Below are 144,179 nucleotides of genomic sequence, written 5' to 3'. Positions count from 1 at the left end.
GGAGGAGTTCATACAGGAATGCCAGGAGGCATTCTTAGAATTATGCCTGTATGAAATGCGGGAGGAGGATTACTAGGAGAAATTGCCGTAGTAATTTTTGAAGGAATTTTTGTGGGAGTCCCTGGGGTAATTCCTGGTGGAATTCTTTAAGTTATTCCTGAAGGAGTCCCTGAATGAAATTCTGGAGAAATACCTGGATGAATCCCTGCAGGAATCCCTAAATCCCTGGAGGGATGCCAGGAGGTATTCCGAAAAAAAAATCCTGGATGAATTCCCAGAGCAATGCCTTGAGGATTCCTTAAAGGAACTCCTGAAGGAATGCCTAGAGATATGCCTGTAAGAATTCGTAGAGGAATACTTGGAGGAACCTCTGGAGGAATTTTGGAGAATTTTCTTGGAGAAACTGGAGAAACTTGCAGAACTGCCAGGAAGAATCCCTGGAAGAATTCTTGAATGCTTGAATTCCTGCACAAATCCCTGTAAAAAAATATTAGACGAATTCCTGAACGAATTCATAGAGGAATCCTGGAACAATTTCTGAAGGAATTTCTGGTGGAATTTCTAGAGGAATTCCAGGAGGAATCCTAGGAAGAAATCAAAGGATCAATTTCTGAGGGAATTCCAGAAAGAGTTTCTGAACAAATTCCAGGTGGAATTATTTAAAACAGCGCTGGGATTCTTGAGGAAATCCTGAAGGTATCCTAAAAAGAGTACCTAGAGCAAAGTTAGAAGAACTCTCGGAGAAATCCCTGTAGCAGTTTATGAAGGCATCCCTGGAGGAGTTTCTGAAGAAACCCATTAGGAATCTCAGAAGCTATGCCAATAAAAATTTCATAGCGAATTTCTGCAGGAATCCCTGGATAAAAAAAAATCTGTAGAAATCCATGTCTACAGTAATTTCTAGACGGTTTTTTAAAGAAACAATTAGATGAAAAAATACCTTGAAGGACCTCTGGTAAAAAAAACTGCACTGGAACCTCTAAAGATATCCCTCACTCAGCCAAATAACCTTAAGATTTCCATAAGGCCCAACTTATGAAACGGCCTTTAAATAATTCATAATGATTCGGATGAATTTCATAAGGTCACTCTATGACGTAAAATCGTCTCACAGCTTGGCTTTTATTCATGTTTAGCAACATGGTATTCTCAAGCGTCGGTAGCCGTGTGGATAAAACACGGGCTCGGTGATCCCGACGTTCATGGATCGAATCCAGTCTGCATCATTTTAAGATTTTTTTGTTCTTTTCATAAGTCTATTTTATGAAATTTGTCATAGCAAGCATGATCAATTTTCATAAGGTATTCTTATGGCATCCATAAGAATTAGTTATAGCAAATTTTCATAAGGTATTTCGATGAATTTCGCTAGTTTTTTTCGCTGAGTGCTGGACAAATTCTCAAAGAAATGCATTTTTGAAGGAATCTCTGTAGGAATCCATGATGCAGTCACAGCAGAGAGCTTTGGAAAAATTCAACATAAATTACCTATCAGGCGACCCTGTCACTTAAAAGTCATCTCAAGTCAGGCCCCCCCTGGGCCCCCTCCAGGGAAAAATGCTAGCTACGCCAATGCCCATTGGATCTTATTCGTATTCTTGTCTTGTTTCCTTTTCGCTCCTTGTTAGTTTCACGACTGGTTTACAGGGTCTGACACCGAAGGGTCATAGTGCACGATTGAGCTACGAGCTATATAAGCCTTTATTGGTACTCGGGCGTTAATCAGCCGCCTCGAACATGGACCAAACGCTCAGGCTTGTAGGACCCTACTCACAGTTGATATCTCTGCAAGTGTTTATAAAAAAAACTAAGATCTGATGCAAGCCATGTCCCAGTGGGACGTTACACCAAGATAAATAGAAGATGATGAAACGCTTTTCAATATAACAGCCTTAACTTATTCATAAATATGAAAATTTTCACCAGTTGTATACACTGTTGGTTGACTAGCACATAAAATTTTATAATACATAGGTATTAGGGTGGTTCAAGGTTACATGGAAAAAACCACTTGGCAAAAATTGTGATGGGCCCCCTTCTCATTTCATTCTATATGATGCAACGAAGCTCTGGTCCAATTTTCAGCCAAATCCGTCCACATTTGGGCGGTGCTATTCTTCTTTGAAGTTTGTATGGGAGAATTGACCGAAATACATGGGAAAACTGCAGGTTATTTTCCAGGCGGTTTTAAAATATGTTCCCCATTTCCGAAGGTTTTCTAATTTAACTCATTTATAGAAAAATATGTCCTGATGAACCTGTCGAAAACCAAAAATCAATCAACAACGGTCCGGTGGAGTTATTACGGTTTTAATCTGCATATGTCTGATCTTGTTTCCTACGGGGCCTAACATGCTTACATTTTTTAAACTTGACCAAAGCCATATCCATGACGAGTAGGCGGCATATATTTTGTTTATAATTTGTTCTTTGACAAGGATGGCAGCTGTCTTCTTCTGTGCTTTATTGCTGTTTAGTAATGAGGGTCAAATTAAAGCTTCTGTTTTAACCTGGAAATATGATTTGATAGGCATCGAGACCACCTGGGAATAATCCAATCGAATCGTGTACTATCTGACAGAACACTGTGTGCTCCTTATCTTTTAAGAAAAGTTGCAGCTTTTCTAATTTTGGCCATCCCGATACTGTAGTCTATCCCCTGTACATTCTTCATTCACAATTCAAGATGATGATGATTGTGCATTTCACCGTATACTTAACAGTAGTATCTAACTCAAGCTGTTTGAATTCCACAGTTTATCTTAAGGAGTTTCTTATCAGATAGGCGTCGAGATATTTTTTTCTTCAGTGAAAACACACGTTTGTTGTAAGAAATGACCTAACTCAAAATAGTCGCCAGTATAGATGAAGATAACGCTTTAGAGCGGCGAGTAATAAAGTCAGAAGACGTAAGATGAGTGCACATTCGATAAGTCCAACTTCTGTCAAAATTGTGTGAATTGACAACGACAAGTATACCCTTGTTGCCCGTAAAAGTGATCAGTTTTGAACATTCGTGAATTTACGACACAAATTCATTGAAGGCTATTTTGAACACATTGGGTACATTGACCACATTCCGGGGTCTTCCGGCCATTTGCTTCTCCCAGGGACATGCCTTGCAACATATGACAAACTTCTACAAGAATCTACAAGTCAAGCTCATTAAAGGATATTTCAAGCATTTTGTCACATTGATCACATTTCTGGATCATCGCCATCTCATGAGGTTACGGAACAAAGATATTGAATGATATTTCGACCATTTATATTTATTACATTCTTCTGTGATTCCTGTAGAAGATTCTTCTGGGAGTCCTCCAGAAGTTCTTTCAGATATTTATCCTAGATTTTGAGATTGGGATTAGTGGGTTCAGAATAGCTTCAAGATAGACGATTCAGGGCGTTTTCGAAAGGTTTTAAAGGGACCATAGGCTTAGAAGAACTTCAGAACAGGTTCAAAGGGGGCTTAGATCGGTTTTAAGTCATACCATGGCTCTTAGGAGGGTTTCACGGGGGTACTCTTGGATTTGAGGGGCTTTCAATGCAAAGATCACTGATTACGTTCATAAATCTGATAGACTACTTCTTCTTCATTATGTCTCTACATCCTCACTGGGACTTGGCCTGCCTCGTTTCAACTTAGTGTTAGCACTTCCACAGTTATTAATTGAAGGACTTCCTTTGCCTGTCATTGCATGAATTTATATATTGCGAGGCAAGGACAATGATACACTCTGCCCAGAGTGTCGAGATTTTTTCCCAACCGGAGTGGTTCGGAATGAATGCCCTCTCTTGCCCTTTCTCTATGTAAACGCCAAACGACAAGACAAGTGGCGCTCTCTAAGCGCTTCAAGGTGGAAGCTCTATGTAACAGTGTTCGTGATTTGTCATAATAGAAGGTGATGTGCGTATGTTTTGGTATCCGCAGTAACACACACTACCGCATGAAAGCTGAACTTTCATCCGTAGATAGCGCTGCGGTAGTGTCCCCCGAGCATTAATGGAGTGGGCAATCATGACATTCTTATTCTATGCCACTAGGCTAACTGGATACCCAGTTATACAGTGGTAGACATTCGTTTAGCCGAGACATGTTTTTTCTATTATTTTTTTTCGCAACTGCAATAATTTTATGTTCTTTTTTTAATTTTTGGATGATCTTCTAGGTAATTTGCATTACTCAATGGGATGAAACAATATATTATTTATGTTTTGGACGAAAAGTACAAGAAAAAATGAAAATTGGCCTAGACATTCGTTTAGCCGAATTGTACAATTTTTTGAATTTCATTATAAAAAACTACCAAATTTCGAAAAATATCCCACAACATCATTTCGAATGGTGACCTGCATTATAGATCGACTTGTAAATCAGGAATTTGATCGTTTTCGGAAGTGTTGCCATATTAATTTTACATGCATCTCATATAAATATGTCATAACATTGTGAATGTTTCCAAATTGAGATTTGATGTAGATATTTTTATCGGAAATGTTTCTAAATTATCTAATGAAAGTTTCATGACGAGTGCAGGTTGAAAAATTACGAAAAACAATGTTTTAACGCAGAGGTTCCCAAACTTTTTGCTATCGCGGCGCCCTTTGACATTTCCAAAAATGTCGCGGCGCACCAAAGTTTTTAACAAAGTTTTTTTTTATTTTTGGGCAACTTTCACTTTACAGTATGCAAGACAAAATCGTGAAACACTTCTCTAATATCATGTTTTCAGAACTCAATATTTGGAAAACAAACTATTTTTTTAAATAAATTAATTTCTTAAAGATAGTTTAAATGTGTGTAAGATTTCAAAAATCATGTTGATTTCATCATAGGAGTTTTAAAAATAAGAAGAAACTCAGATGTAAAGGTAAAAAAGTTGCTGAATTAAAAAAAAAATCAGCCAAAAATTTTAAAGCGTTTGCAATAGTTATAGAATTCTTATTGAATAAAAATGACTACACAGAACTTGACCAAAGCTTCAACTTTTTGCAGAAATTGGAAAGCAACTCTTTTATTTATTTTGGAAAATTTCGGCAAACTGGGGCACATGAAGAGATTGTAAAGACCTGCCAGGTGGGTTTTGATTGAACTTATTTTCATAAATTTCAACTTAACCCTTTGGGCCTGGATTGGTCATATATAACCCCATTGATAAAATCGAGCATAACAAACTTATTCGAGTTCAGCGAGGTTGCGGCAGTACTGATGAAGCAATCCGGTTCAAAAAGGTCGAAGCTACCTCTTCACACTACCAGATCGGCAAACCTACATGCCACTAAGCTGTTCCGAAGCCCTTGTAATTATTCTGAAAAGAATGTAAACAATGTTCTTGAAATTAAAAACTTTGGACAAGTTATAGTAAAATCAAAAGCTAAGCTGAAGCTTAAGAATTCCAAAAACAATTTCAAAAACTTGAAATTTTAAAACGTGGTTTCAATTGATATGTTTAAAAAGGATACCAGAAATCCTATGGAACAATCGAAGAGTCAGAAAAGATTAAAAAAAATGTGAGCGTCACTAGTTTTACCAATAAAAAAATAAAGGTGTTCCGCAATACAGATAAAGAGTTTGTTTTTTTTTTCGTCACAAAAGCCAAAATCCTGCGGCGCACCTGGGAAAGATTCGCGGCGCACCAGGGCGCCGCGGCGCACAGTTTGGGAAGCACTGTTTTAACGGAAAAAAAATAACTCAGATCACGTATTTGAGTATTGTTTTGATGAAATGTATTGGATTCACTTGCAAAAATCACAGCATTTACTACTTTTACGCCTTCTAATAGCTCCCAATATCTTCTAGTCTAGACTGTATTCTGGCTGAAAAAAAACATACATTGGACGCCTCACATTTCGAGAAATGACACCGAAAGTATTCAAATGTCTAGCATGAACTACCTGTTTCATAATTGAGATGTTCTTTTCAAATAAATCATGTTAAAAATGAATGTGATTCAAAACTAAAACTTATTTATCATATATTTCTTCAGATTGAATGAAATAAGCCAATTGTTTGACCATATCTTGCATTTTTGTATGAACATCTGCTTTTAAATATACAGGGTACAAAAATTCCGACATTTCTTGCAGTTCTTTCACTTTAGACTTCTAACTCATTTAGTAATTATAGTATCAAACAGGTATTCTTCAAAGGCATAATAGTACGTCTTTATTTCAACACAGAACTATTTATTTTAGCTTTTATCAATCCCATTTTAAGGTTTAACCAACCAAAAACCAATATACTTAATTTTTTCATGACATTTTATGCAATTATTTAACATTTCTAACAATAATTCTGTCCCATATTTTCAAAACAGCTAATCTAGCTTACGTGTGAGTGTTTACAGAAATCATTTTTCTTAAATAAATTTGTTTATCAACACTTCTCGTTATCTGGACATATTTTTTATAACAGTTCTCTGAATTTCACAAATAAATAAACTTTAAAGGTCCGTTATCTTGCTAACACGTCATAAACTAAATGCCTTGGGGAATATTCTCGAAATATACTCACGAAATTGCAAAAAAAAGAAAACAGATTTTTCATTTACCTCGGCTAAACGAATGTCTAGGCAAAAAATGACATTTGAAGGGTTTTTACTCACGTTTTTGTTTCAGTATATGTAAGTGTGATGTATCTCATTTTTATAAAACAGTACTAGATATACTACCATGGTATAGTACGTAGTGCACTACGATAAAAAAGTTTTATCATAAAATCTTTTGTATGAGTATGCTGACACTTTTTTTTTTATTTTTGGGCCTCGGCTAAGCAAATGTCTATCACCGTAGCCTATACTCCTGGGAGTTCTCGGATACTCTGGAACAGTCATTAAACTTATAGCTAGATAAAACAGATGTATAATCCTTTGTGAGAATAAACCTTACTCATATTAGAGCGAGAGGTTAAAAGCTATGCCTGTAGATGCGATGACTTATATTCAACAAAGATTTTGGAGGCTTTTACATAACTTAGTATCTCCCATTCATCCTTTACCCTGGGACACGCCCTAAATTAATTCCTTGTGTTACTTCAATGGAGGTACCTAAATAGTTTTTTCTTAAACAGTATGTAAGTGTTGGTAAACTTCAATTTTGGGCGAAAATGACGGCTGGAACGTCAGTTTTCTGATCAAAGTGGGTAAAGGGAGAGAAGTGATGATGCGATCGTTTGCCCACGGCAGACCATATATACCACTCTGTACTTGCAAGTTCATGCGTATGTCAGATTGCTTGGAAGAAGTTTGCTTTGGCAGAGGTGGAACATGCATAACAGGAAAGGAGAGGCATGGCATTTCTGGAAAACGATAGACATAATCTTTGAATATTCCTTGGGATGAGTGAGAACATGCAGAGAAGAGGAAGATAGTAGATACGAAGATACAATGTAGGATAAGGACTGTATCGGAAAATAACTATAAACGTTCACAATTGCCTGAAAAATAATCTGTTCGAAATAAACAAAACTTTATTTTTGGAGATACTATATAAATCTCTTAAATAAAGAATGGCAGTTCTGATTTTCAAAAAATAATCATTTAACTTGGACTTTTATCTCAAAGATTGCACATATGTTTTAAAATTTTGGACACCTCTTAAAAATTTAAAATTGCGAATACTGTGTGAAAATATTCAATTTTTTCTCTTATTTTTGCGCAAATATATTCTCTTCCAGAATGCTCATGATATAGGAAAATTATTTTTATCAAGAAAAATTTCCTCCGGAGTTTAGGGCAATTCTTAAAAATGAAAAAAGGCCATTTTTCGAGGAACTCTTTTTTTATGCGTCTTCAAAGAACGATTACGCAAATAAAAAATACATAAAATTGAAAATTTGCATTTTTTTCGATTGGTTATATATATAAATCTATTGAAGAGGTAGTTTTTTCCAGAGAACGGAATTTTATAACCTCTAAAGATATTTAAAGGGCTGCAAAACGGTGAGTCGATAAGAAGAGCGTCCAATATAGCTCTGGTCCTCACAAGTTCCTACCTCATGCTTCCACGGGTCAAGCGATGACAAAGACCGCCAGCTAAGAGTTGTGTGCTTAGCTGGTAGTGCAGCCTGGGCACTGTTGTCCTTCTGACTTCAGCTAGATTGAGGAGGTACGATCCGAGTGTCTGTTCACCAAGGAGGTGCGGCTCAAACAGCGTCTGTTCTGGCATCCAGCGGCTGAGTAAGAAACGCTGCACCACGCCCAGCTAGATCCAAGGTGGTAGCCCCATCAGCGTGGTCGTCCCAGTGTTGGTTGGGACGTTAAACAGAACTGGCACGATGGCCCTCCGGCGAGACAGGAGTGTTGGCGTAGGCCCAATAAGCCACCCGTAAAAAATCCCATTGCGAATAACATAGGAGAAAATACGACTCGATACAATCGGCAAAGACCCACGCGACGAAATAAGGACTACGATTGGAAACTTGGAACATGGAATTGCAAGTCACTAGGTTTCGCAGGATGTGACAGGATAATCTACGACGAACTACATCCCCGCAACTTCGACATCGTGGCGTTGCAGGAACTTTGTTGGACTGGACAGAAAGTGTGGAAAAGCGGGCATCGCGCGGTCATCGTATAAGATGTTGCATAAGATGACAAAGTGGAGGCCTTATGCGTACATGCCTCCATTTAGGCGCATGTAAAATGTACGCATATCGCCTCCACTTTAACATCTTATGCAACATCTTATACGATGACTGGTTGTCTGGGTACCTTCTACCAAAGCTGTGGCACCACCAATGAACTGGGAACAGGATTTATAGTGTTGGGCAAGATGCGACAACGTGTGATCGGGTGGCAGCCGATCAACGCAAGGATGTGCATGTTGAGAGTTAAGGGCCGTTTCTTCAACTACAGCATCATCAACGTCCACTGCCCACACGAAGGGAGACCCGATGACGAGAAAGAAGCGTTCTACGCGCAGTTAGAGCAAACATACGATGGTTGCTCGCCGCGTGACGTGAAAATCGTTGTCGGCGACATGAACGCGCAGGTAGTAAGGGAGGAAATGTACAGACCGGTAATCGGGCGGAACAGCCTGCACGCCGTATCGAATGATAACGGCCAGCGATGCGTAAACTTTGCAGCCTCCCGTGGTATGGTAGTCCGAAGCACCTTCTTCCCCCGCAAAGATATCCACAAAGCCACCTGGAGATCACCCGACCATCAAACAGAAAACCAAATCGACCACGTTCTAATCGACGGTAAATTCTTCTCGGATATAACCAACGTCCGCACATACCGCAGTGCGAATATAGATTCGGATCACTACTTAGTCGCTGTATGCATGCGCTCAAAACTTTCGACAGTTATCACCACGCGTCGAAGTCGAACGCCGCGGCTCAACATCGAGCAACTTCGTAACGTAGAAGTGGCTCAAGACTACGCGCAGCAGTTAGCGGTGGCCCTACCAACGGAAGAGCAGCTTGGCGCAGCTACACTTGAAGATGGCTGGAGGGACATCCGATCCGCCATAGGCAGTACCTCGGCTACAGCACTAGGCTTCGCGTCTCCGAATCACAGAAACGACTGGTACGACGGCGAATGTGAACAGTTGAAAAACGAGAAGAATGCAGCATGGGCGAGAATGCTGCAACACCGTACGAGAGCGAATGAGGCAAGTTACAAACAGGCGCGGAACAGGCAGAACTCAGTCTTCCGGATGAAGAAGCGCCAGCAGGAAGAACGAGATCGCGAAGCGATGGAAGGGCTGTACCGCGCTAAGGAAACACGAAAGTTCTACGAGAAGCTGAACCGCTCGCGCAGAGGCTTTGTGCCACAAGCCGACATGTGCCGAGATAATCACGGGAATATTCTCACGAGCGAGCGTGAGGTGGTCGAGAGGTGGCGGCAGCATTACGATGAGCACCTCAATGGCGACGTTGCAAGTACCGAAGGTGGCGTGGTAACAGATCTAGGAGTACGTGCACAGGACGAAAGACTTCCGGCCCCTGACCTTCAAGAGATTGAGGCGGAGGTTGGCCGGTTGAAAAACAACAAAGCCGCTGGAGCAGATCAACTACCAAGCGAGCTTCTAAAATACGGTGGAGAAGCACTGGTGAGAGCACTACACTGGGTCATTACCAAGATTTGGGAAGAGGAAGTATTACCGGAGGAATGGATGGAAGGTATCGTGTGTCCCATCTACAAAAAGGGCGACAAGTTGGATTGCGGGAACTACCGCGCGATCACACTACTGAGCGCTGCCTACAAAATACTCTCTCAAATTTTATGCCGCCGTCTATCACCGATTGCAAGAGAGTTCGTGGGGCAATATCAGGCTGGATTTATGGGTGAACGCGCTACAACGGACCAGATGTTCGCCATCCGCCAGGTATTGCAGAAATGCCGCGAATACAACGTGCCCACACATCACTTGTTCATCGATTTCAAATCGGCGTATGATACAATCGATCGAGAACAGCTATGGCAGATTATGCACGAATACGGATTCCCGGATAAACTGATACGGTTGATCAAGGCGACGATGGATCGAGTGATGTGCGTAGTTCGAGTATCAGGGACACTCTCGAGTCCCTTCGAATCTCGCAGAGGGTTACGGCAAGGTGATGGACTTTCGTGCTTGCTGTTCAACATTGCTTTGGAGGGTGTAATACGAAGAGCGGGGATAAACACGAGTGGGACGATTTTCACGAAGTCCGTTCAGCTGCTTGGTTTCGCCGATGATATTGATATTATTGCTCGTAAATTTGAGACGATGGCGGAAACGTACATCCGACTAAAGAGTGAAGCCAGGCGAATCGGATTAGTCATTAATGTGTCGAAGACAAAGTACATGATGGCAAAGGGCTCCAGGGAGGAATCATCGCGCCCGCCACCCCGAATTCATATCGACGGTGATGAAATCGAGGCGGTTGAAGAATTCGTGTACTTGGGCTCACTGGTGACCGACGACAACGACACCAGCAGAGAAATTCAGAGGCGCATTGTGGCAGGAAATCGTGCCTACTTTGGACTCCGCAGAACTCTACGTTCGAATAAAGTTCGCCGTAACACAAAGTTAACTATCTACAAAACGTTGATTAGACCGGTCGTCCTCTATGGGCACGAAACATGGACCCTACGTGCAGAGGACCAACGCGCCCTTGGAGTTTTCGAACGGAAGGTGTTGCGTACCATCTACGGCGGAGTGCGGATGGAAGACGAGACTTGGAGAAGGCGAATGAACCACGAGCTGCATCAGCTGCTGGGAGAACCAACCATCGTCCATACCGCGAAAATCGGGAGGCTACGGTGGGCGGGTCACGTCATCAGGATGTCGGATAGCAACCCGACTAAAATGGTTCTCGAGAGTCATCCGACCGGTACAAGAAGACGTGGAGCGCAGCGAGCTAGGTGGGTCGACCAAGTGGAGGACGATCTGCGGACCCTACGCAGAGTGCGGAACTGGAGACAAACATCCATGGACCGAGTGGAATGGAGGCGGCTACTATGTACAGCAGAGGCCACCCCGGCCTTAGCCTAAAGTGACCAGACGTCCCGGATTGTGCGGGACAGTCCCGGATTCAAGCAGCCTGTCCCGCATTTACAAGCGTCCCGGAAACGTCCCGGATTTAAACAATTAGGCAATTCATTTTTAAAATAAACTTCTATCTTTCAGCTGATTGAAAAAAGAAGTTGATTTATAGAATTCTGCTTAAGATAATATACAATTATGCTTTTTTGATTTTCCATGTAAAAAATCATTCCCATTGCAATTTGTTTAATATATTTTATAAAGTTTTCGTCATTTCAAAGTCCTTCCTGCCTGATCATAAGCATTGTTATGGGAATTTTGAAAAATCTGAAGCTTATGATATTTTTGGGATTTTTTTTAAATTGGTGCAATGTTGTTGGGATCCCGCGTAATGTTGCAACATTTACTCCTGAGAAGACATCAAAAGGCTGTGCAAAAGGTGTACTGGAATTATTGGAAATACACAACTGCTACTGCTACTGCTACTGCTACTGCTTTTTTTTTTTTACAAATAGTATTTGTAAAAAAATATTTTAAATATTCTGAGTCTCAATAAATATGGAACAGGTACTCCAATTGTTGGTTTTGTACAGTGTCTTTTTTCATTATTTCTTTGTAGCCAGAGGGAGGGAATTTCGGGCTATGTCTCTCTAAGAACCCAAATTTGTGGAACAAATTTTTAGATTAAAACCCTTTTCGACTAAAAAAATTTTCGGCTGCGCCGCTTTCTCGCGATAGCACTGTTGTATATGGCTGCATTCTTCGTTGCTGTTTACGAAATGTAAGTATTAAATTTAAAAAAAATGTTATATTAGACATCGAAAACCAGCCCCAAATTTAGTCCTTACTGGAAAAAACTTACGTAAGTTTTAATGATTAACATGTTGTCCCGCATTTGAGAAAAATATATCTGGTCACTTTACTTAGCCTGACCGGTAAGGTAAGTAAAGATATTTAAAACAGAGCGTCAAAGTTCGACCAAAAAGTAGGTGTTTTTTTTGGGATAGACCATATTCTTAATGTTGGAGGTTTTTCTATCCAAAATAAGAATTTTAAAAGTCTGTTTTAAGTGATATGTATTGTGTACATAACTGCTAGTAATAATCATTATTTTCCAGATTTTTCCCCGTAGAATTTTTTTTCGCAACAAATATTTGAAACGTTAAAAAAATTTAAAAATAATGCAGTTTGTACAGATTGTTATTTTGTGTGGTATACTCATAGAACCATATTTTCAATAACACTAAACATTTTCCAAATTTCTTCAAGCTGTTCTAAACTTAACTATATTGTGAAGATTTCATAGAAGAACCGGAATGAAAAGACCAACCGTGCGTCGAGATAAAGCATTTTGAATGTTTATAGTTAATTTCCGATACAGTCCTTAAGAGGGACGGGCCATGAATTGAACTTTAGATCTTCTGCATACAAAACAGAAGAAATCATTGGATTGTTTTTTATCAACCTAATTCTACCTATAAGTTGCAAAGAATCATTCATGAGAAAGATATTAGAACCTTGAGCATTAACTTTACGCTTTCATGAACTCCTATACACTAATCCAAATGAAATATCGAAATTTATAAGAATCACCTATGAACAGGGAGTAAAGTACATAAGGAAAATTTTCTGATACCTATTAGCAAACCATCCTTCAAACTGGAAAACTTATAAACTTCGATATTTTACTTTGTAGAGTGTTAGTCACATATACCTCTTATGACAGTAGCATCTTTGTACTCCAGCTACCCCGGTTGCGTAGTTTGACTTCAATTCAAATCTTTAACACCTAGAATTTATAGTTGGTTTCTTATTCCGTTTCTGTAAATATATAGTCCTTTTGAGTTCCCCATCATTGTACAAACACCATTCCACATTTCCCTGTTTTACGCACCAATCATCGGAATGAATGATTCTTTCAACCGTATCAAGCCACTATTGAATTCCTGCAGCTTCCACAAATTTCACTAATAACATAACTTTCCAATGCAGATTGTGCGGCACAGCGAAAACGCCAAGGTATAGCGTTTGTTTGTTGATTGGTTGATGTAGCGTCGTACTGTTTTTGAGTATTTTGTGATTGTGACCGTAGTGATCGTCTTGTCTGCGTCTATCGTCGAACTTTCGTCTCTAAAGCCCACGAGAGCAAATAAAACGTCTACGAGTTGTGTTGTGATGTTGAGTCGACTTGTTTCTGTACAGATTTATCATTTCTTCTTCATTCTATATCTGTTGAGCTGATACAAATGTAGTATTAAAACACGTACACGTAAAAGTTGCAAAGAATCATTAATGAGAAAAATATTAGAACCTTGAGTATTAACTTTACGCTTTCATGAACTCCTACACTAATCCAAAAGAAATATCGAAAATCTTCTTGTGAAAATCACATTTGAAAAGATAATTAAATTATAAAGTACATAAGAAACGTTTTCTGATACCAATTAGCAAAACCATTCTTCAAAGGGCAACACATATAAACTTCGATATTTTACTTTGCAGAGTGTTAGTCCCATACCTATTCTTCTTATGATAGTAGCATCTTTGAACTCGAGCTACTCCGGTTGCGTAGTTTGACTTCATTTCAATTCTTACACCTGGAATTTACAATTGATTTCTTGTTTCGTTTTTGTAAATATATCGTGCGCTTCAGTTACCCCTCATTGTAAAAACATCATTTTACATTTCACACCAAACATCTGAATGAATGATTCTTTCAACCGTATCAGGCCACTATTGAACTTATTCAGCTTCCATAACTTTCACTAATAACATAACTTTCCTATGCAGATTGTGCGGCACAACGAAAACGCCAAGGTATAGCGTTTGTTTGTTGATTGGTTGATGTAGCGTCGTACTGTTTTTTTGAGTATTTTGTGATTGTGACCGTAGTGATCGTCTTGTCTGCGTCTATCGTCGAACTTTCGTCTCTAAAGCCCACGAGAGCAAATAAAACGTCTACGAGTTGTGTTGAGATGTTGAGTCGACTTGTTCTGTACAGATTTATCATTTCTTCTTCATTCTATATCTGTTGAACACCAAATTGCTAGAACTAACCTCAAATGGTTCTGTTGGTCAACACTCTACGCACTTGTCACGGTGCACCTCACGTGAACAAGTAGACTACAGTGCCAGTCCACGCTTCATACCCCCTAAAAATCAACATCACGATCTATTCTAACCTTTCAATGATTTCGTAGCTGTCTCGCAACGAGGAAGTCGGTCGCTTCTTCTTAGCGACCGAGGAAATCCCCAAGGACACGATTCTCTTCACCGAAGCACCCATGGTCATCGGCCCCAAGTGGAACCTGGCGGAGTACGAACAGCGCTCGACGACCGTTCCGTGCGTAGGCTGCTTCGCTGATTGTCAGCTGGGATTGTATCGTTGCGAGGCTTGCCAGTGGCCTGCATGCAAGCCGGACTGCCCTGGACTGGAAAACGCGAACTTACACGCGTTGGAATGCGGTATCCTTCGTTTCGGAGCGGGACCCAAACCGAAGCATGACCCGGAAGCGATCTTCGATTACTACCGATACGACGCGCTGTTGGTTCTGAAATGTCTGGCACTGCAAATCCGAAACCGACAGCTGTTCGATCAGATGATGGAGCTCGAAAGTCACTACGAAGCACGGAAGGGTACACCCTTCTACAGGGAAGCTGACGAACGCACCGTACAATACTTGCTGAAGAACTTTCTCAATCCACTGAAGAAGATGGAGGAACAACAGGGTAAAACCGTGCTGCCAGTTAACGATGCCAAGACACTGCACAAGATTAGTGGAATCCTCGAGGTTAACGCCATGGTCATTCCGCTTTCCAATGGGCGGGAAATCTGCGGACTGTACCCTATCGGTTGTATGTTAGAGCACTGCTGTATGCCCAATTGTTTCTACACGTTCAACACCACCAAGGGGATGAAGCTGACCTTCAAAGCCGGAAGGGATATTAAGAAAGGTAATGTACTGGAACTATTTTCAACGAACTAGCCTAGCTAGAAAAGAAGCTCTTTAATAGAGGATAATAGTACCATTTAGGGTCTTCTGTAGCCAGTGGTAGCTTTGCTCTTGAAAACGAAGAAATCAATGTGTTCTTAAGATTATCCAACACTCGAAATTATCATTGAACCCTTATTTCCAGGTGAACACCTCACGACCACGTACACCCACTCTTTATGGGGAACCCAACAGCGTCGCGAACATCTCAAGGCGAACAAGTACTTCTCGTGCACCTGTACCCGTTGCGCTGATGCCACCGAAATGGGAACATACCTCAGCGCCCTCAAATGCATGGGAATCGATGGAAACACTTGCGCTGGTTACCAGCTACCCCTCAACCCCTTGGACGACACAAGCGAATGGAAGTGCAACCAATGCCCAATCCAGGTCGAAGCCGATCAAGTCAATTTCCTGTTATCCAAAATCGGCGAAGAAGTGGACGATGCCATGGACCGTAAGGCATCGGTCAAGCAACTGGAAGACCTCATCTTTAAGCTGTTGACTTTTCTGCACCCGAACCATCACTTCTTGCTGCAGCTGAAGCACTCGCTGATCCAGATGTACGGTCACTTCAAGGGCTACGCCACCAACCAGCTGTCCGATCGCGTCCTAGAGGAGAAGGTCGAAACGTGTCGTCAGATGACCAAGGTCATCGAAACCCTGGATCCGGATTCGTTCCGGTTGAGTTTGTACGCGGCTGTGGTGTACTTCGAACAGCAGTCAGCGCTGGTCGAAATCAACGAGCGTAAGCTACGATCTGGGGTGCCGAAGTTGGACGAAGGGGTTCAGAAGAATTATAACGAAGCGTTGCATTGTTTGATGAAGGGCAAGAAGGTGTTGGTGAACGAGATGGGTACCCAGCAGGGGAAGAAGCTGTCCGAAGAGATTGAGAAGGCGACGGAGAGGGTTGAGGCAATTATCGTGTCTTTGAAATGAGTGTTAACATAGGAAAAAAACTTGTTATCTAAAAATAACTGTTATCTTTGAATGAAGTAGATATTTTTAGTTTTATGTTCGAAAATAAAATTATATGTTTAAACTAATTTAATTTTGTTCTCCCATTATAAATTGGTGTCTATTGGGGATTCGATTCTGAGACACCGCTCGGAAAATCGCTGCAGCTTCCACCGAAAACATGGAGCATACTAGGTATATACTCGTAAGTTTGTGAGGTTCACTGATCCCATTTCCAAAAATGCCTGCTTCCACCGTATGACTCCTTTCAGTTTCGCCTGAGAATTTTATGTCTGCAAAATGATGCTTCTTGCTAATTCGCTTCTTGGTACAGGAAGGGCTTCGCGGATCTATTAAAGGCGCTCAAGGATTTTAAATATTAATTACTAACACTACGGCGGTTCGAATCTACGGTGTATTCTGGTGTTCTGTTGTATTGGACATTGGTACACTGCACGTGCCTTCTTTGACTGTAAACCTGCGAACGCTCGAGGTAGGGCTGCTGTTCCAGCTATGGCTGACCAGACTCGTTATAGTTCAAGATGGCGCGCCATGGCGGTGCAGCTTTCGTTGACCTACGAAGTCTCGAACTTGCAATGGCGCTTGGAGATGGACTGGAATAGTGGTTTGTACAGATGGATCTGGACTACAGGCGCTTCCTTCAAACGTAAACGGCCAACGACGGCAAGGCCGCCCTCTGTGGAATCGAGAATAGAATCTCTCCTTGGTATGTAGGGCTATTGCCCGAGAGCTATGTCCTCCTTAGCGTTTATAGCCCGAAGTCAAAGGAATAGTGGCGTTACTTAATAGTTGGGTTTTAACCCCTCACGGGAACCCAGAACGTGGCGTGCACTGGCGGTCCTTCGACGCACCAATCAGGAGGCTAGTTGTAAAGACGGTTCAAAAAAATTTCCTTAATTCAGGATAACCTTGGCACCTCTTGCTATTGGCCTTATTGCTGGCTTCGTCCACTCTACTATTTAGCTTCGCACGTCTGATCTACATGCTCGCTTGTTTTAAAGTGGACCGACCATCGGAAGACCTTTAACCCTAAAAGGGATGCCTGGGGTCCATTGGACCCCAGGCGCCTTTCAGAGCTCGTCTTTGATGGAACACACTCAGCGAGGTGACGAAACTGAGGCCATGAAGGTATCCCTTTTAGGGTTAAGGACAAGCGTCTTGAAAATCCCGCTTCAACACTGCACCAAAACTTCAGACGCACAAATCTCCAGAAACAAGCTTCATACAACAATGCATTTTATTACATATTCTGTTCTTGCTCCCTTGTAAATAGCTTAAAATAAGAAGCTCAGGTGCGCTGGTAATGTTTACAAAAAGATTTGTGCCTTCGAAATCGTGAGTGGGTGCCAAAGGCCATTGTGGCAGCCATTTTGGGATTCTAACAAGTCTGTCCTTAAGCCCTTCAATCATCCTCTAGTTCTGAGAAGTGTTCATGCTGTGCTGTGACTCTATTCATGCCACGGTTAGCTGTAGATCATGATTGCAGTCCAGTGGTTTTTTAATCACTGAAGTTGAACCTTGTAACCACGGGGTACACATCCTTAAAAAGGTCTACCAGCGAATCTGCAATGATTGCCTGGTCTCTTGTGAGCCTTGGTCAGCATTTTACCCTGTAGGCTTTGGATCTACTCCCTGTTTCAGCTGCGGATTGGCGGTCAATAATACCATTCAGGAAAACGGCAAAGGCTATTTCCTTGGCCTCCCCTATAGGACACTGCAAGAAATTCTCTCCTTCTTTTTCACTCTCACAGAAGTTTTGTAAACAGCAAGGCCAAGAAACGTCAAAATCCCATATAAAATCAAAACAATGCAGTGCCCTATGGATTATTGCACGAATTTATATTGGCCTGCTTACTCTCACACGAAATTTGACGTTTGAGCGGTGTCGGCACCTCTCAAACGTCAAATTTCCTGTGAGAGTCAGCAGGCCAAGATAAATTCGTGCAGTAGACCATATCACATTATCACAAATGTAAGGCTAGTTGTTCAGGATTACGACAGGTTCTAGGTATTGATTTAGAGGCTACCCTATACTGATTATGTCGATAAATTCCCTTGTATTTGATGATAACATTGTAGGGAACTTGAAGGGTGTAGAGAATAGAGTATGGATTACTGCACGATTTTTACTGGCCTGCTAACTCTCACACGAAATTGTCGGCACCGCTCAAACGTCAAATTTTCAGTCAGGTAGTGAGAGTAAGCAGGCCAGCATAAATTCGTGCAATGGACTACCGTCTACCCCCGTTGGTTTGAACGACACCTCATGCAAACCAACGGGATTCATTTTTTAATTTAAACTTCTAGTAACCCTGTGAGCATCAAAAAACACTCTGATGGTAACCCTTTTTGCTGTTTTGTTTTGATTCTGCGTTCCGTTTCCATGAGCATAATGACGTTTGAACAATTTTTAGTTTGAACGATGTGTAAATTAGAGGGGGTCAAATTAAAGTGTTTAGATTATGAGGTCAAACCAACGGGGGTAGACGGTATAGATCCTTATAAAGGAAAAGGAAAAAAGAGAAATCCACGTTTGTTGGCTACTTTCGGAGTGATTTTAACCCTCTAATACCCAATCCCGCCTTTAGACGGGGTATAGTTTGAGCATTTTTGTAATTTTTGTTTCGTGGAAAATCAAACTTTTTATATCTTTGGCTGATATTTAGGGCTGTTCTGTATATCTCAAAATGGTTTTTGGTGTATTTTGAAGCGTATTTACATTTTTTAAAAATCATTGAAAAATTGATATTTTAGTCACCTTTTAGAAGTCATTGTTTATCTATCTATACTGCCCCCACTCGCATAACAGTCCCATTTGAAGTAGGAATTGAGAAAACGGCATTTGAAGTTTGAAAACTTATTTCCATATAAAACTTTGAAAAATCGCCAAAATTTGAAAAATATTTCGATCATCTCGAAACTTTTACAGATTGCTTTGCACATGAATATATAACTGTAAAAAATATTACAATCACTACAAAGTTGTTCAGTTTTGTGTTACGTAACACCAAAATCCATGATGGGACTGTTATGCGGGTACTTTTGATATGGGACGCTCATAACTTGGTATTTTTTTCACACATTGACATAAAAATTCGTAATTTTTATTGTTGTTTTTGGAAGTACATAAAAAATGATGACTATTCTTAACGTTAACTCAAAAGTGATGAAAAGTCAAATGGGACTGTTATGCGAGTGGGGGCAGTATATATATATATATATATATATATATATATATATATATATATATATATATATATATATATATATATATATATATATATATATAAATGCTGTGGCATACGTGGGACCGCGCATAACTTGCGAACGGAAGGTCCGATTTTGGTCGACTTAGTTTTGTTCAGTTAGTTTTTACCCAAGGAAGGTTTGTGAGGCAAAACACATGGAAAAATTGTGAGTTTTTGAAAATCGATCTTCCATATATTTTGTGACCGGGGACTTGGTTTTGGATATAAACTTGAAACGTCAAAAACGTAGTAGGCAAGACAAAGTTCGCCGGGTACAGCTAGTTTTGTATTAAATCGCTACTGTTGCGAATAGTTCCTATACGTTAGGCTCTGTGGAACTGCCAACCCTGAAGCAAGAACGACGTACACCGCAGTAGCTGCCTATTGAATGTAGAGAACGTAGATCAGTGCATTTTAGTTCGCGATAGGTGGAACAACTACGAATTGTGTGCTGTTGTTGGGTGACTTGTCCGGAACTGATACTACAATGTAATATTGTTTTATATATAGATATACAATTGAATTAATTAGTCTAATAAAATTGCAGTTATTGAAGCTGCTGGAAAAATAAGCTGCTCTCAATATGGTATTTAGTTCCGAACGTACCACACGCCCCAACAGCTACAATTGACATATTTTAAATTTTTCCCAAATCATTCTATCCTTGTTTAATAGTTTAAGGGAATCGAATACACTTTAAAATTAGTACACGGAAAATAAATTTTTTTGTGAAAAAAATTAAAATAATAATATTTCAACAATAATCATAAAACCTCAAAATGTTTTTATCTCAAAAAATCCGTTCCCCAAATTGGCTTCCAGGAAAAATATAAAAATTAGAAAAATCAAAAACTGAAATTGACGAAATCGAGAATTAAAAAAAGAATCATCTTCCAAAACATGTTTAAATCAATTTTAGATGGCGAAAAATGATATTTAGATCAAAATCAAAAATTTGGGTATTAGAGGGTTAAATGTTCAGAAGTTGAATCTGTGTGTTTTCAATAATCTTCCTGGTGATTCCGGAAGAAATGGCTGGTCCGTGGGCTGATCACTACAACCATCACTACAGTTGTTTGTAAACTTTCCCCATTCACTTCAATGTACTTCTACGTTCACGTTTCAGGTGCCCTGTTTCCAGCTAGAGGTATCAGAACTGGATAATGCGATGACTTCCACGCAGACGTTAATCCATAGACCAAAAGAACCTTTTGCCGTGCCACGTCGAGATGATATGACTTGTTCTGGGATACTAGTGCATTTTGTAAGTTTTTAAACCGTCTCTTGTCACAACCTGTTTTATTAGCTTTCCGATGGTAACATGCTCTTCTACCGTCCCGAGACGGTCGTTAACGGTTCGAATCGACAGCCATCCTCTTTTCTTCTCCCACTGCATCTGTCACCTCGTCGGTCGTCGTGCTCTATGCGAGTTTGTGAATATGAAATGTACATGTGTTTTTGGACGTGTTTTGGATGGCCATGGACTTTTCTTTCTCACACAGCATTGGAGATGGATAGTACTTACGAGCTTTACATCGGGGTCACACAAAGTCAATATGCTCTGGAATGACTGTACAATGGTAAGAATAACAATAGTTCCTTCTCCTTGTCGTTGAAGTCTTCCTCCTACGAGGGTTTGTCAATGCCCTTGGCCTAGTCGCCTCTTCCATAACTGCTGCCTGCTGTTGTTGTAGTCGATACTCCAGCGAACCGCCAGGTGGTCACAGTGAGTGTCTGCATCGTCTACTCTCAAGTACGAACTACTTGTTAGGCCAGAACTACAAAAAGTAAAAGCATGGCCAATACCTGAGTAATAACAGAATCCTTACTGATTCGTAAAACGGCTTCCCAATTCCACGGCCCAGGCATTGAAGTCACCCATTATTACCATCGGCCTTCGCCCTGTCAGCATGGTCGTTGTACAGTCCAGCACCTGCATGAACTGCTCGATCAACCATCGCGGAGATGCATAGCAGCTACAGAAGATCGGGTTTACCTTGGCGACCACGAATCCCTTGTAAGTAGGTACCTAGTAGACACCAACTCCTGGACGGAGTATTGACCCGTCGTTTACACCGCTTCATTTTCTTCGGAACCCAGTTGCCGTTACCAGCGGGTACTAGGTATAGGTCCGCTATGATGGCGGTATCCGTCCTGACATAGCAGTTGCTGGGCTATCAAAGGCGGATACGAAACGGCCAACCCTTACCAGTTTTCCGGGACGCCTGACTGGAGTCCAAGTTGTTAGCATAACTGCCGCCTAACAGCTCTTCACTTCTTCTGTGATTGTTTGTCATAAGGTCAAATCAAAGGTCTCCGGGTCTAGGTAAACTTCGGCACCTTTAACTTCACGGGTTCTGCCACTGCTTGACCGCCATCGTTGACTTACGGGGTCTCATCGGGGCCTGCTTGAAGTCCATACTAGTGTTAGACCTAGACAACGCAAAGTCAATCAGGCTTATTCTGCGCGGCGTGTGAGGTGAGACGGACGGTTTCGTCTCACGTGACGTGAGACGACTAATGCAATTCAAATGGGATCGAGTCGACTTTTGTCACCTCATTGGACTCGTCTCATCTCATACGCTGCGCAGAATAAGCCTGAATGATGCAGTCAAGCTGCTGCGCAGTCACCTTCATTGCAGAGAACCCATCTGTATTTCTATTGATGGCCCTCATCAACCGCGCTCCGGCCATGATCTCTCATCCCGACAAGTTTGCCGATGTTGAAACGAGATTTTTATCACTTGCATTATGTGCGCTGCTGGCTCCGCCTGTTTCCTATCTCCATAAAGGAGACCTTGCGAAAGTATTAACCAAGGTGTTTCTACTTACCTTGGTGGTAACCTCTCCACAATCGCTATTACCGCTGCTACTAGATTTCTTAGAGATGTCTAGGTGCCATACAGACTCCGCGCAGCTTTTCTCTTCCTCAATCACTCATTCCTCGACACGGGCCGCTTGACACCTTGAACTGAGGTTACCCTGTTTGATGAACTCTTATTTATTTATTAATACACATCTTTGACACGATTGCCACACAGATTGATTAAAAATTCTTAATCCTATTCTTAAAAACTAGTTTACTAACATTAAAATCAAAAACGTCACACAATGGTGATCAGGAATCCACAGCAGCTGGCGATTTCGGACTTGGCGAACAGGTGCGTGAAGTCTCACATGCTCAAGAAGGCTGCTGCAGTCGATATTGCTTTGAATGATGTCAAACACGAGGAGTCTTTGCAGTATAACACGACGACTTGCTAATGGTTGAAGTCTTATCAGGGCACATCGTTGCTTGTATGGAAGCAGTTGGATCGGGTCGTTCCACGGAAGATTCCTAAGTGCATACCGTATAAAACGTTTCTGTACATTCTCAATACTTGACTACAGACAATACAGACTTGAATGCCATACTCAAGTACACTACGCACTAAGGCACAGTACAAAGATTTCAAAGCATGAACATTATCGAAGTTAGCTGTATTGCGGCGTAGGAACCCAAGCATCGCGTAGGCCTTGGCTGTTGTCACCGCGATATGATCCGTGAATCAAAGCATGCTGTCTAGAACCACACCAAGGTCTTTGATCGATGTAACCCGATTTAGTGGCGTATCGACAAGGGCATAGTCAAACATAGTAGAAGACTGGCGGCGAGTGAACGAAATCGTGTTACATTTGGACACATTCATCTTCATTCCATTCAAGTCACACCAACATGACACATATTCGATGTCAGTTTGCAAAGTACAACAATCAACAAATGACTTAATAACGCGAAAAATCTTCAAGTCCTCAGCATAGAGCAGTTTGTTAGAGTTCATTTTAGCGCACAGGTCGTTTATAAATAAAATGAAAATAAGCGGGCCAAGATGACTGCCTTGTGGAACTCCAGAAGGAATGACAAAAACGTTTGACCTTCCATCATTCACTTTGACAAAAGCTTTGCGAGACGAAAGATAGGACTTCAGCCAACGAATTATCCATGACGGCAGTCCAAGGCGGTTCAACTTTTCGATGGCTAAATCATGAGGCACTTTGTCGAATGCTTTGGAGAAATCGACATAAATGACATCGACTTGTTTTCGCTTCTCCAGCTCGTTTATTATAGTGTAAGTAAAGTATACGCCATGAGGTTCGTTGTTGTTTATCGCTTTCTTACAAAACCGTGTTGGTAATAATCGGATATCGTAGACTGCACAGCTGGGTACAGTGCATCGTATAGCATGCTTTCGAAAACTTTTGCAAGACAGTTTAATATCGACATCGGGCGATAATTCTCCACACTGTGCATATATCCAGCTTCATGGATTAGAATAATAGAGGCTAGCTTCCAAGCATCCGGGAATACTCCTTCAGTCAATGAACGATTAAAGATCGTCAGGGTGTCTACTCATAACCAGTGCTGAAAATTTCATTTCGTCATATCTAAATTCAATCACCTACAGCTCATTTTAGAAGCTGAACCTGAGAATATGGTATATGAAAAACTTGTGCGGCTAGACCAGTTCTGCAAGAAAGTCACGGAAAAACCGCTATTTTTTTGAATATTTAAGGTAAATGTCACGGCCTACCTTTGAAAAATGCCAAATGATATTCACCGTGAATATCATTTGCATTTTTCGAAGGTAGTCCGTGACATTTACGTTAAATATTCGAAAAATTTCGTTTTTTCCGTGACTTTCTTGCAGAACTGGGCTAGCCGCACAAGTTTTTCATATATCATATTCTCAGGTTCAGCTTCTAAAATGAGCTGTAGGTGATTGAATTTAGATATGACGAAATGAAATTTTCAGCACTGCTCATAACTCAAAATAAAATTCCCTGAGTTTTCCAGGTTTTTCCAGATAAAATTTTGAAAGTTTATAATAAAAAAAAAATAACACAAATTTTCTAAAAATATCGGATACTTTTTCAAAACCGACGTATCAACATAGGATTTGCGCGTGTTATACATCGTCTTAAAAAAGTATCCGAGAAATTATAAAGGGTGACTTAGTGTATCATCGGCAGGTTTGTTCTCTTCGTCATGAGGGATTTATGCTGGCCAAATTGCCTGAAACTTGATCATATTCAGCTTGGTTAGGAAGGAATTGATGCCAACTCTGAGTTCAGCAGTTTTCAAAAAAAAAACCATGACGAAGAGAACAAAACTGCCGAAAATACCGTGAGGTCGCCATTCACCGCTCATTTTGGGTCAATCATACAAAAATGATCAAATGTTATTAAAGTATCGTAACAAAAGTGAATGTAACATGCTGTCACATCAAAAAACTTTCATTTCACCAAGTTTTTATATGGGTGTACCTGAAATCACGTTCTCAAAAAATATTTCTCACACTGCGCTGCAGGACAACATGGGAACTGTTCAGGGCAAACAGCAGAAGAAATATCCAACAGGTGAAACCCGTTAAAGATTCCATTTTGACAAAAAAGGATGAACTGAACGTCATGAATCATCAATACTTTGGTGAATAGAAGTTATTTTGTTTTTATAAATGAATAGTTTCTGTGATTCCATGAAAAAATAATCCATAGAGCGGTGAATGGATCCATTATGAGCGGTGAATGGATGCATGAGCGGTAATAGGAGCCAAGAGATAACACATTTGAATTTTTATTTTTTCGATTGTAAACATATTTTACAATCGTTTTATATTTTTTTCTATAATAACAACATAATTGTTGAGTTGTTAACGGAAATTAAAGTTCAATATTCGCAAACGTCGATTTTTAATGTCATATACTTTACGAAAATGCCGTTAAATGAGCGGTGAATGGCGACCTCACGGTACGTAAGTTCCCCTACTCTTCAAAAATTCTTTCAAGATTTCTGAGCATAATTCCTGGAATTTCTTCCAAAGTTTCTTCCTGGCTTTCCGCAGGATTCTTTCAGACGAGATATCTGTTTGAGTACGTCCCGATATTTCTTGCAGAGATTTTCCGATATACTTCTAGAGATTCTTGCTGGACTCCTCCCGAAGATCCATTCAAAGTTTCTTCAAGAATGTCATTGGTTGAACCTCGTAGCCATGCGGTTAGAGTCCGGGTGGATGAGAGTTCGATTCCCGCTCTGAGCCATGAATTTTTTCACGAGAATAGATTCTTATCCGTAGCCACTCCGTGTTAAGTTTCGTTCAATCGGTACAGCCAGTGTCCATGTCTTTTTTAGTGGTTTTCCGGAACAGCTATCAATAAACTATTGGATTTTTACAGATAGTTTTCCGATATTCCTCGTGTTTTCCTCGCGGAACTTCGTCCGCAGCAGCTTTCAGGATTTCATGAGGTTTTTGAAATTCCTCCTTGGATGTCCCCATAATATTTCTTTTCGGGATTACTATTACCTAGACATTTTTTCGAGATGTCTAATTTTTTCTCAGGTTTTTCCTGAAGTTCCTGTCGAGATTTTTTCAATAACACTTTGCGGAGTTTCTCGCAAGATTTTATTTGAATTCCCTCGAATATTTCTCCATGAATTTCCAGAAGGTATTTCGCACATTATCTGAGACATTCTGAGGAAACCCCGTAGAAGAATCCCTGCAGTTACTTTGGGAGAAATCCCTAAAGGAGTATCCAGAATCTCGGGACAATTTCTGGTAAAGATTCCGGGAAGAATTTTAGGAATAATGCACAGAATATCTGTAAAAACTCTCAGATGGATCACTGCAAGAAATCCTTTACAACCAGGCTTGACAGAAACTCCCTCGCGAGAAAATGAGGAAGCGATTTTGGCGATTTTCTGAGGAGTGAAACATGAGTGTCCAACACTCATAATTGCTTGTTGTGTTTCTCACGTCCACTCACACTCAAAAAGCTCTCGCGAGTTCCACTCCCATACAAAGAAAGACTCTCGAGGCGAAAATCGCACTCAAAAACCCGAAATAATCATCGGCTCTTTTATTGTTCCCCTCTTCCTCGCTCAGTTTTTATTGCCTCTCTGTTTGGGGTTCGTTCGCTCCCTCGCGACGAGGCAAAAGCAAAACGCCGCTCTAGAGCATGTTGCAAAACTCTTTTGATTTCGAGGAGGATTATCAAGCCTGGGTACAACTACAAGAAACAGCATGGCTCTGAAAGAATGCAAAAGAAGAATTCAATGAGAAATATCCCAGAAGGCACTCTGGAAAAAAATCTTAGGAGAAAATCTAGGGTAAATTAAGTAAAACTCTGCAAGACATCTCATGACCAACATCGGAAGGAATCTTCTGAGAGAAGTTCCAAAAGATACTCCGAGAAAAATCTCAGGTAAAACTTCAAAATGAACCTCGCGAAAACTTTTAACAAATTTCTGTAGGAGACCAGGAAGAACATCTCGAAGAAAGCCCAAAGCAATGGTTTGAACATATCACGGGAAAAAAATGTAAGATAACTCTTGAGGAACTCTTGCAGTAAATTCGTGAAAACTCCTTCAGAAATTATTGGAGGTACTTTAGTAGAAACCCCAGGAATAACTGCAACTCTGAAAGACATTCTGTGAAGATCTTCTGGGGAAGTCCCAAGAGGAACACCGGAAAGAATCGGGTAAAATTTCCGCGAGGAGTTCCGTAAGAAATTCCACGATTTATCCCGACAGATATTCTTATAGAGTATTCGGCATAAATTCTGGTAGAAATCCTACGAAGATTTTTTTGAGAAAAACACTGGAGGAACTCTGGGAAGAAATAGCATCCCCGTGAAAAACTCCAGGAGAAATCGGGAGCGGGACATTTGGCATAAAGTCATTTGGCATAAGGCCGTTTGGCATAAGGTCACTTAGCATAAAGACATTTGGCATAACGGTCATTTGGCATAATGACCATTTGGCATAATCGAAATGCACCCTTCTTTATTATGCCAAGTGTCCATTATGCCAAATGACCGTTATGCCAAATGGCTTTATGCCAAGCGACCTTATGCCAAACGGCCTTATGCCAAATGACTTTATGCCAAATGACACAGACCCAAGGAATACCAAGAAAATTAGCGTTAAAAATGCGGAAGGAATTTTATTAGAAATCCTGAGAGACATTGCAGGAGGTATTTTTAAAGAAATTCTATATGGATTTTAACTACCAGAATTTCTATATGGATTTTTACTACCAGGTTCATACCACCCAATGTGGCAGGCACGAAGACACTCTATGCCCAAGGAAGTCAAGGAAATTTTCTTTACGAAAAGATCCTGGACCGACCGGGAATCGAACCCGTCACCCGTGCGTTTACCGCCTCGGCTATATGGGCCCTATTTTGTTCTATCATACAATCATTAAAACATTGATGCAAATATTAAGAACACCAAGAAATAAAACAATGAGTGAAATCACGAGTCAGCTCATGCATGATTTTTTCGGCGGTGAGTTTGGCGAGTCAAAAATCGCGCGTGAAACAACTCAACCATGAGATTTGAGAATTTGAGTTTTTACCAACACTGCTTACCACCAGAAAATGTCATCCGTAGGTAGTGCTATTCCAAGTCGGCATCTACACAGAATAACAGTGGTTGTTACAAAACATAGAAAAACGAGCGAATAGAAGCGAACGAGAATAGACGAGGAGTGCAGAGCGATTTAGGAGAACGCAACGCATTCGGTTATGCTGCAGCATGGAACCCAGCAGAACGTGAAACTATGCAAACACAGGCTGTTGAAGCAGAAATCTTTCGGAAGAAAAAAACACCGCGTGGAAGACGTCGTGTGCGACAAAATTGAATTGCTCAGTTTTCAAGAAATACCTACGCCAAAGCAGCTAACCGAAATATGCAGGGATAAGGGCAGAAGCCTCTACACGGATTGACGTGATGTGATTGAAAGGTGGAAGCAGCATTCCGACGAGCACCTGAACAACGCAGACTTCTTTTTGTTGCCTATGGCAATCGAGAGCAAAACAGGAGCAGGGATTTTCGGATGAAAAATAGAGATCACTACACAACGTTTTTCTACGCTTTGAGTCCTTTATTCCACACTGTTCAACTAGCGTATCGGGGGCTAAAATGAAATGCAATTTTGAGATAAGTTATGCGTATCTAATATGTCTAACTGATTACTGTGAATGCTATATCGCGGTTGGGCTTATCTACACAATTGAACAACGTACTGCGGTGTGTCAATTGCATATGGCTTTACGCTTTTTTTTAGATGAACTCATCCGGTTCGCGCGGTGCATCCAGATCCCGGTAGTGAATCACTGGACGGTAATCTGGTGCCATTCTGAAAAGTTACAAATGATAATTGGTACGGGCGATTGATGTGAATGAGATATATACCGATAGGATAGATAAAAGGCATTTCGAGGTTGGTTACACATAAAATACAACTTTGTTCTGCAAGCTTTTCTCTAGTAAAACAACCAAACCGCCGTTATGGTTGATAAATTTTGCTTTATTAACGATCCATTTTGCATGAAGTCTCCACTTTAAAACTTGGCTTGTTTGGAAAAATTAACCCATCATTGGATTGAGGTTGTCATTACTATGCGCTCCGTCGTATGGGGGCAAACGGTCCTACTCCTAACTTTCCTACCTACAGGAAAGAATCGCTAAAATTGGGCATGTCCAAATCGCTGTACGCTATAATTGGCCGTCGAATTTCTCCCATTGGTTCTCTGTGAAAAAGGGCAACCGAATCAATATCATCAGCTCCTACCGGGGCACTGGGATGGTTCTCTTCTAAATTCTAACCGACTCTCGACTAACTTGATGGGGGACCATTAGAGAAGTAGTTCCAAGAGAAATAACGACGAGACTAGAGAAAAGCTGTGGAACAACACACTCACAATTGGATCGGATCAACGTCACGTGGTCGGACGATGCTTCATTAGGAAATTAAACACTGCACATTGCGAAGAACAATCCCAAGGCATCATCTTGACAAGCAAGATATTTTCCCCTTTTGGGATTATTTCCTCTCAATGTGCACTAGTGTGGACGGACACCTTGAAACTACTATTCTAACAATCCAAAAGGGGGGCAGGCAGTGTGTAAATGTACCAATTGAAATCGCGACGAACTGCACTTTTCTTTTTCTCGATTTTCCCTCTGAACTTACCTCAAACGATTCTGTATGTTCCGTCGAGCGTCTTGAATTCTGTGGAACAAAATGATTGCCGTTTTAAGATCGGAACATTACGACGAAAGCGTGGAAAGCCACTCAACGAAAGAGAGGGAAATTCAGAATATTTTATTTCACGAAAGTCGGTGCAGTCAACTTCAAAAGAACAAACTAACTAAAAACTACCAAGGAAGGATCGGTACATTTACACACAAACACACATACGTAAGTAAAGAAAGACACTTGATTGGCAACAATCATCTACTAAAAGGAAGACTAACATCGGAACTCACCTTCCGCCACGTCCAAAGCCGGGCCTGCCACGAGCGGCCGGGGCCATCATCGGCTGGGCATACGGTGCATACATCGGAGCGTAAGCATGGGCCATTCCGTACGGTGGGCGATATCTGCAGAAAAACGGTAAAAATAAGTATACATCCATGATCTGTAACACCCAGGATGACCCAATGGTAACTACAACTTACCCAGCGGTTGGCGGCGCCGCATCGGACGGTGCCTTCTTGGTATTACCCGGATGTTCGGGTAACTGCGGCCGCTTGGTGTCCTTCAGATAGTTGTTGAAGTACTCCACCTCTTTCCGAACCTCGTCGACCTTTTCGTTGTGCTTGTTGAAGATGTGCTTACGCACAAAGTCCGGTCCCTTGAACTTCTTGCCGGACAGCGGACAGAGCCACTTGTCCTTGGCCAGTTCCTGCGTGTTGGCTTGAATGAATTTCTCCACCTCGGCTTCGGCGTCCTTGGATCCGAGCTTCTTCATCTCTTCCTCCTCGAGATCGACGGTACGAGCCAGGAACGATCCCATCTTGCCCTCGAAGGTCCTGATGTACTCCTGAACTTCATTGGAAGTGACCTTGTTCTGGGGAGGAGGGCCTCTAGCGTGGATGATGCCGCATCGATTCGGCATTTCGTCCTCATACGGGTACTCGCAGTGATTGTAGAAGTCAATCGAGTGAACAACGCGCAGATACAAGATCAACTTGTCCAGAACTTCTATAAGTTGCGGGTCACGTTCGACCAGTTCACCGTCGTTGGTCTTCTTTGCGGCTTCCGTCGTGAGCCCCAGCAGTTCATCCTCCTCGGCCGAAGCTTCCTCGATCAGATAGTCAGTGATGTTTTGTAGTACAGGATTCTTCGATTGCAATCCAAAAGATTCTCCATTCTTCTCTCCGTTGTCTTCCTGGTCCTTCCACAAACCGACCTTATCGTCCAAATTGTGAGCAATCTTAGCGCACAGCTTGATGTCGCTACGGACAATCGTCTTGTGGCAGGTCAATCCATTCACCGGACGAACCCTTCTGCTTAGATCCTTGTTTACGATTGCTCCCAACTCGCAATCCCTCAGGCGGATGTTGTTCAGATTCCAACAAATCTCCTTGATGTTCACATCGCGCCGGAAGGTGACCCATCCACGGCGGAACCACCTTCTCTCCAGTAAAGGATCCGCAATTGCCACCCGCAGGAAGCCATTGTAACGCTTGCACATGGCTTCAACTTCCGCCTTCGTGATCGAGGGAGCCAGATTGCGCAAGAAGATCGAACTGGTACGATGCAACGCCCGTGGACTGCTTTCAACAGTTGTATCCTTGACCAGATCGATTGTTTCCGTCTTCTCCGAATCGTTCATATCTTCATTGCCGTCTTTGTTTGCTGCTGGCTCTTCACCTTTATCGGTTTCCTTCTCAGCTTCCTCACTTTCTTTGTTGTTCTCGGTAACCTGTTCGTCGGTTTCCATTTTCTCCGCTTCAGCCTCATCCTTCTTGGCGGTTTCCTCTTCATCCCCACTCTTGTGACCGTTATTCTCCACTTCCTCTTGAGGTTCCTTCTCCTCCTCAACCGGCTTGGGACTCTTGGCGACTGCTTCCTCTTCATCCTTCTTTTCCTCCTCATCTTCCTTATCCTCCTTCTCTTTTTCCTTCTCATCCTCCGAATCGCTTGAACTCGAAGACGACGAAGAAGACGAACTGCTTCCCGAGTCCGACCGGCTTCTCTTCCTGCGATCCTTTTTTCTCGTAGGTTCCTCTTCCGGTTCGGGTTCTTTCGCCGCTGGCTCCACGTCCATTTCTTCCCGTTCCGCTACCGCTTCCTTTTCGCCTTCATTCTTCTCCCCTTCGGGTTCTGCCTCACCCGTAGGCTTTTCCTTCTCCTCGTCTTTTTCCTCCTTGGGCTTGTCCAGCTCCTCGACCTTCTCCTCCTTGATGCTGATCTTCTCCTTCTTGATGGTATCCTCCAGCGAGGGTTCCTTCTTCACCTCGACCTTGGGCTTCTCCGGCAAAATTTTCACAATTTCGACCGGTTTTTCGTCCAGTACCTTCAGGTCCTCATCGGTGCCGCCCTCAAGTTTGATCACTACGGTGTCCAACAGGCGAAGCAGAGGGTCCGTGTTGGACGTGTCTACCGAGACCTTGGAAACGTCACCGCTGTCCAGCAGTTCTACGAATACATCGCAGCGACGCTGAAACAAGGAAAGAGACACAAAAAGTGAGATGACGATGAAGATATTTTACTGGGTACATTGTTTGATTTTCAGTTTCGACATAGAATCCAATAATGGTGCTTAAGGGCAACTTTAGGTGTAAGTTTAAAGTATTTTTATCAAGGTCATCTTATAATAACCTCAGCTAGAATCTACTGAGTTTACTTATCGGGGTTCACTGGTAATTTTGTTATAAATTCTACTGTGAGAAAGAGATCTCCTTGGAAGGTTCTTCCATAAGTTTTCCAAATAGAGGTTCTAGGAACACTTTTAGTAGTTCCTTCGAAACTACTTTCTTCAGGTATATCCAGATGTACCTCCTGCAATTCTGAAAATTCTTTCGAAAATCTTTTTATTTTCAAAAGTTTTTTCTTTTGGATTTGATTCCTAGAAGTTTTTTCGGGAATTCTTCTAAAAGTTTCTCAAAAAAATATTCCAAGTATTCGCCCAGGAATTCATTCAGAAATTCTTACGAAATTTTTTTCTGAGTATTCTTCACGGATTTCTTCGAAAATTTCTTCCGCGCGCTCCTCCAATAGATTTTTACAGATATCTCTTCCAGAATTACAGGATCTTTCTAATGTGGATGCGGAAGTTCTCCTAGAAACCCTTCCAGGATATTTCTCCGAGAATTTTCCCAGGAAATCTTGTCGGAGTTCTTTAAGAAATTCTTTAGGAAATTTCTAAAAAAATCTGAAAATACTGAGGAAAAAAAAAATTTTCATAAATTTCTGTGGAAAATATTCCAGGTGTTCTTCCAAAAGTGTTTCTAGAAGTTTCTTCCCAATGATCGCCGGCAATTCATATAGAAATTCCTCCGGAAGATCTTTCAGGACTTCCTCAGGAATTGTTTGAGAAGTTCCCATAGAAAATTTCTCAGGAGTTCACAAAAATTCTACCAGCAATATCACCAGGTATTTATGATGGAGTTTCCGCAAGAATTTCTCGAGTTGTTCTACTGAGATCTTTTAGACATTCGAGTAGGAGTTTCTCCAATGAAATTTCAAGAAGTTCTGTAAGGACTGCTCCAGAAATTCCACCCAACAAACCTTTAGGCATTCCTGCAAGCAATTATCTAAAAATTTCCCAAAGCATTCCTCCGGGATAATCTCACAAGATTTGCTCAAGATTTTATTTTCAGAAAGTCTTCAAATCTACTCGCACTTATACTGAGATTTATCCTTACTCTCCTGTAGGAACCCCACGAGGACGTCCAGCAGGAAATCCTGTAAGAATCCCAGTATAAACTGCTGCAGAAACTTCTGGAATCCAAGGCGGAACTTCTGGAGGGATTCCAGGAGGAACTCCTGGAGAAATCCCAAGAAGAACTCCTGCAGGAATCCTAGGAGAAACTGCTTTGGAAACCCCAGAAGAAAATGTTGGAGGAATCCCAGGAGGAACTCCTGGAGGTATTCCTGGAGGAATCCCAGGAGGAACTCCTGGAGGAATTCCTGGAGGAATCCCAGGAGGAACTCCTGGAGGAATCCCAGGAGGAACTCATGAAGGAATCCCAGGAGCAACTCCTGGATGTACCCAAAGAGGAGCTCCAGAAGGAACTCTTGAATAAAACCCAGGAGGAACTCTTGGAGGAATCCCAGGAGGAACTCCTGGAGGAATTCCTGGAGGAATTCCTGGAGGAATCCCAGGAGGAACTCCTGGAGGAATCCCAGGAGGAACTCCTGGAGGAATCCCAGGAGGAACTCATGAAGGAATCCCAGGAGCAACTCCTGGATGTACCCAAGGAGGAGCTCCAGAAGGAACTCTTGAATAAAACCCAGGAGGAACTCTTGGAGGAATCCCAGGAGGAACTCTTGGAGGAATCCTAGGAGGAACTCCTGGAGGAATCCCAGGAGAATCTCCTGGAAGAATCCCAGGAGGAACTCTTGGAGGAATCCCAGGAGGAACTCATGGAGGAATCTCAGAAGCAACTCATGGAGGAATCCCAAGAGCAACTGCTGGATGAATCCCAGGAGGAACTCCTGGATGAATCCCGGGAGGAACTCCTGGATGAATCCAAAGAGGAACTCCAGAAGGAATTTCAGAAGGAACTGTCGGAGGAATCCCAAGAGGTACTCCTTTAGTAATCCCAAAAAGAACTCTTGGAGGAATCCCAGGAGGAACTTCTGCAGGGATGCCAGGAGGAATCCTAAGAAGAACTCTCGGATGAATCTCAGAAGGAACTCTCGAGAGCACTCCTTTAAGAACCCTGCAGAACTCCTGGAGGATTCCTAGGAAGAACTCCTTTAGGAACCTCAGAAGGAGCTCCTGAAGCAATCCCAGGAGGAACTCTCGGATGAATCTCAGGATTAATTTCCCTTGAAGTTGAAGCACCCCTCTTCTTATTCAAAAATCTGAATAAATTTTGCTTCTAAGTAGCAAAGTGCTAATTGTTTTTGAAAAAAAAAAGAGAAAACTAAAATTTGATGAAAATGTTATAGCAGATAAACTTTTTTGCTCGGGTAACCACGAACACCCCTAGCCCCTGCTTGACAATGACAGCAATCGGATATCCGCTCTCACCACCGTCTACCAGTCTGACGGGTACCTCATTCTTTCACACATTCCCACGAGATCAAGAGTAAAATAAAGTTCTCTGTAATTGAAAGTATAATATTGCATATTTTCTCGTCATCCTGAGCCCCAGTCTACAGCTCAGAAGTGGGATAACGCCGAGAAGCAGCCGGGAAAGTGAAGAATTCTCGGCGAAATAAGGATTTCAATCGTTTTCCGAAAGCGCATTTGTGAACATGCAGAAGCGAGGTGGGCGCCATGTTGAGGGCTTCGCCCGGGACTCAGCCACCATGGAAAGTTCGTCGACGCCATCAGAACAGACCGTCAGGTGTAACATCAGGAAAATGAAGAAGGAGGAAATGGGGCAACAATTATCCAGATCGGACTGCGTCATCACCTCGTTTTCGCGGCAGCCAAAGCAGGAGTTTTCGAATGTGAAATTTGTTGATCTGAAGGCAGAGGATACCGACGGAGATATTAGTGATTCGGACATCAGCGTGACTTCTCATGGAACCGGTTCTGTTTCCACCGGAGACCGTAGCCCGATGTCACGTCACCCGCAGCGAGAAATTATCCTCCACCCAGTAGAGATCGAGCGGTTGATTCCAGAGTACAGCGGCATGGATGGCAGCAGCAGCAGTCGTTGGATCGGGAAAATTGTGAACTATGCGAGGCTATACGGATGGTCGCGACGCTCCTGTCTGCATTATGCTCATTCACGATTGGTTGGTACTGCGCGGAAGTGGTTCGATGCCCAAGATGAAGCCACATTGGACTGGGAAAGTTTCGTGACGTCATTATGCGAAGCTTTTCCGAACCAGTTGAACGAAGCAGATATACATTTCAAGCTGGCCAAACGGATTCGTGCGAAGGACGAAGATGTGATTAGTTTTGTGTATGATCTACAGAAGATTGCGAGAGAAGGCTATCTGTCGGACGTGGCTGTGATTGCGTACGTCATCCGAAACATCAACGACGAACGACTGCAGGAGTACTTGATCACGAAGGACTTGGATCGGATTCCGGATCTCATTTGCTGCGTTCAGCGGTATCTACGACTACGAATGTTAACCGGGACGAAACAATTTCGGGCCGAAGCAAGCCGGCCACAGCCTACACTCAGCGACAAGGAAAAATCATCGACTGGAGATGAAGATCACCAGACGCAAGGAAGGAGATGCTACAATTGCAACCTCAAAGGACATCTGTCAGTAAATTGCCCGCAACCTCAGAGGAAACTACGATGCGACAAGTGTGGCAGATTAGGCCATGTTTCAGCGGATTGTTGGTCAGGAAGATCACCGAGAGCGACGAAAGAGCAAGTGAGGTTCATCCGGGACGATGATCGACATGAAAGCAGCGAAAATCAAGATCTCTTCTACCTGGATGTCAACGAGGAGAGCCGCAGACCTGCGACGGTTATGTTCGATGACCGATGCAACACGATGGATGTACTCGTTGACCTGGGATCCTCGGTAAGTCTGATCAAAGCTTCAATGTTACCGTCTAACTTCAAATATTCTCGCGTCGTTCCGTCGAATAATATAACAGGTATAAACGGTACGCGATTACATGTGCTTGGATCTTTTCGTACCTCGATTATCGTTGGAATGCACGTTTGTCAAGTTAACTTTCTGGTCGTGTCGGACGACACTCTTTCGAAAGAAGTTCATGTCCTCTTGGGTCGTGACTTCACAAATGGCAATCGCATTGCCGGAATAGTTTTCAATAGAGATACTACTGATGCTGCTTATGATTCGCAATTGATGAATAAAGCATTCGGTGATGACCGCCTTTGTATGCAGGTTGACGATATGAAGGATCTGGAACTTGATATCGGTGATACGGAAGAAACCAAAAGTTTCAGCCAAACAATTGAGAACATTTTTAGGGAATGCTATGTTGATCGTCCGAAACCCAAAGAACCTCTTGTAAAGATGGCAGTTGAGATACGATTAAAAGAGAACAAATCATTCACGGTCTCACCAGCGCGGTTAAGTTTTGTTGAAAAGCAAGAGCTGAATAAAATTATCGAAGATATGTTGGAGAAGGGAATAATTAGAAAGAGCCAAGCAAACGATTATTGCCGGGTAGTTCTAGTTCGAAAAAAAGATGGGTCGTTTAGAATGTGCGTGAATTTCAGGCCACTCAATAAACTGGTCGAAAGAGATCATTTTCCAATGCCGATAATTGAAGATTTGGTTGTCAAGCTACGCGATAGACGATATTTTACCAGCCTTGACCTTAAAAACGGGTTTTATCACGTGGATGTTTCAGAGGAATCTAAAAAATACACGTCTTTTGTTGTGGATGGAGGTCAGTATGAGTTTAACAAACTTCCTTTCGGTTATGCAAACTCACCCGCAGCATTTGTACGTTACATCAATAAGGTCTTGGAAGAGCACGTGAAATCGGACAAAGTAATAGTTTTTATTGATGACATACTAATAAGCACGGACACAATCGAAGAACATCTTGAGGTTTTATCATCTGTGTTGCGTACGTTGAGCGATAATCACGTTAAACTTCAACTGCAGAAGTGCTCGTTTTTGAAATCGATTATTGATTATTGTGCGTTGCAAGAAAAAAACAACTATGGCGACTAGTTTCCAAGGCCTGCAATGATGGACAAAATTTAATCGCAGTGCAAATGCCACGTGCAGTCGTAGCAGTCATCATATCACCCGGCCATGTGGCGGCCTTTTTTCTAGAATTATCAAAGAGCGCTATGATGGAAAATTTGAAAACAGGTCTGTTTTCTTAAGCGACTGTCTCGCGCGTATCTCTGATTGCGGGTAAAAGTAGTCGCGAAAGTAGATTTTATTTTGATTCGTATAATATCTCGGATATAATATGTCGTATAATGCTGTCCGGCCCAGCGACCGCCATATCGATGCTATTCAAACTATTCCGGTTCCAGTGAATGTACACTAGTATGGGACAAATATCAAATCCTCGCTCCAGTCGACTTTTTAGATCCCATTTAGGTCCCATATGAACTGTACAAAATTTCAGCGCAATCGGTGAAACTATAATTTAGCGCAAGCGGTTCAAAGTTTTCATAGGATTTACTATGGGAAAAGTTACACTTTCAGATAAAAAATCCCAGAGGTCGTCCCTTGTCTCCTTAATTCAAATCGATCAATGTTTCTTGTAGAAAAATCAATTATGAAACTTTCCTTCGAAGACCGCAAAACAATTGGAAGCTTGTGGAAAAAGTTATTGATTTGTTACCGATTAGTGATCCAATGAACGGCTTTTTGTTTTGTTTTATTAGCAGCACTGTAGCTGCTGCCTTGGTTGCTGCTGTTTCTGGGGGTGGTGATGCCTCCCGCCACCCCATGCAACAACGGCAGCAGCAGTGCTGCTGATAAAACAAAATAAAAAGCCGTTCGTTGGATCACTAATCGGTAATAAATCAATAACTTTTTCCACAAGCATCCAAATGTTTTGCTGTCTTCGAAGGAAAGTTTCATAATTGATTTTTCTACAAGAAACATTGATCGATTTGAATTAAGGAGACAAGGGACGACCTCTGGGAATTTTTATCTGAAAGTGTAACTTTTCCCATAGTAAATCCTATGAAAACTTTGAACCGCTTGCGCTAAATTATAGTTTCACCGATTGCGCTGAAATTTTGTACAGTTCATATGGGACCTAAATGGGATCTAAAAAGTCGACTGGAGCGAGGATTTATTTTTTTCATACAAGCGAGTACCATACTAATGTACACGCGCAACATCGTTTCATTGGGTTAGTAAGCTATTTCCGTAAATTCATTAAACGTTTTAGCAAAATAGCACAGCCGTTATATGAATTGTTAAAACCAGACGTTCCGTTTGTATTCGAAGAAAGACATTTCGTCGCGTTTAACGAATTGAAGATCTGTTTGGTTTCGGGGCCAGTACTTGCCATTTATTCACCGTCACTCGAGACCGAAGTACACACTGATGCTTCTAGTGCAGGTTTTGGAGGAATGCTATTGCAACGACAGACAGATGACAATAAGTTCCACCCTGTCATGTTTTTCAGTCGTAAAACTACTGCTGCTGAGGCAAAGCTCCATAGTTTCGAGCTAGAAACGCTAGCTGTCGTCTATACATTGCAGCGTTTTCGTATGTATTTATTCGGGTTGACTTTCACGGTCGTAACGGACTGCGAGGAACACGGTAGAACTTGTGTGACGTGCGTTACATTCAACCCGAAAGCCAAAAAGTATGACGGCTATTTACAAACAATCGATAAGGGCACTGTTCCATTCGATACTGTGCATATCGACCATTTGGGGCCTTTGGAGATAACGCGAGCCAAGAACGTTTATATTTTTGCGATTGTTGACGGATTCAGTAAATTTATAAAGCTATTTGCGACAAAATCAACAAAAACGTGCGAGGTTCTAAGAGCATTGCGGTTGTATTTTAACTATTACTCGAAACCAAGAAGGATTATATCAGATCGAGGAACATCTTTCACGTCTAAAGATTTTGAAGCGTTTTGTAACATCCACTCCATAGATCACGTGTTGATAGCTACCAACTGTCCAAAAGCTAATGGACAAATAGAACGCTATAATAGAACCCTTGTGCCGCTTTTGGCCAAGTTGGTAGAAATTAGAAAAGCTTGCTGGGATAATGTGTTGTTCGAAGCCGAGTACTTACTGAATAACAGCTATAATCGTTCTATTGATAATCGTCCGGCGGTTCTTCTCTTTGGAGTCAAACAACGATTTAGAAGTGAAACAGATCTTGAACTTTTTATTGAAAACCTCAATAAGACAGTCGATCGCGATCTTGAACAACTCAGAGATGAGGCAGCTAATAAAATCAGGCAACTTCAGGAGTACAATAAGCGCAAGTACGATGAAAAATGTAGAAGAAACACCACCTACAATGAAGGTGATTTAGTAGCAATAAAAACGAACAAAGTTGCAGGCGAAAATAATAAACTCAAAGCAAAGTATAAAGGGCCATACGTAATAAAGAAAGTACTGGACAATAATCGATACGTTGTAACAGATTTAGAGGGCTATCAAGTTTCCGGTACTCGCTTTGAGGGTACGTTCGATCCTTTGAATCTCAGATTGTATAAGAAGGCGGTAGTCAACCGGAAGCCGCAATCGGTTTCATCTTCTCTCTCAACATCTGAATCGGAGTTCTATGGTTTTGATAATGAATCGGATTTCCGTGGTTTCTCGGATGATGACTAACCATGCCATGCTAATGCCATTTACGCGGTATACTTTGATTATTTTCAGGTATTTCTATAGAATCTTCCAACGATAATAGAATTCGCTAAGGATTTACGCACTTTAATTTTTGTTTGGGTTGTATGATTGATGAATGACTGATATACGGTAACATGATTCTTAGATTGGCACTATCGAGGTCGATAGCAGCAGGATGGCCGAGCTTGCAGATAAACTTTTTTGCTCGGGTAACCACGAACACCCCTAGCCCCTGCTTGACAATGTCAGCAATCGGATATCCGCTCTCACCACCGTCTACCAGTCTGACGGGTACCTCATTCTTTCACACATTCCCACGAGATCAAGAGTAAAATAAAGTTCTCTGTAATTGAAAGTATAATATTGCATATTTTCTCGTCATCCTGAGCCCCAGTCTACAATGTAGAATTAACTAAATGGAATTCTTCACATAATTTGAACCAACTATTTCTTAATTGAAAAGTGTTTGTAAAAAAATGCGAATGGGCAAAGAACAATTAAGAAAACTTAGTTCGATTATATCAATACGTTGAAATTCAGATTGATCGAATGAACATATTGTTATACTTAAATAATGACTGCAGAGATGTCCATATCCTCAGTGTGGGAAAGAGAAATAGAAAATACACCACTCACGCTGTGCATCTGAACAGGAGCCCTTCTCTTATATGTGGATCCACCACTGCGATTCGGATGCGCGCAAGCTTGGTGGGTAGAAATAAATCTCTTAGCTCCCTGAGCACTAGGCCACACAACAGTGCGGCGAGAGCGATTTAAAATTCTCTTCGGTGAAAGTGTAAAAAATCACCCGGGCGCGCGCTCCAGTGAGGTTTTTGCGCCAGAGTGCGCGCTGCGGTGAAACACCGGAGAGTTCTCGCCCCGGCGACACCATGGTGATAATTCGGTGACTGCTGGGTGAAAACACGGGAGAGCGCCGGAGAGCGATGCGCGCGAAAGAGTGAGCCACACTCGATCCAAGGCGGACGAGCAAGAGCACGCACTAGCGCTTGGTCTACCTACCACCCAAAACAAGAGAAAGTGGCTTCTTGGTGTGGTGAAAAATGTTCCTATCCCCAGTGTGGTCGATAAACTGACGCCGCAGTGAATCGCTACGGTGAAATGCCATCTCTGAATGACTGCATGTTAAACCTAATAACCTAACTGATCCATCTTGTGCAGTAAGAGAATCATATGTACATCCCGTACTATTTGCTCTTAGCGCTTGAACCTTTTGAGCGGCCAAGCTTATACTTAGTGAAGGCAAACGGTACTGCTTATGTAAAATAACAAGCAGGTTAAATGCCAGATGGGGTCTGCTGTACGACTATGGAGCTGTCCATTTATTACGTAAGAGAATTTCAACGCTTTTTGGACACCTGAACTTGTGAACTATGAATTAATAAGGAATACAGAATTATAATTACTCACCTTCAAGAAACCGAACTGTTCCTCCTTTCGCTTCAACGACTCCTCCGGATGGTACTTCATCTTGAACCTGGGCGAAATAAAAAGTAACAAACACGAAAGAAAAGCAGTATTAGAAAAATGCTAAACTCAACTCTTTTATACGGACTATCCTAAAAAGTAGTTGGATAAACAGTATGCAATACTTCCACAAAGGAGCGTAAAGAGTTTCTTCGAAGTGAAGTGCTCTATTTCCTGAATTATTGGTCTTTTTTTAGATCAGCGGACTGCTGAAAGCTGTTAACAACATAAATATATTTCTTTCAATCCGTTTTTTCGTGTTGTGAACCATTATTAAGAAATGTAAATAGGGTAGGTAATCAAAATTTGAACCAAATTGCGGCTTTCTGAAGCAGTGCAAATTTTAGGTGATTTTTTCTCCCACATGGAAATAATTTACTACAGCAAAATCTTATGTACATGAAAGCCACGGGTATAAGCTTTCTGTTAAATGATAAAAAGTTTGTATTTGCACCGAATTTCATTGAAATATTCGATTTTTCATCAAAAATGATTTTAATCTTAATTTGAACCATCGTAATCATAATTTGAACCAATTTTAATCTTAATTTGAACTACTGGCGGCAGCAGCTCGAGCATCTCCCACAACAGCCAATTTCATGCTGAACAATAGAAAAACACATGGATCTGCTAATTCTCATAACTATTTTTCATTAGGCAGTGGAATTTCAACTAAGAATGTTCTAAACTCTTCAGAAACTTGGAAACTAAATTTGGAATTTTTCATCCCCCAAGAGTAAACAAAACAACCACTAGCGCAGTCTGCAGGCCAACACGGGAAGCTCGCCCCCGCTAACTAGTTCAAATTTAGATTACAAATGGTTCAACTTAAGATAACATGCTCCGAGTAAGAATTACTTAAATTTAATAATTTTATGACAAATAATGCGTAATATTATTCGGTTTGTAGATTCTACGATAAATAAGCTTTCATTTGACGTGTTTACATATTGCGTGTGATACAATGCATGAGCTGTACGAGTGCACCGAAAATGTGCTTTCTCTGGGGGGAAATGGGTGAAATCACAGTGATTTTTCATTTGCCTGTTTTCCATGACAAAACCGCTTTTTTCAATGATTTTAAAGTCTATGTTATCAGGTTATATTACGGAAAGCTGTTTAACATCTTTTTCGGGACAATATTTGCCTAAAAAGTACGTCGTTTGAATGAATTTCGAAATGGTTCAAATTAAGATTACAATTTGACTAGTTCAAAGTTTGATTTCTTACCCTACCTCTCTCTGTTTCGTCTTTTTCATCACTGCGCGCAAAGTTGACGAAGTGTTCGAGAAATCGCGAAAGAAAAAAAAAATCGCTAATGTGCGGAACGTCCGGCATTGCTCGCCGGCCGTTCAATGGCCTATGGTTCCCTAACCGAGACAACGCGCGAAGTACTTTGGTCGAGTTTAAAGGACGCGGCTTGGCAAGGGGGATATCGCTCCTAAACCCGATCTTACAACGTGGCAGAGGCGCCAGATGGACTCGAGAGCTGCTGCGCTCGGCCTAGCGCTGTCAAGGAGAAGAATCGTTATTAAATTTGCTAATCACAAAGAAGGCAGCAGAATCTCGGAAGCGTTCCAGTGGTTTCTGCCAGCTGTGTGGTCATCCGTTGGATCCAAGTCCAAATCGCATTTCCTGAAAGCCTAAGAACTCACTGTCCGCGATTTTGCTGCCGAATCTTACCATTCCTCGTCCTTGTGGGCCACAAAGAACTCGTTCAACTGCTGCCGCTTGAACTCCAGCTTGTAGTCGTTGTACTTCTGGATGGCCTCCGAATCGGAAATGGAATCGTCCTGCGTGGCCAGGAACTGCTTCAGCGTCATCATGCAGGGCTGGGTTTGCATGTCGCCTGCGGACTGTTGCTCCCGAGCATAACCGCCCTGATGCCCATACGGACCGGCCGGATGCATCCCGAAGTGGTCATGGTTATAGCCGCCGTACATACCGTAGGGTTCGTGTCCTTAGGAAGAAAAATAATCTTTAGAACATCTGACAACATAAACTAATACCAATCCCAAACATACCTCCAAATCGAGGACGAGCGTCGTCTCCCCATCCGTCACCGCGCATCCGCTTCATGGGAGGTCCCTCCCGGGTGGGAGAATAGCCACGATCCCGTGGCGGCGGCCGATAGTCCCGGTAATCCTGCCGAGGTCTACCGCTGAAATGTATTGGAACATCCGTTTGAAACTATTTCGCAGGCATAAGCCAACCAACTTACCGTTCCGCCCAGTCGTCCCGACCCCTGGATCGATCCGTCCTGTCGGCACCCCGAGCGTAACTTTCCCCGGCACTGCGCTCACCGCGGAACTTGTCCCGCCGCTTACGGTCGTACTCATCATCGGAATCACCCATTGTTTACTGAAATAAAAAAGAACAGTCCAAATAAGCGCAACCGGATCACAATTTTTGCAACACTCGAAGACGAAGAAGAAACAGATGCAAAGAAAACGACAACCGAATGTGACACCACTTACAGTCAAATCTTTTCACTGGGAATAATCAAGTATTTTCAACTTCTTTCCACAACTAACTATCACCGAACGATCACAAACTATATAAGCTCTGAAATGCACCTAAATTAAGCTGAATTTAGTTTATTAAACTTACCTGAAATTTAATTTTTCTCTACCTCCGAAGACGCGTCTGCAAACTTTCGCTTTTTAAGACCGCACGCACGATGATGGCGCTCGGACGGAAAGGAATTTTTTGACAGCTGACAGTGGGACAAACTGAAAACGAAACAAATTGACATTTCTGGAACACCTTTTCAAAATGGCCCGAGCGAAGCTTCTATCTTTCGCTCGGAAATGCTTCGTATAGGGCATAACAGCATCCCGCCCACGCAAACTAGCACCATTATCTAACAACTCTAGATTGAGTTTAAATAAGGGCGAAAGTAACATGAGAGAGTTCTCTTCATCGACTCTCTCTTCCTCAAATTAAAGTGACAAGATGCAAGAATGGTTGCACTTTTTGGTCATAAATCGCTAGGTTGCAATGCAATCTAGCGTCTAAGTGTAAAAAAGTTCAATTGAATTTGCATCTTGTCACTTTAATTTGCAGAAAAGAGAGTCGATGAAGAGAACTCTCATATGTTACTTTCGCCCTTATTTAAACTCAATCTAGAACTTTATGCAAACTCTGTCTGTTAATGGTGTTTGAATGAATGGGGGCTCAGCAACGCCGTGCGAAGTTTTTGATTACCACTGTGCATATGCCTTTTTTAGATGTTGCTCCAGATTTCGCTTATTCCATTTCTGTTGCCATTGCTTTTGCAGTGGGGCGCTGCTGTCCCGAGCACGATGAAAGTCAATATAAAGTGTATAATAAATAATTATTTTATCAAATCAGGCCAAACATTTCAATAGGTCCTATCTGCATTTGAGAGGCTCTCTTTGTTTACTTTCTCTTTCAATTATTGCAATGTAATGGTACACTTTTCAACTATTTTTGCAGTACAAATCAAAAGACGATTGTTTTGACCATCGTTCAATGCAATGAGACAATCATAATACAAATAAACAGCTGAGATATTAACGGAAGAGAGGGAAACCAAAGAGAGCCTCTCTTCTGCAGATAGGACCTTTAGACATGTTTGGCCTGAAATATACAAAATAAAACATGTTCTTCAAAATTTCCTAGAAAATATTGCTCGATATTCTATCACAAAATTCTGTCAATTTTTTTAATGTTCAATGTTGTAAAATGCTCCACAAAGAAATTTAAAAAAAAAACGGTTTCGGTTATGCGAAACAACATAAGCTCAATCGATAATTGGGTTCTTTAGGGGTATCCGGATTATTTCTTAATCGGATTCTCCGCCCAACAATTAGTCAAAATCCAAAATTTCATAATTTTTGGAGTCCGGGAACTATTTTTAAAATGCATTTAAAGTTTGTAGGGGGAGTTTTTTTGTTCGGGTCGAACTGTTACTTTATCGATTGAACTGTCATTCTATACACAAAAATGAGAACTGTTTTGTTAATTTAACCATCAAAACAAAGTTATCGGAATCCAATAAAATCACGTTATACTCAGAAAAATGAGCTCTTTCGATTAGGCTATACAAAATAGCAATATTTTATTCACTAAAGAATCCAATTGCCAAATTTAAATCTCTTTTGCCCAAGCTTTTGCCACAGCAATCGCCCAAATAGCAGGGATGTCACATATACAGATTTTTCTGTAATCATGCAGATTTTCTCGCAGCTTTTCATACAGAATTCTGTGTAATGTAATAACCGAGAAACGAAGACATTTCTCATGAATAGTGACGACGACCGAGTGTCTTCATAGTCAAAACTAAACTAACTTTATTGCTCCGTTCCGATCTCAATGTTTCTTGAGAATGCAAGGGGTTTGGTAATTTTACCGAGTGGCGTTTGCCACTACAGTTCTTCCCCCTTGAGTCACTACAATCATTACAATTTTATTTATTTCAAATTTGCATTAGGAACTTAAGATACATAATCAAACAAATGTTATTCACATTCTAAAACAAAATTCCGATTTAACATTTTATAATTCTAGGTCTTGCTGTTCGAATACTGAAATATTATCAGTTAGTTTTAATTAATTACCTGGTTTTAATATAATATCTCTAATGACTAACGACCAGTTCACTTCTCCCGAACCTGATATTGTCTCTGGAACAATTTAGTATTTATCGGGTGTTGTAGTCAGAGGAAACTTGCTGCATCTGCAAAGATTACACAATCAACCTTCACTGGGAACGTCTATTAAAGGTGGACCAACGCATTCCAGATCGAAAATAGCCGGATACGTTTCGCAGCTCAAAATATCATCCAACTCTCGATCCAACCGATGAAAACATCTGGTAGTGGTCGTCGTAATAGATGGGACCTTTCGTAGCATGCCGTCGCGTCGTCACCTAAAAACTGTAGGACCCTCAGAGGTTCTTCTGGGGTCACAAACGGATATTCATTAACTGTGAGCTTCTCCAACCCGCTGATCTAAAGCGGGATCGCTTTCAATAACTCCGCAACACCTCAGGACAAGTAATGGAAGTGTAAAATTTTGACGCTGTCTTTCTCTCTGGTCCAAGGGCGCAAAACGTGTCTGCTGTGAATCTTCCTCCAAATGCACTGTAATTGGTAGTAACATCATTTCCAGGTGTGTTTGACTCGTTGATAAAAATGCACTGATGTTTCAACCGCAGATGTATTCCTTCGCAACACAGTCCATGAGTGGCAAGTCATCAGCTGATACTGGTCGATGAAATCCATTCGGGCACCGATGATCAAAAGTAGCGACCGACGACCAAATGCAGCAAGGCTAAATGCTGCCAGCAACGAGGATAATCACTATGCATGGCGCCAAAGTGCATCAGTTATGTAAATCATATATTTACTTTTTGTTTTTTGTTTACGCAAAACGCTTGTCAAAATGCCACAGCCAAACAAATACACACACAGACGCAAATCGAGTAATGTTGTGGATTTTACCGATTTTACCACGTTGGCGGCCACAGTTGATCACAATATGGATTTGTGCCTGGCTTATCACTCCATGCTGCAGATCAAATAGAAATGGTGCCCAGAAAAATTAGGAAACGAATTTTACAAAAAAGACTTACGTTTCCTATTGGAAAAAAAATCGTACTGATACAAAAGGCACACTCATTTCTCATCGAGAAAAAAAAACACAAAATGGTTTGTACCAAAGACGAAATAAAAAGCGATTTTTTCGCCATGTTACCACAAATAGAAAAAAAATTCACTCTACTGTACTAATTTTTTAATGCACAACAGTTTGTACAGAGTCAAAAACATTACAAAAAAAGTAACAGACAAAATCATGCCAAAAACGATTGAACGCCAGCGGTCATGAAAGCTGCAAACATACAAAAAAAAACACCAAATTGCATCGGTGCATCGCCACTTAACACATAATCACACACTAATTCACGCCAAAAGTATAAAATTACATGCGGTCGTGAACCAAAATATAGCGGGAAAAAAGTATTACACCTCAAAACTAATGGTGATAAAACAGAGATTCATGAAAAAGTAGTCACATACAAACTAGCCATGCAAAAAGGATTTTATCCTAGGGCGCATCAAAACATGGAAATCTCTGAATAAAAGATGAATGCTACTCATCATCACCAGGTAACAAAGCTATTGTTTTGGTTATAAAAATGCCACATCATTTATGACAAAAAAAAAACAAAAACACAAAACAAATCATAGCCAAATTCAATATCAATTTTCACATATTTATCGCACTATACAATTATGCACGCAAAACAAAACACTTTTCATACAAATTATATGAAAAATCTTCATCCTCGTACGCCAACTGTAATAACCGAGAAACGAAGACATTTCTCATGAATAGTGACGACGACCGAGTGTCTTCATACACACCAAATTTTTTGAAACGCTTTCAGCACAAAAAAAATCAGCAAAATAAATTGCTGAAGCTCAGCAAAATTTTTGCTGAATTTCAGCATAACATTGCTGATCAACTGTCAAAATTGCTGGATGGTTCAGCAAGTTGAAAAATAATTGCTGATATTCAGTAAATTTGCACTGCTGAATGAAATCAGCACAAAAAAAATCAGCAAAGTTTGCTGAATACCAGTAAACAAAATTTGCAGTGTAGTCAAAACTAAACTAACTTTATTGCTCCGTTCCGATCTCAATGTTTCTTGAGAATGCAAGGGGTTTGGTAATTTTACCGAGTGGCGTTTGCCACTACATGTAAAAATATAACAGAATTTTGGAAATGATACAGATTACACAGATATTTCAGAAACTTACAGATTTTCAGCGAAATATTACAGATTTATTTATTTATTTATCTATACACTACCCGTCATAAGTACGGACTCACAAAAAGTATTGCAACAATATTGCATCACCCTGACTCACCTCGATATCTCCAAAACCTGAGGACTTACAAAGATGCTGTCTTCAGGAAAGTTATTCAGAAGACCAAAAGCAACCACTTTTCTGAAGGCGGCATTTTTGTAGATGTTCTGGTTTTTCTTGTTCTATTACGAAACGTATTGGAAGATTCGCCGAACTCAAAAAGAGACTCCATTGATGAGAATACTCGGATTACCGCTGTCAAGGGTTCATTGTAGCCATACGCCGTGCGATGATAACTTAGCTGCAAGAGGCTGTTATTCCGAAGAGACGAAGGCTTGATTTCCTGGTGATACAGATTAAACGTACAACGGTACGCAGTGTCAAGAAAATTTTAACAAGACTGACTTGAACTGAGAGAATTTTCAGTATGGCACTCATTTCAAGCGCAATTGTACACTGGGAAAAATATCTTCATTCCTTCTATGTGTCCGGGACATGGATTTTTGCAATGGGGGTAAACAAATCCCAAGTAACAGAACTAGCTAAATAACAGTTTCTTAAGCTAAAGTTTGCTTAAGAGTAGTTTGTTCAACTATTGTACAGCAAAAATGTTTGTTGGAATGTTTTTCATTAGTGCGACTCATACTTTTGATGAGGCATCATACAGCAGCGACTCATACAATTTGGAGCACATACTATGCATGCGCTAATTTGTCTGCGTAAGCGGCTATTGGCTGCATATACTTTGGATGTGGTTTGGCACATGGATATTTGTCATTAAGTATGAGATGAGGCAATTTTCCTGAGTGATACAGTGATTCTTGTATCACATGTGTGTCATAAGTATTAGTTATGATCTGTATAGAAACCTAATCTAAATTATAAGTTATTTTTCTCATACTATGACCTCCTAAGTTAGATTAGGGGTTGTGCCAAGGGCTGTGCACAAATTACGTCACGCTTTCAGGGGGAAAGAGGGTTTTGCAGAACGTGACGACCCATTGATCAATCCAAATGCATGTGTGGTAGTGGTTTGTGTTCAAATTCCGCGTGTAAAGAACTTGTGAGAACTTTGTAAACATCTTTTGTTCTCCCGTATATGAATAGGCTTGCATTAGGTTTCGTGAGTGGACCCTAGGGTGGAAGGGGATGAAAATTTATGTATCACCCCTTAGGTAAACTTTCCTTCATGTCTAGTTCAGTTGAAAATGTATTGGTATACCTACTTCCTTAGGTACTTATGTTGGAAGAGAAGTAGCGTAGAAGATTTAGGCCTGCAGATATGAACACTGATGGCAGTTTCGGTAGGTAGAATAAATGTTGGAAGTGGTGTGCTTTGAGAGAAGATTTATTGTATATACCTGAAACGATTGAAGTACATCGACAATGATTTTTCATAAGGGCCTAACTGACTTGATCGATTTCTCTTCGTCGTCTCTCTCTTTCGCTAATAACTTGATCAAAACAAACAAAATCATTATTCTTTTTGTTCCTATAGCAAGATGTAGTCATCTCCTTCGCATTTCAATCAAAACATTTTGGGAAAACTCAATACACATTCTGTAATAATGTCATGAAGATACGTGTCAGTTGAGATCTCGACAACAGTCCTATGATCGCCAAATCCTTCATCTCTCCTGAACCACCAAGAAGGCTTTGCATCAGAGAGGGGCTAGTACACATCTCATCTTTAAGATTAGCTGCATAGCCTGCAGCAACGAACACCGATGGCTCGCTTTGGGGGAATCCATCAAGGCAGCATACTGGCGCTTAGCCAGATTCCCGAGTGATCCTTACCACTCCCTTTGTCCTCGTAAGGCAGGCAGGATCGACCCCTCGCCTGCTTTCTGCAAGTATCAATAACTGATTTCGCATGCACATCTAGCATGGCCGCCATTGCTTCTAGCAGGATCTGATCCCGCTTGTTCGTAAACAGCTTCCTTATACCACGGCCCAGACATTGAAGTCACCCGCTATTACAATCGGCCTTCGCCCTGTTAGCAGGTTCGTCATACAGCCCAGCATCTGTGTGAACTCCTGAAGGCCGGGCATTTTGGACCTCTTTGGGAGGCATTTGTGGAGTGATTGCTCATGGAGGGTAACACCCAGGCCCGGATTAAGGATTGTGGGGCCCGGGGCCCGAGCGGATGCGGAGGCCCCTCGGAGAGATGACCAAACATGTTTTTCGAATAGTACTAGAGTAATATGAAAAATAAAGCTAATGTTAGCAACCAAAAAAGATTTTTGTGGGGGCCCCAAAAATGTGGGGGCCCGGGGTCCGGCCCCCCTGGCCCCCCCCTTAGATCCGGCCCTGCACCGATGATGTAGTCGGAACACTTAGCCGTGTATATGATGCCATAATGACAAGACGATCCCTACCCAGAAATGGACGGAAAACACAGATCTTCGCACATCCTGTCTAAGAGCTAGAAGGAGGAAGAGCTCGCACCGATGAGGGTAGAATGGTGGGCAGTGAGACATACAGGCTAAACTGGCTCCCCAAAGAACAATCACTCATTTAACTAACATTGCAATGACATTTTTATTCCACATTTAATTGAATTACAGATTAACATTATTTCGTCACAGCTTGTAATCAGGCGTAGTTCAAACAAAAGTGGAGAAGTTATTCAGCATTCTTCTCTCCGAGCGCGATACAGGCTCTACAGCCGGAAGAAACCTGTGTTATATCTGCTTTTTATTAAACTTGTATTCAGCTATAATAACCTGCTGAAAATAAAAAAAAAAAACAAATTGACGTGCGAGGTGCAAATTATCGTCCAATCATGTTTTTTTTGCCTCATCTATACACATTTGTAACATACCAGCTCTTCTAAAAATTTTCTCAACTTAGGATTTGAACTCGTGATCTCCCAATCACCCGTCGCATGCCTTGCCGTCTACGCCATCCTGGAACTGAGAAGTCGGTCGCTGAGAGCGAAACATCTTCAGAAAGCCGTGAAAGATTAATATACAGATTTATGGAAGGTTGGAAATATTTACCGAAAAAAGTTGTAAAGATGACTGAAACTTTAAAATTGCTACGAAATAGCAAATGTTTCAAATATTTAGCATTGATGTACAACAAACGTCTATACACATTCAATACTGAAGAACTACTCTCTTATCATCACTTAAATCTGTTGTTCAATTGAAGAGTGATCATCGAACAAACAAATCATAAATCATTTTATATAGCTTACTGTTAAAGTTAAACCATTATTGAACGTACCCACAATATTGTTCGTGCAGTTGAAAATCGGAATTTTTGACACGCGAAAATCGTTTTTTCTCCTAAACCGTGTGTCGGACATACGTCGGGCACAGTGCGCTGGATAGAGGGCCAGGTCCACTGTCCAGCGCACTACGTTCGACGTTAGGTTTCACGTAAGGATTTTGAGAAAATTCGATTGTCGGGTGTGGGGAAACTTCGGGTTTCAACCGCGACGACAATAGCTGAAGTATTAAAACTCAATAGCATTTGTTCGACTTATATAAACCACAATAATCAGCTATTGGAAACTGTGGAACATAAGTTTTTTAACGTGTAGAAAACAGTTCTTCTTCGGCTTATATTAAAACTAGTAAGAACAAAGCGAACAAACAAAAAATGCTGACGTTTGTTAAGCTTGTAATTAAATCGTTGTTCACATAAGTGTCAAATGTTGCATTTTGGCTTATTTACAATGTAAATAACTTCATTTCATTTTATTATTCAGCATTCGATTTTGTTCAGCTGAGAATGTTAAAAACCAGCAATAATTTGACATGCATGCTTATTTATGACTTTCAATTGTTCCTTGGGTCTGTACAAAGAGACTGTGTGGCGCGACACTGTGATGAATGACGTGCTCATCGCAATAGCTGACTGATCGGGACGCTGGAGCTAGATGGCGGAAGGTACTCGGTGTCGGATGAAGCTAGGAGCCAGGAGCTTGGCAGCAAAGATAGCTCGGTAGTTAGAGCAAAGGTGCAAGCAAAGGTGCTAGTCGGAGCTCGGCGGGCTTTGGATCCAGGAGGAGTACGGTGACCAGGTATGCTCGGGACGCGTCGGATCTGAGTGTGTGATGAGGAGGAGTGTTGGATTGTAGGTACATTCTTGGAGGTGCCATCACACAGCTCAGTGAGGAGCTACCCGAATAAAAAATACAGTGGAAAAACCGAACGTTGTATTGTAACAGTACTATTTAAAACCATATTTTTACAATATACACCACTGTAAAAATAAAAATACAAAAACAATAAAATCTAATGTAGAACCCAATACAGTAAATTGTAAATAAGATTTTTACAATATACTATACGGGTGGTTAAGTATCGTAACAATATAAAAAAATATTTTTCTCCATATATATTTTTTTGCAAAACCATACATTATATTGTAAATGAATTGTTATAAACACTGATACGTGGGTTTTAATAAACCGTACATTGTATGGTACACATATGGTTTCAAACAATAAAATGTACCGTAAATATATTGTTTTCAATTGTAGTTTCACTACTGGTTATACATTTAATTAAATGGTTTTGGAATGGTTCTCTTTTGTTATGTTGTATTGGTTTACATTACATAAACCATATAATGTTATATTATCTTGTCATTTTCCTCCTGTTAATGGCATCTTAGGCTTACTAGCATTATGAGAATGCGCTTTGGGAATTCTCCAGAGCGTTTTGGATAACCCTTCATATTGGATCGCCCACGTCTAAGTCTGAGTCGAGGTCTGAGTAGTCTCTGATTGCATTAACAGTTGAAGCTTAGGCTCCCATGCCCCACCAACCAGATAACTGGGTTTCGCAAACTAAGCATTATTTGTGGCAACACTTTGAGCGGCATGATGGAACTATGCCGAGCGCGCTAAGTATTATTAGACCACTAATGTAGTTGCATGAAGTGGGTGACGAGGTACATAAGTATCATTACAGCGTGCTTAACCGTTATTGCAATATTGAGGCTCCAGTTTGACTAAAGTTTGAAATACACGGGGAAATACATAACAACTCATGAGAAAACTGTCAAGTTCGATTCAAGTATAAGTTAGATTAAAAAGCGAACCCACAGACGAACCTATATTAGAACCCAACTAACATTTATTGTGAATGTAAACGTCAACAAAGCGTCCTTAATACGGCTTGATGCTGAGTTACTGTGTTGTACATATGGACGGAAGCTTCTATGCAAGCCCTATACCAATGAATCTGGCGAACTTAATCAGCTTGTACATGCTGTGCGATCAGCTTCTATGCCACCTAGTCATAGCTCTTTTCTCGGCTCCTATGTAACCACTAACTGAATAACATCTTGAGAAGGCGCTTTTTCAGCCTTTTCGCAATTGTTAAATAATAGTTTTACGGCATCCCCAAATTAAACGATTAAATATAATTAGGTTATGGATACCGTGACGCAATACATGTGGAACTGGAATTATCACTTTTAAAACTGAATAATTAAAGTACTTGCCGCTACTTGGAATCGAACTCCCGATCTCCGTATCCACTGGTCCCGATGATGTCCTCGCTGCCACACTGCTATATATAAATAACATAGAAAATAGCCCGTTTTGTTTTACTCCAGACAAGGCTTCATAATTGTGCCACAAGAAACCTTACCCAACTTCATCTTGCTGTAAAAGCTTGTGAAACGTCAAACGCAATAATGTTTACATTAAACAAGCTGTGTGGTTGCGCCAACAGATTCTTCTTCACAGCTTCTAGCTGAAAGAATGTTCTTTAAACGGCTACGAAGCGCTGCTGTTTTGTGTTTTGGCAACATTACAAAACGTACTGTATAAAAGCAGCTGTTGTAGTGGCTGTGACTCTTACTCGATTTGCACATCTTCCGGCAAATCTTCCGGCATTGAATTAAAGTGCTATAAAAGCAACCCAAATAATTTCACAGCCCATACATGGATAGCTGTAAAGAATTTGTGTAGTAGCTATATATCCCGCTTAAAGTTTGTTTTGACAATAATGTTTATATCCGACAAGCCGTGTTGGTAAACCAACAGTTTCTGTATTACAGCTTCTAGCCGTAATGAAATCGCATAACGGCCTTTAAAGCGCTGCTGGTTTGGGGATTTGTCAGTATAACGAATTGTACTGTATAGTAGCAGCTGTTTTGTTAGTGGGGACTCCTATTCGATGTGTTCAAGTTTTACCATCTTCCGGGAAATCTCCCGGGGTCGGAATACGGTGGAGTAAAGGCAGCCCCAGTGACAAGCAATGAATTTCTGAAAACCGAGTTTGGTAGCTGTATGATGCTTGTTTTGCAGTCGTGTATTAGCTTACGATTTATATTTGACTAGCTTTCCTTTTATTCAGCGTTGACTGCTTTTACTCGATGGTTACACAACAGAAAGCAAATGACTGAAGCTTATAGCGCTGAAAATGTTAGTTGGGTTTAGTGAATCATTTCATTACAATATACATTATTGTAGCTGGAACACTGTATGGTGCAGGAATGGTTTTCACCAAACACCCTATGGTTAGTTTTTATCCGGGTAGGTATCAACTGGTAGGTAAATGGAAATAAATTGTAAATAAAATATTCCTAGATTGAATAAAGGAGAGACACTGCGCTGGTAGCGATGTCAGTCAGTGCCTGGGAATGGAAACATAAGCCTCGTTTGTGTTTTTATTTTCAACACGGGCGGTATTCCGACAGTGGCCATCAAGACGGCCATCGAGGCTTGCCCTGACATGATCAGAAAGGAGAGTGACGAATTTCCGGAGATGTGGAAAAGGCAAAGATTTGTTCTGCTGTCCAAACCCGGGCGACTCGTTGGCATACAGACCTAAATATCTGCCTTCTGGACATCGCCGGGAAACTGTTGAAACGGATCATTCTGTCGAGGCTGATGATCTATACCGAAAAACTCGATGAGTCAGGCCTCCGGATAACCAGTTACACGGTGTGTTGCGTAGAACAACTTGGGCCATTCGCTTCAATTTCCATCAGAACAATAAAAATTTAAAGTTTTTTCATGCATAAACTGGTAAAAGCGCATATTGTATTTTTTTTTAATCTGTAATAACGAGATTTTTAGTCCTAGGCTAGTTCATCTCTCATCTCGGGACCCACGTTTTACTTCCCTTCCGAAGGAAGAACCCATGTTCTGTGAGATTGTAGGGAGTGGGATTCGATCCCAGGTCCTCGGCGTGATAGTCAACTGTTCTAACCATCACACCAGATCCACTCCACGATATTGTAAATTATAGCATATCCTTCGAATAGTCACATCCTTTTTGTCTTTAAAGTTAGAACCATTAATTTTTCAGACGTTTCGAAGTAGTATGCGTAGATGACTGTGTGAAAATTTCATTGAAATATGTTGAAAGGTTTTCAAATAATAGAAAAACTATCAAACGCATTCTGAAATACTAAGCTTAGTAGCCAAAGTCCAAAAATATCTATATTTTTTATATAATAAAAAATATAAAAAATGGTGATCGTTATGTATCTTAACCATAAAATTTTGAGAAAATTTCCATACATTTTTTTGCGAAAAACAGTAGAATGTATTGTATTTTTATGAGATATTGTTAGGGCATTTTTCAAAAGAAAACAATATATCCTAATATTTTTTATTGTTCTTAAGAATTAAACACTCTGATGTCTGGTATGTATTGCTTGGCAGCTGTTGATAAGATCTATCATCAATATTTTCAAATAACTGCCAAATATCACAAGTCAGACCTCGGGTCATAAGATCCATACCATAAATCGTACACAATATGTGCATAAGGCCATATGTAAATGCGAGAGAAAAATGTTACCGAGAAATATGAATTCTATGGTTTTCCAAGGCGAAATCTGTTAACATAACAACAAATATTATTGCATGTTTATTTTAACATCGGTTTAATCGAACCCATTAAACTAGTTGTTTTTGTATTGTTATCAATGGTAGTTTACTATTTACTAGATTCCTTTAATTTATTGGAAAACATTAGAAAAATCATTGTTCATCTTTTTCTTGTCGTAACATCCTCACTTGGCTAAAACCTGCTTTTCAGCTAGTTTTCTATAAGTACTTCCTCAGTTATTCATTGAGAGCTTCCTCTGCCAACACGGCTTGACGTCTTTCAGTCGTTGAAGTTTTAGCGAATAACATTCGATAACCGAAACATCTACTGTACTCAAATTTAAAACGAAAACTATAAAAAAATATGTCAAGTGATTTTGTATTTCATTATACAGAGTAGAATAACATGATCCAAGCAACAATAATATTTATTGTTATTTATTTGTTACGAATTGTTTTTAAGTGTCATTGAGAAATAAACTCTTTTTAATAAAAAGTCCATGAGAACTTTGCAGGCACTTTTGTAACTATTTAAAAACAACTTAAATTAATTTTTACTGATAGTAACTTTAAATTATTATAGAACTATTGAAAAACAATCGAATCAATTAGTCACTAATAAAGCTAATGTTCACTTATTGTACGAACTATATGGGCTTGATTTCTATTGTAAAAAGTAACAATATATCTACTATGTGTTTTATTGTGAACAATAAAACCAGTCATATGTTAATAATATTTACCATGTAATGAATGGTAATTTTTTATCCGGGCAGTATCTACGAGCCGCCTTCGAACAAGAAAGAAGTCGTGGGCATGTAAAGGCTCCAAGCAAACTCTACAGGAAGTGCGGAGTGAAAGGCCACATCGCCAGGAAGTACAACTTGGCACCAACATGTCAAGCCGCACAACAGTTGCCGTTGCAGTCAGTCTAGGAGTCAACTACACACAGCGCCCTACTATTGGACCCATACCGCGTCCCTCCCGATAACGGGAACTGGATAGCGGATAAGGTCAAACTAGCGGTGATCTGTACAACCGCTAGTTTTCCCGTTAAGGAAATAATTCCCACGTCGCACCAGGGCTTTGCAATAGCGAAGATCAACGGGGTGTACTACTGTAGTTGTTCTCGTCTACGCTGGATTCGCTATCAAACGCACTAGTGGGATTGAGTCCCGTGGTCATCGGTGGAGACTTCTACGCCTGACGAGTTGATACATTCTTCTTCGCAACATCGTTCTTCTGGCTCTTCTGCACACCGCCGAAGATCAAGTGTGCAGGCGTCGTTCGAAAACTCCGAGTGCTTGCAGGTCATCCTCGAGCATGATGCATGTCTCGTGTCCGTAGAGAACCACCGGTCTAAAACGGGCTCCAAAAGAAACCGCGGCCAAATAAGGTTTACTACCGCACCAAATGTACCATGTTCAACACGTTAATAAGACCGGTGGTGATCCTGTATGGACACGAAACATGGACCATGCTCGAGGATCACATGCAAGCAAAGCTTTCGAGACTTGCACACCAAAAATCGATTGAGGGTTTCAGCAAAATTTTGCTGAATTTTGCCGAGCTGAAGGCTTCAGCAAAAATTTTACTGAAATCCAGCAAAATTTTGCTGATTTGTTCAGCAAACTCTGCTGATCACCAGTAACGTTTTGCTGAAATTCAGCAAACTTTGCTGAAAGTTCAGCAAAAAATTTTGCTGGACCCTTCAGCTCGGCAAAATTCAGCAAAATATTGCTGAAAGCGTTTAGTGTGTGCTAAGGTTGTTCTTTGGCGGTGTACAGTCGAAAGGTGTAGCGGAGAAGGATAAACCACGAGCTCACTACACTCTACGGCGAATCCAGCATTCAGAAGGTGGCCACAGCCAGAAGGATACGCATTGGCGTAGCTAGAGGAGGGACCTGGATGGCCAGGAATCCTTATATCAAATATGGGAGGAATCTTTGGAGACATTTCTGAAGAAATCGTTTGAAGAATCCCTCGAAGAATCCCGGGAGAAATTCTTAGACAAATTTGTGAAGGCATCCTTGGAGGTATTTTTGGACGAATTCCTGAAGGAATTTCAAGAGAAGTTCTTGGAAAAATCTAAAAGAATCTCTGGAGGAAATCCAGGAGGAATTACTGGACTAATTCCTGACGCAATCCATGGAGAAATTCCTAGCGGAATCCTTGGAGGATTTTCTGAAAGTATACCTTTAGGAATTCCTTGAGAAACCGCTAGAAAAATTCTTGGAGAAATCCCTGAATGAATAATTGGAGGATTTCCTGGAAGCATTCCTAGTGAAATTCCTGGATGAATGCCTGTAGTGTTGCCTAGAGGAATTCTGGGAGGAATCTCTGGAGAATTTTGTAAAGAAACCTTTTGAAAAATTCCGGGACGAATCCTTAGAGAAATTTATGCAGAAATTCTTGGAAGAATTCTTGGGAAATTCTTGGAAAAATCCCTGAAGGAATCACTGAAGCAATTTCTATAGGAACCTCGGGAAGTATGCCTGGAGAAACTTCTGGACAAACTATTGGTGGAGTTCCAGGAAGAATCCTCGTAGAAATACTTAGAGGAATTCTGGGGGTACTTCCGAGGAACTATCCCTGGAAGAATTCCTGGAGGAATCTCTGTATGAAATTTTGGAGGAATCTCTATAGAAATTTTGGGAAATGAAATCCCTGGAGAAATTTCTAAAGCAATTCCTAGATAAATTTCTAGAGAAATTCCCAGTTGAATTTCTGGAGTAATTCCAGGAAGAATTCTTGTAGGAATATCTGGATGAATTATCTGGAGGAATCATCCGAAGGTTTCCTGGAGGTATCTCCGGAAGAATCATTAGTGGCTTCCTTAAGGTATTCCTAGTATATTCCTCGACGAATTCTGAAGGAATTACTGGAGAAATCTCTGGAGGAATCCTTGGAGGAATCCCTGGATTCTTTGAATAATGCGTGTATAAACTCCGAGAGGATGATTTCCTGGAGAAAACCATGGATAAATTGCCGTAGTAATTTCTGAAGGAATTCCTAGATTTTTTTCTGCAGGTTTTTTTGCAGGAATTCCTGAGGTGATTTCTGCAGGAGTTCCTAAGGTAATTCCTTGTGGAATTCTTAAAGGTGTTCCTGGAAGAGTCCCACAAATAAATCCTGAAGGAATGACTGGATGAATCTCTGAAGGTATCCCTGTAGAAATCTGTGGAAGAATGCCTGTAGGTATTCCTAAAAGAACTCCTGGAGGAATTCCTAAAGAAACCCCTAGAGGAACTCCTGAAGGAAAGCCTGGAGACATGCCTGTGAGAATTCCTGGAGGAATCTCTAAAGAAATTCGTTGAAAAATTTTCAGTGGAACTCTAAGGAACTTCAGAGGAATCCCTGGAGGAATTCCTCAGAGAATCCTTGGTTTAATTTCCCCCGGTTTTTTTTTTAAAGGAAACTCTAGAGAAACACCTGGAGGAATCACTGAAGGAATTCCTAGAGGAATCCTTGAGAAATCTCTAGAAGAACTCCTGTAGGAGTTTCTGCATTACATAATTTCATAGGGAATTCCCAGAGGAATTTTTAGAGGAATTCCAGGAAAAATTCTTGGGGGAATATCTGGATGAATAATTGAAAGAATCATCAGAGGAATCCCTGGAAGAATCTTCAGAGTAATCCCTGAAGGAATTTCTGGTGTATTCCTGGACCAGTTCCTGAAGGAATTCCTGGAGAAATTACTGGAAGAATCCTTAGAGGAATATCTAAAGGAGAAATTTCTGGAAACCCTGAAAGAATTCCCGAAGGAATCCCTGGAACACTCCTGGAGGAATTACTGAAGAGCTTCTTGAAAGAATTTCAAAAAGGAATCCCTGGAGGATTTCCTGGAGAAATTCATAATGGAATTTCTGAAAGAATTTCTGGATCGCTCCTGGAGAAATTCTTGGGGTAATTCCTGGAGCAGTCCCTAGGGCAATGCCTGGATGAAATCCTGGAGGAATGTATGGATACTTGGAATAATTCCTGGAGGAATTTCTGAAGGAATCCCTGGAGGATTTCCTGGAGGACTCCTGAAGAAATCCTTGAAAGAATTCCAAGAGGAATCGCAACAGGAATTCATGCAGGAATCCCTGAAAGACTTCTTGGAATAATTCCTGTATAAACTCCGGGAGGATGATTTCCAAGAGAAATTCCTGGAAAAATGGCCGTAGTAATTTCTGAAAGAATTCCGGGCTGAATTCCTGGAGGAATTCCTGCAGGAATTTCTGAGATAATTTCTGTACTAATTCCTGGTGGAACTCTTAAAGGTATTCCTGGAGAAATCCTAGAATTAAATTCTGAAGGAATGCCTGGATGAATCCTTGATTGACGAATTTTGCGCCAACTCGACCAACGGTTGGCAGCACCCTCTCAGAATCGAACGAAACTTTGTGGGCATAAACAATAGGTCTTTCTAAGCAACTTTGCATATTTTGTTTTTCGATTTTTTTCAAGAATAACATTTGAAGAGGGCCTAATTTTTTTCCTAGATTTTTTTCAAATCGATGTAACTCAAAAATGACAAGACCTACAAAAAAGTGTTGAATGGCGGACTATCGTGAAATTCTATGAAGTTTTTTAGAAAAATATTCAAAAAATACAAAATTAATTCCTACACTGAAAATAAAGGTTTTGAAAATTTAAATCAATATTAAAAAACCCTATGTTTTTAAATCGATGATTTTTTTTACTGGAGAAAGGTATTTCAATTACCTACATTTTCTCCAAACAATGTTGCTGTGACATATTTAAGGGAAAAAAGTTTATCTAACAAAAACTTTTTTCATGTCTACATTGAGTGAATATTTTTCATCGTGTTTCGTGCCACATGGCCATATATAGGTACAGCAGCCTCTCATCAACCCATGAAACTTTATGGAAGTTCAAAAAAATGTTTAAGAAGCAACTTTGCATAATCTAATATTTATCTAGACTAACATTTGAAAAGGGCGTATTGGAGTGACCCACACTTATATGAAAAACATAAAATTCAAAAAATGCCAAGCCTTACCTACTGCATCAGTTGTTTTGGATTCCCAGAAGCTACGTTCAGCATTTGAGCGAAATCGATTTAGTCTAAGGGGTGATACACAAATTATGTCACGCAAAATTCGACCATCTTCAACCCCCCTCTCCTCTATGTCACGCTTTGTGTATGGGACCTCACGATTGTTTGTATGGGTCGTCACGTTCTGCAAACCCCCCTGTCATTTTTCGAATTTTATGTTTTTCATATAAGTATGGGCCACCCTAATACGCCCTTTTCAAATGATAGTCTAGATAAATGTTAGATTATGCAAAATTGCTTCTTCAAAATTTTTTAAACATCCATAAAGTTTCATTGGTTGATGAGAGGATACTGAACCTATATATGGCCATGTTGGCACGAAACACGATGAAAAATATTCGCTCAATGTGGACATGAAAAAAGTTTTTGTTAGAAAAACTTTTCTCCCTTAAATATGTCACAGCAACATTGTTTGGAGAAAATGTAAATAATTTAAATACCTTTCTCCAGAAAAAAAAATCATCGATTTAAAAACATAGGGTTTTTTGTAATATCGATTTAAATTTTTAAAACCTTAATTTTTCAGTGTAGGAATTAATTTTGTATTTTTTAGATATTTTTCTAAAAAACTTCATGGAATTTAACGATAGTCCGCCATACAACACTTTTTTGTAGGTCTTGTCATTTTTGAGTTACATCGATTTGAAAAAAAATCTATGAAAAAAAATTAGGCCCTCTTCAAATGTTACTCTTGAAAAAATTCGAAAAACAAAATATGCAAAGTTGCTTCGAAAGACCTATTGTTTATGCCCACAAAGTATCGTTCGATTCTGAGAGGGTGCTGCCAGCCCCATAGAAGGGTTGGCGCGAAATTCGTCGATTACATTATGGATGTGTAAATTCCTAATTTTTAAGAGTGGACCCAATTTTTACCAAATATTTTTCACACAGATTACTAAAACAATTGATTGATTGATTTGTCTTTATTAGAGAGACTTTCAGCCCTTGGCTGGTTCGTCTCTATTACTAAAACAATGTAAATTGGGTGTAGTGCATTCACTGAAAGGTATAATTTAACGTTTTTACATGTAGTTTTCATTATAAACTGTAACCAATATACACTAACGATCAAAAGTTTGGGGTCACCCCCTCAAAAACATGTCATTTTTTTAGGCCCATATCTCCGCCAATTTGCGTCCAATTTCAAGACCCTAGGTCTCATTCAAAAGATAATAAGTCAAAGAAACTTTGAACATGATTTAAAAGAAACTTTGTCAAAAAATTTTGTATGTAAACTTAACCCAAAGTTGCCAAATTTTCTAAAAAATGATTAAAAACTTACGGCAGTGTCGCTGGAAATTGGGTCGACCAAATTTTAAGATGAGAGCGGTAATATAACCCATTTTCTATTAGCTTTCAACTGCTCTTTACAGAACTTAGCTAGAAAATGTAGAAAAAAAGTTATTAAGTAAATTAACTCTTCATGTCATCGACCAAAAGTTTGGGGTCACTTTCGTAAAACATGGAAAAGTGATATCTTCGTCATCTGTAGTTCAATTTTAATTCTTTTTGGCTCTTTTCAAAGATAATTAAATAAATTTACGTTTGATGTCTTTAACTTAACGTATTTAACGATTTTTGTATATAAAAATGTTATGTAAAGTTTACACATTTCACCACACCTCAAAAAATGAGGCAACTTTCCGTTAAGTTTTAGTATGTAAACTTTAACAAATATGTGTTTTTTTTATAGAATGAGAAAATCTGCAACAGATACCCAAGAGGTGGTTCCTCGGGTGATGTGGGGATCGACCCACTAAAAACTCATTCTCTCTCTTCCTTCGAGAAACCGTGGAAGTAACGGAGTCCCACTTGTCCGCCCCATACACATCCTTTCAACAATGTTGTCAGGCGTGATATCTCTACCGCATACCTCCTGCATACTCGACCTTTGCTCCACGAAACGTGGACATTCAAAGAGCACATGCTCCGCGGTCTCGTCGCAGTCTGCACACTCCGGACATGCGGGGGAGCCTGCGTGTCCGAATCTGTGCAGATGCCACCTAAAGCACCCATGGCCTGACAGAAATTGAGTCAAGTGAAAATTCACCTCGCCATGGGGCCTGCTCGTCCACTTGGACACGCTCGGTATGAGCCTGTGTGTCCATCTACCCTTGCTGGAGGAATCCCATTCGCTCTGCCACTTCAGCATAGACGAGGTTCTGGCGATACGCCTCGCGCCTCTTATGCCGCGTCGCTCGAAGCATTATTCATCCTCTGCCACCACTAAAGCTATGGACATCATGCCCGCTAGCACACATACCACGTACTTTGAGACCGTGCGGTATGCGCTCACTACCCTAAGGCACATCAGCCTGTGGGTACTCTCAAGTCGCTTCACGTTTCGGTTAACCACTAGCGCCTTCGACCATGCAGCGGCGCCATACCGTAGTATGGAGACCGCTACTGCCGCGAGCAGCTTACGCTTACTCGAGACTATTGCCGAGCTGTTTGACATTATCTTTGACAATGCCATTATCGCCATGCTTGCCCTTTTGCAGGCATATTCTACGTGGCTTCCGAATTTCAGCTTATCGTCGATCATGACCCCCAATTGCTTCAGTGAGCGCTTAGAGTTGATCGTGCATCCACCTGTGGTGACCACTGCCTGCTGTTCAGACTTGCGGTTGTTTACCACCACCACCTCCGTTTTGTGGTGCGCGAGTGCCAAATGTCTCGACCTCATCCAATCCTCCACTATGCCAATTGCGTGAGTTGCTGTCAGTTCCACTTCCTCTATCGACTCTATCGACAAGATGGACCCCTGCGGTACCCCTGCGGTGATTTTGTAGCTCCTCTCGCCTTCCTCGGTGTCATAGATTAGCACTCTATTCTGGAAGTAGCTCTCCAATATCCGGCATAGGCTAACCGGGACTCCTAGGTGGTGTATTGCGCACTCAATGGCGGTCCAGCTGACGCTGTTGAACGCATTCTTAACGTCCAGCGTGACGACCGCGCAATAGCGGATTCCTGTTCGCTTCTTTTGGAGCGCTATCTCGGCCGTTTTGGTTACAGCCCTAATAGCGTCCACCGTCGATCGACCCTTCCGGAAGCCGAACTGGTTATCCGAGAGATCAGAGTCATCGGGTTTCTCGGTATAGACCATCAGCCTCGACAGAATGATCCGTTCCAACAGTTTTCCGGCGGTGTCCAGCAGGCAGATAGGTCTGTATGCCGACGGGTCGCCAGGTGGCTTCCCGGGTTTGGACAGTAGAACCAATCTTTGCCTTTTCCACCTCTCCGGAAATTCGCCTCTGTCTAGGCACATCTGCATATCCATTCTGAACATGTCAGGCTTAGCCTCGATGGTCGTCTTGATGGCTAATGTCGGGATACCGTCCGGACCGGGAGCCTTGTTCAACTTAAGCGACTTTGCTATTGCAATGAGTTCGTCGTTCGTCACCGGGGCTATAGGGAACGGGGGCCCATGGTCTTGTATCGTGGCGCGGGAACAGCGTTTCCACGATCTTCTGCAGCATCTCTGGGGAGCGTTCTGGGGGTGCTGACGCGCCCTTCGTTTTGGCCATGACTACTCTGTAGGCATCACCCCATGGGGTCGTGTTGGCTGCCTGGCAGAGATTTTCGAAGCACGCCCGCTTACGAGTCTTAATCTCTTTATTCAGTGCCAGTTTAGCCGCCCTGTAGGCCTCGCTTTGTTCAATTCTATCCTCATCGGTACGAGCCCTTTGCATCCTCCTTCTAGCTCTTAAACACGATGCGCGGAGTTCTGCGATTTCTGGACACCACCAGTACACCGGTTTGCGTCAATTTCTGGGTAGGGATCGCCTTTGCATAGCGGCGTCACATGCACGGCTTAGGGTTCCGACTAGATCACCGCTGGATAGATCGTCGGTGTTACTCTCCATAAACAATCGCTCCACAAATGCCGGCTTATCGAACCGCGAGGTTAGCCATCCCCGATGACCTTCGGCTGTGGCCGTCTTCCTCCGTGTTCCACTCTGTATCGAATCGCCAGATGGTCACTATGCGTGTATCCATCGTCGACCCTCCAGTTCGAGCTAGGGTTTAGACCCGGGCTCCAGAAGGTCACATCAATGATGGACTCTGCACCATTCCTACTGAAGGTTTTTTTGTCGCCTACGTTCGCGACATCTTTGTTTAGTCTAGCCATAGCTTCGAGTAAGGCCCAACCTCTCGCGTTAGTCAAGCGGCTACCCCACTCAATCGCCCAGGCGTTGAAGTCTCCACCGATGACCACGGGACTCAATCCCACCATTGCACTTGTTAACGATTCCAGCATAGACGAGAACTGGTCTATCGTCCACCTGGGAGGGGCATAACAACTGCAGTAGTATACCCCGTTGATCTTCGCTATTGCGAAGCCCTCGTGCGACGTGGAAACTATTTCCTGGACCGGAAAACGACCGGTTGTACAGATCGCCGCTAGCTTGGCCTTATCCGCTACCCAGTTTCCGTTATCGGGAGGGATGCGGTATGGGTCCGATAGTAGTGCGATATCTGTACTTGACTCCGAAACTGACTGCCATAGCAACTGTTGTGCGGCTTCACAGTGGTTCAGGTTTAGTTGTGTAACCTGCATTATCGTTTGGAACTTCGACCTCCTCGCGTGCCTGAACATTTAGGCCCGCCCGTCGTGTGGCCCTTGTTCGCCGTGCAAATCAGGCATTTTGGTGCAGAGTTGCACTCCCTGGCGATATGGCCTTCTACTCCACACTTGCAGAGCTTACTCCGGTCTGGGCCTTTGCATGCCCAGGACTTATGCCCTTGCTCAAAGCACTTGAAGCACGCCACTGGCGGCGGCTCGTATATGCTGAGCGGGCACACTGACCAAGCTGCCTTGATCTTCCCGACTGAAATCGCCTTATTCGCATCCCCTACGGGGAGTTTGAGCGCGGCAATCTGCGTGCCAGCCGGACCCTTACGCAGGCGGATCGATGCACTTGGTACATCTATCTCACACTGCTGTTTGAGTGCGGCTGCGAGCTCCTCTGCGTCGGTAATCTCGTCTAGGTTTTTACACTGGAGAGTTGCCTCCGCCGTTTAATAGGGTTCTTACCTGCACCTTTTCGCCAAGTACCTCTTGGGCTAGTGCTTTGTAGGAAGTACCTTTATGGGCCTTTTCATTTGACGTCTTAAATCAGCTGATTTCTCGGGCCTTTGACAGTTCTCCTATGAAAATGACAGTTTAGCGTTTGCGCCTTTGTTCAGCAGTTGTAAACAGTGGCATGCGCGGACCTGTCAACTGAAAAGGCCTATTGGCTGCTTCCTTCTTCAGCACTAGCATCATCTCTCCCGTCCTGGTGCGCCGGATGCTTTTTACATCCGCGCCCAATGGTGAGAGACGATCCTTGCCTCGCATGGTCTTCAGCACCTCGGCGTATGTGTCTGCCTCGGTTTTGAAGACCAGCGCGTCACTTCTCGCTCGTTTGCGGGCAAATATGTGTGGTTCAATGTATATGCAGTAAGTGTCATTCATTTTGTTTCAAATTAGCCAAGAAGAATTAAAATTGAATGAAAGATGACAAAGATATCAACAAATCACTTTTCCATGTTTTACGAAAGTGACCCCAAACTTTTGGCCGATACATCATTTTGAGGGGTGACCCCAAACTTTTGGTCGAAGACATGAAGAATTAAGGTGAAACATCAAGAAATCCCATTGCAACTTTGCATACAAACTTTAGAGGCACAAATCTTTGCTCACTTGTAAAAGGAGGCAGCTTTTCCAAATCGAGCACATTTGTTTACGGATTTTTAAGATTTGTGCTCTTGAAAACGTGAGTAGGGGTCCCAGTCGGCCATTGTGGCAGCCATATTGGTATTCTTTGAAGTTTCTCCTTAATTTACTTAATAACTTTTTTTCTACATTTTTTAGCTAAGTTCTGTAAAAAGCAGTTGAAAGCTAATAGAAAATGGGTTATACTACCGCTCTCATCTTAAAATTTTGTCGACCTAATTATATGGGTCTAAAAAAATGACATTTTTTCGAGGGTGTGACCCCAAACTTTTGATCGGGAGTGTATGGTGGATCTTTTTTTGTGCCGGTCACTGTACCTCACTGAACAGGACTAATATAAATAAATTGCTGGAAAGCCTCAATGCCACAAAGCTATGTCATCCTGTTCGAGTTGATTAAGCAAAAGCGTAAATCCACGTTCTCCTGAAGACAACAAGAATGACTAACTTGTTGACCGAGTTTAAATTCCGTAGCAGAAAATCCCACTCAGAAGTCGGAACTGTAGATGGTGACCAAAAACGGATCTGCATAAGGTTGATGACACGCAATTCTTACGTGCAGTTGAATTCTTGCGCTGGGTTGTTTCTTGATAGGGGAACAGAGCCCAAAATGCCAAGATGGGGTAAAATGGCCCAACTCATAAAATCATTCCTGAATGGGACTTGATCATTGATATAGGTGAACGGTGTCAAGATATGTTTGCATTGAACATTCTTCTAGATGCTAGGCCGCCAAACCCACGGAAAATCTTTTGATTTCCCAATGAAAATTGGCAACTTCCGGTTTTCCGTGCTTGCAATTAAGGTTTTCTGGTGATTTTATTACCAGCCAAGTGTTTCCAACGAGATTGAGGCACGCATGGAGTCGCATGGTTGTTGATGTCTACGCTTTCCATGTTAGGGGTCATTCGAATATTACGATCATCGTTTTGCGGGGAGGGGGGTAACACTCCATGTATTGAGTAAACGAAAAAACGTGACAAAAAGGTGAAAGTGAGTCGAAAATGCCAGAAAACTGGAGGACGTAATTTTTGAATGTTTTCATGAAGTGGCATCTTACCCCATGGCAGATGGCCTTTTTGCACCACTTCCGTTTTACGAACCAGTTTTTGAAATCGCTAAAAACCAATGAAAATGCAATAATTTAGTGAATATTTTTGCTGAAGCATCGAGCAAATATTGTCTAGTTGCTGTTACCACTTTGGAAGCCTAACAAATGAGGCTATATATCATTGAAAACGATGAAAGTTTGAAAAATGGCATATTGCCCCACTTTCCCCTATGTGCGTGGGATTGCTGTTTGTAAGTGGGTGAGACATGTGTAAACTGAAACAAATGGGTGATGCTTGTAACTGAATTCCCTTAGTACACCTTCATGATCTGGATGACTTTCAAACCTTCAACCAAAATAGCCATACAAAATGCCTGAAAGACATGTTGGTTAGATGAAGACTAACAAGCATTATGTCGACGAATATACTATGCTATAATTACATTTTGTTAAAAAAAGATCTACTGAATATCAAATCAATAAAACATGTTAATTGTTAGTCCCTTCCCACACACACTCCAAGCAACTCTGACACCACGTCTAACGGTGAGAATTATAACCAAACTCCTCGTTCATCACGGGATGATCGATTATAGTTAATTAAGTCCCCCGATAATACACGTTTAATCAGAAATCTTCGCATCAACTAAAGAGCCGGTTCTTTTCACGGTCCTCCCTCACCACACCGGGGAGAATCAAGAGAGCCGGCTAGTTGCGATGATCATCATCATACCTAGCACAAACTTTTGCAATAAGAGAGCACGTGGCGCGGGGTGAGTCTGAGCTGTTTGCGATCTTGCTGCGCGGAGAGCAAAACACTCAACTACTCGCTTGAGAAGTTCGGCGCGATCTCAGCACTACAGCTTGTAGCAATTTAGCAAAAAACTAAGATCAGCCCGGAGTGTTTATACGTTTTAAAACATGATTTCGACATTGCAACCTGCTCAGTTGATATTTGCACGCCGTCGTCGTCGGAAGCGAACAACGCCAACGGTGGGAAGTCCAGTCGAGTTCGAGTTGAAGTTTGAGAAGAAGATAGTGTTGCTAGAAGTGATCGTCGCAGTGATCGAAAGGGCGATCACGAACACGCTGTATAGGTAGTGAGTGTGGTGATTCTGCTTACTTGGGGGGCTTCGATTAAGATCTAGAATCCATATTAGGCAACGAGTCGTGATCGTGTGTGGAGTGGCGGACGGTTGTTGGCGCAAAGTGGTGTCGTGAAAGTGATTTTTTATCGGTGCAAAAATCTTTGCCCGGGTGTGGATGTTGGCGTCAGAAGGTAGAAGGCAGAGACTCCGAACAACGATGAAGCGGCTTCAACCCGGCTGGATGGAGTTCTTTGTGCTGCTGATGCTGGCGGTGACGATGCCGGCACTAGTTCCTGCTCAACAGTATACCGGCGTTAAATGTAATTAGCTTTTTTTATTCGTTTTGTGATTTGACTTAGTAATTTCGGAGAAACACGCGAAACCGTTCCTGCCGCTCCGGGAATTTCCCAAGAAGGTTTTGCACCAAGGAGGTGTGGGGCTGGGCTCTGTGTGCAATTTCGGATTGTCGTGGGAATTGATCAGTTGTCTGGAACTAATTAGGTTAGTGCGTCGTCTGTTCTTGGTGGACCATTGTTTTCGATTTGAAATTTGGAGCTTTTCGAAGAAGATGTTGGTTAAATTATTCGATTAGATACTTGGAACCAGGAAATTCAGTGGGCCACACTCGTTGGTGAGAAAATCAGCAATTTGAGCTTCGAATTAAAATTGTGCAATCTACTCTCTATTATGTACTTTTGATCATAGCCACTTGTAAGAACTTGAGGTTCTACTGAACGTACATCGCTTTCATTGGGAAAATTGTTATCTACGCAAGTTGGAGAATGTAATATATGTGAGTGACCTTATGGAAACATTTGTAGCTACACAGCAAATTAATTAAATGAAGGTGGGCTGAGTTTGTGATGCTTAACAGGCAAACTTCAACCACAGACAAACAGACGTCTCACTTCTCATCGTTACCATTTTTAACGGTTAGTTCAAATATTTTGTAGTTCGCAAATCGTTCGGTCATGGCGCTCGTATCGCTTTTACTCCTGTTTGACGTTTGCTCATTACCGCCACCTACTGAGTGGTTTGCGCTAACGAGCCTGGATAAAACACTCGAGACACTTTAGTTTGCGCAACTTAGCCTGGTTAGCATTGGGTGATTATGTTTTCGTAACGATGATATTGGCTTGGATTTAATAGGCGATGGATTTAAAATTTGACCTTGATTCACAAGCCATTATGTTTAGCTAGATTCGGTTTCATTGACTTGATTTGGTAATCACAGGGTCATTGATTATTCTATGATTTAATGAGCAGAATAACGTTTCAATCATTCTTAGTTTGTATGATGGGCTGATTTTTCAAATAAAAACGATGAATGGAATAAAAAAGCGTGGAATTATATATGAAAATTTTAGTACAGTAGACGTTCGATAAGTGCAACATGTTTACGTTTCAGTTACCTAATGAAATTCGCTAACTGCAACGACTGACAGCCGTCAAACAGTTGTCAATTGCTGTTGGATGCACCAGAATGCACTCAAAAGCATCGCAATGCAGCTGTAGTGCATCTGAAAAACATCGCAACTCTGTTGACGTTTCGTTTTTGACAGATAGCGGTGCGATAACTGCAAAATTGTTGCACTTAGCGGACTTGCAGTTAAAAGCATTGCAGTTAAACCGTTTGCACCGAGCGAATGTCTACTGTAGAGGGTGACATTTGTGTTTTCGGCATTTTTTTCTTCGTCATGGGTTTCTTTGTCGGCTGAATTGCTTAAAACTTAGCCGAATAATTCAGTTAGGTGAGGTAAAAATTGACTTCGTCATATGTACTAATTCCCGTCATATCAGACGGAAAATAGACAATCATTACTGGTATTCTGACTTATCTAGTTGCCAATGCCTCATTTGATGGAAGCAAAAAGATGTGAACTATTAATAACCAGCCTCTTTAGAATAGGAAATCTAATTACACCAAATTCGACGTTTCACTTTTACTCCACTTACTAGTTGACATTTTTTCTTGTTTTGAACTAACTAGCCGAATTGTTCTTCATCACCGTTCAATTTATACTTCGCTAGATTTAGACTTGTTGGACACCCCACAACAAAAGCTCTGTGGCAATTTAAAGTTGGATTTCACTAGTCAAGAATGCAGCAAATGTTGTTCAATCAATTAAATAAATAACTTTTTTCCCGTCGGTAAAATTTAACATCAAGTTGTCTCAGTCTAGGAAGGATGCAAGCAAATGAGTGCATGGATTTTCTTCATACCAAACATCGTTTTTTCACAACCACAGAGAAAGATTTCTTCATTGCACTGTGATGACATATTATGATCTTGTGGGCAAACATATTAATTGAGTACATAACATGAACATATCAATAATTAATATGAAATGATTAGAATTTCTGAAAATTTGACGGACTTTTCGAAAAAAAAACACTTACGCTCAAATCATAATATTTGACCATCCTATGTACCGTAGTGTCACGTAGAATGTGTGCCGGGAATTGGATTAAGGTTGTGCCCAAAATTAACGTAGACTAGACGGAAACAGAATTGGCTTCTTTAACTGTGTTGAGATAATGCGTTATTCTGAATCTGCATGTTAAAATGAGCCAAAATCCAAATTTTCATGAGTTTTGGAGCCCGGGAACCTATTTAAAAATCAACTTTAAGTTTGTATGGGAGCGAATCACCCCTCGTCGCAGTTTGTATTGGGCGGAGCTGTCAAACAGTTGCCTAGCTGTCAAAAGGTGATTTCAAAAAATCTCTTTGAAATTGATTTTAGGTACCAAAATAAGGTTCTAAAAATCTGAAAAAAAAATCATAGTGGCTCAGAAAAAGGTGTTCTTTCGTATAAAATCAAAAAATCAATACATTTTTCATAATTAAAAAACCCAATTGGCATCTTTAGCGATGTTGAGATAATCCCATATTCTGACTCTCCATGCCAAACTGAGCCGAAATCCAAATTTCCAAAAATTTTGGTGCTCGGGAACCTATTTAAAAAACAGTTTGAAGTTTGTATGGGAGCGATTTGTCGAATCACTCCTCGTCGCATTTTGTACTGGGCAGAGCTGTCAAACAGTTGCCCAGCTGTCAAAAGGTGGTTTTGAAAAATCTCTTTGAAATTCATTTTAGGTACCAAAGTGATGTTTTAAAAATCTGAAAAAAATCATAGCGGCTCAGAAAAAGGTGCTCTTTCGTATAAAATCAAAAAATTGATACATTTTTCTTAATTTAAAAACCCAATTCAAGGGACATTTATTCAATTTCTACAGAAATTTATTCAGAGTTCCTCCAGAACTCCCGTCAGCATATTTTACTATAGATAATTCAAGTATTTCTTTAGTAGTTCCTATAGAGATTCCTCGATAATTTTCTTCTCGAACTGCTCCGGTTATTTCTTCAGAGATTCCTCCTAGATTTTTCTTCATTTTACTTGGATGCTTTCGACTGCTGGAATTTTGTACCGGGAATTTTTTTCGACTTTCATTCTTTGGAGCGGTCGGAACTAGAGCATGTTTTCTATGGCCGACGTTTCGTCTGTTTATTCAATCTTTCTCAAGGGTTCTATAACAGAATTGGACTTAGTTACATTAACTAAGATACAGCCACCTTTGCATATGAAGAAAAATCGGCACCAACATTTCAGAAGGGCGTAACTGCATTTGGAAGTAATACCTTCTTTCAAAGCTGTAGGTCGTACTGCCTCCCTTACACTCAAACCACCGGGGCAGCAGGGACGGATGTCCTGGGGCCTGACGCACCCCCCCGCTTGCGAGTCAGCCGCGTAGTTGCCGGCTAAGAATAGGACTACTAACCCCAATTCAAGGTGTCAGGCGACCCGTGCCGAGGAATGAGTGATCGAGGGGGTGAAAAAGATGCTCGATCTTTAACGGAGCCTGTGGGGTACCTGGGCACCCCCCACAGTATGCTGTCCCTTACCGCGTTAATGCAGAGCTCTGGCGTGGTGGACATTATTTCTCGTGCAACTCGTGGGAACAATGAGCAAGAATCAAAAATCAAATATCTTAGGTGGAAGTAGTGGTGCGATCAACCCCTTCGCAAGAAGTGGGTTGATGAGGTCTCCGACAAGGAGAAGCGAGGAGTCAGGTGCTGGTAGCTTACGTAGCTCAAGCGTGGGAGCTCCTGTCCACTCCACGGCAAGCCAGCCGGTGGAGGTCATGGACGGAGCGTGGCTGCTGAGGGCCATAAGCCAAGAAGTTGGTAAAGGACGGCCCGCATTAGAGGTTGCTGAGCACCAGCTTGGCAAAATCATCGACTTTGCGACAACTAAGTCGAATATAAGCAAGGACCTGAAAACGGCCTTGCTTAGACTTAGAGTGTCTGTCGATGAGGCCAAGCAGGAGCACGCGGTGGCGTTGCTGGCTGCTACAGCTGCGGAACCAGCAAAGGAGAATGTGTCGAAGTTTACACAAACAGAGGCCTTCTCCTTCGCAGGTAGTCCGAGGAGTGTGGAAGCGAATGCTCGTGACAAACGTGACAAGCATTCGCAGAAGCGGGCGAGGCAGCCGTCAGGTGAGGAGCTGTCTGGCGGCGCCCGCAAGGCCAGGCGTATAATAACCCCGAAAGCTGGTGGTAACGCTGGAAAGTCGGACCCCAGCCAGGGTTCCCGGAAAGCTGGGAAGGGTGGGCCTGAAAAGGCTGTCCCGTCCCGGAATGAAGGGAATAAGGGGTTGCGACCAATGGTGGGCCCTCAGCAGCCACAGAGCAGGGCGGTCCAAGGAGAAGACCCTCCTTGGACAAAGGTAGAGCGGAAGAAGAAGAAGAAGGTGATTCCGCAGGTAGAAGCGCAGGTCGCCAAGCCAAGGCGTAGGAAGGCAGGTGCCAGGCGCGAAAAAGGTGACGCTATCGTCATCAAGACCGAACAGTCGAAATACTCGGACGTCTTGAAGGCGATGAGGTGCGACGCCAAGCTCGAGGGTCTTGGAGCCGATGTACGCAGTATCAGACGTACTCGTACGGGCGAAATGATCCTGGAGCTTAAGCGCCAGAAGGATCACAAGGGCGCCGCCTACAAGAGGCTGGCAGAAGAGGTCCTTGGTGATGGAGTGGAGGTGAGGGCTCTTACGCATGAGGCAACTCTGAAGGTCAAAGACCTAGACGAGATCACCGAAGCGGAAGAGCTCGTCACGGCACTGCGGCAACAGTGCGATGTTCAGGTGGCCGCCACAGCCGTCAGGCTGCGGAAGGGGCCAGCAGGGACACAGATAGCTCTGGTTCAGCTACCTGTGGCGGATGTTAAAAAATCCGTTAAAGTAGGGAGTATTAAGGTGGGCTGGTGTGTTTGTCACCTGACATTCCACGAGCCACCTGAGGTTTGCTTCAGGTGTCTGGAACCAGGACACAAGTCGTGGGACTGCAAAGGCCCCGACAGGCGCAAACTGTGTAGGCGATGCGGCGCTGAAGGTCATAAGGCCCAAAGCTGCACGAGTCCGCCCATCTGCATGATCTGTACCGGGAAAACCTCGAAAAACAGACACGCGATGGGTGGTCCAGGGTGCCCGGCCTTTAAGAAAGCCGCAGTGAGCAACAAATCACAGTGCAGGTAACGCAGCTGAACCTGAACCACTGTGATGCGGCTCAGCAACTGCTTTGTCAGGCGGTTTCTGAGTGGGAGACGGATATCGCCATCATTTCGGATCCATACCGAGTACCCGCCGGCAACGGCAACTGGGCCTCGGATGGGACCAGGAAAATGGCGGCGATATGGACGACGGGTAAATACCCCGTGCAGGAGTTGGTGTCTACTACCTATGAGGGCTTCGTGGTCGCCAAAGTAAACGGGGTCTTCTTCTGTAGCTGTTATGCGCCTCCGCGGTGGCCGATCGAGCGGTTCACGCAAATGCTGGACCGCTTAACGACCGTGCTAACAGGGCGAAGGCCGGTGGTAATAGCGGGTGACTTTAATGCCTGGGCTGTGGAATGGGGAAGCCGTTTCACGAACCAGCGGGGTCAGATCCTGCTAGAAACACTGGCCATCTTAGATGTCGACTTGGCTAACGTCGGTACCAAGAGTACCTATAGTCGAAACGGAGCGGAGTCAATTATTGACGTGACCTTTTGTAGTCCTGGCCTAACAAGTAGTTCGAACTGGAGAGTAGATGATGGCTACACTCACAGCGACCACCTGGCGGTTCGCTACAGTATCGACTACAACAACAGCAGACAGCGGATAGAAGAAGAGGCGGCTAGGCCAAGGCCAAGCCCTCGTAGGTGGAAGACATCATACTTCGACGAAGAGGTATTTAGGGAAGCGCTCCGCCGTGAGCGAAACTTACTCGGTTTAGACGGCGACGAGCTGGTAGCGGTGCTCTCACGTGCGTGTGATGCGACCATGCCTAGGAGAGTCCACCCTAGAAATGGGAGGCCACCGGCTTACTGGTGGACCGACGCGATTGCGGACCTGCGCCGCGCCTGCCTACGGGCTAGGCGGCGGATGCAGCGAGCACGATCAGAGGAAGAGCGAAACGAACGGCGGGTGGTGTTCGCCGCTGCAAAAGCCGCGCTCAAGACCGAGATAAGAGCAAGCAAGAAGGCCTGCTTTGAGGGTCTCTGTCAGAGCGCCAATACGACCCCGTGGGGTGATGCCTACAGGATCGTTATGGCCAAGACGAGAGGTGTGATGGCTCCTACAGAGCAATCTCCAGAGATGTTGGAGGGGATCATTGGAGGACTTTTTCCGCGTCATGATCCTAGTCCTTGGCCTCCTTTCGTAGGACAGCCGGGGACTGGGGCTGGCGATGAGGAAAGGGTCACCGATGTGGAACTTGCGGGGATAGCTAAGTCCCTTAGCGTAGGTAAGGCCCCAGGTCCGGACGGAGTTCCGAACCTGGCCTTAAAAGTAGCTATTGCAGAAGCTCCCGAGATGTTCAGGTCTGCTATGCAGAAATGCCTGGACGAGGGAGTTTTCCCAGAAGCTTGGAAGAGGCAGAGCCTGGTACTATTGCCAAAGGCGGGGAAACCACCCGGAGACCCGTCGGCATATAGACCAATATGCTTGATTGACACGGCGGGGAAGGTGCTCGAAAAGATCATCCTCAATAGAATGTTGAAGTTCACTGAGGGCGTAAATGGTCTCTCGAGCAACCAGTATGGCTTCCGGAAGGGGAGGTCCACCGTAGACGCTATCTTGTCGGTTACAAAAACCGCCGAGAAAGCACTCGAGCCTAAGAGGAGGGGAATTCGCTTTTGCGGGGTAGTGACTCTGGATGTAAGGAATGCATTTAATAGCGCCAGTTGGGCTGCTATTGCTGATGCGCTCTTGCGTCTGGGGATACCGGAGTACTTGTACAAGATTCTCGGAAGCTACTTCCAGAACCGCGTACTAGTATACGACACGGAGGTGGGTCGGAAGTGCTTTCACATAACCTCAGGAGTCCCGCAAGGTTCCATCCTGGGTCCGGTGTTATGGAATGTCATGTACGACGAGGTGTTGAGGTTAGAGTACCCAGTGGGAGTGGTGATTGTCGGATTTGCCGACGATATTACGCTCGAAGTCTACGGTGAAACGATCGAGGAGGTGAAGTTGACTACCGACCACTCGATCAAGGTTGTGGAGGCGTGGATGCGGTCCAGAAAACTGGAGCTGGCTCACCACAAGACAGAGGTGACGGTTGTGAACAACATGCAGTCGGCGCAGCAGACGGAGATCAGTGTAGGAGAGTGCACTATCCTGTCGAAGCGCTCTGTCAAGCACTTGGGCGTGATGATCGACGATAAGCTTACCTTCGGTAGCCACGTCGATTATGCCTGTAAAAGAGCCTCCACAGCTATTGCGGCACTGTCCCGGATGATGTCCAATAGCTCAGCGGTGTACGCCAGTAAGCGCAAGCTTCTGGCTAGTGTTGCTACGTCCATACTTAGGTATGGCGGCCCGGCGTGGGGTACCGCGCTAAGTACTGAATGCTACCGACGGAAGCTGGAAAGTACTTACAGGCTTATGTGTCTGAGGGTTGCAAGCGCGTACCGTACCGTGTCACACGACGCTCTCTGTGTCATTACTGGTATGGTGCCCATCAGCATTCTTATCAGTGAGGATATGGAGTGCTTCGAAATGCGCGGCACAAGAGGCATACGCAAGACTGTCAGGATGGCCTCTATGGTCAAATGGCAGCGCGCGTGGGACAGTTCCACCAAAGGAAGGTGGACCCATAGGTTGATACCGAGGGTAGATAGTTGGATTAATAGGCGCCATGGGGCAGTTTCATTCCACCTGACACAGGTCCTTACAGGCCATGGTTGCTTCCGACAGTATCTACACCGTTTCGGGCATGCGGATTCTCCCGAATGCCCAGTGTGCAATGGTTTAGAGGAAACGGCGGAACACGTTTTGTTCGTGTGCCCGCGTTTTCGCACAATGCGTGACCGCATGCTTGCCACATGCGGGGAGGACACAACTCCGGACAACTTGGTCCAGAGAATGTGTAGGGATGAGATTAGCTGGAATGCCGTTTCAACGGCTATCACCCATATCGTCTGGGAGCTACAAAGGAGGTGGCGCGTGGACTCGGAGAATGGCTAGTCCAGATGCAGTACAAGAGGTGGTCCAGGGGTTCGAAGTCGGCTTCGTAGGTCATACCGGTGCCCTGCGGTCGAGATCGACCCTTACAGCGATTAAGTGGCCGCGGAGAGGAAGTCCCGGTAGCGGTGCTGTCGTGGCGTCGGTCTACTGGGTTGGATCTGAGCCCGCGGTTGGAAAGGGGTCCCCGGCAAGGGTCGGGGTAGGTGAGACCCTGCTGTCTGCAACCTACGGATGCAGCTGATAAGGCCTGAAGGGTAGTGATACCCTTGCCTTCAGCAGGTCAGATCGGGTTGCATGTGGGCATCAGTTCTTGATGTCCGCTCAGCAGTAGGGCGCGGGCGGGGTTGACCCTGCCCGCCTTCCGTGGACAAAGGGAGTGGCGAGGACCACTCGGGAAACTGGCTAAGCGCCAGCATGCTATCGTGATGGACTCTCCAGTGCGAGTCATCGATGTTCGTTGCTGCTAGGCTACGGCAGCTAACCTTGAGGGTGCGATATGCACTAGCCCCTCTCTGAAGCAATACCTTCTTGGTGGTTCCGGAGAGACGTAGGGTTTGGCGACCATAGGAATGTGTTTTAGTGGGTCGAGGAGAGAGTAGTCCTGGCTTCTACCGGCATTGTAGAAGACGGCCTCATCCCCACACTACCCTAACCTTCCTGTTAGGGTGTCTGATGAGCAGATTTATCCCCCTATGGTTTAGAAGGAAAAAAAAAAAAAAACACTCAAACCACCGTGGTTGTCGGAAAGAGGAGAGTTTTTCCCATCTGGTACTTGTTGTGAAAAACATGGAAATCATAACACATGATTCACAGCTTTAAAAGAAGGTGATGATTCCAAAGCAGTTACGCCCTTTTGAAATGTATGTGTCGAAATATGGTTACAAACTTCTTCAAACGATTTAGGAAGTACGAATCTCTCACAGGCATCAACAACATTATAAACCAACATCATCAGACAAATCACTATCCCAGATCCCTACGACATTGCCAAACCAATCAACATTCCACAACGGCGACCAGAGACAACACCACCAACAATGATGATGTCGTCATCGTGCACAGGCTCAGTTGTCGATTACCTACAATTTTTAAAGCTGATTATCCAAAGACAACAATAACAACAAGGAACGATACGTTGAACCCACAACAACTTTTTTGAAAAAGAGACTGGGACACCGTAAGAGCGACATAAACACACTAAACGGACTTATGAATGACAACAACGAAAACAACAACGACTAAACTACAACTACAACCAGCTATGAACTTGGCCGCTTAAAGGAGAGAACCGCTCTCCTATTGCATTCGGCCGACAGCAACCATCATGGGCGAAACTATGGATTTGTACCAGAAGGTGCAATACAATCAAATATTCATGAGTTCATCCATTCATCATTAATCGCTCAATATCTCACAGCAATGCATCAAAATTCTAGGGGGTGCCTGGCATCCCCGGCAAACCCGGTAGTTTCGCCTATGGCAACCATCACTTCGGTTTGGATCATACGGAGATACTTGATTCACATCGATGGTTCTCCGTTCTCCCTGGTTTAGAAGTGTGCCATATCATCAACACGGAAAAACAGTAAACAAACGAAGTGACTGTGATAGTTTACTTAAATACAACATGTAGTAATTTTACATACACTTAATACAAATATCAAAACAAATCATACTACTGATAACGACAATGATACCCAATAGACCTTCAACCCACTGGACTTGCATACAACATTGGGCCCACTTCTATAGAATAACTTCACAAAATGACGGTTGAAAGGCACAGAATAGAAACAAGACTGAGTAGTGAACCGTTGCCTAGTTTTTCCGTTTTGTCCAGTAAAATAGTCAGTGGATGTTATATGTTGAATATTGTGAGATGTTTAATGTGTTCGTTTGAAAACTATTTTTAGGAAATGTTCTTCAATGATTCCTCCATCAGAGATCGATTCAGAAAGTTCTTCGGTGGTTCAATAATTCATTCAAGGATTCAGTCAGGAGTTTCTTCAAACATTCCTCTAGAGGTTCTTAGAAAATCTTCTGGCGTTAATTCAAGGATTCCTCTAGACGTTCCTTCAATGATTTCCCTAGGAATTTATTCCTAGTAGACCCCCTGCTTCTAGCATATAAGAACATATATGTTTACAGCGAGTCACAGTGACTAAAAGAATAACAGAATATATTCCTGAAAGTATTGCAGGACGAATTTCTGAAGAAACTCCGTTGCAGGAGCTGCAGGGGGTATTCTTGAAGAAATTCATGGATGGATTTATGAATAAATCTGTGGATGAACTCCTAAAGATTTCTCGGAGATAAGTATGAAAGAACACCTGGATGACTTCTTAGAAAATTTTCTGACTCCTGTATCCCTTTAAAATTATCTTGATGTAGTCCAATACAGATCGCTGGAGGAATTCCTCAAGTAATTCAAAAAATTCTCAGGTAATTCTGGAAAAATTCTTGGATGAAACCCTGGAAAAGATAATGAACGGATTCCTGAAATGTTTAACAGAGCTCCTGAATATTTTTCCTGGAATCCCTGAAGAAATTCCTAGAGTAATACTTGCAAGATATGCCTGGAGTAAATCCTTTCGGGATCCCTGAAGAAATTTCTAAAAATATACCTGGACGAATCCATAGAGCAAGTAGGGGAGAAATCCTTGGAGAAATTTCTGAAGAAATCACTTTAAGAATCCCGGGAGGAATTCTTAGACAAATTTCTGGAGGAATCCTTACAGGATTTTTTGAACGAACTGCTGGAGGAGTTTCTACACAGATAAAAATAATGAGATTTACAGGTCATGTAAACTTCATTTTAGTCATGTACACAGTTAGAAAAAATCACCGACTTCGGTAATGTTTTACCGAAATCTCAACCGTTAAGTTTGTTTTACAGGAAAAAAATCGGTAAAGGTAGTAACTTTTACCGAAGTTCGTTAGAGTTTGACAGATAAACGATAACATTTTACCGAAATTTGTTATTTTTTTACAGAATTTCGTTTAAAATCCATTACCGAATGCTCAGCGGTTGAGATTTCGGTAAAAATTACCGAACGCGATTAGCTGTGTAAACTTAGTGTTATGATGGTTTACATGATATATCATGTAAATTTGTGTTATATGTCATGTAAACACTCAGAGTCATGCTGAATTACATGACATATAATGTAAGTTTACATGATATTTTATGACTTTTACACAGCTAATCGCGTTCGGTAATTTTTACCGAAATCTCAACCGCTGAGCATTCGGTAATGGATTTTAAACGAAATTCTGTAAAAAAATAACAAATTTCGGTAAAATGTTATCGTTTATCTGTCAAACTCTAACGAACTTCGGTAAAAGTTACTACCTTTACCGATTTTTTTCCTGTAAAACAAACTTAACGGTTGAGATTTCGGTAAAACATTACCGAAGTCGGTGATTTTTTCTAACTGTGTACATGATATGTAATGTAAACTTCTGTGATATCCCACGCTCCAATCATGTGCATTATATGTCACAGAATTTTACACTCTTTTTTCGATCTGTGTAGAGGAATTCTCGGAGAAATCCCTGGCGGAAACCGCTGGAGCAATTCTTGGAGAAATCCCTGAAGGAATTTTTGAAGGAATAGTTGGAGGATTTCCTGGATGCTTCCCTGGAGAAATTTCTGGACAAATGCCAGGAGTATTCCCTGGGTAAGTTTCTAGAGAAGTCTTTGGACCAATCCGCGGGGGAATTCGTAAACAAATTCCTGGAGAAATTCTTGCAGGAATACCGTGGAAAACCCTGGAGGAATTCCTAAAGAAATTCCTGGAGGACTTACTGCAAAAAATCCTGGATGAATTCCTGAAGCAAACACTGGTAGAAATGATGAATTCCTAGAGGATTCCCTAGCGGAATTCTGGGAGGAATCCCTGGTGAAATTTCACCCCGCTGATCAATATGACCTCGGTTTACGGTACTTTCGAGGAACTATTCCTGGAAAAAATCCTGGAGCAATCCCTGAATGAAATTCTGGAGGAATTTCTAGAGGAATTCTGGGAGGAATCCCTGGAGAAATTTCAGAAGAAATTTCAAGAGAAACTACTAGAGGAATTCCCAGTGGAATTTCTTTAGGAATTCCAGGACGAATTCTTTAATCTGGATAAATTACTGAAGCATGAATATCGGAGAAATTTCTGGAAGCATCTTTAGAGGAATCCCTGAAGGAATTTCTAGAGAAATTCTTGGTGAAATTTCTGGAGGAATCCGTGAAATAATTCCAGGAGGAATCTCTGGAGGGATCCTTGAACAAATCTCTGGAGGAAAAATTCCTAGAGAAAACCCTTAAAGAATTCCCAGAGGAATTACTGAAGAAATTCTTGAAGGATTTTATGAAGGAATCCCTGGAGGACTTCCAGGAGAAATTCTCGGGGAATTTCCCAGGAGAATTTCTGAAGGACTCCCTAGAGGATTTCCTGAGGGATTCCTGAAAAAAACCTTTGAAAGAATTCCTAGACCAATTTCAGCAGGACTTCATGCAGTAATCCCTGGAGGAGTTCTTGGAAAATTCTGGGGAAATTTCTGAAGGAATTCTTGGAGGAATTTCTGTTGGAATTCCTGGTGGAATTCTTAATGGTATTCTTGGAGGAGTCCTGGAATGAAATACTGGAGGAATGTCTGGATGAATCCCTGGAGGGATTCCTATAGAAATCTCTGGAGGGAGTCCTGGAGGAATGTCTAGAGGTATTCCTGAAAGAATTCCTGGAGGAATTCCTAGAGCAATCCCTAGAGGATTCCCTAAAGGAACTCCTGAAGAAATGCCTGGGGGAACTTCCGGAGAAATACCTGGAGACACTCCTGTAAGAAATCCTGGAGGAATCTCTAGGGAAATTCCATGAGAAATCTCCAGAGAAACTCCTGGAGGAATTTCTGGAGGATTTTCTTGAAGAATCACTGGAGAACTTTCATGTAGAATCCCTGAAGGAATACCTGGAGCAATCTCAAGAGGGTTTTAAACAGATACCTGGACGAATTCACAGAGGAATCCTGGAACAGTTCTTGAAGAAATTCCTAGAGAAATCCCAGGAAGAACACCAAGTATCATGTTTTGAGAGAATTTCAAAAAGAGTTTCTGTATAAATCACAGGAGAAATATTGAAGAAATCGCTGAAATTCGTGAGTAAATCCTGAACGAATCCTAAAAAGAGTACGTAGAGGAACTCGGCTCTATCCCATTTGGCATAATGGCCATTTGGCATAACAAGAACTATGCACATTCTTTCCAAGAAGGCAGTTCTTCGCATTATGCCAAACGGCGTTATGCCAAATGGGGTAGAGCCGAGTAACTCTTGGAAGAATCCCTGTAGCTAGCAGTTCATGAAAGAATCGCAAAAGGAGTTCCTGAAGAAACACCAGGAGGAATCTCGGAAGCAATGCCAAGAGGAATTCCTAATGGAATCTCTGAACAGATTCTGGGGGAGTTTTCCAGGAGGAATTTCTGAAGGAATCCCAAGAAGAGTGCTTTTAGGCATTTTTAAAATAATCCCGGAGGTTGTTCCAGAAAGAATCACGTTTATTCCCGGGTGGATCCTTGGAGGAATTCTTGGAGGAGTTTCTGAAGTAGTTCCATAAGAAATCCCTTAGGGTTCTTTTAGCGAATTCCTAGAAGAATTTCTGTAAGAATTCTCTAGCAAAAATTTTTAAAAGAATTTCTGAAAGACATTCCTGCTCCTGGGCCTTCTCCATAAAAAGACTATCTGCTCATACAATGCTTTTGGTTTTATTAAATGCCTTTTTTTGTTATCAGAAGAAATTTTCAAAAGCTCCACTATTAAAACGCTGTCAGTGTCTTTTCAAGATATATTCAGATCCGTGATTTTTTGTCAAATAATATTGCAGAAGATTAGCGCAGTGGACAGAGAATTTATCAACAGGCTCATCAGCCAGAGTAGACACGCACCGTAATCGAAAGTTGTTCAACAACATCATCATTTTTATTTTCGTGGTGTATAGATTATCCAAAAACGGTATTGCCGTAGGACGCTTCCATCAAGGACGGACAACTCAATCACTATTCTTCTCGGTCAGAACAAGCGCCGATCAACAACCGACTGACTCTCAACAGGAGAATAATGGGGAAGCGTCGCCTAGTCAGCAACTCTTTTACACCTATCTGGGTTTCTCTCCTAGTGCCGATGAAGTCACCCACCTTCGACCGGCGACGCGGTGATGATGATGATGATGTCGTTTGGGTTCGCAGTGCGGATGTTTTGAAACACTAGGACTGAGTTGCAGCGAAACCGTTGCTGCCGATCGAAATGCGATCCATAATGCGTCGTATTGAAATGAATCTCGACGACAAGGTCCTCGGAATTCTTGCGACGGAGGATGAAGTGGATGCCACCTATGCATACCTACCTACTTGGTGGAAGGTTGTTGGCATACATATGAGCGAGATAATAATCGCTTTCGAATCCACGGACGACGACGGAGGGGTTCTCTTCCGCGCTGAAGGATGGCCGGTTCAGCGCGCATCAAGGATGTTCTGTTCTGGGGTGACGATTATAAATCAATTTGTAGTTTACCTACGGCTTGTTTTTTGTTTCCGAAGGCATAATTTTGCCAGCTGGGCAGTGGACGCACTACCGTGTTTGGAGTGAATGAACGGTGACTAAGGGGAATCTGCATTTTTATCATCGTTGATTGGCGTTTCGTTTGTGTCTTGCAACTTTGTGTCGTGAACTCAAACGTTTGGTATTTGATCATGAATCGAATTAGATGTCTAAATCAGAGAAAGGTAGATTTTACATATTTTCAATACTAGATCTATCTATCTCTGAGCAGAAATAAAGAGAGATTTGCGACAATCATAATATTATGAGCATAAGGGTATTCAGCAAGATCGTGCTGAGGATGACGGGGTTGATTCCCGGATGGTCCTTGAGCCTTCCGTAACGCAAATTTTTTTGACTTCCTTGGGCATTGGGTATTTTCGTTCCAGCTACACGATATCTTCTGCAAAATGATCATTGCCAGAGGAAACTCTTAGTTAATAACTGTGGAAGTGCTCATAGAACACTAAGCTGTAGGTTAAGGTGGCCCACACTTATATGAAAAACCAAAATTTCGAAAAATGCCAAGTCTTACCTCCTAAATCAGTTGTTTTAGACTCCCAGAAGCTACGTTCAAAATTTGAGCAAAATCGGTTGAGCCTAAGGGGGTGCTCAAAACGCTTGAAGTAAACGCTTGAGTGCCTAGGGTATAACTTTTTTCACAGCCGTCGGATCACTTCGCGGTCTTCGACAAAGTTCTTTGGCATATAGTCACCTACAATAATACCAAAGGGTTTGATTATTGAACGTTTACAGCGCCACCTGAAAATTCGAAAACTTAAAAATTCTGCATACATTTGGCCAAGTTTTCCCATACAAACTTCGTTTTGAGCACCCCCTTAGGCTCAACCGATTTTGCTCAAATTTTGAACGTAGCTTCTGGGAGTCTAAAACAACTGATTTAGGAGGTATGACTTGGCATTTTTCGAAATTTTGGTTTTTCATATAAGTGTGGGCCACCCTACTGTAGGTAGACTTTGTCCTAGTGATGACATTACGCCAAGATGAAAAAGAAGAATATTATGAACATACGTATAAGCAAAGCACAGATGACCGCATAATTCGTTGCCCCCCTGCCTCAGTTTGGTATTTACTAACCATTCTCAATATGCACAGTTCTAGTACTCCCATATTTCGAAAGTCAATAACAGCCACATGCTTACACAAGGGAAAGAATGTTAGTACGACGTTCGCTGTTATGGAGAACGAACATTTCTGTATTTTGAGCTTGAATTTGATTGACCAGCTCGGAGTTGCTACTCCAGTATCGCCAGATCAGCTACTCTCAGACAAAGATCCAATGAGATATACACAGAGAAAATTATCTCTTCAGGGGCTGAGTTGGTCTTACTCAGAAATCGAAAAATCCTTTGTTTTCTTACTCAGTTTCCGTTAAAAGTGGGACAACCCATTGCCAATGGGTTGTCCCACTTTTAGCCGAAACTGAGTAAGAAAACAAAGGATTTTTCGATTTCTGAGTAAGACCAACTCAATCATTGAGTAGAAAGTTTTCTCGGTGTATCACTGCTTGAGACTAACAGTCAGGGCAGGGCCACAGGCTGCAGTTCAATATGGGGAAGGGGAGGAATTTAATAATGGTCCACTGCACGAATTTATGCTGGCCTGTCGACACCTCTCAAACGTAAAATTTCGTGTGAGAGCAAGCAGACCAGTATACCTAAATTCGTGCAGTGATCCATTGCGATCGCTTACCCACTTCAGGCCGTGGAGTCATCTGTGCCTGTACAAGGATATCCCACTGCTGTTGGGAACTGGTTATTTTTGGCACAGGGTTCATCCATTGATACATGGATGTCAGGTGCAAAATGATAGATTATGTGAATATTATGCGGCACAGTTCGCTTGGTTGCAAAACTTGAAGGTGTTATAATACAGAATTTACTCCGTCCTAGAATTTTGACACTAGGGCAGGGGAATTTACAATCAGAATCATACAATTGGAAACGACTCCGCTTTAGTGTCAATATTCTTGGACCGAGTGAATTCGGATCATCGGTGGATAAGTCCATACACATCGCATGCGGTCGATGATGACGCGATTCGTGCGATAGAAAGAGTAGAATATGATGCAGAATATATTTTTCTGGATATCCTAGGTTATCCAAACTGTTCTTGAGTTTAGATCCTAAAGTCTACGCGTGTAACGGTAACTTTAACAAAGCTAAAATTTGTATTCTATCATGGCCAATAAGTTTTCTGAAAGTTCAAAAGACAGTATCAGAACAGTTGGGATATCCTAGGTCTTCCAAACTGTTCTTGATTTCAGATCCTGAAGTCTACGGGTGTAACGATTACTTCTTCCATTATATGTACAAAGCTACGAGTTGTATTCCATCATGTCCAGTGAGTCTTCTGAATGTTTGAAAGACATTATCAGATCAGTCGAGGTATCCAAGGCCATCCAAACAGTTCTTGAGTTTAAGTCCTAAAGTCTACGCGTGTAACGGTAACTTCTTTCACAATACAAAGCTACGATTTGCAATCTATCATCTGAAAATTTCCTCAGATCATTCGGGATATCATAGGTAAATCTTCTGAATGTTCAATGGACATCATCAGATCGGCTGGAGTGATCCAAACTATTATGATGTTAAAAATCTAGCATCTATTCACAGCAATTGAAGTTTCTGTTTAGGCCATATAGAAATATGTTTTATAATCTATTATACTTACTGGATCTCATAGAATAGAATACTAAGTATGAAAGACTATGATCTAGCTTCGGGATATTCAGAATCGTCTGTCTGTCCTGCAATATGGACAACATGCAGCATGGACTCTACAGCTGTAATAATATCTTTTTTGCTGTATTGAGTTACACAACATTACCGTAAAGATTGTATCTATTTCATTTATTTAGCGTTAATAACACAACTGAATCAACAATTCTTCACCAGAACACTCGATTTGCGATTGCAATCTTTAACCTCGGCTACGAGTCTCATTTGCCTTCAGTTTTGTCCTCGAGATGTGTCGTACCAAAAAGATGTGTTTTTCACCTTAGCTGGAAGTTTTAAGTTGTAGGGAAGTTAAGTAATCCTGAAATATCGCAATGATATTTTGGAATAGCTCTGAGTTTCACAGAAGTTCACGGATCTGGGTGGGTTAGGCTATGTAAGAAAACTTTCTATAGCACACATGTTTCAACGGTACAGAGCAATGCCCACTAGTCTTTGAAGAATATTAGTAAATATGGTTGTATCATTATTTAGTTCAGGATAGTTTTGTTATGAGTGTAGATCTGAAGTTCTGAATTCTAAGATAGTGTGATTGATCTGGAATATTGCTATAATGGCTTTAAATGACATTTCAAGAGCTTCATGGCTCCCAGAAGATTATGCAATGTTGTTATTTATGGTAAAACACATAAATTTATTCTTGTAGACTTGAAGGACTTTTTATTGGACAGTTTGGACGACCCTGATTATCCCAAAGGTTTATAATAACATCAAGTAGATTTCAGATTAGTCTAATTCCCACGATTGAATTTGCAACGTTACTCAGTATAGCAGATATGGCTGCTGTCACGAGTGTAGACCTGAAGTTCTGAACTCCATGGTAGTTTGGCTGACTTGGAATATCCCTCTAGTGTCTATAGATGGCATTGTACAATTCAATAGTTACACGGATGCCGTTTCTATGTTGGGGTCATATATGACACCTCCGGCTCTAAAGGGTTAAGAGAGCTTCAGGGTGTTATTTTAAGGGCGCTTCTAGAGGTTTTAGGGGCATTTGATAGCATTTCAGAAGCGTTTCAGGGGTCTATAGGAGTTTCAGAGGCATTTTAAGTTGATTACGATGATTTCAAGGGCGTTTCAATGGGATAATCGAGGCATTTCAGGTCATGGACGTATCAAGGGGTTTCAAAAGCACCTTTAAATCAAAGGGCATTTCAGGGGCGTTTCAAAAGACTAAAAAAACTAAAAAAAATGTTTCAAAAGATATTGTGATAGGGTCTCCAAACACCCTTCGAAACTTCCTAAAATACATCCAAGATCCCTCTGAAACCCCTCCGAAGCCCCCTAAAACACCTGCGTAACGCCTCTGATTCCCACCGAAAATGCTCTGAAACTTCCTGAAATGCCTCCGGAATCCCCTTAGAACCCGCTAGGACCCTATGTAATGTAATTAATGAGAAGAGGGTGTTATAGGCTAGTTTCGAGGAATTGCAGAGAATACAAAATTAATTTTTGAAAGTTTCAGGGGACTTTTATGGCGTTTCAGAGGATTCAAGGGGGTTTCAAAGGAATCTTTAATAAGGGCAAAGGGTGTTTTATAAGGGCTGCAAGGTAGTTTCGGAAAGCTTTCTTGAAACTCTCATTCAGTCCTCTGGAACCCCTCAAATCTCTTCTGAAGCCAGACATTATGAAACCCTGAAACACAGTTTGTGTGTTTGATATGAATTCTTCATGACTTTGACAATTATGTAGTGGGTTTTCTGTAAAAGTATATTTCGTAACGGAAATATCTTTAAATCAATTTTAAGAATGATGCAGTGTTTGTGTCACTTGCGAGGCAAAATTATGAGACAAATTATTACCTATTGGGAAAACTTAAAACAATTATGCAGGGTTCTTATTTCCGTCTATCTAAAGCACCGAGCAATAATAATTGAATATGTTCTTGCACCTCGCATAATGCCTCATGGTCAATTTGATATCAATACCTAATTTATAGATTAGTTTCCATAACATGTAAAAATAATGTAGTGAAATAACTACAATTTCCTTATAATAATAAGAATGAATAATTATCCCTCGAATTATGTTTCCGTCTAATCCACGTCTATTTCGGACACAACCTGAATTCAATTCCCACTACACATGCTACGTGACACTATGGTGCATATGATTATCAAAAATTCGCAATCCACATCAAATCATGTGTTGAAAGTATTATAGAGCAGAAATTTCTAAATAGAGATGGATGTAGCTTCAGAATACCGACCAAAATATTTCTTTTAACATTTTTCCCAACAGATACGCTATCACTGTGAAATGAAGAAATCTTCCTCTGTGGTTATGAAATACGATGTGCTGTATGCAGAAAATTTACGCACACATTTGTTAACATCCTCCCTGGATGATGACAACTGTAAACAAACATTTTACCAACGGGATAAAGCCAATGATTTGATTAATTAGAAAGCTTTTTCTGCATACTGCAGCAATGAAATCCAACTTTGAGGTACCACAGAGCTTTTGTAGGGTGTGCATGGGTGAAACTAAGGATTTTTGGCAGGGGTGCACTACAAACCAATACTCATTACTTCATCCATTCATCATTTATCGTCCCACACTCAGCGAAATAAATATATAAATAAACTTATGAAACGGCCTTTAAATAATTCATTATGATTAGAATGAATTTCAAAAGGTCGTTTTGACACAAAATCATCTCACAGCTTGGCTTTTATACATATTTAGTAACACGATATCTCCAAGCGTCGATAGCCGTGTGGATGAAATACGAGCTCAGTGATTCCGACGTTCATTGATTGATTCCAGTCTGCATCACTTTGAGATTTTTTAACTCCTTTTATAAGTTAATCTTATGAAACTAGTCATAACAAGCATGATCATTTTTTCAAGGTATTCTTATGACATCCATTCTGTTACATTATGACAAAAATTCTAATTATGGAAATGTATGTTGATGAAATCCATTAGTTTTTTTCGCCGAGTGTATATCTCGCAGCAATGTGATCAAATTCTAGAGGGTGCCCCCCCCCCCCCTAGTTTCGCCCATGGGGAAGTGCATCGAAAATTGGTTCAACCAGTGAATCTGGCGAAGCGAAAATTGAACGGTGATGAAGAACAATTCGGCTAGCTGATGCTTTGGTGTGGTTGCCTTTGTCGTACGTAAAACAGGATAAGAAAATGTCAACTAGTAAGTGGAGTAAAATTGAAACGTGAAATTTTTCGTAATTATTCGATATTCAGTGCTATAGGGGCTGGTTCTTGATAAGGTACACCGGGGCAAGTTGAAACGGGTGGGGCAAGATGAAACACGAAGTTTTGAAATAGATTTCAATACAATTTGAAAATTTATCCTTCGCTAAAAGATTGTTTGGATCAAAAACTATGTGTTCTGGCGATCAAACTATTAATCATCATTAGAAAACATCATGTTAACCCGCTGTTTCAACTTGCCCCGGTGTACCTTAGTCTACATCTTTTTGCTTCCATCTGAGGAGCCATTGGCAAAGGTAAGTTGAACATATGTGTTTATTGGCTATTTTTCGACTGATATGACGGGCTATGACGAAGTAGATATCGTCTCTAATTAAATCTGTGCAAAACTGCGGCACTTATGAACATTTTGCAAGCATATTTATCAATCATTCACAGCAAGCGAGAATAATTAAAAATATATTTTCAAGAAGATGTTCAAAGATTGTTTAATTTTTTGATATTGATTATTGTTTAATAACCATGCTGAGGATGATGGGTTCGATTCCTGGCGTAAAGAAAATTCCCATGACTTTCATTGGACATACATATGTAGAGTATCTTGCCACAAATATAAAAAGAAGAAGAATAATTCAACAATTTGCCAATCGTCTACAAGACAAACAAAACAAAGTTTGACCTGGTTTCGATTTCTTCCAAAAAATATAAACATCAGGATGAGCACGTTCTCAACTCTACAAAGGTAAAAATAAAAACAGCAGTAACAGTGCGTACCAGCTTACTATCTCCCAATTAGTTATTCGTAAATAGGGTAAGGGAGGTATTTTGGACCCCTTTAGGAAGTGGATGAACAATTCAGCGAAAAAAGAAAGTTCCCACTTCAAAATATGGATAATTTCAGTAGGCATTACATAGAGCAACATGTTTTCTGTTGAAAAAGGCCAAACAGAACTCAAAATTGTTGTAATAAATACAAGAAATATCAAAACTCCTGAAGGATCTCGGGCTTCTATTTTGGACCACCTGATTTTATTTTGGACCACCAAGTGCACATATTTTGGCCCACCAAATTAAACTTCATTTGATTGATGAAATGAAAGTCACCTCAGCAAAAATTTAAACATAGTTAAAACTACGTGAAGTTTACATCTTTTCTATTCATTTTTTGAGGCAGGGAACGTTTAAAAATTACGTAACGGTAAAAAAGGTGGAATTTTGTTGCAATTGCCAGTTTTTACGCATTGTAGTATGATGTTTCATAAAAAAAATGTTACGCAAAACGTGTACTTATTAACTATTGCATGACGTCAGTCACCATGCATAAATTACGTAACGCCACATACAAGTGTGAAAGTCTAGTGATTTTGCTAAATATAAAGGCGTTCCATCAAAAATAAAGTAATTTGAATGATACGTAAATTGTCAAACGTACATTAGATAACACATTGTCTCAGTTATCAGCTGATTGCCGAGAAGGACAACTTTTCCAAACTGGATGACTGAACATCGGAAAATTTGTTGAAAAGTTGTTATGACACAAATCAAATCGAAATGTTTAACTTGGCGAAAAGTTGTTAGAACAAATCGAACCCACAACAATCTCATTGTAAAATAAATGTATAACAACCCAGATCACGGGAGGTCCCAACTTATTCTATTTATTTGTTTTTAGAGTACATTACATTGGCATGAATATTTTCTCCCTTTAGAAGAAACTGGAGAGATGGATCTGACAGGTGGTCCAAAATATGTCCACATCTGATTATGTTGAACATATTTTGGCCATACCTCAAACCACCATTTTAGTAAATATTATCGCTTCACCGAGGTTGAGAACAGTTTATTTTGAGTTCTTACAAGGCCCTAACTACATTCTCATGAAATAAATATTTATTTGTAAAATTTAATACCTCTTCGAAGCCGACTACAAATTTGTCACCTTCTTTGTTTTTGGTGCTTTTCCGTGCGTTTCATTGGAAGTGAAAACATTTTCTCTATTTTTTGATACTGAACAGCATATTTAAATGACATTCAAAATAAAGGTCATCACATAGTTGGATACTTTTCGTGTTCCAATAAAAATTTACAAAGATTTAGTAGAGATTATGTGATAAATATCATAAAATTCCCTAGGTGGGCCAAAATACCTGCCCGGTCCAAAATACCTCCACTACCCTAACAGCCGCGCTCTCGTACGGAGAATGTCACGTCCCATTTCCCATCGCCGACCATAACGGTGTGCAGCGCAGTGAACATAAATTGCAATCGCTTCAATCTGAGTGTCCGCTGCTAAGCCACCAACATTGACCTCTGACTTGCAGCGACCAATCAAGGGGGCTTGTTTTTGTTATGATCATGCGTAAAGATCACCAACCCCAAACTGAGCATCATCGCTGGCTGGTGTGCTGCGCATTGACGCCGTCAACAGCTTTGACGAATTGAAGGTCAATTTGGAGAGCTTTTCTGCATAAATTTGCAATCTCCAAGATTGGACATGGACAGTCTACGAGAGATGTTTCCCCCACACATATGGCGACTACAACCCTGGTTGAAGTGGTAAAAGTTAAACGGCTAGAGTTGACATTTTTGCACACATCATACGTTCTTGGGGAAGGCTTTGGCTCACTTGAAAGTAATTAACGATGTCAGCCAACAACGTTCGTTGAGCTGGAGGTAGTAAAGGACACTGTCGTCAAGCTGCGTTCAATTCATGCAAACCGGCAAGGGTGGTACGTACGCCTGATTATGTTGTTTCTCTGTCTGGGGACACCTTTGACCACCCAAATGGTCGTAAGAAACATGCACTACTCGCAGCAAGCAAGCTCAAGCACGATCGATTGCCGTCGATCGCGTTGATCGTATTTGCTGTGCGAAAGAGTGCGAAAGTTGATGATCTTGACCGATACTGACTGCTCCGGTAATCAAAGCGGTAAACAGGTTGCGAGTTGAAAGAACTCCGACCAACTGGGAGGGAGGGATGAAAGTCCGTTTATGCTCTTGAAACATGGGGGCTATTTAAACGAGGGATTAAACGCTTGTCAAGCTATAATTAGATTTGTTTATTTTAAGCGACAACGTGACTTAGAAATCTAGCAACAACTAAACAGCTATAACAACTGACTTATCGATCCGCCCCGTTCCTTAATTGTACTCCTCTGACTCCGGTAGCATTCCATACCGGTAGGGTTCGTTCCCGCTGGCGGCCTGTTCGACGGCATCGACCAGGATGGGCTTTTCGTTCACCACGCAGTTGCCCTTCTTCTTCAGCACTTTGACAATCCGCTTCTGAGGTTTGCAGTGCAGTTCAACTCGTTCCTCCAGGACGTATCCGCAGTGGCACTCTTCTTCGTTGACCGGTTTGACCATCGGCGGCTTCTTGTTCGGTGGGTTGTACTCGTATCCGACGGCGTGCACATATCCGACGATCAGCGCCAAAACGGCGAGGAGCAGTTGGAAATCAACGGAGAACTTCATGTTTCTTTTAACGGTTAATAATTAACTTGTAACTGGTTCAATGGTCCAAAGAGGTGAAAGTTGAATGATGTCTTCGTCCAGTCCGTAATACTCTTTTATACCAATGAAAAGGCTCTAAGCAGTCAAATACTATCAGCGGTCGATGATATTCGGGGCGAGCCATTGATAAACACGTGCCTACAGTAGAATAACCGCACTGTGTGGAGTGCTGACTAGAGCTGCAAACGTGGGTTGATAGCCGGGGAACATTGAAATTTTTTCGGTCGAACATATTGCCTGAACAAAAACCTCATCATTGTTTTGTACGGTTAGTTGTTTGGCGGTTGGCGGTCATTCACACGACTAAGCTGAGATTGCGGCTTTTTTCTACTGACTTGGTTTTTTTTTTTTTTTTCCTAATCTTTATTTTGAAGGCTCATGCGCCCAAGAGCATACGGAGCCGAATCATCATTTTCTTACAAATTTGAAATAAAATCTTTACATACCTAGATTGTTACTAATTTGATCATGTGGACTATTTTTGTCCGAAAAACCTTTTTTCTCTGAATAACTATCAAAACACGATTGAGAGTTATCCACAGATGCCTGACTCGAACACATCTTTTTGCGTTCATTTGCAGCTAGCCTGGCCGATCGCCGTCGCTTGTTGGTGGCTTCGATGCTATCTGTCGATGAGCTATCGGTTGCGTCGCCGTCGTCGTCATCATTGGCGTTATTGTTCTTGCTCGTACTGCTGGATGCTTTCTGTTGTTCGCTTGCCGTAGGTACGATTGTAGAATCGCTTCGATTCTCCTGCGGCGGTGCTATTGGAAGCGGCGGTGCTGAGTTGATTGGAGGGAAGTCATCAGGATTGAACAGTGAATCATTCTCATTGTTCGGAGGAATTGCTTTCGGTGAAGATTGCGAGGTTTGTGGTTGGGTTTGGGTATCCGTTGTTTTGTTGCACTTTTGTCCAGGGTGCGCCAGCAATTGACACCACCTACAAGTCTTCTGCTGTCCTGGGTACGAGATGGTTGTTTGATGTCCCGAGATGGTCACGTAGGATGGAATTGGCTTCTTAAGCTTCATATGTAAAATACGAACTCCGTTATAGACGCCGGGGAAGAAGTTTTTCCAGCGCTCCCTTGTTACGGATTTGACTTCACCGTACTGGTTCAGAAAGTCGATCACGGTGGTGTGTTTCATAGCCGGAGGAAGATCAAGAACGCGGACCGGTATTACTTCGCATTCTACGTAGACAGGGATCTTAAATCCCTTATCTCCGTGGTAGATAATATGCCGGTTGTTGTGCTGCTTCTGATAACGAGTAGCAGTCTCGATATCTTTGATTTCAACTAAAACACAGTCTCGCACATGATGAAGTTGAATACTCTCCACATCTGCCAATTGGAGCTGGATTTCTTTCTCAAGAAATTCTTTCACCTTGACAATATCAGGCCGTACCGGCAGGATACCAAAATCTATTACTAAAGTTTTTTTACGCTCAGGACTCATAGCGAAAAAAAAGCAAAATACTTGGAAAAGAAGTCGATGGTAGAAAACACGTCCGATGCTTGCAAGCGGTGGCTGTCAACTGACTACTGACTTGGTTGAATTGAAGTTGTACTAACTGTGAGTAAAATTAGTCTAAATGATAGTGGTACAATATTTATATTCTTACTAGAAATTATTGTTGTCAGAAGTACATATTTTTTTTAGTTTGACAAACTCTGGAATTATTAACTATGAATCAAATTACTCTATTCCAGTAACGCCAGATCAGCTTCACTTAAACGAGAGAGCAGTTTGGAACTTATAGGCATCTTCAAAGTACGAGTGTTTTGTGATCTTTTCTATGGAGTTCGGTATGTGTTGTCTGTTGTTTAGTGTTAGTAATGTTCACTCTGTGCGGCCTCTGGCGGCACGAAGACGGTGTAATATGATCTCTCTGCAGAGATTCTGCCAGAGATTTCTCTAAGAAGTCCGGGATTTTCTTATTGATTTCTTCATGAATTCCTTCCGGGGTTCTTCTTTATGCACTCAGCGAAGTAAATTACCGAAATTCATCAAAATACCTTATGAAATTTAGCCATAACTGTAAAGTATGGATGCCATAAGAATACCTTATAAAAATTGAACATGCATATTATGGCCTAATTACATAAGATAAACTTATGAAAAGAGCAGAAAAATCGTAAAATGATGCAGACTGGAATCGATCTATGAACGTCGAGATCACCGAGCTCGTGCCCAACCCACACGGCTTTCGACGCTTGAGAATATCGTGTTGCTAAATGTGTATAAAAGCCAAACTGTGAGTCGATTCTGCGTCATAAACCGACCTTATGAAATTCATTCTAGCCGTTATGAATTGTTTAAAGGCCGTTTCATAAATTAGACCTTATGTTATTCTTAGGTTTATTTGTATTATTTTACTTATTCTTGGTTCAAAGCATCTCGAGCTATCAGTGAGCTATCACCACTTCCACAATATTTAACCCATAGCTGCTCCACCAATACTCTATGCCTAATGAAGTTCAGAAAATTTTAATTGCGAAATCAGTATTTACGCGGTATTTTACGCGTTTATCGCTTCGACAATATCTGGCCGTCTCCAAGGATTTATTAAAAGGTACCTCTAGCAGTTCCTCCCTTTTTCCAGGATTCCACCCGGATTCTATCTCGAGACTCACCTGATATTTTCCTCAGGAATTCTTACCGGATTTTTTTCAGGGTTCCTTCCTGATAATTTTTTCAAGAATACATCCTGGGATTTCTACAGCGATGCCTACTTCTTTTTTCAGCATTTTTGCCCAGGAATTTCTCACGGATTCCTTTAGAGATTTATCCCTTCATTTTGGCATTTATCCAAAGGCTTTTTCGGGAACCTTAGTAGATTACTCACGAGATTTCCTCCATAATTCCTTCCAAAATTCCTATAGGGACCAGGAACTCTCCCATGGATTCACTCTGGTATTTCCCCAATGATTCCTTTCAACTTTTCTCTACGGATTCCTCCAAGGGTTCTTCCATTAAAATTGTTTAGGAACTTCTCCAGATATTCCTGCCGGGATTTCTCCCGGGTCTTTATACAAGATTTATTTATTTATACACATATCAATGCAGTTTATGGATCTTTCCCTTTTAAGCGCTACAATTAGCTACGTATAAGAACCAGATCAAACAACAAACTTACATTTCTATATTTCTGACAAAGTAAACACTAATGTTGATTTCCCCTGTTTATTTATTTATTCATGTTGTACCATTTAACGCATTCTTGCTGAAAGCTTCTAAAAGTATTCAAGTTTTTGATTTCGTTTGGTAAAAGATTCCAGTATGTTGTACCTCTTACGAATAGTGTATTTTGCATAGTGTGATGTATTATTTACCTTGAGATTTGTTTCATAGATTCCTTCCGGGAATTCTCTAGGGATTCTTTTCACAATTCTTGCATTGATTCTTCTGTGGATTTTTTTCTTCAGAGTATTTGGAATTCCTGCAGGGATTCCCCCAAAGATCAGGATTTTTTTCTGATTCTTCCAGCGGCTTCTCCAGAATCATGACTCTTTCAATGAATCCTGATTCTTTCAAGCAATCTTTCGGAGATTTCTTCAGAATATTTTCAGTATGGAGGAGACCTGAAACGAGACTCGCGAGGAAGAAAAAAAGTAACGTCATGTGTAGCTCATATGCAGCTGTCACGAAATGCCAGTTGTAGCCCATTAGTTTTGTGACATAAATCGAGGGGATTCCTTTAGTTAGGGATTTCTTTGGAATTATTTTTGGGTTTTCTTTCGGGATTCCTTCTGGCATTTTGTACTAGGTTCCTTCCAGAATTCCTTCGAGAATTCCTACCAGGATTAATTCATTAGGTTCTACCGGGATATTTTCATTGATTCTTCCCGGGTGTTCTTCAGGGATTTCTTCTGAAATTCTTTCAGGTATATTTTCAAGGATCACCTGCGGAATTCCTTTATAAAACCTTTTGGGATCCTATCATTGATTTTTCATTAAACTGATACAAGCAGTATTTTATGAAATTCGAGGATTCAACCTGAAATCTTTCCCAGATGATTTTTCCAGGAATCCTTTTTGGGATTTCTTGCTAAACTTCTGTTGGGGTTCTTTCAGACACTTTTTGAGTTTAATTCAGGAATTACGCTTGTATTCTTTCATGAACTGCTCCCGGAATTCTTTGAGGAATTTCTGACGGGACTCCTTCTAGATTATTTTCAGAGATATATACCGATATTCCTTCTAGGATTTATTCTGACACTTAATACATCCAGATATTTTTCCGGGATTCCTGAGAGGATAGCGCATGAGAATATACAGACAATCTCAGCATGCGCTTACTGAAAGAAAAAAAAAATAAATTGATCAAATAAGAATGAAAATGAAAAAGAAAACTAAGCGAAAATTGAGATAGACTTTTACAAATTTAAAGTTGCTTTGTATCCATACAGATCAGAATGTAACACATTTTTTTCTTGAGGAGAAATGTTTATCAGTTGTGTTTTCAGAAATCGAGTATGTATTTCTAAATTTCGTTTAAACGTGGTTTCTGGAAAATTGATACACATGTTCATTTTTCATCCTTGGTAAAATCAAAATATACCCTTATCTTTCCTCTAAATGTGTATATAGAAATCGAGTTTGAAAATATTGCTATTCAATGAAAATTAAATAAAAATGAGGAAATGCATCCTGTTTCACCCTAAGCAGTCCCTTCGAGAATGGTTTCAGGAGTTTTCGAGAAGATCCTTCAGGAAAAAATCTCTGGGACCATTTGGGCAGACGACATTTTTTTGGCATTTGCTGCTAAAACTCAGTTTTTTGTGCAAGGCTAGATACTGTACGTATCTCGCCGTGTCCCAAAAATCATGCCAATTGGTTAAGGACAAACGTCTTGAAATCCCGGTTCACCAGTGCATCAAAATTTCAGACGCACAAATCTCAAGAAGCAAGCTTCAAACAACAATGCCTTTTATTATTCTGTTCTTGCTCACTTGTAATAAGCTTAAAATAAGAAGCTCAGGTGCGCTGGTTTTGTTTACGAAGAGATTTGTGCCCTCAAAATCGTGAGTAGGTGCCAAAGTCGGCCATTGTGGCGACCATATTGGGATTCTAACAAGTCTGTCCTTAAGAATTGACTGAGTTACAGCAGCAAGTGCCCAAAATAGGTCCTCCTGCCCAAATGGTCCCAGATCCTATATTCAGGGTCGCTTTCGCAACCTTCTTTGGAAATTTCTGTAGAAGCTCCTACGGGAAATTCTTCAGGGCTATTTTTGAGAACTCTTCAAGAGTTCATTTGAAATTTTCCGTAAGTGCAAATTCAAATATCTTGCGTTGTAGTCCACCAATTTTATTTCTAATCATATGCCATAAATAAAAAAACTGAGTGTATGTAATGTAATACAGTTTTTGGCATCAGCTTGACGAAAATACCGTAAACGTGATTTTATAGAACGATCTCTATAGTTTTTTTTTTAATTTCATGAAGAATTATTATAGGAATGAATTAGGGTATTATCGGCAGGTTTGTTCTCTTCGTCATGAGGGATTTTTGTCGGCCAGTTTGCTTGAAATTTGGTCATATATTTCAGCTTGGTTGGGAAGGATTTAAAGCCAGCTCATGACGAAGAGAACGAAACTGTAATATTTAATTTTTGAATAATATATAATTGGCAATATGGGGTCTCCAGTTAGCCTAGTGGTTAAGGCTATGGATCGCCAATCCGGAGACGGCGGGTTCGATTCCCGTTCCGGTCGGGAAAATTTTCTCGACTCCCTAGGCATAGCGTATCATTGTACTTGCCTCACAATATACAAATTCATGCAATGGCAGGCCAAGGAAGCCCTTCAATTAATAACTGTGGAAATGCTCAAAGAACACTAAGAAGAAGAAGAAGAAGAAGAAGATAATTGGCAATATGCGTTAACATTTGAAATATAAGATGTTAGTGAGATACAGAAAATTCATCACTGTGCCTTGAAAGGAACAAAAATTGATGTCAAACCGCCATTGAGGAAATCCGAACTAAATTTCCGTTCTTCTGTGTTTTTTCCTATAGGTTTTCGAACTAAGGACATACTTTTACACTTAAGGACAGACTTGTTAGAATCCCAAAATGGCCGCCACAATGGCCGACTTTGGTACCTACTCACGATTTTGAGCGCACAAATATCTTCGTAAACAAAACCAACGCACCTGAGCTTCTTATTTCAAGCTTATTACAAGTGAGCAAGAACAGAACATCTGTTTTACGTCCTAGAGGTTTCCCGTTATCTGCAAAGTAATAGAACCTGAAAAAGTAAGTTAAGTCGCGGAAGACACCAAATTGTGTGACTTCCATAACAAAGTTAAACTAAACATAGTAAAATCTACATGAAATTAACGTTTTTATTACAATGTTGAATGTTATTTGTGAATTGATCACTTATAACAACTCACACGTATCGATAAAAGTAGCTTGCTTCTGATGATTTTTACTTTACAATTTTTACAAATTTTAGGTGCATTTAAAATGATATTTGGGGCAAAATAGTGAAAGTTACTGTGATTTTCACTAGCATTTTATTTTCAAATAGTTGCAAATTTCGGTAAAATTTGATGCTTGCTTTTAAATTTACCAATCCTTGTACCACTCTATTACATCTGAAAGTCTACCGAAGGTATAGTTTGGTGTTTTTAAGATATTTTGTTTTTATGTATTGATATTTTTGTACCTAAATACTTTTGAAACAGAAGCAATTCTTTATTATGAAGTTGTTCTGCCATTAGATTCTGACGAATTACTTTTAAATTAAGAGTTTATGTTTACTCAACACCCTGATCATTCAGTGCTCATATATTTATTGGTCGATTGAAAGTAATAATTTCCCAAACTTTGCACTTTGAATAAGTCGCTCACACAGGGTCAAAACCATTCAAAAAAATTTCTTCTAATCGACCAATAAATATATGAGCACTGTTGTTTCCATAAGCTGGTGCGCAAGACAATTGAACACAAATTGTCCATTTTAAGTAATCAGGGTGTTGGATAAACATAAATAAAACTCATGATCTAATGGCAGGACCACTCCGGAATAAAGAGTTGCTTCTCACTTAAAATTATTTAGCTATACAACAACGTTTTTTTAAACAACATTTCTCAAAAACACCAAACTGTACCTCCGGCAAACATTTAGATCTAACTGCTAGTAAAAATCATAGTAATTTTTACTATTTTGCACAAAATACCTTTATAAATGCACCGAAAAATTGTTAAATTGGAATCATCAGATGCAGGCTGCTTTGATTGACACGTGTGGGGTGTTATAAGTTATAAGTTTACAAATAACATTCAAAATAGTTGTAGAAACGTTTATTTCATATAGTTTTTAGAATTTTAATACATCTTTGTTATTGAAAGTCACACAATTTGGTGTCTTGCAGAAGACGGGAAACATCTAAGATAGGAAACAAAAAAAAAATTGAACCGAAGAGCTACCTATGTGGTAAAATTACCAAATAACTTTCATCACTAAATAAAAGTACCGTAAAACGGGGTATCATTGATCAGCGGGGTAATATTGATCGGCTTTACCGACCTCATGAAATGTCCAAACAAACATTTTTGAATGAATCAGTTTCTGCTCACGAATGGTATTTCGTACTATTTAGCTATTAAATGAATGGAATTCATGAGAATTGAATTTCATAAACATTGAAATAATTCAATTTTTCCTTAACTGTGTTCCGTAGCGCAATGAAATACATTGTCGAACATGCATGCTTGGTATGAATACTACAATATTAGGTAACCCGAGCAGGAGAAAATAGCTAAAGAATAACTAACTCAGGTGTGGAATACCTACAACCTGAATGAAATATTAAGTAGCCCTGCATAAGAGGTAAAATACCTAAAATAATAACTGGTGTGTATTCTGTGCATAACGCGTGAATAATTACATCAGGTATGGCAATACCTAAATAATAATCGGAGATTTTTCCATACAAATAGCGATTTCTCCATAATTGAATAATGCCTCAAGCAGTTCTTAACACCAAACCAATAACTCGTTGAGGTATTTTAACAATACCTACAAAATACCAAAATAAGTTATTTTCAATACCTGGATAACCGACCAATAGCTTGTCTTGGTGTGATACCTGACTTTGGTATGCTCCAGTTATGTGGCAGTTATTCATTCCTGCTCGGGAAGAAGTCACTGTATAACTTCATTATGATATCCTAGAGTTGGAATCCATAAATGAAACGTGTATACCTACAAGTGCTCTTTTACAATAAAATATACGATTTGTTCAAAGTATGCTATCAATTCCTTAAGCCATTGCCTACCTTTAGGCGTTATTCGTAGTTAAAAGGATTTTAATCCCAAAATAACTCAAAACGTACATAACTTGTAAGAATTTGGAAAACATAATTGAAATCAGAGACTCCAAATTTAGCAAATAAGGGTATTTTCAACACAAACGAATATTGTTCACTGACATGATCAATGTTACTCCAAATCAACAAAATCAAAAATTAGATTAAAAAGCATATTTTAATATGTTTTTATGTTTTACATTACTTTTTCGAGTAGCCTAATACATACTCAGAGGGCCTGTACTTGTTCTAAAATTATAAAACATGTAATGTTTGCTTTAACAAGAGAATTATTCATGAAAAATCGAAAATGTTGATCAATGTTACCCCGGATTACGGTACAGGTTAAACAAATATAAGCCTCCGAAGACACCAACTCAAAAATAATACACTCCCAAAACGCTAGAAGTTTTTTCCTGCTAGATTTCGCTCGTGGCCAGTGTGCATTGGTCCCGAGATAAACTAGCCAGACATTAAAAATCTCGTTGTAAAGACAAAAAAACATGTGTTTAGAACCGCTTATTTTGGCTTTATGGTGGTTCTAAGCCCCCCAAGTAACCTAAAGTTCCGCTTCCGTCGACAAATTGCACTTTCAAGTTCCACGAAGTTTAGATAAAGTTCCGAATGGAACTATCTGGCTGCTTAAGAGGCTAACGATGAGCCGCAAGTTCCGGCAAGCTTATTGTAAGCTTCTTATGCAGCTTGAAAGCTACTTAAAATGCTACTTGGAAGTTTGTTTGAACTTTCAAGTTCATAGAAGTTCAGTTCAGTAGGATTGTGTGTCAAGGAAAAATTATATGTAATTTTTTTCACAAAAAACTACAGTACTCAAAAGACAAATATGAATTTATCTAATCAATGAATATAAGGTTTGAACAATAAAAAAATATGCCGCCCATCGGCATTTTTCAGCATTTTTCTAGGAAATACTTTGAGTATCTTTGTCAAATGCATCATTTTTTTTTTGAAAATGTGATGAAAAAGTAAATGCAGATTTTTTATGAGGAGTTCTTTCAGAAACTTTTTTTGAAGTTCTATTGAGAAATCTTCTAGGAGCTTCATCTGCCTTAGAAGATTTTTTAAGACTTTATCCAAGAGTATATTCGGCAATTGCTCCAACACTGTAAAAAACAATATATACTTTTATGAGTTCTCCAAAAAGTTTTATTGGAATCGCAGATTACTCCAGGTGTATCTTTACGAGTATCTTTAGAAGTTCTTCCGACAATTCCTTCAATTAAATCACTCAAGTTCTTTGGCGATGACCTCACTACCCAAAAAATAGACATGGGAGAAAATAGAGCTCCAAGATTTCAACTTTCGCTAGTTTCGAAAGGGTTGATCCATTCAAACAAAAACATAAATTTGAAATCAATCGTTTAGCAATAAAATATGCTACAGCTCTGTAAGCTGGACCAATATCTAGATCTTTTTTGGATCTTATTTAAAACATGATTGATGACACGCTTTGAAGCCATCCTTTATTCCCAGTGTGGCTGTTGTTGTAACCGCATATGACAATCAGACAAAATTACTTGGCATTTGATATTTATTTCATTCATTTTAGAACAAACTTCAAAATTTTATTCAGACAGTTGAAAGTTATTGTAATATGGTGATTATCTTCTAGGATATCGACCAATAATTTGTCCAGGCCAGAAGTTTGGTTACGATTTATTTTCGAGATTTCCTTTGGTACTTGTTATAAGAATATACAAAGTGTTTATTAATTGATGAATTGAGATAGACCGGTACATTAACCAACTAAGCCACAGGCCACACTCTGCGGAATAGAAAGCCAAACTGACTGCAACAGACCTCTGTTGGCTCTGAAGGCTCCTCAAACAGAAAGTGATGTGAGGATAACTAAACTCATAACTTATCACACATATTAGAAAATCGTGTGTTTTTCATTATCATATTTCAAGTTGGATGATTTCAAATACAATTTCAAGGTCAGCTCATTTTTACAGCTGATTGCACCTTTCACCATGCAGCTAGCTTGCACTTGACAAACTGAACAATTAAAATGCGTGATTTTTCGATAAATCTGCCAGGTCTGAGCTGCAGTGCAGACAAAGAACTTTGTTTTCAAAACGACTGATTCGAAGCAAATCAATGCAATAAAGTTACTCGCATAATAAAACCGAAACAAAGCACCATCCCGCGTGGCAGGATATAATTCACCTTTCCTAGGTGGAGAGGGAAGGTGATGCGGTGATTTGGCAACTAGCTAGGGTAGAAGCTTCAGTTTTGGCCAGCCCGGAGTTTTGGCCATAGTGCGGTATTCAGCCTGTAACGATCTAAATTGGCATACATTTATTTTTTACTAGTAGATTCTAATATAATAATATGATTGCAGCTGTTAAAACCATACATTTTGATTAAAAATTGGAAGAAAAAAATAATTTTCCTTAAAAAATCAGCTCCCATATATCTATTTTGGCCAGGGTGTTTCTAATTTGGCCACTCCCATAAGAAATACACGTGATTGGCCAAAATAGAAACCAAAGCTAAGAATATGGCCAAAACTGCGGCAAGACTTCTATTTTGGCCAGTGCCACTTTTAATACAAAAATCAAGTATTAGCTTGATTTCCGCATTTTTCTAATAGAGTATAGATCGAAACCTTTCATTTAACACATTGGTAGTTTTCATTGGATTATTGGTTATTTTTATAAAAATGATTTCCCTTAGACTGGCCAAAGCCGGTGCCCGCACCCTACCTGTTACCTCCGGCTAAATAAGACGATACGACGTCGATGTCAAAACGTGATTTGGATAGAACCGATCAAGCGTATAGGTACCATCGAATGTGATCAAAACAAACGTTTCAACACGGCGGAACCCAGGAAACTCGTCGTAACTGGCTTGTCAGTCGGTGATGACGCCTCGCATGATTTGGGTGGGATGGGCTCGCAATTAGAGACGTGTTTTGCAAAATGCGGAAGAGGATTGGAACTTGGCCGGGAGTGATGGATGAACCTTTGTTCATATTCGTGAAGATGAATCACTTCGTTACTTGTTATTTTATATTATTCTACAACAATTGGAATTTATTTCGCTAATAAGGCTTAACATATAACTGCGACTGTACAACAGTCTAAACTTAATCTCACTGGCGAGAGCATCCGAATTATTCACCCTTGGTGAATGTGGGATTCTCCAGGCCCCGATCCTCCTTGCGGTCTTCGACAGGAAGCGTTGTGTTTGCGTCATCTTCGTCGTAGCTCTTGATCGGGATGGGTTTGTAGTAGTACGCCAGGACGGCAAATATCGCCATATCGGCAAACATCAGGCATGCGAACAGCACAAACTCCCATTTCTGTGCCTCGAAGATCTTAGCTTCGGCTACGATGACTACGATCAGGTTTCCGACGGCCACCGTCAGCTGCCAGCAGCCTTGGAGGACCGATTTCATACTTTCCGGAGCTTGGGTGAACGAGAATTCCAGCCCGGTGATGGAGTACATGACCTCGCCGAGGGTCATCACCACGTACTGGGGCACCAGCCATAGCATGTTGATCGAGTTCGGTTCCGTCACGACGATCACTTCAGCTTTCTGGAATGAGTGGGGGGGATTAGCGTTTTGTTGAAGAACATGGTTTAGGAGGACTTACGATGTCATTACCGCTTTCTGAGATGATGAAGGCGTATACACCTCCGAGCCTCATGGAATACTCCATCAAAGTCTTGCCGTCTACGCTGATCTCATACCGAGATGGATAGGATTCGACGATGTCATGGAAATAGGTGGTGTTGCTGTGTCGATCGAATACCGGTGATGCGTCCAGGTCTTTGAAAGCAAATGGTCGATCTTGAGCGGTGTTTCCGAGTACTCGGAACATTGGATAGCCCTTGGATGACTTGTCAGTGTTATCTTCGTAACGTAAAAGATTCGGTTGGCCATCGCGGTTGTTGACCAGGTAGGAGATCTGTTTGTATTCTTCCAATTCGAAAGTATCGGTGAAGTCAGCGCAGCCAGGCGTATTCGAGGTGAAGGTGGAAGTAAAGGATTTATTTCCATTGACGGCAATATACTTTTCCTCAAACATCTCCATCGATTTGAGGACAAAGTTCTCGTGGTTCGGGACGTCCGTTCGTAAGTTGTATTCGCAAGCCATTCCGTTGAAGATTCGCAGCTGTGATTCACCTCCTTGTGGCATCACTGCGTAGGTGCCCTCGAGTTGAATTTCCACGATCGTGGAGATCACGAAAGCAACTCCGGCGAAGATACCGCCCAGAGTGAGCTTCTGCAGAGGACGACGGATTCCAATAAGTGACAGCAGAGGATAGAATGCCACTTCGTACAGGGGGATGAAGATCAGAATCAGAAGCGGGTTGATGACCTGCATTTGATCGGGTTTGATGGTCCAGAATCCAAGATCCCCATCCATACGGGTGGCTTGGAAGGTCCAACGGGAACCTTGCTGGTCAAACAGAGCCCAGAAGACCGGCAGAGGGATGTACAGGCGCAGCACGTTCAGGAGAATCCTGGTTTCATCAACCAGCTGTTGACCCCAGCGCTTTTCCGAGTAGTCGAGCCAGTGATCGCGGGGGTTGACGTTCTTCTCCTTGGAGCGGGTGCGGATCGCAGTCTGTTGGTGAATAATCAATTAGTATTGCGTAAGAGGAAAATTCACAATTTGAACATACCCAGATGCATTTGGACACCTTCATGAACATGTTGCCAGCCGGAGCAGTGATCTTGTACAGTGGTTTTCCGAGCAGGAAAATAATGATCGACGTGATCATGAGGATTCCAGGTACTCCAAAAGCGAGCGAGAAACAATCATCGGAATCGAAACACTTGACGTCCTCTCGCAGAATAGGCGTAATCATGGTTGACACGAATGATCCGGAGTTCACGGCAAAGTAGAACATCGAGAAGAATAGAGCCAGGTACTTCGCCTGTTCCGGCATCTTGAACTGCTCTCCTCCGAAGGCTGCCACGCATGGCTTGATACCACCGGAACCGATTGCGATCAGCAGCAATCCAACAACCGTCATTGCCCGAGCATCCAAGTCCAAGGTCGGGATAGCACCAATGGCGATCAACGTGCTACCACACACATAGACGATCGAGAGGTACAAGATCGTCTTGAACTTGCCCAACCAACTGTCCGAAATGATGGCTCCGATGACGCACATGAAGTAAACCAGCGTAGTGAACGAGTGATACAGGACCGTTGCTGTGTCATCGTCATAATCCAGCTTCCGAGTGAGATACAGTACCAGAATTGCTGTGAATTACAGATCTTCATGAACCCCAAATCAACAAACCTTTATTGCATCAATCTACTCACTTCGCATGCCATAGTAGTTGAACCGTTCACAAAACTCATTACTGATGATGAATGGAATCGATCGCGGGTACTTCAGTTTCTGCAAACGCAAAAATATTAACACTCTGAAAACATGCCTTCCCCCACGATCAATCAACGTACCTTGACATCGGCTCCTTCCACGTCCTTGGCTTCACCATTGGTCGGCACGACCTCTGAAACGCGAGATAACAAGAATGCACCGGATTAGTGTTTTGATTCGCCATCGACATCGGACAGAGGTGTTTAGCAAAACAACAACTGATAAAAGCGTGTGAGATATCACCCCATGGTGGTGGTGTCTGAGTGGCCCTATCACCCTATCGACAGGGTTGCATTACTTCTCTCGGCAAACGTTGCATAATTGACCGAAGAGGCAATACTCGTTCCTATCAGCGGCGGCGAACGTCCATCCACCGTAGGCCAAAAGACAGCGGACTTCATACTCGGGGACCCGGCGATGATTGATTGACGGACTGATTAGATGTGAGCGAGCGGAGTCCGGGACGCGCCACAGTACGCATCTAACTACACTGAAGTTTTTTTTTACGACGGTAATGGTCCCGCGTAAAAAAAAACCGCGTAAAAAAAAACCGCGTTATTTCAAGACCCGTCGTAAAAAAAAACCGCGTTATTTCAAGACCCGTCGTAAAAAAAAACCGCGTTATTTCAAAAAACGTCGTAAAAAAAGTCAAGTCACGTTAGATGTGGTGCTGACTATTTTACGCGTGTTTTTGAAAAAACGCGGATTTTTTTTACGACGGTTTTTGAAATAACGCGGTTTTTTTTTACGACGGGTCTTGAAATAACGCGGTTTTTTTTTAGGACGGACCGCGTAAAAAAAACCGCGTAAAAAAAAACCGCGTAAAAAAAAACCGCGTAAAAAAAAACTTCAGTGTAGTTCGCGCCAAAGCACCGTGTTTTTGAACCTCAGCCGTGGAGGAATCATCCATCCATTAGAGTAGATTGCGGTGATCTTGTTTGTCCACACTCGTTTTCTTTGCTGAGTTCTGTTTGGTGATCACCGTCGAGATCGCTCAGGTTGGAGTGATGTATCAATTTGAACAGCATTGTTAGCTGATCGCTACGTATTCAACCTGTTCGTTGGTTGTTGGTGGTCATCATACAGAGCTGACACCAGATCCAGGTGGTCGCAAGTGACTTGATCAGGTGCTCTATAGCCTTAGAGAATCGTTCCTTTAGGTATTTTCTTATCAGCACGGGCAGCACGAACGAAAGGAAATTTACGACTTAATCCGCTATTGGGCAAGCCGATAACGATTTTATTGTTTCGTCTAATCGGTTGAGGGTTGACAATCAACCTGCGATTGGTGATCAGAGGTTGCGTTATCGCGCGCGTTCCAATACTGTTATTGTTTATTAATGCTACGGTCTCCATTATGACGGTATTTCCCGTGCCCCTATCAATGATTGTTTGACATTTTTATAGATAACTTTTTTCCACCCGCTCCAATTTTATTTACAGTTTAACTACAGTGAAAGAAGACTCCTCGTAATACCTCAACAAACCGTATCTTATCTAGTTCAGGGAAGCGTGATTTGACGACGGCACGCACCTCGGCAGCCTCACACTTGCCTCATAAATTGCCACTTGCATAGGCGTTCTTAATTAGCCTTTTCCCAATACTGAAACCGACTTTTAAATTTACAATAGCTCCACAATTGACACTTAACAATGACCGACAATGTGACCGTAATCAATTGTCGACGGTATGACGTCGCCCACACCCACGCTTATCTGCTCAAAGTCATTGAAAATTGAAATGGGATTTCTGCGATAAGTGCGGAATCGTGGGTTCAATAAAACGTTGTTGTCGCGGGGAAACGGGGGTGAAATTGAAAAACGTTGATGTTGATTACAGTACCTCTGTGGTGCAGAACCTCTGTGATTCTGAGAAATGACTGATGAGATGTCATCCTTTGGTGGCTGATGACTTCGCTTGGGTTTTGAGGAGATAATAAATGTACTTTGAAATGCTCGTAATATTAAGGATTTGGAAGAGGGTGAGACATATTTAGAACTTATTATGTATGATTTTTTTTTATTACAAAGTGTTGAATGAAAAGCTATCGTATTTTGTGGGTAACATTGTTTAAATATATCTAATGGTGTCGAGGAAGTCTGTAAGGCGCAGACGAACTAGGTCTATCTGTCCGAAAATAAGCACCAGTAATTATGCACTGCTTAACTTGTATAGGATAACACTGGCAGTAATAGTGCACATTTTGATCCCTCTTTGTCAATACTGATCGCACTAGGTGTAATGCATTGCATATCAGCAATTCCGTTGAAGATTTAATGTACTCTTTGAAGTATATCAGGAGTTCTCTGATGACATTTGTGGAGGCATTCTCGAGGGAATAGCTTTAAAAATTGAATTGGGAGAATTGATTATCTTGAAGATTTTCTGAGGAACTTTAATTAATTAATTAAGTTTAATTAATCTTTTGAAAAATTACTGGAATAATTCTTCGCATCATTCCTGGAGAAGTTCTTGGCTAAATCTTTAGCCTTATTGCTTGAGGAGTCCCTATAAGAAGCATTGGATAATCACTGAAGATTTACTCATGTAGTTTAACCCGAAAGAGTATGTGGAGGAGTTTTCACATAGTTATTTCTAGATTAATCCTTTGAGGACTTCATCAAGGAGATCCTGAAGATAATTATGAAAATTTGATCCGTATAGCCATTTTATTCAAAAATTACTTTGATCATGTTTTGTGATCAACACGTAATCATTCTAATAATCTTTAATCATAATTTTTCTGCCATTACCTTACAATCAGAATCTGCAACTGTTTCTTTGAATGTTGTCCTGTTGAAATAGCATAGCTCAGCTTAATTTAGAGTACCTATAAGAAATTTCCTTGACTTCCTTGGGCATAGAGTATCTTCGTGCCTGCCACACGATATACACATGCAAAATGGTCATTGACAGAGGAAGCTCTCAGTTAAGGACTGTTCAATTTATAAAACGGACAACTTTATAAGGCTATAAAAAGAAGACGCGTAGTTCAAATTTAACCACGCTTACTTCGTTTTTCAGAACATCATCTCTCATTATAGTAATCATTTTTGAATCAAATAAAAATAGTTTTATTTTATAGAAAATCGGCCAGATGTTAAATGAGGTGAATTTTTCGATTGCTGAAAATCGAAAATAAATATAAAATTACTGTTCACATATGGTATATCGTTTTTAATACCAGAAAAGTATATGCCATGCTGCAGCAGCATGAGTAATTAACATTCTGGCAAAATTTAAACTCAATTGGAAAATTAAGTGTTGAGATATTAAAGTCTCAAGTTAGATTCGATTTTTTGAATGAAATTCAATTGTGAAGCAAAAATGTCATGAAAATATTAAATAATAAATTTTTTTATGCATCTAGTCGAAAGTGGGAATAATGTGGTTTAAAATGCAGAAAACTGCTTCTTAATAGCATTGCTGGTTTGGTTACTGTGCGCCAATACATATACAGTAATCAAAACAGTTTCATTCTTTGATGGTTCTTCCAAATAACAATGCTAAATAATGCAAATTTTGCATAACAATGATGTTGGAAATAAAAACTTTGCATCCGATTATTATTAAATAAGGTGTACAATAATATAGGACCAACTTTGTTGGAAATATATAATAACAAGATTCGCTAGAGTCGAAAATCTGCATCAATGGAGCAAAAAGAATGATTTTTTTAATATGACCATCTTTATGGATTAAATTTTTGATGAAAAAATGCAGTTTAAAGTTATTTTTTCTTCTGTATCATTCAAAGAGCAATATTCTACTACTCTGGACAAATTTTTAGCCGAATCCGTGATGTTATTGCAACACAGGACTTGAATGAACATTTTTTAATAATTTCTATGTAAACAAGACAATTCACTATATCAAGCTGGAGCCTGCTTGGTGCATTATTACTGATCAACTATTGAGCTTTACCTTTAGTAGAACAGTGTAAGCTTCCAATTCATTAAAAACTTCATGAAAATTTGCATGTTAAGTATGTGGAAAATTATGTCGAATTTTGAGAAATAGGTTTTTATTGATGTTTTATGAAAACTGCTCCAGTTACGCAATAAAGAACATTTTGCTTAATGTTATATTTTTCCTACATTTGAGAATAGCTATAGAAAGTTACGCAAAAAATTAATAATGATTTTTTTTAAATAAAAAAGATATCGCACAAGCAAGTTGTCCGTTTCATAAATTGAACAGTCCTTAAAAACTGTGGAAGTGCTCATAGAACACTAAGCTGAGAAGCAGGCTTTGTCCCAGTGAGGACGTTACGCCAAGAAGAGGAGGAGGACCTATAAGAAAATAAGCTTATTGTTAGCTAGAAAATATTAGGGAACCCACTATAATACTATTATGCCCAAAGTTTTGGTTTTGAACTAAATATCATTTTTTGAAATTCTTGGTGGCGCTCCTGATTATTTAGAAAGCTAGTGTGTACCGTAATCCGGGTCTTGGGCACAGTGAAGAAAATTGTCAGACAAAAGAGGCACAAAACAAACAACAAAGAAGGCGCAGCGATTACTCTTTATCCCAACTGGTAACAGATAATGACATGATCTCGAAAATTTTTGTTGCAGACAAAATGTAAGCTGAATTTGTTGCGTACTTTTCAACTCGTGATTAATCAATTCTTACCAACCCAAAATCGAAACTTTTTGATGATACATCTTCAGCAGCGTTGCAGTGTTTACCGACTTGAAGTTACCGCTCGAAAATCACTATGCCAGGGTTAAAAATCTCTAAACTCGTGGTGCATGATCTTTATCCTATTCTGTTCAAGTTGGGACAAACCTATGTCACATTGGGTAGAATGTCGCAACAAATTCAGGTTGCGACATTGTCGTTATTGTTGCGCGATGGTTGAATTTTGATTCACTGCTTGGGCACCCACGATGGTGCAGAAGGCCGAATTGAAAGATCTCCATCCTGGGCGATTGCCAGCCATCGCCTTGACCTGTGGCCAGGTCAAATTTCTGTCGACTTGCTTGATTTTGTTTTTGAGGTTGGGCCGCCATGAACCTCTGGGGTCTGCCTCTGCTGCGATCTCCTACTGGATTCCAATCTAACGCTTGCTTGCAGTTTTCGTTTCCGCCCCTGCGTAAAGTGTGGTCGACCCACCTCCACTTTCGCTCTCGAATTTCTGTCGCTATCAGCTTTTGAAGGCATCAACGATGGAGCTCCACGTTGGAGATCCAATTGTGAGGTCACCATGCACGAATTATATACCGCAGGCATCTGCAGCCGTCGAGTGTTCTCCACTGATACACACCAGGTTTCACTGGCGATAGCAGCACAGATTTCACGTTCGAGTTGAAAATTCGGATTTTGGTACGTCGATCTGGTTGTTTTTCCATACATTTCTTAGACTCGCAAAAGCAGCCCTCGCCTTCCTGATCCGTGCAACTTGGTGCCGCCATCGGCCGCCGTTTGGCTATTAAGATATTGGCAGCTTTCAATATTCTCCACTGATTGTCCAGCTACCATAAAGCTGTAAGGGTTGACCGTGTTTACATCCAACGATTTGGTTTTGTTGACGTTGATAGTAAGACATGCCGCTGAGTAACGATTGGCAAGATCATCGAACTGGCTCTGCATATCAGAGCGCCGTTGAGCTAGGAGAGCAACGTCATCAGCCAGTTCGAAGTCGTTTAGGTGCTCCATGGTAATGGGCTGCCACAGCGATCCACGATTTGGGTCACGGTCAATCGCACCTACCAGGATCTCGTCGATTACGATGAGGAACAGTAGCGGTGATATGATACACCCTTGCCTCACCTGCACGAAAATGCCCTGTACTGTGCTTCAATGAGGCCGATGATTTTCTCAGGGAGACCCTTGCGCCCGAGGGCTTCCCACATGTTTTCGTGATTGCAATAATGTTTTTAATCATCTTACATTCCTCAATGAATTTAAAAATAAAGTCTGTTATTTTATTGCAGAATTAAAACTATATATTTAGGGATTGTTGATTTTGTTCACCGAACAAAATCAACAATCCCTAAATATACAACTCAACGGTGACCAAAACCCTTAAGAATTAAGAAGAATTAAAACTATTAAAAAGCAGTATTATTAACGAAGCCACTATTGAAAATTATTTCACTGTTTTCAACATGGCAAGCAGAGTGCAGTGATAAATTGTTATTACAGTGACCGGCACAAAAAAAGATCCACCATATAGTGATTGCTGTTTCCAGTGAAAAATACATGCAAAAATGATAAAATGTATCTTTCAATGAATGCACTTCATTCATTTTACATTGTTTTAGTGATCTGTGTTGATAAATATTTGGTTCTTGAGGAATAAAATGATTTCTGATAAGATTGGGAAAATTGCTTAAAAATTGGGTATGACAGAAAAAAAGATCCACTTAGCAATTAATTCTAAAACTTCACAATTTCGCCAAATTTTCACAATTTTTGCTTCTTGGTTTATGCTGTTGTGATGTTTTGAAAATTTGGCGAAATTTTGAAAAAAGCTAGACTTTACATATACTGGCGTGAGTGAGAAATGGACAAATTGAGGTGAAATTTGCGACTCCTACTAGTAGGAGTCGTGAGTTCGAGTCTCACCGAGAGGACGAGTAACTTTTTCGCAAATTTCACCTCAATTTGTCCATTTCCCACTCACGCCAGTATATGTAAAGTCTAGCTTTTGGAATAAAGTAAAACTTCCATTCGGCTGGTTAAGCCGCAAAAATCGATAATTAAGAAATTTTGAAGTTTCAGAATTAATTGCTAAGTGGATCTTTTTTCTGTCATACCCAATTTTTGAGCAATTTTCCGCATTCATTAAGGCCGCACGGGACGACGTGTAATTTTTCCTATCTTCCCTCTCTTTCTAGCAATTTGCCTCGCGACTTTGAGGAAGCAAATATCATTTTCCACTGCACTGACGAAGCTGAAACTTTAGTCGATTGTGCACCACAAGTGAGCAAATGAACGATCAAATTTCTAGTCAATAATATGAAGTAGAAGTTGAGCTTTGAATCTTACTAACAACAGAGCAATGGCGGACGATTCAACCACCGTCCCGTCCGGCCTTAAAGGATATATTTAATCATTTTTGCATGTATTTTTCACTGGAAACAGCAATCACTATATGGTGGATCTTTTTTGTGCCGGTCACTGTATCATTGCACAATGGTCCACGAAACAGATTTACGAGGAAAGATGCATTCAGCGCCTTCAAATGATCTTTAGGCACATATGGTCTTCAACAAAGTTATTTCTAATTATAAGGCCCTCTTTCCAATATGCATGAAAATTAGGGTGGTCCATATTTTCAAAGAAATTGGAAATCAAACTAATTTATTTGCAAGAGTAACTATATACATTCTTCCGGAAAGTTGTAGATCTATCAATTTGGAGCGAGTTTGCTGAAAACAAGTTTTATGTAACTTTAAAATTGACCGATCTAGAGATATTTTTCTGAATAAGCTTAGGGTGGTTCAAGAAAAACCGGTTTTCAGGCATTAACTTTTCCAGTTTCGATTTTTCATCAAAGCCGCCCAAGAAACACTTGTAGAGCATTTGAAGACGCGTCGTTTCGTGCGCTGAGATGGTCGTCATCTCTTTTGGTTCAATAGTTACAGGTGATTTTCTTAAAAAAAATCATAGTTTTTTCAAAAGGTGATATGACGGGTTGGGGAAAACAACATGCCCGCATTCAAAAGAAGAAATGTTGTTATAAAACTTATCAAAAAATTAGAGGGGTGTTATTTTTGTAACTCAAGCAAAAAATACTTGAAAATGCCTATTTTTTCTAGAAAATCATTTATATCTTTTGAGCGGAATGACGTAGCAACTTTCTCAGCTCACGAAAATGCGCGTTTTTCGAAGCTCTAAAAATGGTTCTTAGACAACTTTGATGAGAAATTTGAAACAAAAAAGATAAAGCGGGCCTTTTATTAGGAACAACTTTGTAGAAGACCATATTTGTCTAAAAACTCATTTGAAAGCGCTAAATGCATCTTTCCCCGTAAATCTGGTTCGTGGACCACTGTGCATTGGTTGAAATTTGAGCGAAAAAACTGCCTTTGAGTTTTTCAATACAGATGATGGTTTGTTTTCTCTTAATGTTTAAGATGTCGCCATTATCATAATCGTTATCATTGAAAATTGGAATGCAATTTTCTCGTTCAAAACTGGAAATTTTACAGTGAAAAAGTATTTTTGCAATTACGTTGCAAAATAGTTCACTTTTTCGATACTAATATAAGTGTGCCGAAAAGTACTACTTTTCGGCACTCTTAACAGTGCTGAAAAGTACCACTTTAACTGTTAACTTTAACCTTTAACTAATTCATAATGATTAGAATGAATTTCATAAGGTAGCTTTATGATGCATATTCGACTCACAGCTTGGTATTTATACACATTTAGCAACACGATATTCTCAAACGTCGATAGCCGCGTAGGTTGGGCACGAGTTCAGTGATCTCGACGTTCATGCATCGATTCCAGTCAGCATAATTTTTCTGCTCTTTTCATAGGATTCTTATTTTTCTTCTTCTTCTTATTTATGGCTCTACGTCCCCACTGGGACTTGGCCTGTCTCGCTTCAACTTAGTATTCTTTGAGCACTGCCACAGTTATTGATTGAAAAGCTTTTTTTGCATGCCATTGCATGAATTTGTATATTGTGAGGCAAGTTCAATGGTACACTATGCCCAGGGAGTCGACAAAATTTGGAACGGGAATCGAACCCGCAGTCTCCGGATAGGCGATCCATAGCCTTAACCACTAGGCTAACTGGAGACCCCCTTTTTCATAAAAGTTGATTTTATGTTATATGGTCATAGCAAGCATTATCAATTTTCACAAGGCATTCATACTTAATAGTTACGGTGAAATTCCAAAAAGTATTTTGATGAATTTCGGTAGTATACTTCGCTGAGTGTATTAATGACGACTTCTTCAACCTGATCATTGAGCAGCCTATCAGCAGCTTATACAGCCCTATTGCTCGCAATTTCGAAGTGAAAAAACTCAGTCCATTAAATTCTAATATTTGTAAAAAATAAAAGTATCATCCTATATGCTAACTCGTAGTTAGTGTGTTTATACTTTTTCAGCTTCTTGCCTGCTTGATTATTCGTTTTTTATCACTTCAAAATCGCGAGAGAAACAATCCTTGAAAAGCTAAAAGTCATTGATTCCTATGACAGTAATGCTAAGGGGTGTTCAAACGCCTAACATGTTTATTTTTTTTTTTAGAAATATCAATCAGGCCTACCTTTATTCTTTTTTTTATATTTTAAAGTTAATTGAAATACACATTTCAAAATAATCGTCAACCATTTAATGGCCGTAACTAATTGCTTTGTGGCTCCTCAAGCGCAAAAGTCAGACTATCCTGCACAGTTTTAATTAAATTACAGAGGTCAAGGAGTGGAGGAAAAGTCTGTTTTGTCAAATAACTAAACGTGATTATTTCGTGTGTTCTTGTGTTTGCGAGGCCCCCGCGGAATCTGTTTCAAGCGTACCGGAGCGGCCACATCAGTTGATTCAGTCAATTCTGTCTGCCCCATTCTCTCGAAATCATGAAGATTGATACGTCGCACGGCATGTTTTACTTGCAAACCAGAAATGTCCCCGATAACACCCTTGTAGAACCTGTGCTAGACGTTCCAGGGTGGCCATATTCGTTGATACAGACTTCAGTCTATCGTTCCTGACTCAGTCATTCGAAATCATGAAGATTGATATGTCGCACGCCATGTTTAGGTTGAAAACCAGAAGTGTCCCCAATGAGGCCCCGCGGAACCTGTCACGGTGATCCGGATGGGTCAACTTATTCAAATCTGATTATTGCAGTTGTGTTTCACTGTTCGCAACAAAAATTTCGCTGAAAATCGATGGTTCGAACACAATAGCACACGAAATAATCACTTTTAGCCATTTTGGCAACCCCCTGACCCCAGCACAATCCGGAATATACCCGGAATGGTTTCGGATATTGCATGGCCACTTGAGTGTACTTAACTAGCACCAATTTATGATCGATTAAGGGTGACTTCAAAAAAAATCGGATGAAAATTGACAAAATGCCAGCATTTTGAAAATGAGTTGTCGGGGGTCGGGTACGTGAAGGTTAACTGAGAGCTTCCTCTGACAATGACCATTTTGCGTGCGTATATCGCGTAACAGGCACGACGATACTCAAGCTTATATTCATTACGAAAAGTTCCTGGATCAATCGAGAATCGAACCCATCATCCTCAGTATGACTTGAGGAATACTCGGTGCTAACTGCTTCGGCTGTCTGGGCCCTGACACAAATATGAATAATTAACCTTCCTAATGCATCACGTTGGAAACAGCTGGCTGACGTAGTGCCCGATTTGGGTAAAAAATGACCTTAATGAACAAGGGGTGTTGAAAAAATCACTATATCTGGCATCTGCTAAACAGTGAAATGTATGTACAATTGAATAACTAGGATCCTAACACGACTAGAAAATTGTAACAACTATAAAACATACTCCTCAAAAACTTTGATATTGATATCACTAGTTTACAGCATTTTTGAACTCGGTAAGCTGATGATCATTTTTGGTGTAGAATCATGCCCTGAGTTCGAAAACGCGAAGGAAAAAAATTACAGTAGAGCGGATTTTTTTTTCGACTTTCCATATAAGGTTGATGATTTGAAATCGATTTTTGTTTTATTTTTAAGCAAAGTCGCTCACTTTACATATTTAATTCTTCGTTATCAATGCTCCGATTGAGCTGAATTTTTTACTGTAACTTGCCTACATATGACATGTAAAATAATCGTTGAGAAAGAATTTTTAAATTGTTTTCTTCTTATTGAAAAAAAAATACATTTCTTCATATATTTTTGAAAATTTTGCTAAAATTTAAGGAGATCGTCCCCAAAACTCGCCAATATCTTGAATTTCAACAATCTGACGCTAAACCTGCATTCAGATGTTCGAATGGTATTATATTCAGCTTTTAATTTATGGATAAAGATTTAAAATTGGTTGAACAAAACGCACGATATTTGAATTTTATTAAATTTCATATTTTAAAAAGTTGTAAAACTCGATATTAAGCTAAAACTCAAAAACTGTTCTACTTAAAAATTTTTGAAGGCCAGTTTCGAAATCAGTGCTAAATTATGCTTCAAAAATTTTGGTCGTTGACAGAAGTTCACGACTTTCATTTTATTTTATAAACTAGTGTACACTGAAACCTCCATTTAAGTCGATGCATGGCTGATCGAAAATAATTTTTACCATGCAGGCAATGACAAAACTATAGACTTTTATATTTTTTAACACTTCGCATAACAAAGGAGATTTGTCAAAAAATATAAAACTGTATGGTTTAGTCATTGCCTGTACGGTAAAAAATATTTTCGATCAGCCATGCATCGACTTAAATGGAGGTTTCAGTGTATCTGATTGTGATATAATCATGTTCAACATCCTTGGTGTTTTCAAAATACCATAACTCAATTATATCACATTATGTTACAAATGTTGCTTAATAACTCATTGTGTTATAATTTAGTCTTAAGTCTTCGACATTTGAAATGTTATGTTACAAAATTGTATTAAAATTTAATAGGAACTAGTAATCCTGAGGCTAAAATTCATATCTCAGTTTGTTATAATTTTGATATGATTATAACAAAACAGGTTATTAGACTAGTGTACTTTTTGTTACACTTTTAGGTACTTTAACATCATCCTGCATCTATAAACTAGACATAATTAGTTATAGAGAAATATTATAACATCATAACACAATATGATATAAACTTGATAAAATTTTCTAGTCGGGAAGTCATTCACCATATTTCTCATGATTCAATTTAATGTAAAAATTGTCACTTTTCGTGTTTCAATTTTTAACGTGTATCGTTTAAAAAAACCTCATACATTGTCACATTTCTGCCCGACCTATTCTTACAATGCCGATTCACAGACTTCTTTGCATACATTCTCACGCTTATGCATACCAAAGAACTTAGTGCTCCCAATTATTCTGCAACAACGACACACGTCACCCACTCTCAACTAAGGTAGTTCTCAGCCGTCTACCTGCCGGCTAGACCATCGACGTCAACCCCGCGACACTTACTCTCGCTTTCGACGACATATTTACGCTGCAATACCGCTATAATAACAGTTATATCCACTAGGTACTAATTCACACGATCGCACTTTGTTGGCCAACACCAGTTTCTTAGTTATGCCACAACTGCCTCCGCCTACTAACCTCCATGTTTCGAATCTTCCGTCATGGTTGTAACTGGTGTGTAATGTAATATTCAGCAATAGAATCAGCTCCAATCACCAATCACCATAATTTGGGGGCTTCAAACTTCTGGGGAACACAGTCAGGATCCACTGTTTTCTTGTCGACCGATCTACACTTGTTCCAGACACGAAATTATGTTTGAACAGTTTCTTTTAAGAGGGGACCGGTTCCGCTCGCGAGAATCGCTACCGGAGGACTGAAACCAATGAAGCGATATTACCTGGTTAAAATAATTACTCATTCTCCAGAGTGCGACAATACCTAATACACTTCAGTCAGTAGTGGGACTCGGCGAGGGCGGGCTGGTAGAGCAATTCATCATATGATAAGCTCACTTTATGAACCGGTGAGCCTGCGAGTAAGTCTGGAGCAAGATAAGAGCGCTTTTGGATGTAACGTTACGGTTTGGGGAAAATGGGAAAAGGTGTGCAGATTGTCGGAAATCAAAGAACAAATTTGGATGAAGTTGAAATAATGATGGAAACGAAAAATAAACCAAGAAATGAGAAACAGCAGAAAAAAATCAAGAAAACATTTATTTTATTTAATCGAAGAGAAGGAAAAAAATGATAAGATGATGAAAGTAATGAAACGGTCGACGAAGAGATAAACAATTTTCAAATTGAAATACTAAAAATTCCTTGACGAATAAAGTTTGTACATATTATAAGAAAAGACAAGTCCACCTTTAAGTACATGGCCCTCATCATAGTTCTTGAGAGTTCGTGCTCGATTGATAACAACTTGTCGACGGGTGTCGAACATCGATATTGCCTCCGGTTCGATATAGTGAACGATTTCGATCGCATAGCTTTACCATGGGAACTATTGAGGGTAAACACCACCAAGTGCTACGGATAATCCACACCTGGTGGGACTAAAAGGGATTTGGCTTTCGTGAAGGAGAATACTTTCACTCAAAGTGATTCCCACTATTTGAACAATTACGAGTCATCGAAGCAAAATACGACTTTGGTTTATCGCTTCTCATTCAAGTGCATAGCTTTTATCATCCCAAAACCTATGAATAATGCAAATGACCGACCCCCAAATGATAATGCCTCAAAACCAATCGATCAGTCTTCACATCGTCGTAGGATTTTCTGTACAATTGGTCACATCTACCGCATTAACCAAAGAAGGAAACCACCCTCAATATGGTTCCGTCCGAGTCTCATAAAAATTGACTCAACAACGCCGCCTCCGGCTTGGGGCCATTGGTCGAAGTTTTCCGTCGTCGTTCGCTACCGCTTTTTTTTTTGATACGGAATCTTCTTCCTCCCAGCAGCACAGTGTGTCAGTCACAAATCCGCACAATCGATCGCCCATCGGAATGTCACACTTTATCACTTAATAGGCTATTATTCGTTATCGGCGGCGCGTACATCACCCTTTATCAACGGTCGGCCGGCCGGCGATGATGGTGGTGGGCTGGAAAAGAGAGTTGGTCATGTGCCCGAGATTGGACCGCCGCAAGTTTCTGCGTTCCGCGTTGGAAACAATAGGAGGTAAAGTCTGATCAAAGTTTGGTAGTGAGACAAGTCGGGATTGAGATAATGACAATGGAAAGTATTGGTCACGATGATATACTTTATGATGCTATAAAGTTGATCTATTTTTGATTACCTATTTTGCCGAGAAGTTTTCAAAACTGAAAAACCAGTTTTGTACCGGAATACGGGAGATTGTATGAACATTTTCATCTAACTCGTTTTTCTGATCATCCTGATCCATTAACGTACACGAAAACCTCTTGTTATGCAGGAGAAGGTCACACAAATATCTAAAAACGGAGAGACAAATGGGAGAATCAAGAGGTCTTAACAGTCAAGCTATAGAGGGTCTCAGTTAGGACTTTCAATGCATTCCGACAGGATTTTAGCGGATTTCAGAAGGTTTCAAAGTTTCTGAGGTTTCATGAGACTTACGGTAGCGCTCCAAATGATTTTATATGCGTTCCAGAGGGCTTAAATGGGGTTTCAGGAGGCTACAGGAATTTCAGAAGTTTTCGAGGAGTTTCAGAGGGTTTCAAGGACGTTTAAGCAGGTCTCATGGGGTTTCACGGGTTTCCCGGTGCGTTTAAGGACGATTTAGAGACGTTTCAGGAGCCTTTAGCAGTTTTATTTATGTATTACGAGAGTCAGGGAGTTTCAGGAGGTTTCAAAGGGGCTGCAGGGGGTATCGGGAGCAATGAAAGGGATTTAATGACGTTTTTGGAGGTTTCAGTGGAATGTCACGAGGTTTCAGGGAGCGTTAGGCGATTTCAGAGGCTTTGGGGACATTTCAGGGTATCTCAATGAGTTTCGAGGAAGTTTCAGATAGATGTCAGGAGCATATTTGCGCGTTTTTAGAGGACTTCATGGAATTTCAGGCTATTTTAATAGGTTTCTGGGTATCTTACGGGATTAAGAGAGTTTCATATGCATTTCAAATGCAGCCTTTGAGCTATCTGAATCCAATGTTGCTATTTTTCATCGTTTAACGGCTCATCAATCACATTTTGCGATGAAAAGGACGACTTAACTGCAAGACGACTGTATAAAGGCGACAACCCGACACGGCCCCACTGATCGGTGCTGAACCAAATCGTGTGCTATTCGTATCGGGCTATTGAATCGATGCTGCAGTGGAAAGAGGTAGTTCACTGCACTCGATGTTGATAAAGAATCAAGGCTACTCGTCCCTGTATTCAGAAAATAACAAGCATACCTGAATCTGAAACACCATTCTTAAATGTCCCTTAATCTTCTTGAAATTCCCCCGTAATGGCGTTACACCACCTAAAACAAATTTGAACCCACTCTTAAACATACTTGAAAGCTCCTGAAATACCTTAGAAACATCCTGAAACACTTTGAAATGGTTTAATACTTATACTCCAGAATGTCTTTGGAACACACCAAAAAATCTCTGAAACCACCTAAAGATTTCTTAAATCTTTCACCTTAAAACGCCCCTAAGAGTCCCGGAAACCGCCTTGGCTCCATCTCAAACTGCCAGAAAGTTTACCTGTTCTTGCACGCTGCATTGAAATAAACAAAAATGAAGAATTGCTCCAGCATTCCTGAAAAAATCATGAAGGAACTCTTCCTGAGCAATTCCGGATGGAACTCCCACCGGAATTCCTCGAGAAAGCCTCTGAGAAAGTCACGGACGAATACCTAGAAAGTCTAGGAGAAGCTGATGAAAGAACTACTAGATTCCCTAAAAGAACTGATGGTGGAGGGTGTAGAATTCAGGTTTTCCCACAGAATATTCGGATTACTATAATTAAGGTTTGAACTAGTTGATAGCTGAAGCGAAACTGAACGCTCTTTCCAATCTATATTCCAACGAAACCTTTTACAATAGATAGCGTTATGTGATTGTCTCTTTCTATTCAGATCTGTCAGTTGACAGGACATATCAGTTCTTCCCCTTCTGAAGAAGTATATAATAATAAAAATAAAAATCTATTTATAATTACAAAACTTTACATGCAATTCAATTTGCTAATACTTAGCCTATTATTAAAAATTCAATTTAAAATTCAACAATTTTTTTAGAACAAGCCTTACGTGAATTCATCATTTATAAATAAAATCCGCGTCGACCTTAGCCGTACGCTTCCTTTTAGATCGCCTTAACATCGGCGTCGAGTCCAACGATTCTTCGGGACGTCTTCGCTTTCTTCCGTCCTTGGTTGACCTCTGAACCGAATCTAGGCACTCTTCGGTCTCGATGTCGTTGCCACTACTTTGCAGCTCTTCGTCTGGCCTCTGCGCGAACATCGTTAGATTCGGCTTTGCCGAATTCTCGCTAGTAGCTACCCTCAGCTGATTTCGGTGAGCCATTAGGCGTACGCTTCCAGTTTGTACCTGAAATGTATTTTTCGAAAATTGTTTTAGAAATATTGATTTGGTCCACCGAGCATGGTGATGAGGATTGTTATTTTGGTACCAAACCACATCACCAGGCATCAGATTGTCAATACAGTCATGCACTCGTTTGTTAGCACTTCTGGTGTCATTTGACATACTTTTATCTTCAACAGCCTGTGGTTTTAGGTGGTTCTTGTATTGCTTCTTAGGGTTAAGCAAGTCCATAATAGTTTTGGGGTTATACGAGAATATCTTTTCCGATGGGAATTGACCATCGTTCGTCAAACAGCTATTTCTATAATTTATTAAAAACAAATTAACTTGATCCTCCAAATCCAACTCTAACATCGCAGGTTCCAATAAGAATTTCTTTAAAACTTCTTTTACCGTCCTAACTAGTCTTTCTGCTTGCCCGTTGCTTGAGGGATTGTATGGTGGACTCTTTAGCACATTTATGCCCTGCTTCTTCAAAAAATCTACAAATGTATACGAGTTGAAAGGAGGACCCCCATCAGACACTAATACATCAGGTAAGCCGAAGCGTGCAAAAAATGCTACTAACTTTTTTAAAACTTTACCGCAATCAGTACCTCTCTTCATCCAATCTATTTCCACCCACTTTGAGAAACTGTCCACAATCAGCAGGAATGTATGATGGTTAAAATGAAAGAAATCGATATGTACCCTACTAAATGGCTTATTAGTAGGGATCCAGTGGGACTTTTCCTCAGACCTGTTTACAATTGCCATACTATTGCATTCTTCGCAGCTCGACACGAACTTTTCAATATCCTTATTGATCCCAAACCAATAAACTGTGCGCCTAGCTAGCTGCTTCATTTTAACAACACCTGCGTGGTTAGCATGAAGAAGTTTCAAAATGTCTGCCTGTATAACGTGTGGTATTACCACTCTATCTTGATATAATAAGCATTCTTCTACCATTTCCAATTCCTGCTGGTTTGAAAAAACATCAACATAACGTTTCTCAAGTGTGCCTGGCCAACCATTCGTCATATATAATATTATAGTCTGTAAGAATTCATCCGACTTTGTTACTTTCGCAACCAACTTAAAATCTATAGGAAATTCTTTACTAAAGTTTATGCTTCTTATGTGTTCAACGTCATATTCTTGTGGTACTGACTGATCCAAAGGAAATCTCGAACAAAAATCCGCATTCCCCATTTTCGCTGATGGCCTGTATTGAATAGTGAAATCATAAATTGACAGTTCTAGAATGTATCTTTGAAGCCTTGTTACGAATATTGAGTGTTTGCCGTTCTTTCCAAAAATTCCCACCAAAGGTTTATGGTCAGTGTAAACTATGAATGACTGCCCATACAGGTACTTATGAAATTTTTTTATGGTGCACACTAGAGCCAGCGCCTCTAAATGAAGGATTGGGTACGACTTTTGAGCATTGTTTAATGAAAACGAAGTGAAACTAATGGGTCTCTCTTCGTTATCAACAACATGAGCGATTACGCCACCTAACCCATACCCAGACGCATCAGTTACAACAATTATTGGCTTTTTGGGGTCATAAAATTCTAAAAATCTGGCTTCCAATAAGGCCTTTTTACTCTCCAAAAATGCTGAATTGCAATTGTCGTCCCAAATAAACTTTACACCATTTTTTAATAGTTTATATAAATGAAACAGTTTACCTGACAAATGCGGAATAAATTTGTTGTAGTAATTGATCAGTCCGAGGAAGGATTTTAACTCCGTGGTATTTTTAGGCACTTTTGCGTTCTGTATTGTGGCAACTTTGCTTTGACAAGGTAACAGACCTTTCTCACTTAAAACATGTCTCAAATAATCTAGCTGACTCACAAAGAATTTACACTTCTCCCAATTAACTTTAATATTGGCATTTTGTAATCTTTCCAGCACAATATTCAATTTCTCTTTACACTCTTCCAAGTTTTTTCCCGCAATGAGCACATCATCCAAATAGCAATGCACGTGTTCAATGTCTCTTAATATTTGATCCATCACGTTTTGGAATATTGATGCGCTAGAAGAGGCGCCTTGTGGTAATCTGTTGTAAGTATATAAACCTTTAATAGTGTTTATTGTCATGAAATACTTTGACCTCTCCGATAGAGCTAATTGGGTGTATGCTCCCTCAAGATCCAACGCACAAAAAACTTTACACCCTGCCAAACTAGCAAACAAATCTTGTGCCACTGGAAGAGGATACGTGTTAGGTATTATAACTTTGTTTATCGAGACCTTGCAATCTATTACAAGTCTGATTTCATTGTTCTTTTTCATTACCACGACCACTGGAGATGCCCACTCACTAGTTTTAATAGGGGTGATTACTTTCTCTCTTTCTAACCTATCTAAATAATTTACTACCTTTTCTCTAAGTCTATAAGGGACATCATACGCCTTCTTAAAAATGGGAACATCTGATTTTAATACCAATTCGGCTTCAAATCCTTTAATTGGTAGCGAAAAATCCTTTATAAACACATTTCCATATTTACGCTTAATATCGTCTATCTCTGCCATTGCATTCTTCTCAAGCATGCTATTAACTGTCAAAGAATTCGAAAAAAATTGCCTCCATTTGGAGAAAAACACATCTAGCCATGTTCTACCTAACAAAGGAACAAAACTGTGGTTGCAGTTCAATACTAGCAACTGCAATTGAGCCTCCATGCCATTGAAGTTTACCGAGACTTTCGCCTCCCCTTCTATCTTAAGTTTTTCTCCATTAACCACCATCAACTGTTTGTTATATTTTTGTAAGGGGGTATTAAAGGTTGCATAATAATGATCTTTCCCAATAACAGACACCGAAGAACCACAATCGATTTCCATCTTCAAAAACTTGCCCTCAACCACTAACTCAATTAGACAGGGATCACTAATTCTATTAACGGACGACACCATCATGCAAGTCAATTCACCTGAATCCCCGTCATCGACGTCACTGTCGGAGTCCTCCGTCCGCATCCGGTTTAACAAGTTTGCGATGTGTCCTGTCGTACTGGTACTAGCTTCCTGCTCATAGTCGTTCAGCATGTTGACCGTGTCGCGTTTCATATTTTTCAATTTGAAGCACTTTCGCTTAATATGTCCCTTTACTCCACAGAAATTACACGTCATCTCTGCATAGTTTGGTTTCTGTCTCCACTCTCCTGATCGGGGCTTCCCAGCGTCCCCCCAGCTCTGCCTCCTGAATCTAGCGGTGTCTTCAACCCTCTTGGAATATGGCCTACGACCAAGCCTATCTTTCACCGAAACTCTAGGTGAATTATCTAACTCTCCGCCATTATATGTCCGTCCTCCATTATAAACCGATAACAATTTTTTCATGCTAGATCCAATCTTTGCAGATGGATGAGTCAAGGATGCAATTCGGCCATATTGGTCGTTGTCATTATTGCTCAAATTTCTAGCATTTTTCCCCGCAATTTCCCACGTAGCAATGATTTTTTCAGCCTTCTCAAGTGTGAGTTTATCCTCATTAAGCAGCCGCTCACGAAGCGATTTTTCGCGAATACCTGCTAAAATGCGATCTCTTATGGCGACCTCTTTAAAACCTTCGAAGGAACAGAACTCCGCCTGCAATTTCACCGAGAGTACGAAATCCTCAACGGTTTCATCCGGCTGTTGTATGCGATTATTAAATTTCAATCTTTGGATTAAATCGGATTCAGTTTTATCAAGCCGCGTACGAAGTTTGGCTACCATATCTTCATAGGACACAGTGGTCAAATTACTTGTGGGGAATAAGAGTTTCAACTCATGAAATATAACTGGGCCACCGAGGGTTATAAAACATGCCCTTTTCGCATCAGCCGAAACATTGTTCAATGAAAAATAAAATTCCAACCGTTCCACCCATTCTCCAAATTGCGCCCCTTTACGGTAAGGTTCAATAGTTGTTGTTACATTAACGTTAGACATATTTTCAGCGGATATGAAGGATTAATGGACCGAGAATAATGATAAAAATCCGTATATGTCTCTGCAAGGTGCCGAAATAACTCAAATCAGCTCAACACAAAAGGTTAATTCAAAGATGACTCACCGAAGCAGTCCAAACGCTCACCAATTACCGGTCAAGCTACCGGTCTGTCGTCACCCAGGTCACTGGATGGATGCTTTTATTCGTCGGTTGTCTGGCCGCCAGGTACCGGTCACTAGCCTCGAGGAATTGAGATCAAGGAATCGTCGGATCTGTTTTAGCTCTACACTTAATTTCTCCCGTCACTGAGTTGCACTGCACCAGCACCGGACGACGATCTTTGCCAAACGATTCCCTTTAGAATCACCGTCGCATCCAAGCTATTGATGAAAACCTAAATGGTAGCAATAAACAGAAAACTTTCTTAGAACTCTTGAACTAATTTTGCACCATCAATAGATTTTTCTATAATGTTTTCAACTAGTTGTCTTTGTATGTCACGCTTTGTTGTTTGCTGTGAAAAGGCCTTTTCGTTGCTGTATGGGAATGGCTGCCAGAAGTATTATGTAATGGAAACAAAGAACGGACGCCACGTAATAAAATGGCGTAGTTTGTATAATTGAGAAATTAATTCCCCAGAACAATAATGATGAAAATTTATCAAAAATCTGCAGTTTTGCACATTATTTGCACTTACAGCACTCTACTTACAATGTCAGCAGGTGCGACCGAAATATTACCACGCAATCCACGATTCCTAAATGCGTCCAGCACTTCTCACCAAATTCAGCGATTCGTCGTGGTCGGGTAATGGTTGATTCCGTGGCTCCACGATAGCAATCTGGCAACCGCTTTTATCCACAATATCTTTTCTTCACAGACTAGATTTTATCCTCTGCCGCCAACTGTAGAATTCAGGGTTTCCCACAGAATATTCGGATTACTATAATTAAGGTTTGAACTAGTTGATAGCTGAAGCGAAACTGAACGCTCTTTCCAATCTATATTCCAACGAAACCTTTTACAATAGATCATAACGCTATAAAGCGAGCTGTGAAGGCAACTCTCCACGCGATGAATATAAATTTCATTCACGCTGTGGAAAGTTGCCTTCACAGCCCGCTCACGACTTTGGAATGCGTGTGCGACCCCAATGTTATTCGGCAAACTTTCAGATAAAACTACAAGGTTAAATTCATCCATACATTGTTTTTCGATAGCATGCTTCTGAACTGAGATAATAGCAAATGAATGTAAATTTTTGCAAATGAATGGTTGCATCCTTGTTTACATCGTTAAAGGGAGGGTGAAAATCCACTATGAAGAATAATTTGTACTATAGCCATAATTCGTACACTTACCCTATTTCTTTTTTTTTTTTGTTAGAACCAAATTGTGTTTTTTACGTTTTCATGGTCTTGGAACCAAAATAGTACCCTGGATTTATATTTTCATCAGAAAATAACAAAATTTGACATAAAAAGATCAAAAAGGTATGTTTTAGTTTTTGATATATTTATTGAAAATAAAGAACCATAAGTTTTAATGCCAGCTACTCTGCAACAGCCTTTTATTGCAAATCTTCATGAAACTATGCATAATCAAACTAAAACAAAAGTTTAGTATGGGAAAATATAACATTTTTTTTTTTATTTTTCAGGTAGAGTATTTTTGTGCCGAGAGACGGATCTGCTACCTCCGTCGGGTCTGTTTCCATTATTCCACGCTCTGCAGGGTTACATGCTGCAGCATTACCGCCCGCCAGTACTGCAATTTTTCGACAGGCCTTTATGATAGCGATATTTTCCTTTTTTCATTTTCTCCGTTTGTGTTTTCCTGTCAATGTTGCTTTCCGATCAGTAACACGGGAGCGAAATGAAATAGGTACTCACACTCTCACGCAGCGTGTTGAAAGCGAGAGCTGACAGGGCTAAATTTCCATTCAATTTTCTGTAGTTGAGTGTTTTCACCCGTGGTAAAGTATATGCCGTCCGCATTGCATTCTTCTTATTCAAAAGCTCTCTGTACTCCTCGTCGAACAAATTATTCCGTAGATTCCCGTTCGGCCACTCCTCCAGAGGAACCACTTCGAGTATGCCTTCACCTAGCAGCATTGTTTGGCGAGTTTTGGCAGGCACGAAAATACTCTATCCCAAGGAAGTCTAGAAAATTTTCTTTACGAACGATCGGGAATCGAACTCGTCACCCTAAGCATGGTAAATGGGGCCCACTACATATAGAGGCAAAAACTTTACATAATGTTAAATGGAAGCATATACGCATAAGGCCTCCACTTTATCATCCTATTCAACATCATACACTATTTCGTCTGTGAAACAATACTGTGTTAGATAGCAATAGACTAAATTATATGTATCCTCTCCATGAACTACCTCCATGAGCTGCCTCAAAGTCTTCAAGAATATTGTTAACATTTAATTGTCGTCAACGATCTCTTTGGTAAATCTATTACTTATTTTCATAGGAAATTCTTAAGAATATATCTGCAACCTTATTGGGAATTTCTCCTACATGAAACACATCCACAACCTGCTAAAGCATTCCAGCCATAACTACACCCAAATGTTTGCTTATGCCAGTGGTGACGATATGCCCGGAGTTCGCAATACCAGTGACGATATACTCGGAGCTAGCGGGAACCAAAACCCGAACCAGAATTGGAATCAGAACAGGTCAGTTATCAGCGCCAGCAACCACTACGAACGAATACGCAAAGGGAGCAAAGAAAACCCGAACCAACTGCGACTGCTGTTCCTCATCGGTCGGTTCGCTTGTGAAGCAAACTGAGTAACTGACTAGTGATCGTTCATGCTCAGTTGCTACGGTGAGTGTGAAGATGGGGAAATGATTCAGTGGTTTTATTTGTTGCTCAAAATTTGTAAAAACAATCATTCTGTTGGTATGGGAATGTTGTACGTGACTATAGTAATCGATTTGATTTGAATTTAAGTTATTTGCACTGTAATAACGGGATAAAAACTAAGTATATTCATTGTCGTATACGCCGGCGAAGAGAAAGATTCAGAGAGCCATCACGCATATGAACCACCGTTTCCCACTCTCTGTAGTAAAATTGATTGCTCATGCTCCCACTTGCTTCTGAAGCATGTTAGCCAATGAAGGTACAGCTACCGCTCTAAGTTGAACAGCGTCAGTCAAAGAGGAGCAAATTTTGCTTCGTCCAGGGGAAAACGCTTCACTTTGCAAGCACTGGAACAGGTGTAAGGAAAGCATTGCCAGGCTGGTGACCGCAGTTGGGGATGACGAGCATAAGCGAGCAGAAATTGAGAGGAATTGGCTTCTTTAGCGTTGTTAAGATAATTTCATTTTCTGAATATGCATGCAAAACTGAGCCGAAATCCAAGTTTTCATGAATTTCGGTGCCCGGGAACCTATTTAAAAATCAGTTTGAAGTTTGTATGGGAACGATTTGTCGAATCACCCCTCGTCGCATTTTGTACTGGGCGGAGCTGTCAAGCATTTGCCAGCTGTCAAAAGGTGATTTCTGAACATCTCTTCGAAATTGATTTTAGGTACCAAAATAATGTTTTAAAAATCTGAAAAAAATCATAGTGGTTCAGAAAAAGGTGCTCTTCCGTATAAAATCAAAAAATCCATACATTTTTCTTAATTTAAAAACCCAATTTGGAGAAAATCGAGCAACTGAAGGTTGCCAAACATACAAATGGCTTGAGCGTGTCTTAGAGGGGCGGGTTGGCAGGTGGCTCTTAAGGAAGATGTAGTCCACGTTTTATTGAATGTTAGTGTATGTCAATTGTATGTCAAATACAAATACAAATACAAATTGTCACAGATATGATTTCAGAAGAAAAGCTGAGTGACTAATTGTGGATTTTAAAGAAAATAAGCTTAAAGGTTTTCCAACCAGTTTATCCAAAAAATCTTGAAAAAAAACTAGATTTAGCTAGAGATTCGAAACAAGAAAATCTCCCAATGCTTTTACTTTTTTTCATATCGCTTCTACGAACGCATTTCTATCCTTTTACACCATTAAATTGCCCAAAATATCTCAAATTTACTTTCAGTATATAAATAGACCTAATAAATTTTTCAAATAATTTCTCTGGACATTCCTTCCATGCTTCTTCTTCTTCTTTATGGCTCGACGTTCGCATTGGAACTTTTCCTGCCTCTCTTCAACTTAGTGTTCTTTTGAGCATTTCCACAGTTATTAATTGAAGGGCTTTCTTTGCCTGCCATTGCATGAATTTGTACATTGTGTGGCAAGTACAATGATAAGGACTGTTCATTAAAGAAAGTGGACATCTGTTTACCAATAGTTTAGAGTTAAAACTAAGCAAAAAAATGTGAATTTTTGCTCAGTGTGTAAAAACATTGTTCAATTCGGCAATACACTCAAAGAAAACGAAAAAAGTAAGAAATTTCGAGCGATACGTCGTATTAGCTTTGCGACTAGCAGATTAATTCTGCACAAATGGTGTTCCAAAAAGTTGTCGTTTCGAGAATTGGCTTACCAATACACTTCCGGGACTGCATTTTTTTAACGCTAAGCAGGGGACAGATGTGCCGGGTGATGTAGGGTACATCAGAACTGAAAAAATTGGGAAAAAGTTTTTGGTGTGGCAAGCCGATCGTTCATGTGGCTTAAAGAGTTCTTCATATTTCACAACGGGAACAATCAACGGTGAAAACAACAGAAAGGAATGCATCAAAAAACGACTTCTACCCATCTACCGAAAACATACGGATCCTCTTTTGTTTTAGGCGGATCTGGCATCCGCTTATTACGCTTCTTCTACACTAGCGATGCTCAAGACGGAAAAAGTCGATTTTGTCGAAAAATGGCAAAATCCACAAAACTTCTCTGAACAGCGTCATGTGGAAAGATACCGGACAATAATTAAGCGGCATCTCAAAAAAGATGGAAGAGAAGCAAGCTCTGTTGATTGCTTCAAAAAAAATTTGGTCTGCGGCACAAAGAAAAGTTACGGAGAAAGTTGTGCAGAGTCTTATGGGAGGTATCAAGAGGAAAGTTCGAGCGTTCTTTCGAAAAGCGAAGTAAATGTTCAAACTCACGTGAATTCGGCCACATGTATGTTGATTGTCATTAAAAAAAAAAACTTATGAATTTATTCGAAAACACATATTTTCTATTGAAAAACAGGTGTCCACTTTCTTTAATGAACAGTCCTTACGCTATGCCCAGGGAGTCGAGAAAATTTTCTCGACCGGAACGGGAATCGAACCCGCCGTCTCCGGATTGGCAATCCATAGCCTTAACCACTAGGCTAACTGGAGACCCCTTCCATGCTCTATTCATAAATTATTCTCATAAATCTAAGAAAAGATTTTCTTATGGCATGCCGCCTAGAGATTTTTCATGTCATAACAAAGAAACTCGTTGACATCCGAAATATCCTCATCACAATGCTTTCTGCTTGCAAAAATATGTTCCAAATTATGATAATAATTACTTCGATCATTCTTCACCATTCTTTCGCTTTCGATCCAAATTACGAACGAACAGTAACGAATAAAAATGCCAAGAGAATAGCGCATCGCATCACGACGGTGATATGGTTGTATGTTCATTCAGGACAACGCGTTTGATACATCATTGACACGCTTCAGCACAGAGGACAGAATTTGAGTGGAATGAGGCGAATGAATATACGGACCCCTGGATGTAACAATGCATGCCTTAAAAAGTAGCGTTTGACATAAAATTTAAGTACAGCAATCAGTCATATGAAACGTACTTTATAATCGCAAATCGCAACTACATCTAATAATTCTAATTTCGTATATGCTAAATGCAATGCAGTTAAATATATTGATGAAATCGTAGTGATTGTGGTGTGTTGAACCATCAAATTGAAACCTTGAATTAATTTGTTTTCTTTTTTGTTTTCTTAAAACTTTAAACAATCATAAGTTTCTATATTTTCAAATGTTAAAGAAATTTGATTAATTATTCCCAATAAAAACGTATTATACACTGCTGATAAGATGAATGATTGTATCATTCCCTGTATGATCAAGTTGATAGCCCGAAAGGGTTGTTAAGCACGTTGTTCATATTTTTCTATTACAGTATTACTACCAAATTATACCCAACTTCAACGGAACCAATCGTTTTGAATGGCCGGATTAACGCAACAGGAAGTACGAAGTATTCTGATGCCACTTGTTTTTACTGTATTCTATATCTTAAAGCTGTTTGTTACTACTACTAATCCTATAACTTCAACCAATCGTCAGCTCAAACATCCTATCGCACAAGTGTGCAGTGAGTGACATACCATGCATTTTTCTTCCACAACGTCCAAGTGGAAGGATTTATCTAATCAGTCCAGTAAGTTGCTCGCACAAAACAATCCGCCCGAAAGCGCAATCTTGTCACTTTGATTCATCGAACGATGACGGGTTGTGACGCTGACGGCCGGCGACGACGGTGCGAGAACTTCATCCATCCCCTAACAATTATAATCAAGTTCCCATTGTACGACTTGTTGTAGGTAGGAATAAATCAACGCTCTTTAGAGGTGATCCACTATATGTATACACTTTGAGTTGCGCCCATAGCTGGGAGGACCAGAACTGGGTGATGATTATGACGCACAAATTTGCTACGACCGGTTCAGAATTAGTCATAACACATATTGCGGATTTAAAACTGCTGGAGGCTAACTGTTCTGAATAATGATACGTCTAGAATCTGAAATCGTTGAACTGGATGCTCTGCCCAACTACCAGCCCGATCAGCGGTTTCCAATAGTTGTTTGCTTCCACGTCTTGCCATGCCATCGAAGCAAGTTCAAGTTCAAAGGCAATCATGAAGAGTTTACTCAGCGATTGAGTGTTCAGCTAAATCTCATCTTACAAAGTCGTAAAATGCGTGGTCGTTTATGTGCACCAATATTCATCATGGTTTACAACTGTGTAAACGATTGTTGACATCTTATTTAATGCTTGAAAAGTGGTGGGCTAACTATTGATCGGTACTTTTACAGCTTGTGGGTGATAAATTCTTAATTATAACGATTGTTTTAGAGTAACCAGTCTTTTTCTTTATTGCAGCTGTATCGTCATCACCGGTGGATAGCCCAGTAGGAGAAGCCAAATCACCGGAGAAGGCAGGTGGCGGAACGACGTCAGGTAATTTATCGATCGATGATTCTACGTTTCGATTGAAACGAGTTACGAGTTTGTGCAGTGTCATCAATTATTCATTGCCTTTCGCTTGCAGGGATCTCCGCCCGCTCGATCGACAAGTTTGAAGCCAACGAGCTCCCCGAGGGTGATAGCAAGATCATTAAGCTAGCGATCAAGCAGATCGAGCCTCAGGTCACATCCGGGTCGAGAGGTGCCAGGAATCTGGGCTTCTCAGCTGACGCGTCGTTGAATGCGATTCCTGGAGGTTTGAACAATGAGTTGACCAATGGGGACTTTAAGGCTCCTGTGACACCTGCATCTACCGTAGCCAAAGATAGCTATGGCAATCCTGTAACTCCATACTCAGAGCTAGGGTCAACTGGACTGGACTCAGCCGGATTCATCCCGGATGTCAATAGGGATTCATTTCAGGGATTCAACAACAATCAATACAGTCACTTGAACTTTAAACTACCCAGTTATGCATCTGGCATCATCGAACCTGTACAATTTTCACCGGGAGCAGCGTCCAACTTCCAACCCGGTCAACCTCAGTTTGCTTCTCTACCAGCAACAACAACAAAAGCCCCTACCACGGCATTTCAATTTGTTCCTAATGCCAAAATCCCCTCTGTAGCAGATGGACAGATTCTGTTTGCGCAGAAACCATTGAACGGACTGATCCCTCCACTTTTCCCCGGAGAACAACTTCCAACATACAAAATCGAAGTAGGAACAGAACGATCACCCATTTTTGCAAAAGATCCTTTCGGGCCACCTTCTTTGGATAAAGGCCTTACTCTGCCTCACAACGCACCTCCCGTGAACTTCAATCAAGGCTCACCTCAAAACTCTCAAGTCCCTCTTCAGGTGCCCCTTTCTTTAGAACCTCTACCACCACAACATGCCCACACTCCTCAATATCACCAAGCTCCTCAACAACCTCAGTTCAACCCGTCGACTCAACCCCATCAAACTCCTCAACAATCCCAGTTCAAACCAACGCAAGCTCCTGTCCAAAAATTCACTGGATCGTTCGGTGGCGCTCCCGGCCTTCTCGGAAATCAACAAAACCTCGGAACAGCTTACACTTCAACCCCTAAACCTGCTCTACCCCCAGCCCCGCCAACCTACCCTTCTCCACAGCCAACCTACCCTTCCTCACCACCAACTCAATTCATTCCCACCATATCCCAGTCATTAACCCCAACCAAACCTCCAAACAAATTCACCGGTAGCTTCGGTGGTGCTCCCGGCTTTCTAGGAAACCAGCAAAACCTCGGTACGGCTTACACCTCCACTCCAAAACCTCATCACGTCATCCCACAAGCTCCCTCTGCTCCACCAACTACCCACTTCTCCCCAACAGTCCACCAAACCAGCCCAACTCAAGCCCCCAACAAGTTCACCGGAAGTTTCGGTGGAGCACCGGGCTTCCTCGGAAACCAACAAAACCTTGGCACCGCTTACAAACCCACAACTTCAGTCCCATCCACCCCTCAGATCCCCGTCTCTTTCCAACCCTTACCACCGCTGCCACCATCCCCGTCCCCACAATACCCCCAAACTCAAGCCCCGAGCATCATCCGCCCACCAAGTCCGTTCCAACCGGCTCCACAACAGCCACAGCGACCCGGCCAATACCAGGGTAACAAGTTCAACGGAAGCTTCGGAGGAGCTCCGGGGCTACTGGGTAACCAGCAGAAGCCGGGAACCCACGTTAAGCCCGACGGATCCATTCTGCCACCATCGGGACCCGGACTCGCTGGACCGAGCCCAACGACGGGTGCCATCGGTGGTGGTGTAGTTCACAGGCCTGCGTCGACGGTTAGCAGCGGTAGTACGTTTACCGGAAGCTTTGGAGGACCACCGGGTGTACTGCGTCCGTTCGATAATGTGAAAGGTTGAAGTGGGGATTGTGTGCAACGAAAGATAGAACCGACCGGCGATAATGTTACCGAGAAAGTATTGGAATAAGTGACAGTGAGTAGCGATAAGATGATATACATTCGAATCTACAGGGGATGGCCAAAATGTTTGGGATAGGCAACTTTTTTTCTCTCACAAAAAAGTTCAACATGATATAACTTTTCAAAGAGAGCATCAAAAATTCTCAAATTTTGACTGTTTGTCAACCTATTATATGTGCATCTTTGGTACAAATTTGGGCTCGATTGATTAATCCTTCGCAATGTTAGAACCGTTCGGGTATAACACTATTTTTTAGTCAACTCATTTTTGAGCTGTCATATCACGGAAACCAGTGAACCGAATTGAATGAAATTTTGAACGTACACTAACAATATACAAATGCTTCACAAACTATTAAAACATAGATTCTTTTTGAACGTTGAAAAAAGTTATCATGCATTGACACTTTTTGGATTTTTCTCGAAAAAATGTAATTTTTGTACGTCAATGTCAATAAATTTTTGTGTTGATGTCCGAAGATTTTCCACTTCTGTTCTCAAGTTATCTTTGATCAGATATATTAGAGCCTATTTAGATTAAAGGAAGAACACATTTAGTAATTTTTGTGTGGTATTGTAAATATGACTTATTTTCCTCTATATGGGTTAAAATTTCAACCCGGTATAACTTAATTCACCGTGAGAAAATATTACGTTTTATAACGTTGTATTGAGTATCAATATATTGTTGATAAACGTTAAAAAATTCATTCAATTCGGTTCACAAATTTCCGAGATATGACAGCTCAAAAATGAGTTGTCTTAAAAATAACGTTTTACCCGAACGGTTCTAACTTCGCGAAAAACTATTCAATCGAGCCCAAATTTGTACCAATGATGCACATATAACAGGTTGATAAACAGTCAAAATTTGAGGTTTTTCGATGCACTCTATGAAAAGTTACAGCATGTTGAATTTTTTTGTGGGAGAAAAAAAGTTGCCTATCCCAAACATTTTGGCCATCCCCTGTAGGTTAAGCTTTAAGATAAGTTAATTCCTCAGAATTCGTCAGAACCATGATGTATTTTTAATTGATACGATTTATGAGATGAAATAAATTATTTATATAACAGTGATGAATAATGTTTTATTAAATGAAAGATCATCCAATAATAATGCACACGTTTCATAAAGACCTGTGAAGATTTTGCATGGGGTTTTCCGCTTTATTGAACATCTTGGTATCTCATAGTTGAAAGATATGCAACGATATATGAAAACTGGCCAATACGACACGTGGAGCAAAGGTCGGGTATGCAAGAGATATCAGGACACCATTGTTGAATGGATTCAGTTCATCATTTTGACTCTAGCCTTAGTTTTGAGAAGAGACTAAGCAAAAAATCATTAAAAAAAATTCAAATATGTACCTTAGAAATGGTTTGTTCGATTGAGGTGCTTTCTTCGGAACGTATTTTCATGCACTTGGCTGAGGGTGCATAAATTAAAATTATGCATTATTTAAAAAAAAACATAAAAAGAGGGAAATTTGGGCATAAATTAAGTTTGAGTTAAAGAGGGAATCTAGTTCGCGAGAACGTTCCCAGAAAGTCCAAAAAACGGAGTTTCAAGGAACTTTTAGAATTTTAGGGGGGGTGGAACATTTGAAGGGCGCTCGTAGAAGTTTTAGGAGCGTTTAAGCATGTCAGGGGTGTTTCATAGGGTTTCTGGAGCCTATTAAGGAGAAACATCAGAAAATGCAAATATGGCTGCCACAACGGCCGGCTTATTGATACCCTACTCAACTCACGTTTTCAAGAGCACCTATCTTGAAAATTCGTAAACAAATGCGCTCGATTTTGAAAAGCAGCCTCTTTTGCAAGTGAGCAAAGCCAGGATAAACAAGTGCGGCTAGGTTCGATGCTTCATTCATCAGATGTGTGCCTCTAAAGTATTTCTCGATGATTCACCTTTACCCGTAACCACCCGGGACGATCTTCTTTTGGTAAAGATGCAATATCTTTTTTGTTTTAAATCATTTTACCCTAGAGTCTTTGTAATAGCCAATGGGAATAGTTGTGCTAAAAAAATGCATGGTACCTCCCTTGGCACCCTCCACCCTTTTACTGGTAGCCGAAAATAGTGGCTTTTTTTCTTATAATTTTTATTTCTGTGTATTTTAACTAAAGCTAATTCTACCTTTTTTGTATTTTATATAAATTCTTTATGTTTTCGCTCAAATTTCATCGTTTTTCTGATCATCAATCATTTTCACTGATCCTTGATACGCAATGTATTACTATACTCATCATACTCTGTTGAAGTTTTGATCCCAGAGCTATTTTAAGGCCTCCAAAGTAGTCCGAAGTTTGTGTCACAAATCCAGCATTCTAAACCAAATTTTAACAATGATGAATGATCATAGAACATAGTCTACGGTACTCAAAAAGGTTCAAAGCATCCCTAGAAAATTCATGGCACATTATTTGGGTAATCTAGGTCATAAGTTCCCAAACTTTCAGGTGTGCGACCCCCTTGTGCCAGTAGACGTACTTTTCACGACCCGCACCATAGAAATTTCCTCATTTGTTGTCTGTTACAGTAGCATACTATACTGTCTCTCGCGAAGGCTGGATGAAGACTGGAGGGTCGCGACCCACACTTAGGGAAACCATGGTCAAGGTCATCCAAACTACTCTGTAATTCATTTTCTTATGATCTACAACATCTACCATCATTTGTGTTTACTCTGTTCAAGAAATCTAGTCACGTTGATGTCCCATTAGACCTTGCAAAGCTACGACCAACTCGATATTGTGGTAGTTGGACATTCCGTGAAATACAAATGGCCTCCAATACGCTTTGAAGTTAGGGCCTTAGTCTACATACTGTATCGTGGTTTAATTGTAAAAAATATTCGTGGAATGTAATCTATATTGCTGATAGAGCTTCAGTGCACAACTGTAATCCCAAGTAACAATCCTAATTCTATTTGGTTTTATTTGTTTTTATGATAGTTTTATCGGAACATTGCATATTCCAGTTGATCTTATCGGAGTTTCAGCTGAGCACAACTATTCTTCATCAATATGTGGTTTTAAAAACACCTCCAAGAATACTTGAGGTTCAGTTCATAAAACCATAAACACAATAAGAACTGTTGAACTTATTTTCAGTTTTATAAGGTTCTTGTAGTTATCTTCAATCGTCCGTTCTTGATCAAGAGCAACTGTTCTCGCATAAGAACAGTTTGGTACATGAAAAATACAAGAAAAAACTCAAGCATCAGATTTTGATTCTCATCGTTCCATTATTACTGCCAATCAAGAACACAACCCAACCGCGACGCGGTGCAGTACCAAGTTCCTCCGGTTGCAGCATCCGTAATGAGGTTGGTTTGGTCATCCAGGACGTCGATTCCCTTATAATCGGGAGTCAAATAATCGACCTGCAAAATCACTTACCTGTTGGAAATGCTGACCTGAGGAATAAGGCACTGCACCACATCAAGGCCGGTTCCCGAAAAAGCTCTGCCTGGCTGGCAACGGTACCGGGCTGATGATTAAATTTATCGCACGAAGTTCACAAAATCCACCGCGGTGCGATAATTTATTGTTTGTTTACAATTTGGCGTACATGATTTATGACGTTCTCGGCGGAGTTTGCATAAACCTACATCAAGAACGTTATAAACCTGAGTACTCTTGAGTAATACTTCTTACCCTTGCATAAGATGAAATAAATTTAAGACGTTCTTGATGGAGGCCAACCAGGCTGCATTGAGAACGTTATAAATCCTAGTATTCTTGAGTTATGCTTTTAGCTCTGGCATGAGTTGAAAGAAATTTAAGACGATCTTATGGTGATGTTGATTAAAACCATCGATGATGGACCGACCACCGGCCTAGATTTCAATGGAAGCCATGTTGAGAAAACTTATGAGCAAAGTTCGCATGACCAGGAATAATATTTTTGAATATTTTATTAGTGCGTTATAATGGAAGCGCATTGCAATTTTTGTAAGTATCTTGCAACATATATACGATGAATTTTGCTTGGCATTGGGCATCCTTGCTACATCCCGGAAATATTTCCAATTTGTGTAATAAATTAATCCCGATAACAATAATGTGTCATTTTCATTGTGTTTTTAATTTCAATTTAATTCATCAAACTTTTCTGTCGACATAAAAGCTGCATCAGCAACAACATTGACAAATTTAATATCGTTTTATCGTGCACTTGAAGAATTCTACAAGGAGAGAGCAATTCGCCTTGAGGACAACTTGGGAAGTACAACAAGTTTTAAGAGAAATTTAAAAACAACTCTTCAAGAGCATCTTAGGATGGGCCTCTTTGATCTTATGGCGGGTTTATGGTTGAGTTGATGTCGTGTTGTAGAGCAATTTGGTTTATGCATGGTTTTAAAGAACAGGTGTTGAAGAATACTTCAAAAGCATTATAAAATTAATTTTGTTACTTGGGATGCTTTTGGTACATTCATGATATATTTCAGGCTTTCCAAACTATTTTGCAATTAGGACCTTCAAGGTCAACAGGCTCTTGGTTCTCTTCACTCCATCGTCATAATGCTTTCACGGTTGTGTCTGCTGCACCTTATAATAATACGAGTATCTCTATGTGCTGCTATTTGGACGTCCACAAGCATACAAGTGGACCCAATGTGTTTTGAAGTATGGGTCGCAGTATCTGTAAATCTTAGAATATTTTTATTGTAGAGAATGCTCATGGAATATTATTTACGCTACTCTAAGAGCCTCAAAGTGCAATTCTGATAACTTAGCAACATTGAATTGGTGATCTAGGTCATCCAAACTATTCTGGAATAAAGACATTCAAGCTCTACTCTCATATCTCTTTACTTTGTCGATGTAATTCTTTCACGATTATTTCTATTGCATCTCTTAATATTTTGAGTAACTTATTGTGTTGGAGTCTCCAGTTAGCCTAGTGGTTAAGGCTATGGATCGCCAATCCGGAGGCGGCGGGTTCGATTCCAGTTCCGGTCGGGGAAATTTTCTCGACTCCCTGAGCATAGTGTATCATTGTCCTTGCCTCACAATATACAATTTCATGCAATGTCAGGCAAAGAAAGCCCTTCAATTAATAACTGTGAAAGTGCTCAAAGAACACTAAGTTGAAGCGAGGCAGGCCAAGTCCCAGTGGGGACGTAGAGCCAAAAAGAAGAAGAAGAATCTCATTGTGTTATTTGTACATCCACTAACATACAAATGATGTTTATGGTATTTTGAAGCGTCGGAAATTACCCAAGAATTCCTCCAGGCATTCCTCTGAAATTCCTCGTGATGTCCTCCGAGAATACCTCTACGAGTTCCTAGAAATGGAGGCATTTCCCACGAGTTTCCCGGCAGTTTCCCGCAAATTTCTTCTGGAGCTTTTCTGGAATTCCATCTGGAGTTCCTCAGGAATGACTTCAAGAACCTTCCGAAAAATCCTGCAGCAGTTCCTCCGAAAGTTCCTCGGGAATTACCCGAGGTTGCCAGGGGATTTCCCTGAGGATTCCTCGGAAGTCACCCAAAGATTTCTCCAGGAGTTCCCAGAAAACTCCTATAGGTAATTTTCCCAAAAGAACCTCCAGGGATTTCTCCACCAATTCCTCTAGAAATTCCTCCAGGAATAACCCCAGGAACTATTCCAGAATTTCCTCCAGGTATAACTGCGGGCATTCCTACAGGAACTGCTGTAGGAATTTCTACAAGAACTTCTCCTGAAATTCCTCCAGGAAATACTCCAGAAATTCCTCCAAGAATTACACCAGGAATTCCTCCAGGAATTTCTCCAAGAGTTATTCTAGGAGGAAATCCTTCAGTATTCACTTCAGGAATTGTTCCGGGAAATACTTTAGAAATTTCTCGCGTGAATTCCTCCAGGATCCTTTAGGATTTCCTCTTAGAATTTCCCCAGGAAATAGTTTAAAAAATACTTTAGCAACTCTCGAAGAAGTTCCTGGAAGTATTTTTGTAGGAATTCCTGAAAAAATTCTTCATAGAATTCCTGAAGAAAATCCTAGTGAGATTCTTGGTGGAATTTTGAAATGAAGTCTTGGAATTCTGTAGGCATTTCTGAAAAAAAAAAAATCCGAAGATTTCACTGGAAGAATTTCTGAAAGTATTTATTGAAAAATCCCTAGACGTATTCCCAGAGGAGTTTATAAAGGAATCCCTAGTCAAACTTCTGGAGGGATTTTGGAGAAACCCCTGGTCAGATACTTGGAAGAATTTTTATCAGAAGTTTTGGAGAAATATCTGAAGAAATTCTCAAAAAAAAATCTTAGAGGAATTTTTGGAAATTTTTTTGAAGGAATTCTTTAAGTAATTCCTAGTGGAATTCTTGAAGGAATTATTGGAGAAACTCTTGGAGCAATTCTTGTAGGAATTTCTGACAGAATTCTTGGAGGAGCTCCTGGAAGAATTCCTTGAAAAATTCTTGAATTCTAGGAGTAATTATTGGATAAGAAGCATGCTTGGTGAAAATCCTGAGCGATTTTTTAGGGGAACTACAACAATAAACTAAAGAAATACAAGTCCCTCTGTATAATAAAATATCAAAAATTGTACAAGTTCTCCGTTATAAATGTTTTTTGTTTTAATGCTTTCAACGAGGGTGCATTTAGAGAAACATAGTAGAAAACTCATTTTTCCCAACTTAAAATGCATGTATTTCACATAACTATCCACAAAGGCACAGAGAACAGACATCCAAGTCCAGTTCCGAAACTGTGTAAGGAATTTAACGGCCATTTGAAATCGGCAACACAAGTGGCAATAGCGTGGCGCTGCAATCGGTTAATTTCTCATACTAATTTTATTCACCACTTGAAATGTTTCAATTCACCACTGACTGTGGCAATATAGTGTTTGGTGGCGTTAGTGTTGTCATCGTGTATTGGTTTGCAACCTTACTCAAGTAAAGATTCAAATCCTTACACAACTTTCCGAATGAAATTTGTTCTAGCCTGGATGTCTGTTCTCTGTGGTAAAGGTGCTTGGAAATGTGTCATGTATTCTTTGCAGAATTTCAGGTTGTTACCTACATTATTCAGAAAGTTGTGTAAAGATTTGAACCCTTACTTGAGTGTGGATGCCAACCAATACGCGATGAAAACACTAGCGCCGCCAAACATCATATTGCTACAGTCAGTGGTGAAATGAAATATTTCAAATGGTGAATTGCAGTAGTATGGGAAACTAACCGATTGCAGCGCCACGATGTTTCCACTTGTGATGCCGATGTTCCTTACACAAAATTCAGATTGGTCCTAAATGTATTTGTAATTTGTATCTTTATCTGTAATTTGTTATATTTCATTTTTTTATGAATTGATTTTCGAATAAACTTGTAGAACATTTTTTTCCCAAAATGACGCTAAATATGGGCTTCCAAAGATTTCTCTTTTTTTTCTTCTTATTACAAAAAATAGCTTAAGGGATCGATAACTTTTCATCTGTTTGACAAATTTTAAATCTATCGACGTGCAAATCGTGCAAAAATCAGATATTTCTGTTGCCTAAATATGTATGTCCTGAACAAATTATTCGTTAAATTTGATTTGTCTTTATTTCAGAGACTTTCAGGCCTTGGCTGGACTACCGTTAAAATAAATATTAATTTTTATTTTTTTACACCAAAAACTGCCAAAGCATGCCTAAAACATTTAGGGGATTCACTAAACAAATATTTAATATAATTACATAATACTGCGTAAGCCATGATCATTTAATTATTGAAATGATTCATGAAACTGCGAATGAAATAATCCAAGATTGCCTTGGTGATCACGACGTTCAATCAG

At 40.8% G+C, this 144,179-nt stretch overlaps 5 protein-coding genes across 13 annotated transcripts in view; 2 read left to right on the top strand and 3 right to left on the bottom strand.

Moving 5' to 3' along the window:
- LOC109428852 (SET domain-containing protein SmydA-8) overlaps window positions 1-16,488 on the top strand; it is a 21,897-nt gene extending 5,409 nt beyond the window's left edge. For 2 of the 4 annotated variants that reach the window (XM_019704682.3, XM_062855448.1), the window contains 3 exons: window positions 13,468-13,494; window positions 14,676-15,429; window positions 15,613-16,488. In XM_019704682.3, coding sequence (XP_019560227.3) covers window positions 13,468-13,494; window positions 14,676-15,429; window positions 15,613-16,406 — 1,575 coding nt within the window. In that variant the 3' untranslated portion in view covers window positions 16,407-16,488. The other 2 variants (XM_062855450.1, XM_062855449.1) reach the window with 2 other exon arrangements.
- A 12,107-nt stretch (window positions 16,489-28,595) lies between these two features.
- LOC115267759 (serrate RNA effector molecule homolog) lies at window positions 28,596-44,159 on the bottom strand. 5 transcript variants are annotated; one of them, XM_029875000.2, is made up of 9 exons: window positions 44,037-44,159; window positions 43,648-43,787; window positions 43,451-43,587; window positions 43,110-43,386; window positions 41,370-41,436; window positions 30,198-32,185; window positions 30,006-30,119; window positions 29,710-29,748; window positions 28,596-28,872 (listed from the first exon to the last, which is right to left on the bottom strand). In XM_029875000.2, the coding sequence occupies exons 2-9, from the start codon at window positions 43,779-43,781 to the stop codon at window positions 28,797-28,799; spliced, it is 2,832 nt and encodes a 943-aa protein (XP_029730860.1). In that variant the 5' UTR covers window positions 43,782-43,787; window positions 44,037-44,159; the 3' UTR covers window positions 28,596-28,796. The 5 variants fall into 5 exon arrangements, with proteins under 5 accessions (XP_029730860.1, XP_029730865.1, XP_029730862.1 ...); XM_029875005.2 differs by lacking the exon at window positions 29,710-29,748 and having other exon boundaries at window positions 29,994-30,119; XM_029875002.2 differs by lacking the exon at window positions 29,710-29,748.
- Window positions 44,160-68,796: 24,637 nt separating this feature from the next.
- LOC115267763 (uncharacterized) lies at window positions 68,797-136,377 on the top strand. Its single transcript, XM_029875015.2, has 3 exons — window positions 68,797-69,315; window positions 134,360-134,437; window positions 134,529-136,377. The coding sequence occupies exons 1-3, from the start codon at window positions 69,171-69,173 to the stop codon at window positions 136,340-136,342; spliced, it is 2,037 nt and encodes a 678-aa protein (XP_029730875.2). The 5' UTR covers window positions 68,797-69,170; the 3' UTR covers window positions 136,343-136,377.
- On the bottom strand, window positions 104,864-119,714 carry LOC109428856 (peptide transporter family 1). 2 transcript variants are annotated; one of them, XM_029875014.2, is made up of 6 exons: window positions 119,444-119,714; window positions 107,289-107,341; window positions 107,148-107,226; window positions 106,498-107,084; window positions 105,462-106,439; window positions 104,864-105,403 (listed from the first exon to the last, which is right to left on the bottom strand). In XM_029875014.2, exons 1-6 carry the CDS (start codon window positions 119,466-119,468, stop codon window positions 104,978-104,980), a joined length of 2,148 nt encoding a protein of 715 aa, XP_029730874.2. In that variant the 5' UTR covers window positions 119,469-119,714; the 3' UTR covers window positions 104,864-104,977. The 2 variants fall into 2 exon arrangements, with proteins under 2 accessions (XP_029730874.2, XP_019560234.3); XM_019704689.3 differs by lacking the exon at window positions 119,444-119,714 and adding an exon at window positions 107,507-107,685.
- On the bottom strand, window positions 123,052-128,269 carry LOC134289499 (uncharacterized). Its single transcript, XM_062855378.1, has 3 exons — window positions 127,988-128,269; window positions 126,160-127,670; window positions 123,052-123,342 (listed from the first exon to the last, which is right to left on the bottom strand). The coding sequence occupies exons 2-3, from the start codon at window positions 127,273-127,275 to the stop codon at window positions 123,052-123,054; spliced, it is 1,407 nt and encodes a 468-aa protein (XP_062711362.1). The 5' UTR covers window positions 127,276-127,670; window positions 127,988-128,269.
- Window positions 136,378-144,179: the final 7,802 nt, after the last annotated feature.

Source organism: Aedes albopictus, chromosome 3 (assembly GCF_035046485.1).
Source record: "Aedes albopictus strain Foshan chromosome 3, AalbF5, whole genome shotgun sequence".
NCBI lineage: Eukaryota > Metazoa > Arthropoda > Insecta > Diptera > Culicidae > Aedes > Aedes albopictus.
This window is presented reverse-complemented; position numbering and strand designations above follow the sequence as displayed.

Bases quoted from the DNA above. Each gene is read 5' to 3' on its own strand.
- LOC115267759 (XM_029875000.2), bottom strand. From the start codon at position 43,781: ATGGGTGATTCCGATGATGAGTACGACCGTAAGCGGCGGGACAAGTTC. The intron at 41,437-43,109 runs GTAAGATTCGGC...TATTTCGCCCAG, and splicing joins GCCCACAAGGACGAGGAATG to GTTCAAGATGAAGTACCATC. The intron at 28,873-29,709 runs GTAAGTTCAGAG...GTAACTTTTCAG, and splicing joins AACATACAGAATCGTTTGAG to AATGGCACCAGATTACCGTC.
- LOC115267763 (XM_029875015.2), top strand. From the start codon at position 69,171: ATGTTGGCGTCAGAAGGTAGAAGGCAGAGACTCCGAACAACGATGAAG. The intron at 69,316-134,359 runs GTAATTAGCTTT...TCTTTATTGCAG, and splicing joins ACAGTATACCGGCGTTAAAT to CTGTATCGTCATCACCGGTG. The intron at 134,438-134,528 runs GTAATTTATCGA...TTTCGCTTGCAG, and splicing joins AGGTGGCGGAACGACGTCAG to GGATCTCCGCCCGCTCGATC.
- LOC109428856 (XM_019704689.3), bottom strand. From the start codon at position 107,609: ATGAAGTCCGCTGTCTTTTGGCCTACGGTGGATGGACGTTCGCCGCCG. The intron at 107,342-107,506 runs GTAATGCAACCC...CTCGCGTTTCAG, and splicing joins TGCAACGTTTGCCGAGAGAA to AGGTCGTGCCGACCAATGGT. The intron at 106,440-106,497 runs GTATGTTCAAAT...ATTCACCAACAG, and splicing joins AGGTGTCCAAATGCATCTGG to ACTGCGATCCGCACCCGCTC.
- LOC134289499 (XM_062855378.1), bottom strand. From the start codon at position 127,275: ATGTCTAACGTTAATGTAACAACAACTATTGAACCTTACCGTAAAGGG. The intron at 123,343-126,159 runs GTGTCTGTTATT...AATACATTTCAG, and splicing joins AAATCGATTGTGGTTCTTCG to GTACAAACTGGAAGCGTACG.